The sequence below is a fragment of the Amia ocellicauda genome, chromosome 20 (genome assembly GCF_036373705.1).
Source record: "Amia ocellicauda isolate fAmiCal2 chromosome 20, fAmiCal2.hap1, whole genome shotgun sequence".
Classification (NCBI taxonomy): domain Eukaryota; kingdom Metazoa; phylum Chordata; class Actinopteri; order Amiiformes; family Amiidae; genus Amia; species Amia ocellicauda.
In genome coordinates this window covers 19,783,331-19,927,509 of record NC_089869.1, presented here as the reverse complement: position 1 = coordinate 19,927,509, position 144,179 = coordinate 19,783,331, and the positions used below count along the sequence as shown (strand labels likewise).

The window sequence follows — 144,179 nt, the reverse complement described above, 5'->3', positions numbered from 1 at the left end:
ACACACGAAACAGGGTTAATTCAGAGCACGTTTCCAAATACCGCATCTGTGTCCCGCGTATGCCTCTTCTACTTCAGTTTGTATGAAACGGAAAAACAACATTCAGAGGTAAAAATTTCAGCTACAAGGTCTGTATAGAGAGGCAGACAAATTCCGTGGAATAATTTATTTAATTTACAATTCTCTGTGAAACTGAGTCCTCTGCCGAGTACACCAGACATGCGATTAACTACACACGCAGAGCCCTGGCGTTAATCAGCTGTCGTTATGCTTTTCCAGGCCCCCTTACCAGACGAACATGAGGATGACCGTCCTCCAGCGCAGCACGGGGTGCCTGACCAGGTCCGACAGGCCGTGCTTGGCATCGCCGGTCCTCAGGGCGCCGGCACACGGCTTCAGCTTCACCGTCGCGCCCGCCTTACCGTTTCTGAGCGCCAGGTACTCCATAACTTCTTCCGCTTTCCGCGTGAGCCCCTGAGCGTACAGCCACCGTGGAGACTCGGGGAGAGTCCTGTCGGAGAGGGGACAGAGTCTCCGCTCATCACAGCCACGCACTCGTTTTAAAAACTGCCTGATCTCCCGACACACCTCCCAGCGTGCCGCCGTGCTATCTTTTCATCTGTTATGACATTAACCACTGTACTGTTGAAAATAACAAACCACAACCATCATAAGCACTTTTTGATGATTGCCAATTGTCTGCCTGGTAAAACAAAAACAATTAATCTATGGCAGTTTAAATGATGAACCCTGGGAACTAAAATGTTTTATATGAGGAGAACATTATATCTGAACGTTACATTTGTTTGTTTCCTGAAAAAACAACAGTCGTCCGAGTCCACGGGACCCGCAAAACCTGCAGAACAGCCAGTGACTTACAAACAGAGAAGGAAAAGCAACGCGCCCGGGGAGTTTACAGCGATGGCCAGACTGCGCCAGGGTCGGATGCAGTATCCCAAGGCTGCGAACACCGCTATTCCCACGGCAAACATCATATTGGTCAAGGTACCTGTCAAAATAACACAACATGGCCTGCAAAAAGACATCGTCACCAACAGACACGTGCATGGTGCATTTCATCTAAAGGACAAACCGATTCCCCATTGGGATCTGATTAAGACCTTCCAATTTGTATGTGCTTTGTAGTATTCCCCCTGGTAAGAGGGCAGTGCCCAGTAACGTTGTGCAGCCCACACAAAGGAAACACGTCCAGTGGAATAAATGTAAAATGTGTTGCAATCATTATGTACACTGCCTTGAATTACACTATTAAACAAAATCGACTGGAAAGCATGCCGATAATGCCGAGCAGAGCCCTGCCCTGGCTCGCACGTCCTGGGAGGACATGAGGGCAATCCATTAAGGGTGGCTGAGCTCAGGCACGGCTTTGTGAGACATGAGCGTTCAGCGGCGTCGGCAGGAGCAGCGTTACCTGTCATCGCCCAGTATGATTTGCCCACATACTCCTGTGTCAGCACAAAGGCCACCAGAGCCATGCCGCCATTCATCATGCCCACTAGGAGTCTGGAAACCACAAACACTTCATAACTGGGGGCAAACGCGGTGGCATATCCAAAAAGCACCTCAAAAAGCAAACCTGCTCAAGAGAGGGGGAGAAAAATAATAATAATCACCTCATCGTTAACCAAGCCAAGGACTGCAGAACGGGCTCAGGGTTTTACATTTTAAAACATTAGTAATTATTTCAATGTACAGCTGGGAAATGCTGATGCAGTTACAGGGATGGAAGAAAAACACACGGCACAGCGGGACGGCATTTTGAGGCGTTTCAGGTTTCACAAGCCGCCGGCGTCGAATTGGGGCCTGCAGCAGGTGCGAGATATTTCACGGCCCTGCCCGGACTTGCAGTGCATTTGGTTGTCAAATAACATTGAGTAATAATGAGTCCGTTTGCTTTCCTGCCACTTCATTTCCATTTGTGAAATCGAATACGAAATTAATCCATCCCTGAAACCAAACGTGTGTATGTATGCATGCATGTATATTATACACACACATACATACATACATAAGGATAAGGGCGTCTGCCAAGAAATAAAAATAATAATAATAATAATACATAAACAAACATGCACTGGTTGCGTTTGTGTGGGTTTTGTTTTCATGTTCGTTTCCATTTCATGATTATTTTGTGGTTTAATAGAGCTCCAATAATTTAGGTAGTAGGACACATGGTCAGTTCAACACCCAACTCATTATGAAGGAGTTCACTGGTTTTCACAGATAAAAACTGAATGAAAACCCTTTACCTGAAAGAAACACTGGTCTCCTCCCGATCTTGTCCGAAAGGGGAGCGAACAGGACGTTCCCGATCAGAACGCCAGCGAAGAACACAGAACTGGCCAAGCTCACCTTGTAGGCATTGCGTCCGATTAAAAACCACTGTAAGAGGACACGGCAGAGAGTCACATTACCAAAACCCAAGCCGAGAACACCAGAAAACAGACCACGTGTGCACAATCTGGTATGCATTTGAGTGTTATTCTTTTACAAACAATAGTGCAATTCAATCCAATGTCCTGAAATGAGTGTGTTTGTATCACTTCCAGAAGATGATGCAAACTCAGAACAAAACACTGAAAAGTCTCCTGCTGTTACAGACCCTACACGTCTGCGCAGGCGCTTTTCAGTGTAATCTCTGCCTGCAGGTCAAAAAGCTGCTTCACAAAGCTGCTCTGATCCAACTCACCTCTGTGACGATGGAGCTGAGGTCCTCAAAGACCACCAGCTTGTTGAAGTCCTCCTCATTGCTGGGGGTCTCTGCTGTCTGTAGGTGATACTCAGGAATTGCACCAACCAGGACTATGAGCATGGACTGGCAGGCCATATAAACCTAGGAGAGCAAGACATCGGTGTAAATCCTAGCAAATGCACGCACACATTGCTACAGGTACATGTTATTTAACTGTACGGCGACTTCGATCAAAATGAAATACAGATGAAGTCATGCATCCAACCTTGTTCACTCAATCCGCTGCAAACCTGGACGTCCTGCACGGCTGACACCTTTTTAGTAACTGTTTTTCGCAACACAAACAAACGCAAACCCCGTGCAAAATGTTGTGCCTCGCTTATAAACTACAGACACGCAATGCATGTGAACAGGAGTGATAATCAGAGTATGCACTGAGCCCTACAGAAAGCACTGGTGAAGAAATCACAGCCATTAGCACTATCCTTGTTATCAGCGCCCGGGCCTTGATAGCGCAGTCTGAGGTTAGTGTTTTGCTAGCACGCCGTCGACGCAGGAGTTCACATCTCAATGCAATTGCAGACCTGCAGCAGGACCAGCACAGCGGCCAGTCGTTTCTGGTGCCTCCCGAACTCCCCCACCACATGAAAGGCCTCTTCCAGCTCCATCCCCGAGGCCGACGGCGCCGCACTGAGCCGCTACATGTCCCCGGCGCACTGAGCCCCAGGCCGGCCGTCCCTCCGCCGCGCTGCGCGGACGTGGAAGTGTGACGTGGAGTTCAGAGGACGGCAGGTCGACTCACCACACTAGAGCTGTGCTGCCCCCTAGTGTCCGCAAGCAGTGCTGGGATTATTATATATACACTCACCTAAAGGATTATTAGGAACACCATACTAATAATGTGTTTGACCCCCTTTCGCCTTCAGAACTGCCTTAATTCTACGTGGCATTGATTCTACAAGGTGCTGAAAGCATTCTTTAGAAATGTTGGCCCATATTGATAGGATAGCATCTTGCAGTTGATGGAGACTTGTGGGATGCACATCCAGGGCACGAAGCTCCCGTTCCACCACATCCCAAAGATGCTCTATTGGGTTGAGATCTGGTGACTGTGGGGGCCAGTTTAGTACAGTGAACTCATTGTCATGTTCAAGAAACCAATTTGAAATGATTGGACCTTTGTGACATGGTGCATTATCCTGCTGGAAGTAGCCATCAGAGGATGGGTACATGGTGGTCATTAAGGGATGGACATGGTCAGAAACAATGCTCAGGTAGGCCGTGGCATTTAAACGATGCCCAAGTGGCACTAAGGGGCCTAAAGTGTGCCAAGAAAACATCCCCCACACCATTACACCACCACCACCAGCCTGCACAGTGGTAACAAGGCATGATGGATCCATGTTCTCATTCTGTTTACGCCAAATTCTGACTCTACCATCTGAATGTCTCAACAGAAATCGAGACTCATCAGACCAGGCAACATTTTTCCAGTCTTCAACTGTCCAATTTTGGTGAGCTTGTGCAAATTGTAGCCTCTTTTTCCTATTTGTAGTGGAAATGAGTGGTACCCGGTGGGGTCTTCTGCTGTTGTAGCCCATCTGCCTCAATGTTGTACGTGTTGTGGCTTCACAAATGCTTTGCTGCATACCTCGGTTGTAACGAGTGGTTATTTCAGTCAAAGTTGCTCTTCTATCAGCTTGAATCAGTCGGCCCATTCTCCTCTGACCTCTAGCATCAACAAGGCATTTTCGCCCCCACAGGACTGCCGCATACTGGATGTTTTTCCCTTTTCACACCATTCTTTGTAAACCCTAGAAATGGTTGTGCGTGAAAATCCCAGTAACTGAGCAGATTGTGAAATACTCAGTCCGGCCCGTCTGGCACCAACAACCATGCCACGCTCAAAATTGCTTAAATCACCTTTCCTTCCCATTCAGACATTCAGTTTGGAGTTCAGGAGATTGTCTTGACCAGGACCACACCCCTAAATGCACTGAAGCAACTGCCATGTGGTTGGTTGGTTAGATAATTGCATTAATGAGAAATTGAACAGGTGTTCCTAATAATCCTTTAGGTGAGTGTAGATTCATATCATGAGGATGATGATGGTATGGATGAACCTTTTGCTACATTTACCACACGTTTGGAACAACAAACAGCAAGGTGGGGGGTCATCCAGGAACAGCGTTGAGAACCAGTGGTCTAGTGTACTGTGGTAGGATAGCCAATTAACACAGTAAGGTGTCATGTCATTGTACTGTGGTAGACTATTAACACAGTCATGTATTGTGTAGTATACTGTGGTAGACTGTTAACACAGTAACGAGTGGTGTGGTATACTGTGGTATACTGTTAACACAGTAACAAATGGTGTGGTGTACTGTGGTAGACTATTAACACAGTAACGAATGGTGTGGTATACTGTGGTAGACTATTAACACAGTAACGAGTGGTAGGGTACACTGCTGTAAACTATTAACACAGTAATGTGTTGTGTGGTATACTGTGGTATACTGATAACACAGTAACGAATGGTGTGGTGTACTGTGGTAGACTATTAACACAGTAACGAATGGTGTGGTGTACTGTGGTAGACTACACAGTAATGTGTCATGAGCTGTACTTTGAATTCTCTACCTCTGCTTACGACTCCATAATAACCATACAGTGTGTTGACATCCAAATGCAATGATACAAAATGAATGATTGCAAGTGTGTTTATTTTAAAATATACTCTTGGGTGTTTGTAGGGGACAGGAGGGCAGTCTTTGGCCCATATGGTCTGTGTGGATAATCACAAGTACTTTACTAATACACTCCTACTAACACACGGATACATATAAACCAGTCGTGTTGCAGTCGTTCCCCTTAATGCGTCTCCATTCTCAATGCAGTTGACCCAGAGTGACCACACACAGCTGACACTCAGACAGATTCTCCTGTGCACAGCAAATCGCCTTGTATAAGCTTTGCCATGATTTAATCTTCATGTTATGCCGTGTTATCTGCTTATGGGTAGACAGTAATTAATTAAACTGCAGGAATCCACGATATAGGATAAAAGTTAGCAATCAGTAATATACTAGAATTCTTGCATCAATCCTTTGGATAAACTCTCCTTGGATATACTATCAGCCCTCGCACTGTGATAGGTGCGCAAATAGTGCTGGCACCTCTGGGCATATATCCAGTATAGACAAATAACATGTTTTTGTTTATCTAAACCTTATATTATAGTGAGGGGAACACATATGTGATAAGACAAACCAGTTCTTCAAACCCCATGGCAATTGAAAATTAATCACATGATCAAACATCAGGAAGGATTTCATCACTGGAGGAGAGCGGCTGTTCAGAATAGTAAGCATATTGTTAATATATGTGCTCACACACGCACACACACGCACAGACACAGACACGCACACACACACACGCGCAGACACACACTCCCTCTCTCACACAAACACACGCAGACATACACGCACAGTCGCACACGCACAGACACACGCACACATGCACACACACTCCCTCTCTCTCTCTCTCACACACACTCACACACTCTCTGTCTCTCTCACAAACACACGCACACACACATGCGCACATGCACACACACACAGACACACACACACTCCCCCTCCCTCTCTCACGCAAACGCACCTGCTTGTTGCTAGGAGACAGGGCTAACTGTGCTGCTATGCCCTCATCTCTGTAACAGCCTCTATATGTACAATAGTGTACGTTACCAATTGTTAGTCACCATAGATAAAGTGGTCTGCTAAATAAGGTATTCATACAAAATAATTACATTACCTATTAATACCTAATTATATTTTTATTAATAATTATTTTGCATGAATACGTTATTTTGCAGACACCTGTATCATGGCTTACCAATCAGTAACGTACAATCCTGAGGATTTTGCAGGTGAAGAAACCCCTAGGAAAATGACATCCGCACATACATATATACTTTAAAGGGAAACATCTAATGACAGTTAGAAACGGGGGGAGAGAGAGAGAGAAAGAGAGAGAGAAAATCTTTGCTTAGTCATCAGATTTAAGCAATGTTCACAGCCAGACTTGTGTAAGTACATTAGCAGGATGGATATATGGAGACAATCACGTCAGGATAGAACAGCAGTAGCTGGTGTGAGGTGCTAGGGAGAGTAGCTTGCTAAAAATGTCTCAATTACTAAAAAATGATTGAAAATGTAATTTGCTACAAGTAGTTATCAGTGGTCTAAGTCTGCCGACATGATTCTGTCTCCTGCTCTCCCCGCTGCTAACGTGCTACTTACACCAGTCCTGCCCCGAACAGACAGGGAGACACGTCTGTGCTATATACATAACCCGTCTCCCGTTAAGGGTATTTCACATCCGTCACCTTTTCATGTTTGGAAATGAGAAATCTTTGCAATCCTCCATTCACCTTTTCTCACAAAAGCCAGGACATAATGGGTATTATTTGAGAGACACAGCCAGAACACACTGCCTGTGACTCTTGCCTAGATTAGTTGTCTGCACATCATTAGAGAAGCACAGTGCTTTAGAAAAAAGACAGTTAATACGTCAGATGGTGAACCACAACTAACACCTAAAGTAATGCAGCTCTTTAGGACTAATTCAATCAATACTGCTTTTATTTAAACCTGTAAAAGAAAAAATGAAAGCCGTCAAGCAAAACCTATGTAAAAAAAAAAAAACTTGTACAGAATGTTCAATTATATCAGTCTGAATATAAACCATTATCTAATGCAGCATAAACATGACATTGTCTAAATGAAATCTCATCCAGTGTAAAATTCACCTTCCTAAATCAGTCTTGTGTGTCCCTAAGCAGCGCCGGGATGGAGCTCAACTTTCTCCTACAGTGTAGATCTTAATCCTCATCAAGCGTCAGTTGATCTGGAGCTGCTAGAACACACACTCTTATCAGAATTTGTATTCTTTTGATAGATCTCTCCGTCACGCTTGTTCGAAATCTCAACAGTGGCATTTATCAGGCGGCCCAGTGGAGTAAACCTTTCCATCAATCCAAATGAAAACAAACAATTACCATAGAAATTGAAACCGCGGCTATCTGAGAGCATCCATCCATCGCTGAAATACGGAGTACTTACGGGCTTAGGCGGGTATTGGTTTGCCAAAACAGCACGAGAATTCCTGCACAGCTCTTAATGGCCGCGATATCTCGGCACATTCGCATCAATACAGCCTCGGCGTGTGGGATGCCAGGTAGGCTTTCTGAGCCAGAGGCCTGTAGGCTGTCTACTCATTAACACCATCTCGGGGGCTCGGGGCCTGGCTGTCCTGCCAAGTTAATTACAACTAGCCGAAACTTCCTTTTGGTGGGAGCATTAGCATCCAAGTATCGCGTCTAAAAGGACAGCTTGTCGTATCATTATTTTGCAGGAAATTATTTTTATTGCAGACAACGTATACCCCTCTACAATCATTTTGAGCACCACACGCTAGGGCTGGGCGATATGACTTATGATATCTCAGTATTTTTAGAAGTTTGGGCGATATACGATATAGATCTCGGTATTTTTTGTATTTTTTTTTATCCAATCAAGCCCCAAAATAAGACCAAAGACATTCAAACTACAAGTATTTCGTTAATCCTTCAATAAGCAAAACTAACAAATACTACATGCAGGCTGTCATGGTAAATATAAGCAGAATGCAACATTACAGTGCAAGTGTTTTTTGATTACTATTAGGTGTGTTATGTTGTTATGGGATATATATATATATATATATATATATATATACACACACACACACACACACGTTTAAAAATAGCTGGCGTTACAATAGTTTTAATAAATCTTAAATGCTGGGTGCCTTATCCAAGGGATTTTATATAGAACAATTATCCGGTCAAGGAAGGATGGACAGCAGCTCCCGTCTAAAAACAGTCCATATTCACCGATGTCTCAAATTATTTATTAGAGAAAAAGTGAACATTATAATGCTTACGCGTTTCGATTTATCTTCCTCAGAGCACATGTATACATACACACAGCATGATTTACTGTCACATAACAATAACACAAGTAATAGTGATCATGCAACACATGCACTGTAAAAAGGTACAGATTCAGGGAGATTTAGCACAGCCGGGTTTATAGTGGCGCATTAACATCTGCTAGACAGGGACATTTCTTTCTGACTGTCGCGTTTCGATTCTACTTACCGGTACAGCACGTTAATAAAAAAATGTTATTAATAATAATACTACTACAACTGTTGAACCACTTCACCATCTTAATAAAAAGAAAATAATACTTTCTGCATGTGTTTGCATTGCTTTCCAATTCATTAAAATGCAAACAAATATTAATTTTATACAAATGATAATCTAAATTAGCGGGGGTGGGGGTGCTTGCAGATTGCGATTAGCCCGGCGACGAGAGCGGGGCGCAACGTGTGCGCCTGCGCATTAAAGTGTCTCTTGGTTGTGTTATTCTGTGTCAGTTCTCTCTCCTCATGTCTGTCTGTGTTTCTGATGCTCATTTCTACCTGCATCCGGCACGTGTGGAAGAACCGGGAAGACCGCAAAGCGTCCTAATGACGAAAAATACTGCCGTAAAGATTGCAATTTGCAACACCTCGATATAAACGATATAGCAGAATATGAAACTATAGATGTTCTTCTATCGTCATACGATATACACTCACCTAAAGGATTATTAGGAACACCTGTTCAATTTCTCATTAATGCAATTATCTAACCAACCAATCACATGGCAGTTGCTTCAATGCATTTAGGGGTGTGGTCCTGGTCAAGACAATCTCCTGAACTCCAAACTGAATGTCTGAATGGGAAAGAAAGGTGATTTAAGCAATTTTGAGCGTGGCATGGTTGTTGGTGCCACACGGGCCGGTCTGAGTATTTCACAATCTGCTCAGTTACTGGGATTTTCACGCACAACCATTTCTAGGGTTTACAAAGAATGGTGTGAAAAGGGAAAAACATCCAGTATGCGGCAGTCCTGTGGGCGGAAATGCCTTGTTAATGCTAGAGGTCAGAGGAGAATGGGCCGACTGATTCAAGCTGATAGAAGAGCAACTTTGACTGAAATAACCACTCGTTACAACCGAGGTATGCAGCAAAGCATTTGTGAAGCCACAACACGTACAACCTTGAGGCGGATGGGCTACAACAGCAAAAGACCCCACCGGGTACCACTCATCTCCACTACAAATAGGAAAAAGAGGCTACAATTTGCACAAGCTCACCAAAATTGGACAGTTGAAGACTGGAAAAATGTTGCCTGGTCTGATGAGTCTCGATTTCTGTCGAGACATTCAGATGGTAGAGTCAGAATTTGGCGTAAACAGAATGAGAACATGGATCCATCATGCCTTGTTACCACTGTGCAGGCTGGTGGTGGTGGTGTAATGGTGTGGGGGATGTTTTCTTGGCACACTTTAGGCCCCTTAGTGCCAATTGGGCATCGTTTAAATGCCACGGCCTACCTGAGCATTGTTTCTGACCATGTCCATCCCTTTATGACCACCATGTACCCATCCTCTGATGGCTACTTCCAGCAGGATAATGCACCATGTCACAAAGGTCCAATCATTTCAAATTGGTTTCTTGAACATGACAATGAGTTCACTGTACTAAACTGGCCCCCACAGTCACCAGATCTCAACCCAATAGAGCATCTTTGGGATGTGGTGGAACGGGAGCTTCGTGCCCTGGATGTGCATCCCACAAATCTCCATCAACTGCAAGATGCTATCCTATCAATATGGGCCAACATTTCTAAAGAATGCTTTCAGCACCTTGTTGAATCAATGCCACGTAGAATTAAGGCAGTTCTGAAGGCGAAAGGGGGTCAAACACAGTATTAGTATGGTGTTCCTAATAATCCTTTAGGTGAGTGTATATCGTCATATCGCACAGCCCTACCACACGCTGTACATCAGTAACTCGCCACTTTAAACCAAAATACGCGTTTGTCATTTTCCTGAGCCCAGGCACCGTCTATAACCCCTGAGGTGCCACCGTTCACATGCAGCAGAAAACAATTTCAGCTGGAAAATAAATATTGAAAGAATAAAACCCAAGACAGAGGTTTATACTCATGCCAGTTTATTTGTATTTATTCGCATGTTACAAAGACAGCAACCATTTTAGTTTGTATTCCACACAAATTGAAAGCTCTTCCTTGTAACAAAGGAAAAAAACAAAGCCAACTTTGGTTACCCCAGCTTTTAATTTATGGTTCCCTACAAGGGCAGGGTACATTCCACACTGAGATGACTAGCTTCAAGATACAGCATTTGAAGAAGGAAAACAAGTGGACTGTGCAAAACATGTTCCAAAAATCCTTTGATCAGCCAGTTGACACACGTGAAAGATTAAAGACAGGACGACAAACTGGAGAGTTCAGTTTCTCCCACCTAATAAACTTAATGCAGGGCTCATATTTGAAATAAAATGCGAGGTTCCGATTGTTTGACTTAATTAGGATTAGTTCATCAAAACAGGAACCCCTTTGTACTTTTTTTGCTTCGTGCAGAAATGGTTATAAATGTATGAGAACACTCACAACTCAAATCGATAGATGCACCGATAGATTAAAAAAAGGTTTAAATTAGTACTTGACGCTGCCAGACACTTAAAAAGTTACAATGAACTTCTTCATACATAGAAAAGATGAAAGTAAAAGTTTAATTTTAAAACAAATACTGGAAAAATCAGGCAGTCTATTATTAATATAACTCAATCAGGACATTTAAAATTGAACCACAAAAACACAAATGTAAACATTCTGCACTTTGTACAAATGTACTTGCTTATACCAACTTGAAAAGTTCATAAATACCATGATTTAGAGATACAATTACAGATTTGCTTTCAAATAAACATGATTTTTTTTTTTTTTTTTTGGTATTTCATTAAAAATTAAGAAATTTCAGTTTTCAAAAAAACAGGACCCTTCACCATTTCAAACAAAGAAAATATTTACAGACTTCTCCATGGAAGTACACATTTACATCAGTAGTCAGGTCCTTTATTCAGTCAGAGTGTTGAATGTACTTTTATACGCCGTAGTTCACAGAACTAATTCCTGGTCGTCGTTTTCCTTTAATCTTCAGGGATCCATAACGATTCTATGGAGAAATATTTACTTCAGGACATTTATTGACATTGATAGGTTTTTTTGTATTACAGTTTGGTTTGCCAGGCGATATAAACAATGAAATGTACGGTCACATTTAATTCACTGAATGTTATAGTAGAGGTAGAACTTTGTAATCAATAATAATGGCACAAACAGAAATTAAAACATTCGGGAATATTTGTTGTAGTGACCGTGTATTGTGCGTCAGTCGTACCTCTTTCTTAATTCGCGATCTCGTAATTTTCACACTCTGAGAGCGACGCAGTCCCCGCTGCGCCAAAGCCTCGTCCTCGGACAAAGTGCCCTCAAAGTCGTCGTCGGTCCGGTCCTCCGGGTCATCCTGCTCATACTGATAGGCATAACCTGCAGGAACAGCACAAAATCTGCATTTTACATCACTATCAATCATTGATCAAATCTCTCAGTGAAATGTACAATTTTCATTAGGTTAACTGACAAGATAACTACTGTGGAATATGTATTTTGATATTTCAGATAAGATATAAAGATGCCATGTATAATAAACCTCCCTCTTCCATTATTCACTTTTTTTTTTTTTTAACTTTACAGTCATGCAACAGATTACAAACCATGGGCAATTCCAGCTTTATGGACTTGACATTTCCACACAAAATGCAACTTTGTTGCCTTATTGAAGGGCTCATTTAAATAATTAACTAAATGTGATTGATAACATAACGTGGACACTCATGTTCAAATTTCAAGGTTTCACCATTCCTTCTTTATCGCCCAAAGAAAGTATTGAAAAAACAATATTGTAGCATACAACTTTTAGAAAAACTTTACCAAGAAAATGTTATGGATGTGACATTTGCATTATTTACAAACAGCATTATTTTAAACTGCTGTAAGATAGTTTCCTTTTAGCAGTAAAGTTTAGTATTACCTTTCCATTACATACCCATTGAGTTCAACTTGGGCATATTTACAAAACTATACATAAAACAGTTATCCCACAGTTGAAACCTAAAAATGTATGAAAAATTATGTTTTTTTGTTTTTCTGTTACTTTAAAATGCTGTAAACAGAAATTGATCCAAAATAATACAGCATGCAAAAATATACTCCTTTTAGTAAAAACTGAAAAAGATTTGGATATAAGCATTTGCCCCTATATTACATTGCCCCCATATTAAAAAGGGCGAAGTAAGAAAACAATATTGTGATACGAGTATCAGCCCGGCCTTGCAACACGTTAAGGTTAATAGGTAGAATCAACCTCTTTTTTCCCCCAGACTCATCATGGGACAAAACCATGCGACAGCATTACCCCCAACTCCTCCCCAAGAAGTGTACAGTGTAAACGACTGGGCCTGACCGAGCCAGAGCAGCTGCACACTGAGCCCCGTGCGCGGCTCGTCACAGCCGGCTCCTGGCACTGTTCAGGAACGCCCCCTCAGGCATTCACCCACACACCCTCCCCCAAGCAGGCAGGCCCAGCCAGCACTGTAAAGAAACTCAAATTGCCACCATCAAATCACACTTTAACAAGCAACTGTGGTCTGAACCAATGCCGTGTCAGTTCAATGAACCTGATGAAAACCAAGTGTTGCCACAACATAAATATAAGCAGGCCTGAGCCGTCTCAGCACAGTGATCATCTATTTTCACTTCCAGTAATGCCCATCAGGGGGCACTAGAGATAAATTAACTGGGGTTTCTTTTTGGGTTTGTTTTCACATACAAGTTCTGTTTTTGATTTGAACAACTTCCTTGGGATTTGGGGCCTTGCAATTAATTGAGCTATTTTTACTTTTTGCTTTCAGCAGTTTTGCAAGCTAAGCAGAATTTTGTGAAATAATTTCTGGGTTTTTGTGTATTTTTATTTTTGTACTGAAAGTTTAACCAGCTTTGTTTTAATGTTGGCCACACTGAAACAAAATATGGAATTGTTAGCTCTCTGTATAATGATTCACATTAACAGAAAGATATTTGTGTGGGGAAATGCATTTTTATTTTTATAAAATTAACATGAAAATGGCAAATAACCGACTACTCAATTAAAATACTTTCACTGCTCCAACAGAAAGGCACAGACAAATTGCCAAACGAGTGAAAATGGAAAATCTAATAAGCAGAAATGGGTCAGAGACATTTCACAGGAGAGCCAGGACCCTAATGCCGTGCTCCGATTACTGAACAGCAGCCAACACCACGACCGTGTAAAGAAACAGCCGGATGGCAACGATTTTAACCTTCTGCGCTGAGGCACACTGCTATTATTCTTGGTCAGTCGATGGAAGTCATTTGTATCCATCAAAATTGTCCCTTTTCTACGCTGTAACTATGACAGTTTTACTGCAGCTGAAATTAAAACGATCGAGATGCTGGTGGAATATCAAACGCGGATATTAGCATACCCCGACGGATGACATTAGGTATTCTAATCAGGACAGAACTACAGGAGATGCCCCCCCCATACCTCTACAGAAATGGTTTCATCCCCAAGATGTATATGGATAACTGCACAATACACAACGAAATAGTCAAAATACATGCGTTTTTTCATACAGAACTAATTTCACAATGTTTACAGTATAAATACTTAGAGGCTGAACTCTCCGTAATACAGGGAACAGCTGTATACTGTCTCAGAGCATAGACGGCTCTAGCAAACAATCAATTAATCTTAAGTGCCGTGAGAAAGAGCAACAGGGTTGCTTGCGTTACCGTTATCACCCCCCCACCGACCCAACTCAAAGAGTATCCTACTGGATTTTGCGGGAAGATCTGGAGACAAACCTTTTTTTTTAATCAATCAATTTAAAGATTCATTCTTGTGTTCTGTGTTCTAAATAAGACTAATTCTGACGCAATTCCATAAGATAACGAGGGGTAAGGAATAAAGGTGTTTGGCCGTCCTTTGGATACAAATGTGCTGTTACAGCGCATTATATACAATCAATATAATCCTCGGGAACAGTAGAGCATATGAAAGATGCGTACCTGACTCCAACGCGGGGTTCTTGCCTTTCTTTCTAGAATCAAGTGCTGGATATTGCTGGTGCACTGGCTCATCGCCCTGGATCTGCGTCAGATCGTGCATACTGAAGCTTTTTAGCCGCTCAGAAATGGCACCTTGACCCTGCAGAGAAGAAAAACACGCTTAGCACTCTACAATGTTTAATTTAGTTTCCCCAATGAACAGTAATTAGAAAATAAGAGCAGGCCTCCCTCAATGTAAACATACTGATTTCAAAAAAATCATGCAAGTTATCAAAATAAATTCACTAGTTTATACATAAAATATAAAAAAAATGACATTTCCAATTTCTTAACCTAGTGATACAAGATTTGATCTATCGACTAGAAAAGAAATAGGAAACTTGAAAGGCACAGGATGAAAACTTTAAAAATAAATTAATTGTTAGTAGTAAAACCACTGCTCACAAACAGTCCAGTTAAAAGAATGGAAACTTAAAAGGAAGATAACGCAGTACAAAAACACCTCGGGAGGAAAACACCCAGCACTACAGTATATTAAAAAACGTCTCCATGCTGCATTTCCATTTTATACCATTACCTCGACTCGAGAAGATGAAAACAGATGAAAGAAGTGCAGTAATCCTATAGGACAGTGTGTCAGTAAAGGCAAGAGAGAGAGCAACACCAGTTAGGAAACAAGGAAGACAAAGGAAGAACACGGCTAAACAGAGAGGTTCTGAAAAGGTTCTGCAATGGGCTGCTAAATGGAGACCACATTAGATAAGCTGTTTACAAGCCTAATTCCCTTGGTAAGAGAGGGCGCGCGTGGATACTACACACGTATTGTGGAATATGCTGAAAGAACACACTGAACTTCAGATGTCATCCTTTTAGAAATATCTGACAAGAAGCCTAAAATTAAAGACGTACAACAATCAGAGCATCTTTTCAGCCACGTCAAAATAGACCCTGAAATTATTCCTTTCCTTCACTGCTGGTTAAAGAACATTTAAATCGGCAGATTTGTTTTCCTAAAGCTGTAGAGCACTTTCTAAATCAAGCAGGGAAGCAGATGCAAATGTTAGTTTCTAAAAGCTTTTTTTTTTGAGATCTTGTATTGTTAACGAAAGACGGACTCACCAGAAGTGTAATAGCTCTCAGTTTAACACATCAGCATTTTTTAATGTACTCTTATTACACAAACAAAATGAAAGTGGTATTGTACTTGCCTTGACAGCTGCAGAAACAGCTGCAGTGGCCGCTATGCTTAAGCCTTGCCTGCCAAACTTGACCATGGTTTCATAGCTACGTTCCTTGGCTTGAACGATGTAATCATCAATTTCCTGTTAAAAAGAAAAATGTTGATTGGTTACACAATTGACAGGCCCTTATTCTTATTGACACACCAATCAGCACATTATACAACACCTTTAATCAAATACCAGAAGACTGAAATTAGTATTTCACTTTACTCATCATGCACTGCCTTTTAAAAGCCTTGTTTATGTATTAGTAAGTATGCATCACTGTATTTGTTAAAATGCTGTAAATGAATTTATTAATTCTTACGGAGTGTTGGATATAAAGTGTTCTTTATATGCTTGGAAAAGGTGCAGTTTTCTACCCAGATCACTGACAGGCCCGCGTTATTTATTCCGGGGGAAAATGGTATCTTAAAGAGATCTGTAAGAAATTGCCTGCACGAATAACCTTCTTATAATTGCAGAGAGCATCGAGGGGTAGAAGACCGTGTGCAATGAGAAGCGGCCGGGTTTTCCTACCCTTTCCCTGGATGTCAGAAGAGGGTGCAGGAATTTCCGGTAGATAAGACTGGCCCCTCTAGTGTACGGAGACAGCAACCAAATCACAAACGCAATCTTGATTTCATAATAGAGTGGAAACCTGAAAAATAAAACATTTATTTTTTAAATTGGTATCACCATTACAAATTAACTGTATTCTGTTAATTATACTTTAAAATTGATTTACCAAATAATTTCAACAAACTAGTGATTCCTTTTATACCAAAAAAAATAAATACATCTGCCAGATTAAATGTTAGATCTCACATATTACAGAATCACTCAGTTATGGGAAAATTTGTGTTTTAATGTAATCAAGTACCAGCAAGTAAATAGACTTGGTATATAAACCAAGCTAATTATAGTCTAGTCTAAATCTTACCAAGATATTGCAAGGTCTGCAATCGTTTCAACGACTGTATAGAGAGCAAAGACAATCCAGTACATCATCCAGCGAACCTGGGGATATCAAACGAAGAATTAGCCAGAGAAGGACACTTTCAACAGCCCTGGACGAGACAAGATCAGAGCAAGGGCATTTCCTTTCCATTAAGGGAAAAACTGGAGGTGCTGCATTCATGATCGCATCTAGCACTGCTAAAGGCTGACATAGCAGACCACAAACACGTTTGTCAATAGTTTTGCAATGCGATTGATCAATTAAAAATAACATTCCATATGCATTAAACGCATCCCCTTTGGAAATGCATTGCAATCCCATCATAACTACAAATGCCTTCCGTTCATATTGTGCAGCAAACACACCCCCTCCCTTTTGGATATCGCACCACAGCTGCAACTGTTGTCATAATTCCTCCACAAAAGATTGGTAGGTACATATTTAATTGCTCAATTAAAAGATGTGAATGTGGGATAAAGAAACGTCGGTTCAGAAAAATGAAATCGGCCGAGGCTTTCCTTCACCACCTCCCCTCCCCCCCCACCAGTTCTGTGCCATGTCCTACTTTGTATGCTGTACCTTCCTGTAATATTACTTGAATTCCATCAGGCTATCAGAGACTTCTTAGCATTTCAATTTCAGAGGTAACCCAGACAGTCATGTGATAACATCCCTGCGTTCAGGCTCTTTGAGGTATTGAGAGAATATTTTAAGCCTCAGTGAACAAAGTTAAATGAACATACACAGCATCGGAATTACTACACTGACATGCAACGTCAGATTTAATTGGTGACCTCGTTGTGAACTTCCACAGCCTGCATTTGTCCGCAAGTGATCAATGCTCTGCATCAGTGTGAGGAGCATAGAGATTACACTGGGCTTATTCAGATTACTTTAATTGTTCGGCAGCACATGCATAATTACAGAAACAAGGATAAACGCAGCCTGCTGCCCACCAAAAATGGTAAAATGTCAGTTAGCCAAAGTTCTTAAATGCCATATAGCGATCTATTCTCCAACCCTGTTATTACCAAAGCCTGATGCAAAATACCAGACCAGGTTGGATGACACTCAAGTCACTGTAAAGTACAAGCGAAGCACTGAAAGCACAACATGGGTGTGTAGTAAAATACCAGGCTGCAATCCAACAAGCCAACACTTCACAGCCCCAACTGGCTCTTGGGATAGTTGACCACAGAATTCTTGAGCAAAGTTGTTCCTTTTTTTTTTTTACTTGTGGATCACCAGAGTTTAAACCTCCTGAAGGCTGGACATGGGTTCAAAATGTTACGGGTGAAGTTAAACATAAGTCTTGGTTTGGATGGAAGGCTTGGATGGCCACCAAAATACCTCGAGATGACAGACGGTTGGAAGACTTCGAGTGCTGCCAACAACCTTCTTTCAGAGGTTGCGTTTTTGTATGCGCAGAAAGAGCATAACAGAAAGCTTCCTTCAGTCTCGAACAGAAAGCAAGCGCCAGTTATGTAAATTAGGCCAATAGGGAAATGCAACATAATTCAGCAAGGTGCACCAGAAATGTCATTAAGCAACATTGAAAGCAATCTATCTAGGGAGAAGGGTACTGTAGTCATGTAAAAATCTGCATCCTCTGAATCTCTAAATAACCTCCGTTTCCTGAGTGCATTGTGATGTTTGTAGGAAAAACTGCTGCAGGGTGCACATAACGTTTTTTTTTCTTTTTTTTAATATAAACTTTTCAACTTTACACTACTCTAATGTACAGTTGCTGGATGTGCTCAGAAAAAAGGCATTGAGTTTCACATTAAATACAAACCACTTATTTCAGGAATATAAAATCCACTGTACAATTAAAAATAAAATGTAAACAAAGAGGAGTGATAAAACTGAACATTTAAGATTTAAAATCCAGAATGGTTTAAATCAAACACGACTAACATTTAAACATGGACTAGAATGCAGCTAAACTACTTTTTCTACATTACAGAGGGCAGACAACTTATTTATTACCTTGTGACTTTCGCAGTACAGTAGACTATAACAGACTACTTGTCTACTGTAAGTGCTACTTTGTAAACCAAATGTACTTTGCTGGCAAGAGGAAGCCTATTTAATTCACCCAAATGAAGGGAATCCTATATTTAGAATCAAGATGTTTTTTATTTTTTTAAATCCATGCCAGCTTATTCCTTTTATAAGCAACTGGCAGTCACTCAGCTGTTTTCTTTGACTCCATTCAGAGTGCATATACTCGTAGACGGTCCATTTTCTGTTTTTTCTACTTTAAAATATTTTCCTTGATTTTGTGCACAGGTTTAATATTCACCAACTCAAATGTAACCTGTTTTGTTAAGTAACGTTTATCCAGGGTGATATTTTAGTTCTACGGGTAATTTATTTCGACGGATACCAGGGGAAACTGGAATCTGAGCACTGTTAAAAGGTTCAGTTACGTCAGGGAGAAGTTTGCTGCCCAGTTTGGTCAAGCAAACTGTAGCTGAAGAGTTATGACTGGATGAAAAACACAGGCTGAAATACTGTGGCCCATTTCATGTTTTTGCAAAATAATATCAATATTTCTAGTTTTCTGTGGCAATAAAGTGGATTTCTGTGGATTTGTTCAAAATATGAAAGGCCAGCATAGGTTTGTACTTTCATCATAATCCAAAGCATGTAAGGCTTCCCAATACCACAAAGCACACCTTCAGAGAAAGGATGCTGACATGGGAATAGAGAATGGCATCATATTAGGGAATGTCACTACGATATGGCAGAATAAATCAAATGGGCAAGTTAGGTTTCCATGTATATCCTACATTTTAAGGAAAGAAAAAGCAAGCAAGCACATAAAAAAACAATACATTTATACCAGTTATAAATATAGGCCCCAGAGTAGAAAGGTTTATTTGTGAAGAGCTATTTCTGACTTTATTTGAAAAGTGGTTTTTCAATTACGGGTCTGAGTTTAACTATGTATTCCGAGACAGATGTAGCCACAGGGCTGCCATGTTTTTCAAATTCATGATGTGGCCTCGAGGAGAAAAACATGCAATGGATTTGAAAAGCTCAGAGTTGCCTTTTTTCTTTTAATTTCCCCAGTATAACGCTTTCCATAATTTATAATGGGGTGATTTACACGAACCAATGTCTGTTTTATACATTATGCATTCGGTCATGATTCAAAAGAAGTACAAAGCTTTTTTTTTTTCCCTCTCTAGGTTGCATGCGGGATAACAATTTAAACTTTTTTTTTTTTTTTTTTTAAATATAATAATTCCCCACTACTAATATTCTATATATAGAGACAAAGAAACCACTATTGTTCATTTTATATTATACATACATACATATATATATACACATACACACACACACAATTTATATGGTTTTATTATAACAAAACAATCAATATAGTTGACAAAGGTGTTATTGGCTTTGATTTAAACTCTGAATGCTAAAGTATAATTTTAACAATACTTTAAGGTTCACCAATACTAGGGCAATGAATAATTAATCTATAGATTTACACCAACATTTTGTCTAACTTCCTAAAAGTGTCCTTAAATACATTCTCTCTTGGCCTCTTACAGATGGTTGATCATTCAAACCCCACAAAATGATAGAGGGGAAAATATCAATTCTGCAGCTAATGCTTTCAAATGAAATGGTGTCAGAAGAGGAGCATGTACAAACATGGTATACAGACTCTGCTAAAGACATTACTAGTCTAGAGTGAAAAGTACTCTTACTATAATATTCATATTCAACAAAATATTCAGGACAGGATAACTGCGGTTTCTTGAGGTTATTCCTTTTTGTATAATAGCACCACAAATGTACTAAAATACAAGAGGACAACATTGAAGTGGAAAAAGGCAAAGCCAAAAAGTATACAGAGTTTTTCCACTTCTCCAAATGCTAAAATACGATACAAGAAGTGGCATTTCCAAAGGCTGCTGTGTGACGTTGCAGGTCTACAATGTGGTGTGACTTTGCCAATAGGTTTCGGTCTAATTAAGTTCACATACTATAGGTCATTACAGAGCACCGGACAAGAATGGATGAAAGAGTTGGCTCAAAGACAGTCACGAGGAATCAGTCTCGTTCGACACAAATGCGAAGAGGCAATGCTCAAGCGAGAACCATCACTGTAATAGCCTCCAGACTTCATTACAAGTAGACTGCAATGAATTACATCATCCAGCAGCACACGAGACATGGCCCACTAATTCTATGCAGCCTTTATCTTTTCATCTTAGCAGTGCAACAGTGTAAATGTTTGTTATGTGTACAAGGTCGCCATGTACAATAAACTATTACACAGCAGTGTTATGGACTTCTGAAAAAACACTATTTACATTTAAAATATATAGGATTCTCCAATCACAAAGCAAACCCAATACAATAGAGAAACAAGCCCATATAAGCTATATACATTAATTGTCCGTGTATCCAGATCATAAAAAAAAAAGACAAGGGGATTTCAATTTCCTTTCAAAAATAGTCATGCTATCATTTCAGTAATTTAAAACATTACTATGAAATGGATCTGATTCCAAAGAAACGTATCGGTACACAATACGGGGGGTAACCCTAGAGCTGCGACACCAAGACCTTGTTATGCATCACGACCAAATCTAATTCTGTGGAGTGCGTGTTAATTGTGGGATAGATCTTGATGCATTCTGAAGGACTGAGTCACAACATCACAGTGCTTGTAGCAACACAACCAGAATGCCACACAGAAAAGTGCATTACTGCGTAGGGTGTGATGCCGTCGTCACAGGGCAGATTACTCCGGTAACGTGGCAGGCACCCCTTGCGTTTGCCACAAAAATAAGGAACGGATTTTAAATTCAAGTATATGTGTAACCTGATATGGCCTACTACGGACTACTGCATGTATCCATCTTTTGCTTCAGGATGTCTGTCAATTGTTTGTCAATAGAACACTACACTGCCAATTAGAGAAACTTTTGCAGACTTCGACATCTATTAGAAGGCATTAAAAATGGACTTGCCTTGACCCCAGTTTTCTAGATATGACATGTATTATTTACAACCAGCTTTGCCCACAGTATCACTCGCAGCCCCAACTGGCATTCCAGAGAGGCACCTGTTTGGATCACTCAAGTAAGGGCATAAGCCCTGCCACACATGCCTAACTTATTGCAAGTTGACACAGGGTAGATGTCAATCCTCAGGATGCAGGGCCACAGAATCCGTTTACTCAAGTTTACATGCTCTAGCATGCTGCTGCCTATTTTTAGATTTTTTTTTTTTAAGTGATACCCTATAATAAAATTGTACTTATGTAAGCATCTCTACAGAAGCATTAGCACTACAAATACATCTATTATTCATTAGCACTTTTAAAAAGAATTTTAGCACTAAAAAGATTGTATGGTTTAAAGAAATATGTAAAAGGAAACCATTTCACAAACTACACTGCATCATGTAGAATGTGGAGGAATTCAATGAGAAATACAAGGACAACGTCGGTGTTAAAGCTGACAAGGCAAAGACAATGTGACATTAACCCACAATGATTTAAATACATCAGTTGTTCTCTGAGCATTGCAATATCTTGAGTCATTAGAAATTGGTTTATGACATTATATTGCAACTACAAGGTATGGCACTAGAGAATGAATGATAAAGCAGAATCAACAGCTAGAGATGAATGAGTTTGTAAACACCGTCTCCAGGGTATATGCCTAGTATAAGTACAGGGTCACCTCATGGCTTGTAAATGCCCAGAAAAAAGAAGATATACAACAAAGCAGCTGATCGGCTGAGGAATAATACTAGATGCTACATTATCTTTAATACTGCAGACTGTGGACTAGTAATGCAATACGTCATACAAATGTAATAATGTGAAAAGAAGCACTTCTCTCTATGAGGCACTAATAAAAATATGAATTTGTCATGTACATGAGACATTTTACTCTGTAAATGGTAAGACTAAAATTATATATATAAACCATAAGTAGCATTCCTGACAACTTAAACATTATGCTTCCAGCAAACACGCAATGTATAGAAAACTATTCACCCTCAATGTACATTCAATTTAGTTTGAGCTTTAAGTAACACCCATTTGTTTGCCCAGACCCACATTACATGTATTTTTATCACATCAGATTAGACTAAATAGAGAGAGAGAGAGAGATTAAATTATAAACAGCACTTATAGGTCAATTTGTATTTTGCAAGAATCTACTATGTTTATACTTACATATTCTTTCACATTCTTGGTTTTCACTGCCTTGTAGGAATAATATGCAGGGTATAACGTTCCAAAAAACAGCCTGTTAAAGAAACGGAAAATAAAAGTTTTAAAAACATTGGGAATAATCAACAGGAACCATTAGTAAAAAATAAATGCCTATAGTCTACCATTACTCTACACAACTCGGGTCCTGTTTTAACATCAATAGATTGTGTAATTATGCAAATGTTAGTTAATCATATCTATGTAAATGGAGGAGAAACCTCAGTAAAGTGTTCAGTCCCTTTAAAACCATGGTACAGCATGCAATAAGATTAGGAAAAATGTATGAATTCCTTTTACTTTATCATTTCAATGATGTTAGATGAGAGGAAATTCTGAATGTTAAGTTAAACAATGCACAAACACAAAATTAAATCAAACACGATCAATGATGCGAACATGTTTAATGCCACACAGAACTATATGACCAAAATTAAAACCACCCGAACACACACAATTGCTAAACAAGGTGGAACAATCACAGGCTAATCAATTTCAGCTGCAGTGTTATGAAATACTAATTTTATTCCTCCTTCTCCTACTACTACTACTACACTGTAGCATTCATCATTTGTTTTATGGAAAGACTAATTTACAAAAAATAAAATGCATTTTATATACAGACATCGATGCAAAAAAACACTCCAGAATAAGGCCCTTTGGAAACCATGGTCTGAGTGTATAGACGGAAGAAAACACAGCACATCCTGTGAGTAGATGACCTGCTCCAATATACCAGATGGGAACAAAGCCAGTCTTTCATCTGGAAGCTGGTTTCAGCTGAATCTAATTTATTATGTTCCACTCTGCTAGATTTATGGGTAATCCCGTTTAACCATGCATAGAACAGGCAACAGAGGGGCCCCACAATTTCAGCTCTCCAGCTGCATTAAGCAATTACTACATAGTTCTTATTCTGCAGGACTTCCACGCACAGGACAGCCTTGGCAAAGCCACTGACTGTGATTTCATATGTATACTCTCTCCATAGAACCTGCACATTTAAAAAAAATGAAAATCAGAATGAAAGCTTAAAGCTAGAGTGGAAAATATAACACCAGGAGATTGCAGAATGGGCATGCAAACAATTTTTGTAGGAAAGGAATCTTAAAAAAGCATAATATCTGTAACATTTAGGACTAATAATCACAACTCTATTAAAAGATACAAACCATCCTAGTGCAATGGATCAGAAACTATTTTAATATTGAGAGACCATGGTTCTCTCACAATACATCTATTCCTCCTAAACCAGTCAATTATGTTCAGGATTAAAATATTAAAAAGCACTAGGAGCCAACCTGCAAAATTTAAGGCTATCAAGGAGTTGCACTGATCATCAACCTTGTCTATAAGCTGTTTGATACATTTCATTTGCCATGTGAGACTTTAAAACTAGCTCTTAAGAAGGTATGTATGAAAATAATCTATCAATTCAAAACAAACTTCCATGCATCTACTTTACAAAAATACAGTTCCTTAAAATGAAAAATCTTACTATAACTTGACAGGATCAGAGGAGCAAAAAGTACTTAATATTTTAAGGTACATTTTAATTAAATCAACCACACACCACAAAAAAAGCTAATGTCCCAAATACCTCATTCTGATGATCTCTCAGATTGTTTTTATTACTATTAGATGTAAATATGAAATGTTTACAACAAAACCTCGAAAGCATCAAGAAACAAGAAGGAAGTTTCAACTAATGTCCCACCCACTTCTTATCTTTGAAAGGATGACAAATGTTATTTATTTTAAGCTGGGTGTGATGATAACCACAATTATATTATCTGGAGCCGGTTTCATTGACGAGGACTTCACCGCATTGAGACATCCCAGGCAGAATGATGACAGGCCGAGCGTGACATTTAAAGCAAGAACAGAGGTTTAAGAAAAAGTAGTTTTTCCGGATAGTTAGAGGTAAAATAAAGTTATCTATATAATAGAAGTGGAATTTGTTTTATTTAAAACAGAAAATGAGTTTCACCGTGTTTTCATTATTCTGACTAGTGTTCCCACACCTACACATTGTGGGTCGAATCATTTTTTTTGCTAAATTTAAGAGCTCTGGCAGCGTTTTTAGTTTTTCTACTTCCCCCTCCAGAGCCTTCAATCAGGTAGGAGTGACCTGATGTGAAAGTGCCAGCGGAGTCTAGCGCTCCATCATGCAATGTAAACTAATTGAACGTGGAGATTTTGCTCAGCTGCTGGGTTAGTGGCTGCTCCCCGAGGGAAGAGAAAGAGGGGGAAAGGCAGGAAATCAATGCTGATTGTGCCAGCCATGTGCAGCTGGCAAAGCATCAGAAGCTCGAATTGGCATAGACTTGTCACAGCCCTGCCCTTTGCGATTACTGCAGTATGCGTGATCTAGCGTTCACACACACCGACAGGACACACAAGATTTGGGAAGGGCTGGTTACGTGCCCGATTAGCTTAAATAACTTTGCATTTCAGCCAGACCTTCTTTTACCTTCGAACACCAAACTAGGTTTCAAATACAGTGAGAGCGAGAGATCGGGGGGGGGGGGGGGGGGATGAGAGCAAATGCATTTTAATAAAGGTTTGTGTGTACTTTGACGTTGATGCATTTGTTTGCCCAGGCAGCAATGATTTTTGGACAGTCTGCCCTGAATATACTTGTGTGAAACCCTGATTTTGAGATATATAAAAAACACACACACATACATATACATACACACACTGCAATCCTTTAAAAACAGTCAATGGAATCGACAATGAATCTGCCTGTTTTACATCATGCGGCGAGAAACAGGACACCAATTGTTTTATCCGCCTACCTAAGCCCTAACCGATGGCCTGTTTTCAGACCCGAGAATGAAAAACAAAGGGCCTGGGCCTGACGAGAGAGTGGCCTCACCCTGCCCCGGGTCAACGACAAATACCATCAGCTCTGATCAGCCCTGCAGACAGCAACAAAGCACATTGAGCTGCACAGCTAAATCTGGATTTTGAAACCCTATCTGCACACTTCAGTAGATATGACCCCTTAGACCAAATACTGACTTCCTACTGACAGAATTATTTTTCGTAATAGTTAAGTCACTCATTTAATTTCCATTTATTCGTCTTCTCTCACATGCAAAATAGATTACATGCATACAATCTGAGATGTAGTATTCAAGACTTTCCATATTGACTATTTAGAATATTTATCTGAATATTTTTTAATGGAACAATGTTTTTGCTGCATTTAATACAACTGCTGCAGCTTTTTCCCCCCCACCATCCTTCCTTTTCTTTAAAATGGTGGAAGACGTCACCACTGCATTGACATCACATTTCAGGACACGGTCTTATTCACAGCAGAGCAACTGGGAGCAAATCAACCTGATCTAGCCAACCCACGTTCTGAAGCACGGCCTTTTCTTGAGAGGGAAAAGATCAAAAAGGAAGGATAAGATTGCTTGGGTGACCGAAAGCCTTTTTAGGTTATTCCTGTGAAATGTACAACTAATTATAGATGACAATTGACAAACATTTAATAGTTGTGGACAAACCCAGTCAAAATATTAATTCTGAATGCTTTAGGATACCATTGAAATATTAACAAAAGGACAAACAGTCAGACTGTAAAAGCTCCAGTGCCAGCAAGCTGCGTGTGTATTTTAACATGAAACTTTCCCTGGGTTTCATTTTTCATGGCTCGGGTCCAGGAATCCACCTTGGCCGAGGTTTATTTTCCCGTTGCCATAGCAACCGCCGGGTTCTAACTATAGCCGCTCCTTCCCGGAGAAGCAGCGAAGAGGAGGGGAAAAAACAAGAGAAACTGGCAGCTCTCCAGCGCTTACACAAGCTCCCTCCACCTGGAACACAGTAATTTTACAAATGAAGGTCTAAATAAGAACTACTTATCTAGATTAATGGAAGCGTGTTTAATTAATAATTAGTATTTTCATTAGTTTAACCAGCCTTTTTATTAGCGTCGAGTGTGTACTAATGTACTGCCACCCACACAGACTGTGCAGCAGTGAAGTACTGGCCATAGTCAAATTCCCACTCATGTACACTGAGGAGATTCAGAGTCTCTGTACCAGTCTCCACAGACCGATGACAATAAATCCCGTCACCCATAAAGCACAGTAGTAAGATTTCACTTCTAGGGTCAGAGAAGAGAATGTGGAAGTCTTTGTTTTTGCGTTCACCGATCAGATTTCAAACCCTGGTAGAAGGCGGTTTGGGGAAAGCCCCTGGTGTCTTATGCTGGAACAGTTATTTTGATTGTAGAACTAGCCGCAGTGAATAAGTAATAAAAGCTTTAGGGCTGTCTCCGAGGGTCAATTTTACCTTTGAAGGTTCGGAACATTACTGGAGGAAGGTTAGAAGATTCGTTGGTGCTAATTTGCATAATTTACTGATTAAGTGAAGTGTATAAATTTGATTGACAATCCTACTTTTTTTTTTTTTAAATCGGTAATCCATATAAACAAAATACAACAGCCTTGTCACTTAAAATAAGTTATATGGAACAGCAATACATGGCTTATGTACAGTATTTGATTTTACTTGCGTGATGCATGTTAACCTTCCAGTAAAAGGTCTTCTGTGCATTTAGCGAACACAATCCCTAACAGCAGATGGATATAGATATTTTTATTGTTTTACTTTTCCATTTATATTGCAAAACAGATCGCTGTAAAGATGGCGGATAAAGAAAAGATAACAGAATACTGAGTGGTCCATATGTATGCTGGCAAGGCAGGGGTTAGGGCTCTTTCAGAAGCAAAGAATTATTATCAGTTGTAAGCGTTTTGTTTGTATTGTATCATACGGATCATATCATAGCACGCTTATTACAACATTGCACACTTGTTCAGTAAGCATTTACTGCACAGTTTAAATTTACCCCTATGGTTTAACATAATGGTATGTAGCAATGCCTGCTGACACGACCAGTAATTGAGGGGCTTTTTATGATGATTTTGAACTTTGTTATATCCAACAACTTTTATTATAATGGGCATAATACAACTCAAATGTCTACTAAAAGCGTGGATTAGTAGACATTGCCATGTGTCAACATTTGGAGATACCTCAGAATTTCTGGAAGCCGAACAAAGCTAAGAACCTTCTAAGACAGGCCTAAAAAGGTTAATGTATTGGTTTTCTTAAAAGAAGCAAAGCTTCAGTTTAAGTGTGTATATGAACACAAATATTTATCATACATATTTCTACAAATAAAGAAGATTTGCCTAGTGACATTGTAATCAAACCTTTTATAATATTTAATCGATTCAATTAAAATTGATGAAACATTTAAATTTAGGTAATGGTACAATGCATTTTGCTAGTCATGAAAAGTGTACAACTAGCCTTTCTGTAATTAGTCCTTTCTAGACATTAAAATGCTAGAGATGGTTTATTGTCACTACTGAATAAAACCCTCATGGTGTGGATCAGCCAACAAACTCCACTGGCTGTTAATCAATACCTAATCTTGTACCATAAGAACAAAAATTCAAGATCTAGAAATGAGTTATGCTGTCTCAACCTATCAGATGGCGACCACGACATCAGCATCCGTGCTGGAAAAAGGAACACACAATTCAAATTTAGTCCAATCGAATTCATTTATCACCTTATTAAAACCGAAGCCCAACAGATCACAATTTGCATCAACAGTTCAATTTTATTGAACATCTTTTATTTTCCCTGTAGTATACCCGACAACCTTCTTTGCACTGTCAAACTGCCCAAAGAAGGTCAATTAGTCTGGAGGAGGACTGCTGTTCATTTTGACTATCAGTCTCCCAATGATTGAATTGTACATACCCCAGCAAAGGATATCCCTGTAAAATGTATTCATGAAAGTAAACAGCTGTGTAATGGGGGGGATAAACATCTGTACATAGCATTATTCAAATGTAATGTTTACAACTGTACAGCAAAGAATATATGTCCATCTAGTAAATGCATTTCAGCCATAATCTGTATCCCTAATAAAAATGTACCACTGCCACACATTAACTGGGAGTTCTTGAACATCAATATATTCAGTTTATTCAGATACCTATAAATGAAGGTATGAATGGTCTTACACTTACATCTCTCGCTTACACGTATAATTATCAATTAGCCTGAAGCCAAAACAACATTCATAAACTGTAGGCGAATTTTCATTGTCATTTCTGATATGGATGAAACGCATCGGTAGCATTAGATCAGGATCAGAAATGGCAGTGTAAACAGTCGGCGATCGGACCAAATGCACCTCTCAGGGAGATGTTATAGATCTGAAACAAAAGCATCGGTAGCATTTGATCCTGGCAGTGTAAACGCTTGACCGGCTCAAGTCCCGACATGCAGATAGGAGAGCACTGTCCTACTACGCGTATTATAAATACAATATTGCTAAAACTAACACTAAATGGCTTATTTTATGTTAGCATTTTATATATATATATATATATATATATATATATATATATAACATTGTATTTTTATTTTCAATGCATTGGTTGTGAAAAAATATGCAAGTGCGTTGGTTTTACTTGTTATAATAATTCGTAATGAGATAAACACAATTTTCGATACAACCCTGTGTTCTAAAAGACAGTGGAAAAGATGAGACACCTCTTCACTTAATACAAATAAAATGGTGTTAAAATTAACAGTAAATGGCTTGTTACTTTATTTTAGCAAAAAATACAGAATTGTATTTTCATTTAATATGCGTTGGTTTTACTTATTATAATTCGTAATGAGATAGACATTTTTCAATATAGCCGTGTTATAAAGGACTCATTTAATATATACATATAATGAAGTGTGGACTTGCGTGCTAGTGCGCATGCCCGGGCCCATGTGGCGGCTGAAAGTTGATCCCAATCACATGTCAGTGTGAACACAACACCACAGTTCCTGATCAAATGTTCTGACTTTCATAATTAAACCTAATTGAAGAGCACAGTTAATCAATTAATCAAAATAATACTAAAATAACCTAAAATATCAAATAGTACATTTTCAATATTTAAAAAATAAATAATCTTCAGTTCACACAGGGATAAGCCAAGCATGTAAATCATATACAGAACCTTCATTCTGAACTGTGATACTACATATATTTTTTATTTTTTCAAGGCACATAACCCTGGCACAGAATGAACAACCATTTTAAGGGGGGGGACGGGGGGACATCTGGGATATCACATTAAAGTTAAATGGAAGAGTTTCTGCTGCATATATATATTTAGCTCTGACATCTGTACTAGGTAATAACACTAATTTGATGATAGAGGAAATACTGCAGGCACTGCACATTGTTTGATGGACAGTCAAACCCTACAGCAACAGAATTACTGTGTTTGGGGGAGGAATCCTTACGAATGCTAAGTAATGTAGTTTTATTCCAAGACACTATATTTTGACAAACCTATACATAATGGAGGTGAAAGCATTTTGATACTCTGTAGTGGGGAAAAAAAAAACAAGATAGCTGGACGTCATAATGACTGTCATCTGTTGTCTATGTTAATCACTAAATAAAATGACCTTTATGTTCCTATGGCTGCAATAAACGCCCTGGATTAGCTACATATCCTGTTCTGCCAATACAAAGTTTAGTCACTTCCAGACATTAAGCATACGTGGAAGAAAAAATGCTGTAGTGCCAATCCAAGGTAGGAGCATTCAAAACTCCTGAAAAGAATGTTATACAATTAAACATCCACAAATGATTCAGTGAAAATATGAAAAATATCCATAAGACAAATCAAAGGTGCATCTTTATGCACATTGTGAATCATGATTATACGGTAGGCTTAAGGTACATTCATCCCATTCATTGCAGTCTCAGACCAGCATGACAGAAACCAATTCGCCCCAATAAAGCAAAAAGAAAAACAGGCCACATGTTATCTCAGCAGGCTGTTTCAACACGAGAGTAACATTTCTTCAGAAAGCTCCAACTCAAAGGAAACGGTGCCTGCTTAGAAATTTCTTGCAACAATTTAGTAAACCGGGCCTCACTTTCACTCCAAGCAGCTGAAACAATAAAAGTTTTAGGTCGGCTACAGGTTTTCTGCTGAAAAACACTGACACACAGTGCCAAAAGGCCCTCGCCATACACGGAGACAAATTTGAAACAGATATTATATCAATCCAAACACATGCTAATTGTATCCAGTTTAGAAGTGCCCCACTTTTACAGTTAAAATAAAAAAAAGCTCCTCCGTGCTTTATAAGGAGGGGGGTTGACATAAGCAATACAGATTAAATACAGATTTATGATTAATTATAAATGGTATGGTTCTTCAAAATATATAGAAATTCTTTTTTTTGTCCTCCTGATAAAAATAAAAAGCATTTCTGCTACAATGAAACATAAAATGATGATTCCCAAGAAGATGAATGGGAGTATTGTTTTAGTTTTTTTTCCCCAAGGCCTAGTCATATTTTTTCAATCAATATACATAAAAAAGGATTTAGACAGGTGGTCCGGAACAGAATTGTAAACTTCAGATGACATGGTACGTGAACACAAGGAAAAGTGCTGCCAATTCAAATGCCTTGGAGAACTGAAGAAAATTCATTTTTAAAGCATATTCTGCACAGTCAAAAACACTTAAGCCAGACCTTTGAAATAACTAACTGTATCCATTTTATATCTGGCATATAATTGAATCATTTTAAGTTGTCAAGCTTTTCCAAAATGTTGATATAACAATAACACTGTCTTACTGGAATTCTGTAATAATATAAAAATAAGACTTTAGGACACTAATCTAAACTTTAATTTTGATTAAGAAAAGTCAAATTCAGTGCCAGAAGCATTTTTACCCATTTCAGATGTGGGAAATGTTTACAAGTTCCCAGACACCAGGTCAAGTCTCCAGACAGGGTTACATTAAAAGACAGTAAACAAGGAAAAAGCTATGGCTGCAAAAAGTAATGAGATCTTCACATTGCAAGTGCCCTTGACTAGGCATAGCTCCAGGGGTTAATTTACAGACTTGCACAAACATTTTAAATTGAAGGAATGTTATTAGCTTCCCCACAAGGCTACAATGTGGAATTCATAGAGTAACTTTACCCCAACAAATGGAGCCAAGTACTCAGTAAAACAAGCATGATATTATAGAATACTTTGCATATATGGAAATGTGGTCTAACATGTAGATTTTATTAATTGAGATCTAATATTTAATTTCAAGCATCCCAGGCTTTCCAACTTTCCCATGTAAATCTAAAGATCTTCTAGATTAACTCCTTAATTGTTCTGACTAACTGCTAGAACATCTACAATTATTTTCCAACACACCTTAAGAGAAGATGAAAAACTTTCACAATAAATACCAATGCACAGAGGAAGTTTAACTGGTATGTCTGCCTGACATTGGATATCACAAGACAAACCTATTTTAGAACAGGCATGGACATGTTTAAAGAAACAGACAAGAGAGAATGACAATTTAGTAAAGAATGCAAGGACAAAAATTAAAGTTTGTATAGTGCCATTTAGTAAATAGTAATATATTATTTAATGTTATGAGAGAATAAGACAAAAGCACTATAATGTATAAACAAACGTCATATTTAATCATTATTAAACTTTTCAAGTTTTTAAAATATACAATAATATTCAATTGGCACAATCAGAGAAAATACGAGTTATTCCGATTCAATCATGTTTTTCCAGCTCCAATCACATATGACATAATTCAGATGAGAAAAAATGTATTATGAATGTATAAACTATATCAATATAAAGCTGAGATGGCATTAGAGGTAAAGGTGTTATGGTTGTTGCTTTGGGAATAACAACGTATCCAGTGAAGAGTGCAAATCCAAAATTAGTTTCATACACCTCGCAATATTGACATTGTGTCTTCCTTGCAAACTGTGTGTCCTAATCAAGCAGCACTAGGACAACTGGGGATACTTGTATTAAAAGAATATAAAATGTGTACCACAAATGGAGCATTTTAAACAGGGTAAAGCAGGGGGCTCTCTCCAATGAAACGACATCGTCCAATTTGAATACTCTCTTACGCGTCAGGGGCCTAACTTCGCCAGGCTGACATTAACAGAGGCAGCTCTCCAAGAAGACAAGTTTTAAATAAATCATACAGCCTGTGCAATGCTTTATCTCGTATATATAAATTGCTTTACTGTGCTCGTTGATGAACCGGGGGGGATTTTTAAAACCAGGCCCGGTGAGCTTCACCTTTTGTTTACCTCTCTGCTCACCGTCAACACGGCGAGGCGCCACGCCGGGGCCCGGCCTCACCCAGGACACTCCCGGGCATCACGACACCCTGACGGAGAACCGCTTGAAAACGGCATACATAAATAAATCACAAGCAGACTTACACGACTGCTTTGGAGATCATCCACGACACCATCTTTCTCCTCGCCTCGGTCGGCCGCTGCAGAGGGAGAGAGAGGGCCCTGGGCTGCCGAAGGGGGCCGGCTGGGCGGCCTCGGTGAACTTCTGGAAAAACTTGGCTATTATTACCAAAACAAAAACTAGAAAGAGTCCGACAGTATGAGGCGAGTGTAGGTCCTCTGTGAGTTAAATTAGCCCGCTTATCCTCCCGCTGCTCCGCCGGTCCTGCTGTGTTTTCTGTTTTTATTTAAATGTCTCCGTCTTTTTCCAGCCTCCTCTCGCCTACCCAACCCCCTCCGGGCCTTACGCTGGCGTCTGACGTCAGAGGTAATTCAAACGGCAGCGTTCGGAAACCGCCCCCTGCTTGAACGCGATTGGTTCAATCTTTAGCGTTGACAGCGATACTCTGGTTGTTGTTGGCCGACCGGAATGTCAATCACCGTAGGGCTACTGTGCGCCTCTCTTCTGCCGCATATGCAGCAGAGCAAGTTTGTTTGAGAGAACATTCGACAAAGTGAATCTGATGCAGGGCTTTCTAACATTACATAAAAAAACATAAGATGTGTGTATGTTTTCACAATTAAACTACAGTGTTTGAAATTAAAGAATTACGTTAAGAAAATAACAATGCAGTTTTTATATTAGTATAATATCATATCACTGTATGATTATTTATATAGATTGATACATTTGTTGTTTATTTTATATTCTCCTTTTGTTTGGTTAAATTGTGTTATACAAATTGGACAGTCCCTTATTTTAACAGGACTAATACACTCTACTGTGTTACTGCAGCCCCCTTTAAAAGGACATTGCTGCTCTACTGTACCTCCATCCACTCGCTATAGCAATGCTTATCCTGGACTCTACCTCCTGCTAGAGTACCTGCTTTGTGCAAAGGGATTACACAACCAGTTTTGTTTGAAAAGCAATAGTATTGGTATTTTTGCAAAACCCTTTTTCTGGCACGTTTGACACTTTGACACTGATTGTGTAAAACGTACTGTCACATGCAAACAAAGTATCTTCAGATACTTTAAATTCTGATTATCATTACTAGTGCTATTATTATTATATTTGACAGTGAATCTATATAACTTTTGTTATAGACCTAACTGTAAAGTCCTGCTGTCCACATTTCTTCTCCCTGCCTGATGGAAACAATTATAAATGTTGAAATGTGCCAGCAGTACACTTATGTGGTAAGTTTTTGCTGATTTGCATTTACTGTTTTTCCATCTTTGTGAAAGGAATTAACAGCATCATAACTATATATATATATATATATATATATATATATATATATATATATATATATATATATATATATATATATATTAATGTTTCAGGCTTTTTGCTACTGGATTCACATCTTGCAAAAACTGCAGATAATAGAAGAAAGTCAATGTTGTTGCAAATTTTTATAGAGCAACACTGGACTTTGTCTCTCTCTAAACTACCTCGGCCCAGAGGGAACCAGGGCACCCCTATATATCTCCAGCTCCCCCAATCATGGTACTCCCGCTGTTCCCACATGGGCTTAACCTTCAACCCTGGAAACTAAATTATTCCTCTTAGCCCCAAACACACAGAACTGACAGACATACACAACATAATTTATAATATATATATATATATATATATATATATATATATATATATATATATAAATTGCAACATATTATATTCTGCATTACATAATTTATTTAGCATGTGATTTTTATAATGGAATTCAATATGGTTTACAAAGTATGTAAAAAGGCAAAACATTCATGATTAATTATACTTTTTATTTAATTCTGTGCTTACCTGCATTCAGACAGAACTTTTTTTCCCCCGCTAGAAAATAGTGCCTATTTTTTAACTCATAAAAATCCAATTAACAGATTTAATAAAAAAGTAGGAGAAAAAGTATCATTTGAAAACCTGCCCTGTTGTAAATTATTCCTCAGATGTGTGTGTGTGTGTTCCTGTATGTTTGACACAGGCATTGAAATATATGTTTTAGCATGAAGCATAATTTAGTAGCTGTTCCACCAAGGACGTCATGACACGGCTTTAAATTTATATAGCACAAACAATGTGACATCAATAAATACTGAACTGCATACCAACAATCACATGAAAGGCCTCCTGGAAGATGAAAAGATGAATTTTGAAGATGTTAGTTGGATGTGGAGAGATAAAAATAGAGGTTTGGTGGAAAAAGTCTGTGAGAATCCAAACTGTTACTGTCATAAATGGGATTTTTGCCCAACAAGATTAAGCCTTGAAGCAGTACAGTGAATTATGGAGTCATGGTGCTCCATATTTTAAACTTTAAACATTGCTTTACACCTATTTGACTGATTCACTGGTGGATTACAAGAATATTCTTGCAATAATCAAGATACATTGTTTTATTTTTGCTGTATTGAGTATAAATAACCACATTTAGGTAGTCTTTTTATATTGGTTAATTAATACATTGACTTTAATACCTTCCTTGTGTTTAAATGTGGTAAACGTTTCCTGTGGTTAATGTAATGCAATAAATAAATAAATGGTAACAAAAGGCCCTTGCAGTTTGAGTCTGTGTCATGAGATGGACTCATCTGATAATCCAGAGAGTGTCCCCCCCAGAGAGTTTAACTTAATGCTCCCACAATTAAGGATTTCATTACCACTGATACTGACTAGGCTTACAAAATGCAGTCAGCAGGATTCTTACCACATAGTGTATGTTATTCTTTGTATATTAATACCTATCTTTTTAACCTTTTCATTGTTTCTCTTACACGTTGTTTTCTAAAATGTTCCACACAGAACATACAAGTAAGAACATTCAGTGACTCATAATTCCCATATATTTCGTATATCAGATGAAGTTCCTTTCTTTTTCTTATAACGGAAAGGTAGGTGAGTATTCTCTACTATAATGTTATTATCTCACCTTCAAGAAAGAATTTAGTTTAATTTGCACATACGTACTGCAGATGTTGTATGTAAATATATTCTGAACATGATTGCTTCTATAATTGTGAGTCAGTCTTTGTGTGTGTATATATGTGTATGTGTGTGTGCGTGTAGATATATATATATATATATATATATATAAGAGAGAGACAGAGATAGGGGGAGGTGTACCTAACACACACATACCAAGACTTGCATAAGTAAATACATCTTGGTTAACCCAATACAAGTAAATTACAAAGGTGTTCGGTTTGCTGTTTTGAGTCACCTGTATCACCGCTGGATTTGTTTTTGTGTTGGAAAAGGAGGATTGTGTGAAAACCTGTTTCTCACGATTTAGGCACCTTACTCTGGATCCAGTTGCCATGGGAACCGCTGGTTAGGCTAAGTTTTGAGCAGCTACAGAAAGCCGAGCATCTCAAACCTAATGTGTTCAATGCACAGCAGTTCCTTCATAATCATTAATATACCATCGAATGTTTATTTCTTTTCTTTGTTTTGGGCTGTCCTGAACCAAAATAAAATAATGACCTTGTCCCAGCTGATACAGACATTTTATTGTGCTTGATTGTTTGCAGACCTGTTTTTCCAGTTGATTATGGTGCAATGCATCATGACATTTGGAGTTCAACAACAAATGCATATTAGAGGTGCTGATATATAGGTATATTATGATTTCAATATTCATATGCTCTATATCTGCAAATTAATTATTTATATCCAAATATTTATTTGAATTACCCTAACATGTTAATAATCATGACAATATTAGTCTTTTACTCAATCTATAAACACACATGAGAACAGACAATATGATCTTTTCTCTCATTTCTGATTTCTTACTTTATTTCATTTTCTTTCAGAGTTCCTTTTCTCATTGATACCTTCACTTAATTGGGCTAAATCTCCCATTCCTCAGTTCAGTGTAATGCTATTTGTGTTTCTCCCAATGGGGGGTTAATTGCTCTTCAATAAACAATACATCAGTGATGTCAACAGTGCCAGCAGGCGCTATAAAAACATCCTCTCTCCACTCTCCTGAAAGAACACCTTACTCCTGACCTGAGCACACTGTGCCCACTCACTGTCTCTCTTCCTGCTATATAGACAGAAAGTGTTGTGTGCGCTGATCTGCTGAGGACAATCCATTTCATGTGACCTTTTCCACATTCTAAACCATGTCACTAGAGGGGAAATGATCTAACATTCGGTGTAAAACCAATGCCTCCCGTTTAAATAGAAAATAAGAGCGACAGATTTTATATTATCGTGAAAAATTTAGCAAATTAGCTGTTTTGCAGGGAAAAGCCTGTGATAATGTGATTATTTGAGAATATTCTATTAGTGTACTTAATGTGAATGTATATATACATTTTAAAATACAGAAAGAAAAATATAATTGTATAATTTTTTAACTAACTGTAATAAATATACAAAATCTTATAAGAATTTGATTTAACATATATGTGTGTGTGCAATTTATAAAATAAGTACACTGTAAGTACACTGTCTATATATATACATACACATACAATATAGGGCTTTAATGTACTGAAATACTGATCTACATTTATTTTTTGCAATGTAATTTGAAATTGCTGCAGTATATCTCTAGTTTGTTTGTATTACAATTTGAAAGGTTGCAAGAAAAACCTTCCAATTCTATGAATGCTCATCTAACCTGCTTTATTGGCTGATAAGAAAGAGATGGGATACTTGACAGATAAAAATAAATGAATGTGCTGTTAAACTGGGAGAGACAGACACATTTTCCACATGTGCTGGAATGTGCTTGGCAACAGATGACGTTTGTGAATTGTGGACTCTTGCTAATCTTGTTGTTATTCATGAACATGTCTGCAGCTGAGGGAAATTCCCTTCTGGTTCCCTGGCCACACTAGCAGAGACAGAGCACAATACAGCACAAACAACAGGAACGGCATAGGCACAAGCGAAACATGTTATAAAGAATGAATGCAGAAATTAAGGCCAAAAGATTACTGTTTTGTTTCATATTATATTTTTTAGGGAATAATGTACTGCGTTTTCCAACATGACAATTTATTGAGGCATGCAGAAAATGATCTTAAATATAAATGGAATACCAATGCTTTAAAAACACATCATGTATATTTAAATCAAATTGTATAGAGCAATTGCACCAGTTTGCCTTTAAGCATATAACCACCAATCATTATGGTCATGTAGTTCATCTTATTACTAGTACTGATTGTAGTAATGCCACCCTGATTTGTATGTATTTATTTGGACTTACACAAAACAGGTACGACCTCTTTTGCTATGAACATACTGACTGACTAGTGATGATATATGTGGCACATGAAAGGTAACACAAAGGAACAAGATTTGCGCATTAAAGATAAAAAATAATAAATCGTGTATTTTCATTACTCCAATGTTCTTCTAAGTGACCTTAATTATAACAAAAAATGTTCTTATTTGTTTAGTGAAATAAATACATACAATTGTCTCTTTACTTCTGTTTTGAATGCAAGTTGCTAGTTTATAAATGAGAATATGTATGCATTAAAATAATAAATAAAGAAACAGCAAACGTAAAAAGGGGGGAAAACACATACTCTTTCTGTTAAGCGCCTGTGCTGTCATGTGATATGGTGTATTATCCATATTAAATAAAGAATAAATCAATGCATGCAATTGCACTAATGAAAAGGTCCAAACACCCGTGCTACTGCTGTTGCAAAGCAGGCATCTCCCGTTTGTCTTTGCTTGCTGCCGTGCAGGATCTATAGCACAAGTACGTCTATGTGCCGCCTCTGCAACCTGTGATTTGCGACTCCTTCAGCAGCGGGACATCTTTCTCCATCCCCTGCCCTGACCCGGGGCTGACACCAAGCTGATTGCCTCCAGTGGACTTGTTTTACATACAACAGCCCGCCTTTCATCCTCCTCCCAGCGCAGCCCCTTAAGGTCAGCCTGGGGGGCAGCCATAAACCGGCGGAGGGAGAAACACACTCACCAACAAAACATAATTGATTCCCTAAATGTGCAGCCGCATTAATAAGGCTCGGGACAGGGGAGAGGGAATTACAGACCAGCAGCATGGTTGTGCTTGGGGTTACAGTGGATATAGTGCATGCAATAATATATATATAATAAATCTGTATCTGGAATATGCATATACATATACATATATATATATATATATATATATATATATATATATAAAGAGAGATATATAGATAGTTTGTAGGCTACACATAATATAGTGTATGCATTATGTCTGTATACACTATACATATGCATTATTGTTAAGCAACCTTATGATTAAGACAAAACAATGCGTGCAAGTCGTGCAATGTGAGTTTGGCACCTACTTTACACAGCTCCCAGTTTTCAGGGCACTATTTGTCACAGTCTGGCGCCGGCAGCCGCGTCCCGGAGAGAATGAAGCCGAGTCTGGCGGACGCACAAGCCTGCTCGCTGCGGCTCGGCGCGGCGGCGCGTTTCAGCGGGGGCGGAGGGATACCAGTCGTGGGCCGGCGCTGCTCGGCTCCAGTGTTCAGCTGCTCGGAGCGGAGAAGCGGCTCGTCTGCGGGAGGAGACTGAGAGAGATTTAAATCCCCCGGGTTGCGCTCGACTCGCAAACGCCTCAATCACAGTTATTTTGTCGTCGGTCGCGGCGCCTTTTCTGGCTCTTTCTTCCCTCCCTTCTCTCGTCTTAAACGCCGTTTTTACCGAGAAAATGTCCGACCGTTAGGGCGTCGCTGTTGAAGTTTTCCGAGGGTTTTTTCCCCCCACTCTCTCGGCGAGGCCATGGCGGTGGACGCGCGGCCGGAGCTGGTCGGGAAGCGGTTCCTGTGCGTCAGCGGAGAGGAGCTGCCGGAGCTCGGGGAGATCGGGCGCTGGGGCTGGCGAGCCGGGGTCATCCGGGCGGTCTCCCACCGGGACAACGACAACCCGGAGCTCACGGTAAGGCTCGGGTTTACTACCGGGATGCCACGGAGGAGGAGGGGGGATCTGTCAGGATAGCATGCCTATTCTCATGCTGCACACGTTGGGGTCCGTTCCCGGTGTGGTACGGGGCCGGAGTCGCCAGATTGAGCAGTGGTTGGAGGATTTTCCCCGCTTTTTTTCCTGCGGAAAGAATATATTTTTAAACCTGACATGTGTGGTCAGTTGTGGAGATGTCCCCTCCAGTGAAGCCCCCGTCGGATAGTGCCGTGGCGGTGTTGTCGTTGCGCCGGGTGAAAACAATTAAATCACTGATAGATCAGCTGCTTGTACTACTACTACTACTACTACACTGAAGCTTGCTATATTTACCACAGATTTACCACAATCAAGAGATGGATATCTGTTCTACAGCAGCAGATTGACTATCCGTTTGTTTTATTTGTTTTATTTACTACCACACATTGTTCACAAAGTTTTGCCACTCTCCGTGCATATGGCACGCGTAAATGACGTGTAAATCCCGTTGGTTTGTACGTGTTTTTTGATCTTTAAACGGCAGAAGATGCCAGTTTGTCCTGGATGCACGGTGGGCTGATTGCTGCTGATCTTTGTGAAACAATGCACGTAGTATCGGACCTGTGCCGGGAATGAACGTAAACACGGACATGTCATCAATGGCGAGGGACGCATTCATTAATATTTCGCTCGCTTGCACACGCATATTTATCGACTCGCTTGCTTTAATTTGCCTCCTCGCTGTTTTAAACATTTTCTCTAAGTTGTAATGCATTGCTGTAACAGTTTGTTTACTACGTCTAACACATTTTTTTCCCCGCATTTTTATGCATCTTTTGCACATGTAATAGAATCAGATTCAATCACGCAAATCTCAGCCTTATTGACCTCACAGGGGCTAATTTTAATATCATAAAAAAAGGCGCTGTTACATAGTGTGATACGTAAATAGAAAAATACATATAATTAGCATTTTTCAAATGTCAATGAATCGAATCTATATGCGGTTTCTTTGTTACAATTATGTATTATTAGATTGCCAGCAGTAGTTTGAATGTAGTGTTAATTAGAGCTGTTTTGACAGTTTTGTAATGGGTTTGCAATGACAAAGACGAACAATATGCAATGCTCAGGTGTCAAATCTCCGTGTTTCCATCTCTACATCCATCCATGACTCCCATGTTAAAGGAAACATGTCTTTATGGACCTACACTTTTCCCTAGCAATGAGAATCATTAATGATAATTATATCAATCACCCCCCCCCAAAAAAAAAAGTAGTGTTCATTTCAGCTCATAAAGGAATGTCTGGAGGCGAAAAAGGCACCCTGATCTGGATTCCCTGGAAATGAATGGCTTGTCCTTTTGTATACTGTTAGGCTGTACAGTATGTTGTTCGTTTGTTTTCAGGGTTGTGGCTTGAGGTCATCAACTGTAGCAGTGCTAAGCAGCAAAAACGGGCTTCGGTATGAGTTCTCCATGAAGAATAGCCGTTTGACTGGGACCCACACACAGTGAGAGAGGTGGTTTGACAAGTGAAATGACAATACAGCACTTACAACATTTAAGTTATTGTGTTTCATTTATGTAGCTCAGAAATTATAACCCAAGAGAGCTATTGAGGCACGGTTTACTGCATTGGAATTGTAAATAATTGTTTTCCTTAATAAATGTATCAAACATGGAATACACTTGTATTCATTAATTTTTCATTTTTAAAATTTGGTTTCAATCACAACCATCCATTAGGATATCACTTTCTCACAAACAGAATAAATAATTTTCCCTGATAAAAGCACAGTACACATCTTGCTGGATTGTTGTGTAGGCAAAGAATGGGTAATAGGGAGCTGAACATTGTCTGGAGTAATTCTAGGGGTATAACTAAAATATGTCTGATATGTTTAGTTTGTGTGTCTGCTGGCTTGGAGGTTGGCACATGGTTCACAATGTCTGAGCGTGTAGAACCCCACAACATAGTCTAACTTTGAAAAATAATACAAAACCTTAATATAAATTAATATATTCTTCACATGAACATGCTCTTGAACTAAAGAATAATACATAAGTCTTTCAGTCTTCTGAAAATATTTTCATATTAATCTGTTGTGTTGGAGACCGCTTTGAAATAGTTTTATGTATTTGAAAAGTATGCACTGTGCATGTGTCCATATTTCTATGTTTTTGTCTGTTCCAGTTTGTTATTACTTAAAAACCCTTTTTTCAATAGTTCCTTTGTATATATGTACATATGTTACTGAGTGCACTGAAATAATAATAAAAAAAACCCTTTTAACTCCAGTGAAAAGAACAAGTGATTTGTGGCTTAACAAAACAGCATGTAACATGAAACTCAGATGGTCATTGCAGCATCCCTTCCCCCCTGCGCCATAGTATAATGGCGGCTATGTCCAAGACATAGATATTAAAATATTTTAATTTAAAAAATACCGTGGAATAAATGGAAATTTGTCTTTGGTTGTGACAGCTAGCTGTCTTTAATATGTACAGTACTGCATATATCTCAAGGCTGCAAACTATAATTGCACAATTTAACAGCAGTTGGTTTTCTAAAACTGAAGGAGCACAATAAATCAGGAGGTACCAGTAGAGATGTAGTGATGAAAAAAATGTTCATTCTCATGTAATACTTTTTTACATATTCTGTTTCTTAAGTGTCAGAAGAGTAGCTTCTCGCTTATAGCTTGTTGTAATGTATATATTTTTAACAATAAATGCATTTTGATGGTTAATAGCTCAATAATAAACATAACAGGAAAAAACCTGAGGCAAGTGTCCCTAGAGCTTACACAATTACAATTAAAAAATAAACATAATTTCATTACATTATTTAATGGTTGCTATTAAGCTAAATGCTGGGCAGTAATGCTTGACCTAATTATAAAGCTGTATGTTTGTCTGCCTTTCCCTCAAGCCATATATTGTTGAATCAGTACAGTAAGAGCAAAGGACACAATAGAAAGGAGGAAAATAAACAGACATAAAAAGAAAGAATATTATATGAGAACATTGTGTAAGAATACGATTTGATATTGGATTCACGTTCCCTGGTTAACCTTTTAATGAAATCAGAGATTGCATTCCCCCCGGCTCAGGTAGCTGTTGGTTCAGTACGGCTGTGGAGCGTGCCAGTGGGCGATTGGGTTGATCCAGGCACTGCTAGCTTTAGAGAACTGGCCAGCTGTATCTGTGAGAGAGCCACAGTCCATTCTAGCAGTTGTCGTGTTTGCAAACTGAAATTAACTTTCCTTTTGTGGAAGGCTATTAAATAAAACAGAGCTGTGCTTTGTATTTTACTTATCGTCAGAGCAGATTATATTAAAACCCTATATTTTCCCCACCGAACACTCATTTTAAAATAATGTTACAGTCACGGGAGTGGTATTTGGTTTCTAGGTACAGCAGGAATTGGTAAAGCAACTCTTGGCCTCATAAAGGCTGACGGGAATCCCAGCTCCTGAGTCTTTTCCTGGAGATTGTTTTGCACTGCTCTTCTGAGTAACAGCCAAGGTCTGTTTACTAATGGCTGTGCATTATGTTCCCTTAATGGTAGTGTCTGTTTCTCACTGGGCTTTCTTTTTATGGGTGTAAATTGTGACTAAATGGAATTTATCTTTAATATGATTTAAGTCTATAATGAAAAAACAAAAAGGTCCATTATGAAGGTAATAATTATGGCAAAGTTTTGCTTCCGAAGTCCCAGCAAGGGAAAACCAAATTGATTGCAAGGCCTTTGAAACATTACACAGGCATGGTTCTTTAGGCTGGGTGAATTATTGTTATTGATCTTTGTGTGTTTATACATTTTGTAATTTTAAGGGGTACAAAGATTGTTTATTACATCTGTAATTGTGAGTAAGAGGAGTAAAGTAAGGTGTTGTGCTTAGCAGTGCTATTCCCATATTTGTATTAGGTGTTTGGATCAAGTCTCTTAAGGAACTTGTTTTGTGTACTGTTGCCCACTCAAGAGCCACATGTAGCTTGTGTGTCACTAACCTTACAAGGATGGCTTGTCTCCTTTGAATTTAGTCCCCTTGACCCGGAATGACCCACAGGTTGTTTCTAGCATACGTCTGTCTGGGCCTCACGGTCTGGTTTTGTGAAATGATGCTAGCTGGCTGGAACACTCATTTATATTCTGTGAGTTGCGCTGCCTCTTAATGAAGACCCTGGTGTCCTAGCTGGTGGATTCAAGGTTAGGGTTTGGTGTTTTTCGAACCTCTCCTTTTACGGTTCTATTTGTCAAGTGAAGTATTTCCTCAGGTCGAATGCAGATGTAGTCAATCACCCCGTGCACAGAGCAAATGGGGACCGTCGCAGTTATTGCATAAAGCCTGCCGTACACATTCATTCTGTGAGGCCTATCTTCTAATTGCTTATTTAAAATGATAAGATATAAACCAGGCAGCACGGACAGACTGTGAACATCAAACCATAGAGAGGCACTTTATTGAATCTATGCTGAAACATGATTTTATCCTCCTAACTATAATAATAATAAAGCAAACCTTTTATTTATAGATCTCACATTTTCTCAGCCTGATAGAGATTGTAGTGACTCATTTTCAAGCCTTGTTCTGGATGATGTAATATATTTTTAGTAACGTCATCACGTTAAACTTCTATTCTCTGAAACGGCTAACATCATGATTTAATAAAGACTGGTCTACACACACTCTGACCTATAAATGCGGGATCTCTCTGAATCTTGATTTATATTATGGAACTGACTTCATTGATTGATTGATACTATTTGTTTTTTCCTAAATTATATGAGATTAAAGTGTTTTTTTTTTAAATGTATTAATTGTAGCAGTGTAACACTGGATTACATGAAATTCATTTATTTTATTTTATTCAAAAAAAACCCTTAACAGGTTTACTAGACCTTCACTTCTGACAGCAGCTGGAGTGTGGCTCTTTCACCAATGGGCAGAAAACCTTCCATAGCAACAACAGCTTAGCTGAGGGAATGAGAGGTTTCTTTGGCTGAACAACCTCATATTTAACTCTTTAAATTCTGTCTCAGTGTTTTTTGTAAGAATCCTCAAATGCCAGTGTGTTGTTTTTGAGTACCTCCTCACACATCTACAGGCAATACTACCTTCTAAAGACACTTTGATGCGAAAAACCAAATCCTGTTTCATCAGTAAATTCCAGGACACACACACACTCCCACATGCAATCATGTACATGTGCTCAGACGTAAATGTTTTAAAACTCATTAAGAATGCTCCCTCTGTCCCTGCAGGGAATAATGTGACATACATTTATTCATGGCTTGACAGTGTGTGTATGTTATGTATATAATATTATTAATGATGTAATGTCTAGGAAATGTAAACATGGCCATTTCATACGTTTGTTTTATTGATAGATTTTCAGATATTTCTTCTAGTGTCCTTTGCACAATCAGAGCAGACGAGTCCTTACTTTTCTCTTGCCGGACAGTTCCCACAGTGTTTGTTATTATTGCATGAAGAAAGAAGTCCCCCCTGTTGCGAAATCCACCAGTACCACTTCCTGCCCCACCGGATATTCCTTATGGAGCGTCATTTCTTGTGTAAACATGGCCCAGTTCTGTATTTTCATTAAATCTGTGCAATGTGCACACACGAGGGGTGTGACTACACCTAGTGAGAATAAATATTGTTTTTCTTTCTCATGGAAGAGAACATTGAATAGATATTTAATGACTATTGAAGAACTGCAATGTTTTTCTTAATTTTCCTGCTAAATTCAGCAAATTGTGAGCTCTAACACACAAACTGCCTCATTCATCTGTTCGGGAGGTAGAGCCGACATGTGAAACAATCCAGGCCTCCGACTCTATCTCTTTGTACCGATTCTGCTTTGCTTTTGGTAAATATGGCCTTAAGCAAGACCAGATGTGTTTCGTTTAGACCAAACTGTATATCCATTTTCAGTGCATAGTTCTGCAAATCAAATAAATCGAGTGCTACTCAAAGAGCACCACTAGAAATGTTTTCCCATTGCCATGAAGGACATGCTAGTGTTTTTCTTAAGGATGCTGTACTAGTAGTAGTATTTAGTTGCATTACATTATAATTAAGTGTAGAAATTTACCCAGAAGGACATTGTTTCATAGACAAGCAAAATATTGTTTCAAATTTCATACTTAATGGATAGCAAAATCACCAATATAACGCACATTACTTAAATATATGGTTTCCATCCACAAAATACTAGCTTGTACCTAATATATATATGCACACACACACACACACAATACAACCAATATTTAAGTATTTTATTTTGGGAAGTAAAATTAAAACACTTTTTGTTGTGCTTAATGCTTTGTTGATAATTGTATGGATAAATATTTCAACATAATTCTACATAATGTTTTCTTTTAATATATAATTTCCCTCTGCAGTGTTATTTTGCTTAAAAATTTGCTATTCTATGTAAGTTATGTCATTTGTTTCAAGACACTATTTAAGTTAAATGGAGGCATGTTAAGAACACATCTGGAAAACAAATGAGTTTAAGACTTGTTTTTTCTTTGTACTTGTTGTCATGGCTCTCAGGCAGTTTGCTGGAATCTTAAGGAGTCTGTGCAGTGGAGCATTTATTTAGTGTGTTATGCCGGAGGCTAAGAAAGCAACACCCGTGAATTAGAAAACATGTTACTACTATGACGCACCTTTTAAAGCTAGAACTCCATGAGCTACATCTAAATGATTGGGAGCCGAAACTGCTTGGAGTCTTGCTTTCTTTGGATAAGGCAGTGGACGACTTATGGTTCAGTTTGAAAAATGCATGTAAGAAACTTTGGATGGATATTTTCTTGTTTTTCCTCTTGCATTCTACAGTTAATTTTGCAATCTTTAAATGTTTTTGTCTAACCAGTACTGCACTTTACATTTTCTTATTGCTTATTTTTTCAATTACTCTTTAATGTATATAAATTTAAAATACATTTTTTTTCATCTTGGCTTTAAGAATGAACTAAATATGCTATACATATATAAGAATGAGATGGGAATACTGACCTCTGTTTTATCCTTTTTGATGCGTGCTCTAAGTCTAAGATGAGTCATTATGTGAATAGCTTGCTATTTAAAATAACTAACATTTTAAATGGTTATATTTTAAGAGGGTTCCCTGATTTTCAACAATTCAGTTTAGCAATAGCCTATTTAGTGGGAAACTTGAAACTAGACAGTCTTTGAGTGACCTAGAAGCTATTAAATACCACGTATCCCATTGAACATCACACAGTTTTATTCACAGCGCAACAGACATTAATTCAGATTTCTATTAATGTAGAAATGGTCTTTTTCTCCAGCATTTTTGTGTGTCCTAGCATGTGACGTCCTGAAGGTTATCTGCCTGGGGGACAGTCAATCTGTAACATGAGTTTTCTTTCAAATTTAGGGCAAGATTCCTTTCTTATGTGAAACAGTATTCTTTGTTTAGAACTTCTTGTGGTACTGGGAGTGTTCTATGGCTCCATTGATTGGTTCCATACAGTGGAAACTTGACCTTTAGCAGATGTTTGAGATTCTGCCAAGGCGCAGCGTGATCTGCCGACCAGACAGCTTTTTCCTTGTTATGTCGATGGAGAACCGCATATCTGAAACAAGATGCTAAAAATTAAATCATTGACGTATTTAAATGAGCAAACACTTAATCACTTCAGAGCAGGGGGGTCCTATCAATATAAAAACATGGTTATTAGAAAACATATTCTGATATTCTTATGCAAATATCATTGTACTTAAATGATTTTAAAGCAGCACAGCAGGGTTTGCATGACAATGTGCTTTAATTTATGGTTCTGGGAAATGTCTTTGGTAGAAAGGTTCCTTCATTAAATGAAATGCCGGCCTAGCTTCCCATGGGGAATGAACTGCTTCTGGTCTCAAATGAGGACATAATGCATGCACTGTAAGTGATTAAAAGGTTTATTTTCACGTACACACTCACAAGTCATTTGCGGACCTTTGTTAAATATAATTATGTAATGTGTGAAGGAATTTAAATGATAAAGGTAATTCTTTATCAGTTTGATAAATTACTTCAGATTAATTCTGCGCTCATGATAATAGAAGTGCACTGCCAACACATTAGTGATATTGATTTTATGCAAAGATGAAAAAATATCTCTTCGATGACCGTTCTAAAATGAACTTGCCAATATCCCACTCTGCAGCATATCATTTTTTTCCTTCAACCGAAAAGACATGGGATCCATTTATTTTTTGGAGTTTAGTGTCAGCATTCGAGGAAACAACAAAGCAAACAAAATTGTATATAAAGTGAACTTTAAAACCTTTACAGCTGGCACGTTAAGCTCTAATGCAGGATGTTGGGTATGTTCTGTGAATTCAAGTCCCTCAAGACCAGCTTAAAGGGATGGCGCAGTGTTGGTTGCCCAGTTGTGGGATTTTGGAGTGAACAGTGGCGGCTCTGTTTTCTCTGAGCTTACCAGCAAGCCTGCAGGAAAGGGCAGGGCATTGTGTTTTCAGGAAAGTATGCACTGGATAAATTGACGATACAAGCATTTGCTAGTCTATATTTTTATTTCCTGCAGGTGGTGGTTGGCTGTTGAATCTTATGTTCCTTGGGTCTGTCAGACATGAAGTGAACATCGTTGTAATAGTTTATTTACTAATAAAACTTGTTGGCAGGACGAAATTGTATTGTATATATTGCCCTCTTATAGTAGGTGAAACAATCAATTAAGACAGTGATCACTCTGAAATGTATTTAAAAGTAAATGTGTGTGTTTGTGTGTGTATATATTTATTTTTGTGTGTTTTTATCTATATCTATATGTTTTATGTATATATATTAATGTTTGTTTATATGTGTGTGTATGTGTGTTAATTCAGTGTATCTATATTTCTTCAGATGTTGAAAGCTGAAACATCTTGGCTGGATGTAAAATTCTGAATTAAATGTAGGGTACAGTTCCTGAAATGTGAGGAGACTAAAAGGGAGAGCAAAACTTATGCTCTCTTCACAGTTAAAATGTAGATTTCTGCTGTACTAATGGAAAAATACAGAAATCAATCTTATTTGTCATGCATAAGTTAATGACGTTGAAAACCAGAGGATTCAGGTGTTTTTGTTTTAGTTTATAAGTTATTTATTTGGCCTTGTTTGACCCTCCAGATAATTTCTTCATGTTCACTTGATTTTAGATGTCTTGGTGGATGATGGTAATATAGAGAAATAACTGTGCCAAATGAATTAGATACTTGTTAAAAGTGCAGTGTAAAGGGTTTTCATGTTTCAAACTGAGTGCCATAAAGAATCAGATTTAAAAAAGATTCCTGTTTCATTTTAAGGTATTGATGCAAAGATAAACCAAACATAAAGATCAGTACTAATTCTTAAGCTGTGCTGTAGCTTACGGAGTGTTAATGTTTAAAAAGCGTTTAGTCTTTAAAGCGTTTCTGATGCGTTTTTCATCCTGCAACAGGAAAGTAACCTGTGCCTTTAAATATATCTTCAATGTCAATCCATTGTTATTTTTGGTGAAGATGTTTTAGATTTAGAAAGTCGTTTTTTTGTGAAGAATGTACAAATATTTCCTTTTCTATTTCTGTTCCAGAGTGGGGAAGGGGGATTTCTGTAGGCTCAGTCTGACATCCTGTTCAAGCAGTTCATCTGGAATTCTGTTTGCTTTTGCAATACCCAGTCCTCTGTTGGACGTTCCCCTAAGGCCTGAAAGAAGAGATTGGTTAGAGTTCGGGAGGGGGCTATCTGCAGAATGTGGTCTGAGACGAGTGTGGGAGGTAGTCTGAAAAGACTTTTGTGCTGGAGTTGTCCAATAATCCTTTTGATATTGTTGTCTGATTAGCAGTGTGACTGTTTGGTATTCTGTGTGAACCTGTATATTGAACTGGGCACCGATGGGTTGTCTTCAGTGTGTGGGGTTGAGTGGGCCACTAACTGTAAACATTTTAAAGAATAAATGTGAAGGCAAGGTAAATACTCTTTCCTGTATTTTGTTTCCTGTAGTTGATAGGTCTGCTTAGTCAGGCAGTCTATTTTAAGGGTGCTGTGGTGGTCGTGACCCAGGCCACAGCGAGCAGCAGTGGCATGGCTTGCAGAGGTGTGACATCCCGCACCAGCCTGATAGTCTGAACTCTGCCCTTTGTCCGGGGAAACCCGCTGCGTTGCACGGTGAAAGCTCACAGGGTGCTTCGATTGCCCATATCCCCAAATGTCATGTCCCGTGGCAGGAGAACTGGGTCACAATTCTGTGTGAAAGGTCTGGGCCCATTCATGAAACCATATGTGTAGGATAATTTATTGTCTTGGTATAATTTGTCAACTCCACTATTATGCTCTAAAATGTGATTCTTGGTTTTCCTTAATTTGAAGGTTTGGGGCAATAGAGCTGAAAACATCAGTGTTTGTGTTTTGCCCTGCTTTTGACCTGTAATTTTAAAGTTAATAAAAAAACGCATTTATATCCAGCATCTTATAGGTGCTGTGTTAAAAAAAAATATATATATCTATATTACCCACACACAGGCATATATGCTCCAAACAAGTTTTATTTAAGCAAGAAACGGACCAACATTTCCAGCTAGAGACCTTCGGGATGCCTGTTCAGCCACCGAGCAATTCAAATGTACAGGCGAGTGTGAACTACTTTATCCTCGCAAAGATGTAGGAAAGCTTGAAAAGCTGATCCGTTTCTTGGCTCATTAGAAACTGTGAGGAGAATATCAGTGTACGGGTGCTATTTTATTTCAACAACATGCATCTTCTCCCCTCCCAGGTCTGGATAGTTGTCTCTGGGAGCCCCATTGCAAGCACGGCTGGTGCCGTTTATCACCTAAACCATTGATACTTGCTTTGTTCTCCCTTCTGTTCAGGGTTCTGTTTCACTGAGTTCAATAATTACTTAATTGAACTTTGAAAGGCTCAATTAAAAGATGAAAGTCTGTTTGAATGGCGCTCACGCCACAGGTGAATGCCATTGTGTGGAACAATGAGGAATCCAAAAACCAACGCCTTTATTTCATTTCACCCGTCTTCTGTGGATTTCATGCTTCTTTCAACACACATTGTGTTGTGAATGTGAGCTGAAAACCTTAACCCAAAGAACCTGATGGTGGGTAACATTTATTTAGATTTACCTCTATACGGTGACTTGTATTAAAAACGCATAAACAACCTCATGTTAATTTCATGTGTTTTGGATTATTAGGCTTGAGGAGTAGTGTGGGGAAACCAAGGAGGAAATTTGCATTATGACAATAGATCCGTTTTTGTTTATTTCAGAAATTGGAAATGAAGTTTCCATTCCAACTGCAGTTGTTTGTTTTTGGTGAAGTTTGGCCTGAGGACTTTGAACTGAAATCTGTCTTCCATTAAGAGACTTAAATACCCTGCTGTGTTTCATACTTGGCATTGTCATAGTTAGGGTGTGTGTGAGTGTGTGAGAAGAACAAAACAACTTGGCTCTAGTTTTCTGACAACTTTAAATTCAAAACAGAAGTATTTTATGCGTCTTAATCTTGAAGATTAAGGATTTCCCTAAAAGACAAAAAATTGCTATGGGGAAAACCACTTGTAATTGCTTATATTGATTTAATATCAGTGTTCTTTGCTTTTCATTACTGTAATTGTCTGTATTCCGTTTGACATTTACAGATAAAATGCATTAATCGTTGATATTTGTATTAATATTGTTCTTTAACCGCTGCGGCCTAGTTTGCTCGAGTTGGTTTTACATTGGAGAGTCAAGCTGAGCCGAGTCGCTGATGTCACGTCTAATATTAAATGCATCAAATACACAGTGACTAAAAGTCACTGTACTAATCCGAAATGGAACCTTGTTATTCTGTAATACTGGATGTTTTTGTAATGCATGTTTACTGATTCAGCCATCCTAGTGGAAGCACCTTTGTCTCATCAGATGAACAGTTTTATAGTAGGTGATGTTTTCTTCATCGTGGGTGAGACTCCCTTTATGAAAAGCATCACGCGGTGGTGGCGGTGCCCGACTGCTTCCTGTTGTGTGTGCTAGATGCAGGGGCTGGACACTGGGAAGCACATTTTACTGCTCAAGGTTATCTTGGGTGACTCTAACAGTGGGAGGTGATTAAATGTCTGCCTCGTGTTGACTATGGGGGAGGGAGACGTATGTGAAGCTGGATTTTGAATACTCTGGTTTCTTTTTCCTCCCCCCCTCGTTATTCTTTAGATTTCTCTGTCCTTTTTTATTTATTTAATTTTTTATCGCGCATGATAGATGCACTAACTGTCATCAGCTGAGCTGTTCCATTATTCTGGATCGGCGTTCTTGAGTAGTTGTTGGGAATTGTGCTGATTAACCCCACATGGCTGATTGTACTGATTAACCCCACAAAGCAAAATCTCTGCCCTGGGTGAATGAGCAGGATTTTCATTCAGCTTCTGTTTTTCTGGTTCATTGGTCATGAGATGCTCATTGATAAAAGAATGTTTTGTTCTATTTACTAGAAGTCTAACTACAGCACAGCACTCCTGAAACCTGGAAAACACAGATTGGATGTTTAAACATCTTTATTTAAAGAAGAGGGAATTGATTATACCTGTGAATGCAGAATATCTGCAGTTTGTCATTGGTTTTCGAGTTTAGTTAATCCTGTGTAATCTGTCGGTCATGTTCTGATCTAAACACTAAATCCAACTAACTCATTTTTCATTGTCAGCTGAGCAGTCTTGGTTGTCTGTGTTAATTTTACTTTCATTGAATGAAAAATGTAGCTTTTATTTGCTATTGATTGTTTTGAAATTCCTTAATAAAGAAAGAATAAGGAAGGAAACTAACTTTATTTAGTAGTTTTTGTTTGGTTGCATTAATATTAAACATGAATGTGAAAGTAATTCTAATAGGCTTTGTCACTTCAAACAAGATGCTTGCTAGTCTCTGGTGAGTTTTAATGATCCTAAAAGCGGTCTGATTTAGACTCTTGCTGTTTAACTTGCAAAGTTGTTCCAGCACATCCTTGCACTGCATTTTGTGTTGGAAATAAGGAAGGGAGGGGGTAGTTAATAAATCTCCTAGAGGGAAAACACCTGTGGGAATAATACTTTGTTAAAGACCTGTGGTATTTAGATCTGCTTCAGGACAGATGGTTAAAATAGAGCTGCGCTGTCGATTTATATTTTAGGACTACCATAGATTATATTGTAGATGGGAAGTAGAATTTTTTGATTTTGAATAAATATTGAGGTCTTAATTATGCTTTCCCCCTCACCATCTGTGCAAGTTTTACTTCTAATAAGTCAAATAATCATATGACTACTCTGATACAGACGACTGGTTAAACTGCTTTTACTAGTGTCAAATCAGTTTTGGCCTAGGAAACGGACAGATGTCAGGTATAATGGTGCGTTAATTTTAGTCCTTCATAAATCAAGAATAAAGGTAACCGAAAATTAATAGTTTCTGCCTTTTTGTTTCATGGTAACTCTTAAATAGGAGGGACCTTGGATTAATGAATGAATTAAATATTTAGAACAAAATTAATAGTTGAATTGCCCTTTTGTGTGTCATCTAGTTCTTGGTGGCTGAACAGGTAAATCTGCATGGAATGGTCTGCAGTAAACCATATCCTGGCCTCTCCTTCTGAATGACTAATGACATGAAGCAACGCAGAATGTCATTATAAGCTGCAGAAGTCTGTGTTCCTCGTGTCAGCCCTGCCTGCCACTTGAAATCCAAGTGTTATGAAACAAACCAGCAGTGGAATTGCTTTTTTATGGAATTAATGTATTTGTTTGTTGAAATTTAAACTGTTTTAACACATTAATGACATCTCTTAACACTTTCTAAATTTCTGCTTGGATCATTATCCGAAATTAAATGTTTTGTTGCTTGTTGTGACAGAACTGCAGTATCTGCATAATACCTTGAGCTCTGTGGAAATGGACCGCTCATTGTTTTTCAGTTCTATTCACAGTCAGCACATGTTAAAAATGAAAAAAAAACAACTGTATTTGTAATTGTAATTGTGCATTTATCTTGCATATGTCTTATTTGCTATGTACAGTGTATAATTTAGTTTAATTAACAACAATATTGGGAGCTGTTGTGTCCATTCCAATGTGAGGAGTAAATGTCTGTGATTATTCATTGCTTGTTATGACTTATCACTAAATTGTACAAGTCTTGAAATGTCTGCTTTTGAGCTTCATATTTGTAGCAGGCAATCACACTAAGCCCTACAAACAGCCAAAGGTTACACAGCTCAACATGCCTTGTCTAAATAAACACTTGCTCACTGGGCCCAGGTGAGCAATATGTGTTCAGTACAAGAGCAATTTCCATGTCTGTAGTACGGCACAGTGGTTATTTAACAAAAAGTATATCATTACGTTAATAGTGCACATTTGCATAACAAGCACAAAATTAGTTTCCATTTCAGCTTAACCTGCTCACTTAGAAATAGTCCTACCAATGAATTAACTACTAAATGACATTCTGAATACAGATAGACTCTACCATTATGGTTTTAAACCTAAAAAGAATGTTGAAAGACTTCAAATGGTTCAACACAGAAACTCATGTTATCATATTATCATCTAGTCCTGTAAACAAATAAGGATGCTACAGTTAATTTTAATAGTTTTGTTTTTTTCAAATTTTGAACATAATTGATTTGGGAGTTTCCAGAATAATTTGTCTGTCTACAAATGTACAATTGTATTTTTAAGAGCAGAATAGAGCGCTTTAAATGAACATGATTGAAGATTTTACGACCAGCAGCATTCCTAGTTCTTTGTAATTGTTTTTGTATGTCCATGTTTGTATAAATCCTAGTAATTATATTTCTGTGTTTGCTTAGAAAGTTGTGCTAATAGAGGAGCTGTCCTATCCTTGGTGATATCACCTCTGGAATCTTCACATGTAGGCACCAGACCCACCAGGTCAACATCTGTGGTGGGTTAGTTTGTAGGTGAACTTAGAGAGAATGTGATGCTAATTTAAAGTTTAGCATCACATTCTAAGAGTCTAATAATAATAATGATCATTTGCTTGTGTAATTTGATGCATAAGTTGCTGTAAGTTGGACTTTGATTGGGCTTCTCATTATCTTTAGTTGTCAGGAGAAGTTTCTGTAATGGTCTTCGAGCGCTGTAAATGGCGTATTACTCTGAGTACTTGGCCTTTTATTTTTGGGAGTGAGGGACATGACTGTGCAAAGCCCACTTATCTTGGCATGGCTTGGATTTGAATGTTATGGCACATACAACCGCTTTTCTAAAATCATGGCAAGCCTGTTAATTCTTGTGCCAGAAACTTGCACAGACGGTGAACAAGCTGTGCATAGTTCTGTGAGTTAATGCTTGTTAATGTTTTCTTTCCTGCTATGGAGTTTGTAATGAAGGGAGCAGGTCTGTCTGCATGGATTTGAGCTCTCTGCTGAACACATAAATACCATTTGAACAGCCGCCTTCCGATTTTGCTGTATTTACAATCGAGGGTTGAGTTTACATTTCATTAAAGACCTGTTTAGTGTGTATCACTGCCCCCCCCCACAGAACATTGCAAAAGCAGATTTAAAAAGGAGCATGGGGGGGGCTGTCTTTGAATTCAGACTGCTTTAATGTTCACAATATTTTGGTTGATTGGTTAAGCCACCCAAAGGGCAGGGTGGAGCGCCAGAGCACTCCCCACACCTGTACCAGCCTGTTCAACCATGCACATCAGTTGTCAGGGTATCATTTGTCTTCAGCTTGGCTTGAAAGCCAAACATTAGAAGGTGCCTGTGAAAGGAAACTCTTGGAGTTAAAGGAACACTAACCCAGTACATAAAAGATCCCAGAAGAGTTATTATGAGTACTGTACCTGATAGACAGTAGCACAACAATCCTCAAGGTGCTATAGGAATACTCTGCCTGATTGACAGGAACATTTTATTCTAGTGCTTCCACAAACAAGGTCATGTTTTCCATGCTTACTATTATTTATTGTACATCACCCTTTCTTTGACCTAGATTTTTTTTTTCCTCTATGTTCTTTAGTCATAAAATATGATTCCTTTTATTTAGAACATTAAAGAATAAAAAAAAAAAACACTGAACCTGCACTTCATTATCCAGAGTGTTTTTACCAACAAGCTGTGTGTGGTTCATCTCTACAGAAGGCCGCAGCTGTGTTGATGTACACTGAACATCATAAAAAGTGCCATCCATATTACTGCAGTGACATATGCTGTGCATCAGGCTTGAGTGACTTGTTTTCTCTTTAGTTATTGTTAAATTAAAAAAAAAAACATCTGAAATCCTACTGTGTAGGTCATACTATAGATAACTGACACTGACTGTTTTGTATACTGTCTTAAACTTTTTTTTATTTTTAATGCAGTTGTCCTGTCTAAAGTATTTGTTAACTCTTTTACCTTTTCTCTCTCCCCTGCTTCTAACCTGCACTGTGGATGGGATAGATGGCACAAATGATCAGTTATTACCTAGTAATGTGTTGCATATCATTCTTTGAGTTGCAGAATTGTCTTGTATGTGTGTTTTTAAAGTTTTGAATACTAGTGTAAACCTATACAAATACATAGTCTGATAGACACTTGAATGCACATTTAAGAAACAATTAATTGGTAGACAAAATCCCACAACTGTGATTGCCTAATCATCTCATCTATCCACTTTATTGGCTAAATCTTCTCATGCTTGGCCAAACTACGTACCCACACATGTCTATGTGTAACATTGTACCGATCAGCTAACCGAGAGAATCCAGAGAACAAAGCGCAATGATTTCTCAGGGTAGTTCAGGTTTTTAAGAGGATTATGCAAAACCTACCATATGTAGGGGAATAAATCTTACACCAGCAGTGGCTGTTGTATGCCTCCTTAAGACCTTAATAAAAATAAAAAAAGATTTGATCTACATGATATACCAAATAGTTGTCTATTTGTTCTGAAAATGCATGATAACAGCAGGGAGAATGATGAAAGACAGCAAAAATAGATGAGTAATTGCCTATGTTGTTAATGTTATTCATCTCTGAAATGAGATTTAGTTTGCTTTCATAAACATGATATATTGTTAATTAATCTTCTATCTTTATGTATTTTATACTGACTTCCTTTTGGTGATTACAAGGCCTAATTAGTATGTATTCTGTTTCTTCATATATTTATTTTTGTTAATAGTTTTGTTAATACTTACTGCTAACTTGAATTAGTGGATGAATATTATGTTTATATAAGTAGATAATGGCATTTCTGTGGCATTGTGGGTAAGAGACTCATGATCAATAGGCCTAGATGTCTTTGTTAGAAATAAGTTAAACAGGTGCGTAGTGGATTATTAGAGATGACTGTATCCAGCACTGGGGCTTAAAAGGTAATGGTTGTTGCTTTCTGTTTAGAAAGAGTAATGTTTTGCGGTCTCTTCTTGCCTCTACGGTTTTATTATGAATGATTTACAGAGATCTGTAGTCTTATCGAATAATAAATAAATAAGGTCCTAGGAACATCTGTCAATCAGGGACTGATGCCAGATTCAGTGCAATGTTTTTTTTACTGCCAGCAGTGACTTATTTTCCATAGGTTTACCATTCCCTGGCTATTTCTGCACATTTATGTTTAGAATTCCTGCTCATGGAGGGAAGTAATCCCTACCAGAAGAGCACTAGTCCCCGTTTTGCATTGCTTCGTTTCATGCATGATCAAGTTAATTCTGCTCAGAATTGGCTCTGGAAACATCTCTGTGCAGTGTGCTGCATGATAACCTATAGTAAATTCCCTGGGTAAGCATTGCTGGGGTCAAGGTCGCACAGTTAGGCAATGGCTGATGTAGTCAAGCTAAGAGTGAGTGAATATTATACACAGAGTGCTCCTCAGATTGCCATTGCTTTGATTAATAGCCTGTCTGTATTCTGCGTTAAATCACATGGTACATCAGATCCTTACCTAAATAAAAATGAAAAACACACACAAAAAAACACTCCTAGTTGAACATTCATGTTTGCATGTCTCTTGCAGGTGATTGTTCCTTTTTTATTTAATTTTTTTATGCTTGGAGTTAATCTCAAGAGTTTATCAGTCCAAAAACTGATTAAACTGATTCACCACCATCTTTTCAATTTAATTTGAATTTGTCAGTTGCTCAGGGAATACCGCCTTACTATACATGTGTGTGTTTGTCTCTCTTAAAAGACAAATACTGAACATAGCTATAGACATACTAGCTGTGTTGAAAAAATGCAAAGGTTTGGGATTGAAATGCTTTGTAAAATGTGTTCTTAAAAAAAAAAAAAAAAGTAATTGTCTACAGTTTTGTAATAAAGAAAAAAAGTACAAGACCAAATGTAAGCGGTTTACATTTTCTTTGCCAGAGTGAAATCCCTTTAGTTTTCCTAATCCGTCTTCTCACGTGATATCATGTGACCTGCATTTGTTCAACTTAAGGGGATCTTAAGATCATCACAAGGTCTGTAGTTCTTGTGTTTTTAGATTGAGAAGAGGTTCAAATTAGTGTTATGTAATGACCTTTTATATAAGGTCTTGTATGTATGTATGTATGTATGTATGTATGTATATATATATATATATATATATATATATAATTATTTAATTGTTTGGCATGGAGGTTATTACATGCGTTTTCATCACCTACAAGACAACAGGTTCAATTCAGACTTACCACTGGTAGAGGACTTCTTGTTGTTATTGCTGACTATGATGCAGATGTAGTCTTCTCAGTGCTGGTTTCCAGTTTCAAGTAATTTGTGCCATTCAAAGAATAATTATTTGCCTAAGTAGGCCAGAAATGTGCAAATGTAAACTTGACCAAAAAACTAAACACAATTGTCCTGCTGCTTTGTTGACTGTCACAGCTTTACCCCATGCAGTGTTTCTTTCTTTTTTTTTTTTCTCTCTTCACTACTATCCTGAATTGAATTTTTTATATATATATTTATATTTTATCCTGCTTGGTGAACATCAGACTTTAAACCTGAAGAAAAAGGGCAATAGGTCATCTATTTGGTTATGCTTTATTTATTTCTCTTGAGTCGTCGGCCGAGTAATTATAAGATTGCAGAAATGTGTGAAACTCTGTCTGTATTTCTCGTCTTTGTCAAGCATGCATATTTTCTATGGATGTGAATGTATGACATTGAACTTGCTAGTTAGGGGACAACACTTACCTTTGTGGTTTTATTAACACTGCCTGAAGAAATGTCCTGATTGCAATACTAACACGTAGTAATCGCTAACAGCCTTTCTCACAAATGTATTCCTCCCTCTTTAATACTTTGTTTCGTGACTAGATGTGTACGCATCACCTTTGCTAACATGACATTTCTACGAGTTGCAGTCGCATCTGAGATTTCCAGATTAAAGGTGCGTTGGCCATATTTGTACAAGACGAAAGCTGTATGTTCTTAAAATTATCTATTTTGCTTAGCTGCAGTCAAATATGGTCGCTGTATTGACATTTAGCTTGTTCATGTTTATATCTCGCTATAGGAATGGAAAACCCTTCTGAATTACAGACATGCTTACGGTCCATGTAAGCCAACATTTGTTTGGCTTGTGACACTTTTGTAATGCTGCTTGATTTGGTTAAGTGCCGTTTCTGTTATTGTAGACAAACTCATAAATTTGAAGTGCGTTAATCCAACTCTGTTTGCTGTTACTGAAGAAAGTGAAGTTTTTTCTCGTAGTCCTTACAGTACATCTTTGTGTATATGAAGTTCTCACACTGTGCACACTGTTGGGGTCCCTTGTGTATTACAGCAGGGTCTTCTCTGAACTCTGCTCTACCTGGAATACCCATATGAACAGCCGAGGTCATGAATAATGCAGTACATATGGCACAGCACGAACATGGAAGTGTGGCATTAAAATAAGTTGTGAATTTCCTACTGATGTTTTGTTCAGATTAAAGATGCCATACAGAAATAACATTTAGTTAGGGGTGTTTAGGTATTTCTATAAAACATTTAGTTGAATATGAAACGTGACGGCACAGTGTAGAAAAGCAAAAAAACAAAAGCAAAAACGTTGCAGTCAGGGCTTAACGTGTGATTCGGAATTTCGGCCCTGTGTGCGCCATTTTAGTCAGCAGAAGTAACAGAGCAGATTTTCTGAAATAAAATGCACTAGGATGCACAAGTTTGTTATGAGCTTACAATGTACTAAATCATGCGAATAATTACCTCCTTCCTGAGCTGAAGTGGCTGATCTTATTTAGAAAAAATACAGTTCGAAGCTCATCGCATGTGGGAAAAGTTATGAGTGTATGCCAGAAAATGAAATGGAACAGATACAACTGCAAGGGTTTTTCCTTTGTGCTGATCGCACTTCATTTCAACGGCAGATTGTCTGTGTGGATGTACTGTGCTGTATTTGTGCTTTAGATTGCGCACGGTTTTCTATCAGATGTATTTTTTTTTCTCATGTCCTGTGATTTGTGTAGCACTTTTCTATTATGTGCTCCAGCTTATCAAATTCTGAATCCGTGGTAGTGTTTATTAATGCAAAATGTGTACACTTCCACATCAAAGAACGTTCCAGCAAGGACAAGCATCTGTGAACACTGTCACAAACACGCTGCTTCCGCCTTAGATTGTGTGTATGCCTTTGTACAGATGCAAACGATATGGTATACATACACACAATACACGATGTGCAGTTTTGTAATCCTATAAGCCCTCCTAAGAATTATGTTTTTTGTGCATCTATCGCTCAGTTGATGTATGTTAGCATGGTAATGCGAGCGAGGGTGCGATATCAACAAAGTGCACGAAGCGGGTTTGTCAGCAAATCCCCATTCCACACAATTAGCAAACTTGGCTTTTTATCTGAGAATCTACAATATTATCATTATTTTTATTATTTTGATTCATGTATGAATGCAGGCCTCTGTCTCCTCTCTGTCAGAATTTTTGTTTTAAAAGAAAGTCCTTTTTATGGATTTATTTGTTATCTTACGTGGTCCTGGGGATCTTCCACAGGACTGATTTATCCTGTTTTCTGTTAAAAAATGACAAACTGCAGTTCCCTGTATTTTGCAGTCTGTAGTTTATTTTAGCTTCTAATGCAAGGTATGTGTGCAGTGGTATATGTGATCCTGTCTGACTTCTGTGATCGAATCTGAAGAGAGTGGAACACTTACGTCCATAAGAAAAGTCACTGCTGGTGTATTGTTTTTATTTTAATTTGAATTCTCATAAGATATTATGTTACTGCGTGTTGACCTTTGATATAGCTTGTGTATATAAACTCGTGGTCCAATTCTGGGGCCACCTGACAAATGGACTGAAATACAATTTAGAAAGGAGAAATCTTAATCCCCTAAATTAGTTTGGCTGTAAATCGGTTAACTTCAAGAACATGCAAAATAATTGATCTTTTGCTGTCAGCTTTCTCATTAAAATTGTAACCGTTTTTATAGTTTTCCTCACAGAACATCCTTTCAGAAAGGTAACTATGGATACACGGTCATTATATTTTGTCTTCTCTTTTGGAGCCATGGTAACTACAATCATACATTTCTGCAAGGGAAAAAAACAACGTTCATCTCGGTAACTGATGTAAGATGCCAGGAAACCTGTCCACTGTCACATTTCGTTTTGAAATGGCTTGTGCAAAAATTCATAAGCAAGTGTTGTATGTATAGTTCTACACCCTTTTTTGTACCACCTATACATATATACACACACTTTCAGTCACACATAATTTAAAAATCTAGGGGTTTATTAATGTAGGATTCTGGCATGTGGCAGTCTTGGGGTTTCCTCATAACAGGGATCGGGAGCGAAAGCAAGGGGGGGATATAAATAATAACAAACTTTCAATTCATTGAAGGCTTTGTAAACAACAACATTCATACAGAAAATCCACTGGAGATGTCATTACAAATGAAGCTCTGATTTGATCTCCTGCTTGACTGGAAAGCTTCAAAACAGTGTTATTTTTGGAGACGCTGCCCCCAGGGCTTGCAACCTCAGTGTCTCATATTGGGTTAAGAACTGCGGAAGCTGGAACGCGTCAGGCAGCTGATGGCTGTTTACCAGCACTCTGCTTCTTAAATAACGCTCAGAGACGGTCTGATGAGGCTGACCTTGATGGGAAATAGAGGCTTCTTGAGACTGTCGCTTAAGATTATTTCGGCTCATGTGCATTCTTTCCAGTCTGCATTACTACTCTTTGATTGGTCTTGAGAATAATATTGCACTTGGTTCAAAGTATTGTGAAATTGATTTCTTGCTTGTATGTAGTTTTAGTTTTCAACTTTTTTTTGTTGTTGTAGCTTCGTGAAAGTGATTTTATTTACACTCATTATTATTTTGCACTTTGTAGCTCACAGAAACTAGACTTGGCATTTATAAACATGGAACACAAGCCGTCTCTTCAGAGTTTCACATATTTATGTTTCTCTGTGATATGCTTTTAATAATTTAGGCAGGATTAGAGTTTTGGAAAGCATCTTTCAAGTCCCATCCAGTAGCTTGGCCAATTTCTGTGTAATGTATTGTTCATATATAATTCTAATTAGCTATCATCACGTTAATGCAGTTTAAAATAACATCTTCTCTTGATACAGCGGTTATAATGGTTTAATCCTTTGATATGCATGTTATCTTGTACTACATTTTGTAATTGTTATTTTGAAATCAAATAGTGGTGCACTAGATTATAGTTTACCATGGTGCTTTATTCGTTTATGCTAAAACTGTCTTTTCATTGACATGTAATGATGCTTCTACTATACACACTTGTTGTCAACCTTATCAGACGCACCTCACTTTTATGAAAAGCGATTCAGAAACACTTATTTGTATCTTTTCTGATGCCATTCTCATGTTTCACGTGTCCATATACAGTTTGGTTCCGTCTTTAAGAACATAATGCAAAATGTGTCTAAATTCAGCTCATTGAATCTGATTTAAAAACATGAAGCCCTTTGCTTAGATTTTATATTCATATCTTATTGTTTACTTGGAACTTGCATCTAATATGGCACCTAGCTAATTACATTACACCAGAAATAGCTTGCAGGTCTGGAAGAGAGAGAACATTGAAATCAATAAGAAAAAGCTAAATTTAATTGGGTAATTAACAGCTTGCAGTGTAATATTTCACTTCTAAATGTTTTTAATGTTTAGGCCATTACAACATGTTCATGAAAAACAAAATAAAAAGGTTATAGAGTAGAAAGCCTAGCTGAGTTGTAGAAGGCCATATCAAGTTTGTTTTTAAATTCACCCCTAGAGGTAGCACATTTATTTTGACTGTAATGCAGTCTAAAGGCACATTGCACAATACTCCTCTTATTTTTATTTGATAACAAACATTACATAACGACTTGCTACTATCCGCAGCCATGAGTTGCATTCATAGCCTAGTTAAAAAGGGAACTCCGGAGTAATTTTAAGTGTTCATTTTGCACTATGAAGGTATTATCCTTATTATTGAACTGTTTTAGGATGACTAGGCATGTATGCTAAAAATACTTTTCGGTGCAGTAAACTTTATGCTCCGGTGATTGTGAGCATTGTATACACACTTGTTTCAACATCTATTGCAAAACGTGGTCATGTTTCATCTGCGATGCGGAGTGAGGAATGTGAGTGTGCTGCAGTAGCCTGTAATTTGACCTGGCTGTGTTGTGATGTGTGAAACCATTTCTCCTTTATGGTAGCTTTTGCAGTTGTGGGTTTAGTGATTGCATTTTATGGATAAACCTTACTTACATGCATTGAATCAAAACCCAAGCAATATTTCCACATTCCACATTTGTCAATATTGTGATTTTTCTAAATATATATTTTCCATCTATTTTACAGAATATTGTGAAACCAATTTGTTTTATTTTAAAAGGAAAAAAAAATCATTATGCATTTCCTCTGGGGTAGTGCGTGCATGATTTGTATTCTGTGCATGCATGGTGTTTCTGAAGCCAGAAACCTGCATCAGGGCATATTTATCACATTTCCAACATAGTAACTGCTCATAGAAAATGGAAATGGTTGTCACTGCTGAGAAATTCAAATACCATCCCTGCCGGAAGGCACACAAAATAGAATTGGAATACAAAGAATGCTCTCTTAACTAGTTTAATGAGTCTTAACAGTTAAACACCAGAAAAGGTCAGGCTATGATGTGCATTTAGTTATTTTATGTTGTTTATATTTTATTATGTGGTTCCCCCCCTCTTTTAAACCTACTAGCTGCTCTAGTCACGTAGCCCTGTACCAGACTTAATTGGTGTTGCTTCATTGCATTGTGAGGACTGTACCTGTTGGGAACAAGATTGCTCCTGAGGTAGAACAAAAAGTATTTAATTGGATCTGCAAGATATTTTCCTTTTATGCATTTTAATAAAAGAAGTTAGTTTCAATAAAACACTGCATTTCAAATTAATGTATTTTTTTAAAGATAACGCAGACCCCTTTTTTCCAGTTGTAAAATAAATGAAAACTCCTGTTTGTTCCCACATGATTTAAACACTGAAACAGCTGTTTAATATTCAGCCGTTCCAGTTCTGTGGCACTGATCCATAAACGGTATCTTCTTTCACAGCTATATTTAGAAAGTTAAATGCTAGACACTGGTTATTCCTTATCAGAGATGTGCTGCATTCATCTTATCTTACTGTATCAAACTTCACCATCTAATTAGCATTTGAAGTTAAATCTGAGGGAGCTGCTTTCTGAGCGTATATAGGGAGCATTAAAGTACATTATCCTGCCTATGTGTTACAAGAAGCCTAATAATAGGTCTTTGTGGAGACATCTGAGTAATAACATAATTTATCTATTTCGGCCTAGTGCTTAAATACATTTTTGTTGTGCTGAATGAATCCTATTTCTACAGAAAAGTGTTATTATTTTACAAATAAATTAAGCTTTCATTGACTATAACTTCACATTGTCTGTCTAATTCCTAATTGCTTTGGCAGACTTTGTTTTATCTCTTTGCTGATAGTCATAAAAACAAAAAGGCAGGGCAGGATAACAAAATAAATTCAATTGTTATTTTGAGAACAATGTTCATAATGCTGAAAATCCCATTAAGATAGCAGTGGCAGGCACCATACCACAGTTTATTTATATTCCCCCCCACTTCGTTGAGTGGTTTTGCTTGTGTGTGATAGGTCATTTGTTGTTTGTCAGCAATCCTTTAGATTTAGCCTATGTAGTCTAATTACTGGACTTCTCAAGAATGATGGGAAAGCAGGGTGACGGAGAGCTGGGACATGGCTCTCTCTCTCTCTCTCTCTCTCCCCCCTCCCTCGATACTGCAAGGTCAGTCCTACAGTGGTTTTGGTCCGACTCCAAGCGTGATTCTTACCATCCTGTGCTGCGTTTACTCTGCAGATGGACCTGAGCCATCTTGGGTCCAGCCTGCCTGTATACAACATCATTACAATAAATGTTGGGTGACGTCCTAAAAGCTTCCCTTGAACGACGGACCTAAGCCGTCACAGGCCCACCTCTTGACAGTCGGCTTTGGTCCCACTGCAGCCTTTACACTGTGTAAGACTATAACCCTTTGGCAGCAGAGCAGCACTTTGCCTTCATGGTCAGAACCCCCACCCCACCCCCAGCCCCTCATTAGTTGGGGGATGGGGAGCCCCAGCTGATTGATTGGGTTAGATGTTTTCTTAACTTGCTGACTTGGCTCAGTGAGTTAATTCCTTCTGCAGTGTGAGCGTGCTTATCTGAGTTGTGCAGGTGTAGATGGAGAGCTGTACACAGGCGTTCTGAGCACTGTGCCCACACGGCTCAAACTCAAGTGCTGTGGCTGTTTTCTTTTCTCCCTTTTGGGTGTCAGGTGGAATAATAATAATATTATGATTGCCTAGGTAAATGCAGTGATCTTTATTTCTGGAAAGACACAACACAACTATGTTAATGACTGACTGAAATGTGAGCGGATTTCCTTTTCCCAGTGTGTAGTGTGTAGTGGGACCAGCAAACTACAGAAACCGTGTATTGTCAGATTTGCACATGTGGGTTTGATATGAATTTTAAAAGGGAAGGAGCCTATATAAACATCTTAGGAAAGCATGTGAAAAGAAAGAAGATCATATCGATAGGTTAAGATGCAGTTCCACGCTTTAAATGCGGCCTGTAGAATCTTTTTACATCTTAGCTGTAAGCCGTTTTACCCAAGAGTCTTTTATTTTTATTTTTATATTTATTTATTAAATGTACGACATCCACTAGAGAGCACTAGAATAACCCTTTGTGTTCGTACAGATACTTGTATTGCCCCAAAATGGTTTTCACAGTTAAATCCAAACCGAATAAATCATATAATATTTGGTGATGATAAACGCAGCAAGAAGAAGTGGCTGTTATTATTCATATAAGAAACGTAGCATTATCTGGGAGATGTGAGGTGAAAGTGAGACTCGACAAGATCATATACTGCAGCTTCAGTTTTAATCAGTTTTGAGGGCATCTTATCCTGCAGAGTATTGATAGCTTTATTAGGTTTCTTTCAACTAGGAAAGGCGCTGCCTTTGTTTTTAGTGGACCTCATGAATCTTACTTGTAAGGATTGCCTTGTGGACATGTGAGTTGCATTATAGTGGGAGCTTTTAATAAGATTCTCACAGGAAATGCCTCGTAGGAGACGGAGCTTGCCCAGTTTGAGCCCTCGCACCTGGTTTGGTTTCTGATCGCAGCCCTGATTGTAAACTAATACAAGCAGGGCCTACATGTAGAATATGTGTCTGGGGTTACCTGGATGGCATCCAAAAAAAAAGTCCCAAAGTGGAAGTTTTTCTACAATTATTCTCGTGTCTGTAGGATTTTATTGTTATGCAGGGGCAATTCAGATGCATTATTACCGTTTCTTTCATACTACTGTAAACCTTCCTTGTATTTTCATAATTGGAACCAGTCTGTCCTTTACTACTTTGAATTGCACATCATATGAAATGTAAAAAAATCCTACTGGTAGGTCTTAATTTCTTTTGTGTAGCCTTGTGTTGTGATATTCAAACCATTCTTCTGAAAGGATGTATTATTCTTGCTCTCTTCCCTGGATTACCTTGGATTATTCAGAATAGTATTCACATGGAAATTAATCTGTGATTAAGAAATAGATTTGCATTTTTAATGTAAAAAAAATAGCTGTACTTGTGCCTTTACATTTGGAAGCCAGTGGGGTTTCCATTTATTTGTGTGTGTCTGTATCTGTGCTGAGGGACAGCGTGTGCTTGTGTGCTTCTCCCAGCTGAGAGCAGCGCTGTGGATAGAGAGCTGACGGATCAGAAAGCGTATTTGAAGGCGGGACTCCATTAGAGGCCTGGTAAACAAAGAGGTTGTTTTAATCCTGTGGCAGATGAAGTAATTGAATGCAGAAACAGATGTTGCCTCAGGTCATGGCAGTTTGCCATTACTGTTTTCTTAAAGCTTTTTTTTTATGGTTTTGTTTTTGTTTTGTCAATGCAGAGTTTAGTTTTGCATTATTTCTTTATAGAGGTTTGTCATAGGTGTTTGAGTTATAAATAATAAAGTAAAGGTTAACATCTTAATATCGTTTAAGAGGTCCAACACATTACTAGATAATTACATTTTGTATAACCACTCTGAGCATTCAGGAGGGCAATGGGTTCACAATTGAGAAGCAAATTCCATTTAATCTTTTCTACCCTTAATAATTTGAATGCAGTGAAGGTAAGAGTGCAGTGTTATCTCTTTTTTTTAACATTTTTGGTTTGGGAATTAAATTACAAAAGGGGATTATAGAATGTGGATTTTCACTTTTTTTTCTCTTCCTGAAGCATACCACTTTGTCACTTAAGATGGACTGAAATGTCATTGTTATAATCATGATGAAAGGAAAACTTGTTTTCATGATGTGACATGCACTACAGACTTCATCACTGAACATAAGAGTAAATAGTACAGCAAAAAAAGCCTGCCTTCAAAAGGAAAATGTAACAGATGTGCACAGGGCTGCCAGCAGCAGAGAGGGGAGATGGGGACATGGTAATTCACAGGACGTGCGTGTTTTTGAGAGAAGGCGGGTGGTGGGGGTAGTCTCTAAAAACTCAGCTGGACAGGCTCAGTGGAAATTTTAAATCCCAACTCTGCAGTTTTGGACATTGTTTTGTAGCTGCAGACACGGCAAAGCTTTATAGAAGAAAAAATAAGGTTTTGGAACCTTTATACGTACAGCGAAAGAAGCTTTCCTCCCACATAATCTGATCAAAACCAAAATATTATACTTTAGCTCTGCCTCAGTGATTTGAAAGGCAGATTTTGCTCAACTGGGGGAGCTTCCTGTCGGGAACATCTGTGATTGGATGGCACGGTCTCTGGCTAGCCAGTGAGACGAGGCTGGCTGTCTTTAGTGATGGGCAGATTTCGCACACTGAGAAACCTCCTTAAGTAAAGGCCTGATTGACTGGGACTTTGGCTTTACTACTGTTACTATTTAAGGCAATAGAAAAAAGGAAATCTGAGGATTTGTTCATTTTTTAGGGTAAAAAAAATCTCACAAACAGAATATATTTTTAAAATGGGATGACTACATCTCTGGCAGAAGAAATTAATTTGTAGGTTTTCAAAGTCTTACTGCATCCCTATTTGCAAATGGAGCTTTAAACGCGTGTGTTGACTATACATGATTATGGTGACTCCCACCTATTAGTTTGTGCTTAATTATGTATTTTGGAGGAGTTTATATGTATCATACTGTTTGCTTATTTATTTGCACGCATAAAGACTTTGGGATATCTCTTGTGCTTTAATGCATGGAGTCGTACACAGCCCCATATGAATATGAATATATGTCCAAATCACTTCTCTCTCTCTCTCTTAACTGGTCTAGTTTGTATTAATAGGAATTTGTCAAAATTGTTTAAACCGATCCAACTTTATAATCTATATATTCAGAAGTATGAGCTATGCTATGCATGCAACGAATGGCATTAAACGTCCTTCATACAAATATATGAAAGCCTTGAAATAAATTAAAATACTCAATATTCAAAATGGTCAGTGTGGTTACATAATTCAGTCAAATCAGGTTAGAAGACATAACTTATTCGTTGCAGATAAGCAATCAGTAATTTTCTCTGAATTTAGGTTTTCTGCTACAGCGAAGAACCTCACTGAGTAACGCATCTCACCCACACATGTCTAAAAACGACATAATTATGCTTTGATCTGCAAATCAAAAGATCCTCAATTTTCAGTGTGGATGTTACGAAAGTAGACACTTAAAGCCTTCGTTTTTATGCAGATTTTATTTATTTATTTTCCCATTTATGAAGGGCTATGCACCAGGTTCCATGAGCAGCACCTGCGTATTAAGCATGACTGAGGACAAGATATTTCTTGAAACACTTGGGAGCCTGTTTAACAGTAATTGACAACAGCAGCTGAAGTAGCAATCGTGATTGTTCAGGCTACCCCACGTTCACCAATCAAATGCGGCTCCTGTCAAAGTGACAGCTTCTGTTCCTCTACTTGCTGTTGCCAGTGAATGTACATCGTATCAAGATTTTTTTTTTTCTATTCACACATCTGTCGTAGAGATTTTCTATTTAGAAGAAAAAAAAAAAAACAACTAACCAACAGCTGACAGTGCCATTAGTCCCATAGTAAGCACATCTTTAAATGGGGGGTTTCCACGGACATACACATGTACGTCTAGTTACATGTGTACATAGTTACAATGATTCTCTGAAAACTACTGATATTTGTTCAGATTAAAAAAATAAAAAAAATAAAAACAAATGTGGAGAGCTGAGCTTACATTTACCCTACGAAGCTAACTTTTTTTTCTTCAGCAGGACAGCGCTCCATTTTCTCATACTAAACCATGGTGATAACACACATTGCTTATGACTGCTCTCCTGCAGTGTGTTTGTCATAATTATCATTCTCGTGAGATTTGTTTTCTTGATACTAACACTCTTCAGCATACTAAGCCTGCGTTAGACTGAAGCATTGATCCCCATTGCCCCTGCTACTGTCAGACTAGGAACAGAAAACCTGTCGTCGTTGTTGTTAGAGGACCTTTCTATGAGGCACAGTTCAAAAGTATGACATTAGGCTTGGCTGTTTTTTTGTTTTTTTTTAAGGTTGCCACATCCCAGCAAGTATTATGGTGCTGTAGATTTAGTTTTGACACCATTCCAGAGTTTATTTACAGATCAGAGGTTGCAAATTACAATATCAAAACAATTGTAATTATGGTGAACATTATATTTTGGGAATACATATGGCAGAGTAGTCACAATCACAATTACTATGTTAGCTGTCAACCCCACCGGGCTGTATTGTTCTTTGAGGGAAGTTTTTCATTTTGCAGGATGGCCTTGAATCAATGTGTATAGAAGGGCCTCAGGCAAATTGATTACAATAAATTGAATTCCAACAAACTACCCAGTGATGTGGTTGAAGCTGAAAATTTGGGAACATTCAAAAATAGACTGGAAGGATCCTTGGATCACTTAGTTGGATTAATGGACACCAAATGAGCATGATGAGTCAAATGGCCTTGTTTGTAAACTTTCTTATGTTCTTATGTACTAATCTTTGTGGTCAATCAATGAATTAGCATCTGCTTAAGTAAATGTATTTGGCATGCATTTTAAACAATAAGATGTATATTTTATATTATAACAATAAGAATTTTGTTTTGCTAGTAAGATATTGCCTTTACTTTTTTACTCGGAAATGTACAATTCCAACAACGGAGAGTAATTTGTTTTTAAATGCATTTGACCCAAAGGCTGCTCATCATTGTTTAATGGGTGTTTTTCATTCTCTTTAAAAGGGGTTTTAGAGTCATTCATTAATAGTTAATAAAATCTGTTCGCCAAGATTTTGTTTAAGGATAATTTTGTGGCCGCGGTTGATGACGCCACTGTCGAAGTCTATTCTGTTTTAGTAAACGAGCAATCGGCTGTGCTTTTTCTTTTTGAATTAAGCTCGTTATAATGCATCTGCAGTGCATGATCTTCAAACCTAAATATTACGCATGCCTGAGCAGATGACGTCTAATTCTGGAACAGCACTGTGGTAATGTTAGACATCTGCTGAGAATCCCCTTTATTTTGTTTTAGTGTTTTCAGACTGCATTTTTTTTATCAAGATGCTGAGGCTGTATTCTTCTGGGAATGATAGAGGCCATAATCTTTTACTCCTTTCCTTTTTCATTGTTTTTGTACATCATATTCTTATGATTAATTTTGAATATGGACAGTCTGGGGATATGTAATGCAGTCCTATATTCGGAGGTTTTTGTGTGCTCACAGTGTTTGGCCGTTGAATTGTATCTTCAGTTAAACTTGCTGCTCTTTCATATTATGTTGTCTGAACAGATGACTGGACCTGATAAGAGAGTCAATGGTGGAAAATGAAAGATTAGTAATCCGTTTCCTGTTGACTCATTATTTTAGGAAAAAACGGGTGAAGCCCAGGTCACATTCTTCAGCTGGTGTATGTTAACAGATGGGGCTAGAGCCCAGAGGTGGTTGCATTTTAAATTCGGGCGGATGATCTTTGTGACAGTGGTCTTCAATCTAGCTGCGAAAGCTGAAGTGTTCTCAAGGGCCAGAACTGTGAGGCTGCATTTCTTGCTTTTACGCTAATGCCTTTAATTACTGAATGTGAACATCAGCCTTAATGTTGTTTAGCTTCTATTTTCCCCCTCGCTTTCGCCTGTTTATAGTAAATAATGGGGCCTGACAGGCACTTTATACATGTCCATAATACAGACAGTGGGGGGGCTCATGACTTACAACTACTAATGTCTGGCCTCTGAATGTGGAAGGACAGCCTGAAGGGCCTTCCAGTATTTAGAAGGTCAAACACTTAGTTAGACCATGAGAACTTTGAACTGTAATGGCAGCTGCGAATAAGAGGTCTCCTGAGAATGTTCTGAATTAAGATTTCAATTGTTCATGAAGGACCAGAAAGTGTACAAGGGGAACCTAGCTCATCCAGTCCCATTGCTTCAGGCTTCAATCTGTCTGTAGTCAGATTATAAATAACTGCATTTGTATGTTTATGTAGGTTTTTATTCTTTCTGTTAGGTTTTGCATAGGTTATCATATTGCTAGTGTGCGTAATGGTTTTGGAGTAAAGAACACAGGACAGATATTTGCTACTGTTAGACTTCAATATTGGAACAAATGGGTGGAAAAAAGCTGTTGCACTATTCCTAGAAGATGATCACAATTGGTATTACACGTTTGAAAGAGGTAGAAGATTAAAAACCTTTAATCTAATTAAGAAATTCAGATGAGTCTCTCCAGCTGTTTCAGTTTATCAAGGTCAGGAGTTTCCCAACTGGCTGGCTGGTGACCTTAATCACAAGGCTGTTAAAGGCCTTCAACTGAGACGACACCGGTCAGTCCTGGCGTCTCTTGCTCGAGGTGGGGAGCAGCAGTGTTTGCTCTGTGATGTGTTTTAATCAATACATTAGAACCCTAACAAAATTAAATGCCCGAGTAAGTGTGAACAGGGTCCAAGTGTCATGATCCAGAAAATTAAGGCAGGAAAACTTATTTTGAAGATTAAATGGGAACCCTGAATTCTAGTTAGTATTAGCTTCTGCCTAAAAAGCCTGTCAAGTTAGCAAGGCCAGTCCAATCATCGTTGTTTGGAATTAAGTAGTTATTTATATACCTCTCTAACATTAAAAGCAAAACATCATCATTATTTATTTTAATTGCATGGCTGAAAACACTGCAGAGTGCTTTTCATGTGAATTGTTGTTCTGCTTGACAACAAATAAGCAAGTAAGAACCCCCTGTGCTAGAAGAAGGATATTTGTAAGTTAATAAAGGAGTCAATGGAGGAAGGCTATTATACTTAAAATGCTGGTTCTCTTATGCATGCCAAGATGTTTAGTAAAGCAAGGATCTGGGATTTATTCTCTATGAGCACTGCCATTTTGACATTTCTGTATGTGTATCATTCGTAATAGTTTAAATGTGGAAGTTCACCAGCAGGACAAGTACAAAAATGTAATAGGTCAAAGCTACTCGGTTCAGAGGTAGAGACTGAACCATTGTTGTTATTGGTGTTGCTGTAACTTGTTGTTTGAACTACCACGTTGCATTAATATTAATTTTATTCAGTGGGATGTGACTGTCAAATGTATGATTGGTTCACTGTTTACTAATATTCCTTTTTTTTTTTTTTAACCCCACTGGCTGTCCTTTTTTCTTGCTCAGCTTTTTTTCCCCTCAAAGATGAGAACAGTAGATCATTATTCAAGGAGAGAAATGCATTATTCTGTGTAATGTAAGAAATTTAGTGCCCATGGCATGTCCTTTAGATGATGTTCTGCTGTGTGAATAGATTTAGATTTTAGTTGCCATCAAAGGAAAATAAAGGCTGATGTCATCGTAGGTCTATATAATTCTATTCTGCACCGAGAAAATAAAATAAAACTTTAATAAACCATTTACTGAACACTTGGTAAATGTGAGCTATGTCATGCATTTTAAAGGTCTGGTAACTGCTTTGGCCACCATTGTATTTGTAAGCTCAGGAGAGTTGTAACTACCCCACATTTCTTAATCTGACCTATTCCTTATTCAGAATTAGCACTTAGTTATAGTTGTTGCACATGTTTGAGTATCTCTAATTACAATGGAGGAAAACAAACATAAAACGACATCAAAAAGTGTCACAGCTGTTGGACTAATGCTGCTGAAAGTAAACCTCCTCTACTGTTTACACTACCAAGGGAGGGTTTTATGAACCCGATCCCTTCCCCTTTTTCATGTCCCCCCCATTGTTAAGAGCATTGTTTCCACATGCTCACTTGCATGACTCCCACATGCCATACAGTGTATGCCAGCTTCACTGCCCTCGCCTTCCCTAATCCTCTCCGCTGGCATGAGCACCTCCAGGCTGACAAGACCGTGCTTGGATACCAGGCGTAAACATTCCTCTCGCTGCCTCTGTGTCCTGCATGTCAATTTTTAATGAGGCAGTGTTTTAAAATTCCTTTCAACTCTCATGCAGCACATTCTCGAATGGGCAATTGCTGTGTCGTCTGCCGTGCTTTACAAAAACCGTAAATCAGTCTTTGAATGTTTTGATTATGAATTCCCAGAAAACAGGTTTGTGTTTCACATGGGCTTAATTGGTTGCAGTGAGATGTGATGCTGACAATTTTAAAATGGGTTCAGGAGAAAAGTGTCTCCCTTGATCTCTCCATATTTGCTGCATAGCCAGTGTGACTACTTTTAATTGACTGCCGGAGAGTCACATGGGCTGCTTGCGCGTGCATTTTCTTTTTTTTTTTTATAACTGCAGAAATAAGGAGTCTGTGTTGACGTGCTGGGCTTGCTGTCGTGTGATTGGCAGCATGCCTGCTGAAGGGAAAGTGTGGACAGGAGAAGGAGAGTCGTTGTCTCATACTGCCTGGGAGCGTTTGTCTGTCATTACTTTACCTTCTTTCAGGTTCACCAGCTTGTTTAAGTAAAGGTACACTGGCTACTTATGAATAGCATACAGAGAAAAAGATGTAAAGCTATTCAAAATGAAGGGATAGTTATTAAACCGCAGACTGCGCAATCTCTGAATCATTTCTGGTTTAAATCCACATTATGCAACAGGCATTCGATTTGACGTATTTTGTGTATAATTGGCGATGCCGTTGTGCAATGGGTTTGGAAGCTGGAGCTGTTGGGGAACTTCTATGGTTTTCCTGTTCAGATCACATGGTGTCCCAAAGGGCAAAATATCTTCAATGACTAAAAAGAAAAAATGAGTTGTTGATAGTCTTTTTGAGGCTATTTGGAAATCGACTTAAGTCTTACTGCTAATCATGGATTCCCCACCCATGTATTTTTTATACAGTATGTATGATTTGAGTGTTACCTGTATAAAATAAACAAATACAAAGAGACCAGTCTTCTCTGATATGTAAGAGAAAAATTGCTTTATGCTTGTGTTGGTTTCCCTGCTTGTCTTGTTACTAAATATGATTATATTAAAGGTAGAAAATCCATTATTCTTTAAATATGTTGTTTATCAAATGTTTGTCTGAATTATAATGTGCTACATTCCAGTAAGTAATTGCAATGTAATGTAGTGTCTTTGTTGCCAGGAGTGTAATGTATTCATATTTTGAAGCTGAGTTAAAAAAAAAAAAAAAGCTTAGTTTAGTGGAAATTGTTTTTATTTGGTCAAATAATATACAAGGCACATTTTCAATCAGTGCTCAGGTGTCTGTAGGATGCAGTGTGACAGATTTAAGTTATTTTATGGGACTTGTGGGGGATTTAATTGAATGTGCGTGTGGCTGTGCACAATAATTGTAGAACCTCAAAGCTGCCAGCATATACAGTAAGGATTTCCTCACATGTAAATTCACATTATATAATATATTAGCAGTATTTAATATACTTTGTTTTAATGAGACTGTGAGATTGAAAGAAGGCTTGTTTTGTCTGTACCTTCTGAGAAGGGTCTGATGGTGGTCCTTTTGGGACTGGTCTCTGTACCGTGCTCTAGCGTTACTGCCCACTGTCTGTCCACAGAGCGTGGCAAGGCATGGCATGACCATTGACCGAAAGCTGCTATCCACAGTGTGTGCTTGCGTGTCTTCCTCCCACGGCCATGTTTAAGATGGTGCCCCCACATCACTACAGAAAGTGTCAGGAAAGCAGTGGAGACGCAGCTGTGTGTCAAGACCCTGCAAAAACCACACTGTTCTGCGATTCATTTAAAACACCCTGCAATAATGCTGACAATTATGAACAAGCCATTCCCGAGCGGCTTTAAAAATATTTACAATATGCTAGGAATGCTGTGTGTCCGTGATGCAGAATATCTATTCTTTATAAATAGTATGTATTCTCTTTACATTACACGTTTATTTTCCATTTCAGTTTTTCACTTTCCCCCCTACCATTTATCACTCTGGCTACTTCTCTGAAGGTACAAACTCACTAGGATTCTGTAAGGGCCAGTGTGAGAAGTATATTGGTGCTATATAATTCAGACTGTGTGTGTTATACTGAAGGGCGTTCCTACCAGTTTTACCAGAACATTTGGTTTTCAGCTATTGTGTAAAACTTGTAAAGATACAATCTTTAAAGTGATGCAGATAAAAATGTATTGAAGTAGGTTTTTGAAAGAGGTTAGGCTAGTTCAGCAGTACAAGTTTACTTTTTTGTCTGATGTTTGACATCTTCTAGTGAAATGAACTTTTGATCTGTAGTGTTGTAGGCTTCATTTAATCATTAATGGCCCCTTTTGGGTAGAAAAGTTTTATGTAAATTTACACACCTGGCTTCCCCCCCTGTAGATTTTCCTTGTATTGATGTATATTTTATTGTAAGAACAAATCTTGATAGCAAAGCCGATCACAAGTCCTTTTTTTCTTAGTCTCTTTCATGTCTCATTTGGCATCCAACACATTATATTAAAATATAAAATTGAGCTCACACGTCAAGTGAGATTTGTTTGGGTGTGATTCCAACAAAAAAACATGGTTCACTTCACACAATTTCAGTACAGAATACTCTTTCTCATACTGGAGAGGTAGAATATCCTGTTTCTGAGCTGGGGATTTCAAAATCCCCCAAAGAGTTTCTTACAGTCAAATGTCTGTGTAGCAGAGAAATCGAAGAAAATATAGAATTCTGGGGCTGCCTTGTAATTCTAGAACATATGTGCCCTGAATGAATACCCCCCTTTACTAAAAATATACCTTGTTTGAGAGAGAGAAAAAAAATCTGTTCATGGTAGAAAATAGTGGGAAATGGCTTCTTCATAAGTGTCTCTGCATTTACATTCTCTACCTCAGTAGAGCTACTGCAGTGGTTGATGCAGACAAACGCAATCTGCATGAACTCGTATTAACTGTGATCTCTCTTCCCCTCAGGTATATGTTGAATTTGATGATCTCGAGTGGGAGAAGCGCGAATGGGTCAAAGTATATGAAGATTTCCAGATATTCTTGTTGGAGCACCAGCTTGTGTGGGCAAAGAGGAAGGAGAACAGTCCTCTTCAGGGAACAAAGAGCAAGCAGATTCAGTGGCCTGCCTTGGTAAGTGACCACATTCGACTGCTTGTTGCCCGTTACCTGTTACCTGCCAGCTCGACGATGCAGCTGCGGTGCCTTTGCCATGGGTATCGATAGCTTTGTTCTGCTCCAGTCCGTATCCATATGTTCCTTTGACATCGACTTCTGTGATTGACACTTCAAGCATAAGAGTTCCGGGGAGGGGGACAACTGAATGAGAGAGCAGCTAGGTAAGACCTGACTGGTATCTGCCATTTGTTTTAGTCCTGACTTCATAAAAGACAGTAAATATTTTATAAGGAGTGGAGTTATGACTATTTTACAGATTACAGGCTATTAAGTGTGTCGCTGAGGAAATGCGTTCTGTGTTTTGATTATGTAACACGCTGCACAGCGCCATCTGGCACAGGCATAAAAGATAAGAGTTCAAAGAAAGTCGTAGTGTGTCACACGAAGCAGTTTGGTGAGGAAAGTGCACGTCTCACTCTCAAGGAGTAGGGCTTGGCATCTACTCTGTCTCTTGAGTGCGCCACGATCACCCCCCCCCTTTTCTTGAAGCTCTGTATTCCTTGTTTCTATGTCAACAAATGTTCCTTTTTGCAATTATTTTTAAAATGCACTTCATCTGTGACTGAGAAAACCCCCCAAAAAAAAGACAATGCCTCCTTTGAACGGAAACCTTTCAGTGGAAATCGGTAATTAACTGAGATTTTACTTGTATATAGATTTCATATGTTGTCCTGCACCCGATGTGCCTGGGTTTATTGTACGTGCGTTTCACACTGCGTTAATACTGCTGCAGACTCTCTGTTGGTGTTAAACAGAGATCAGAAATCCTTGGCTTTCTGTCGCTGTTTTTTTTTCGTGTGTTTTAAGCCTCTCACCCCAGCCTTTATTATTATTATTATTATTATTATTATTATTATTATTTTATACTTTTATGCTTTATGTAAGGAATGGTGAACAAGGAATTTTATACAAGAATATAATCCTTAAACAATGCTTTAAATGTCTCGAGTAATTTTATAACATGCTTATCCAAAATAATTGAGTTCGGCAGCCAGGAAAGCAGTTAGAAACTAATTTGATCTTGGTGAGACGTTTCAGTGCTGAGCACTAGCAGGATGCCATGTAGGCCTAGTCAAGCCTCATTTAAAAACATCCTAATTTTCTCAGAGGATTCCTAGCCTCTGAACAATTAAACTCCATATTCTCGGTTTTGTGAAGCTCTTTTAAAAGTATCTTTGGACTCTTGTTTTCTCGAAAGCGCATTTGCATACCCAATTGCATTATTTATAGCTGCAATTTCAGACAGGCTTTTATTACCCCTGGTTTCTCCTGACTCAGCAGTGAGGCCCAGTCTTTGCACTGTATCTGGCTTTAGCTTTTGTCTCCGACATGCTCTTTGTAACGTGTTGCCCCAGACTGTGCACAAGAATTGTTTGTATCCCCTTTGTCTGTGTCAATTCAGAGCAAAGATTCTGTTTATTGACAGGGGCAGAATGTGTTCAGGAGTAACCAGGGATTGAAGGCCGTTGACTTCTTGTGATTTTAGTTGGCTGGTCATCCACTTGTTAACAGATTATTTAGCTTTCCTGCCAAGGATAATTTGCCTGTTCAAAAGTTAGTTTCAGATTTCAATTTTGAAAACATGTTTCGCCCCCTGTTGTTTTAAGAGATTTGCTGCTTCTCAGTGCATTTATTCGGTAGGAATGTTAGGTTGTGTTTGTATTTGGCCTTTTATAAGTTATCTGGATTGCTGTGAAAGAAAGTATTCAAATATGTAGTGCAAAATTAATTGTGCGTCTTAATTAGTTTTTCTCTCCAAAATATGCAAACAATATGTCTGAGTTATTAGAGAAACACATCTCTCATTGCCATGGTGGCATTCCCTGATTTTCCTTTTTATTTGTTGTATTTAACCTTGACAACTTTCATATTTAAATAAAAAATACAAAATAATAAGTTTAAGAAAAAAGTAAACATTCGCTGCCTTTCAAGAACTCTGGAACGCAGCCCAGCAAACCTGAACACTGTTAATTTTCCCCCCATATCCTCTTTAAATTTATTGTCAAGCCAAAAATGTCATTTGGACCAGGCATTTAATTTCTCTTAAGAACTTGAGGTGAAGAGGGAATGGGTGGGGGAGGGGGGCTCAACGTTTTGAAATAGTGTTCTGAGAGAACAGGAGTGTGATTTTTATCCTCTTTAGCTTGGTGTACTTGTTGACAGACACATTGGGGAATTGCTATTGTGTTTGTGTGATTGAAAAGAGCCAAAACTGTTTGTAGGATACTGAGGAATCTGCTGAAGATCCAAAAGGTTAATGATGATGTAATTGACATGCCTTGCTGAATTACAAACCTGAACACAGATGTGTTTGTGCTGCAGCCATTCGAATTCCTTGAACTCTGTTCGGTTAATAATGTTAAACTGTAGTCACTTGGATGTAAAACATCTCAATTGGCAGCTTAGTCTTCTTCTGAAACAATCCAACAAGATAACTGAACATAGCATTTACTGTACTGAAAAATATTGAAAACAGAAAGCTGCTCCACAGTTCTCTTAGTAGAAAATAACATGGCTGCTCTTGGATTTGGTTCGTGTCTCTCCTGTCCTTATTATAGCCTGATATAAATAATCTAACAAAGCGAACGCTGACATGACATGTACAGCATGGCCATGTTTTTAAACCAGTTTGCTTTCCAAAAAGAAAGTTTTTGTCCTTTTAATAACTGATTCCTTTCTCCAGGTTGTTCATGGCAAACATGGTTTAATTATTAACCAGAAAAGCATAAATGACCCAAGCTCACCCTAAGCAAATCCAGCCTCTTATAATTCCCAGGAAATTATTAACATTGTTGTGTGCTACTACACCCTCCTCTCCTAGGAGCCACGGAGTCAGCTGTCATTAAGGCAAATAAAGGATGTTGATCAGCATAAGGCTTCACAGTTTGCACTGACTACAATAGCCTTTTATAGGCTGTTGTAATGGCTTCTGTGAGACGGTTAGTAAGTTCAACATGTTAAACGTCTGTGGCATGACAGCGATCATTATACTGATAATTGTGGTCATATTCAGCTCTGATATACTAACTTAAGAAATGGCAAAGAAGCCAGACTTAACTCTAATTGTGTCCGTCCTTTTGATTATTATTATTTTTTACTAGAGTGCAAGTGCAGATTGGATTGTGTTTGTTTTTGTGAGGGCTAGGTCGTTTGTTTGTATTTGTGTGTTTGGTTGTGTGTGTGTTTAGGCTGCATTAGGCTAGTAAACCTATAATTATTTGGTAGTGCTGATTCTATTCTCTCCCCCCGCCATCCCTGTCTTTCCCAAGTTTTCAATCATCTGGTAAAGTGTGCTAATACTTAATGTTGTCCAAGCATGTGTGCAGCAGCCTGGGGGGGTGGTGGTCTGCGTTTTGGAAATTGCAGTGTGTGAGAGAGTTGGGGGGAAGGGGATGTATACTGAGGCTGGGAATATACAGATGATCCTTCACTGCCAACTGCACAGCTGGCTGCTTAATGGTAGCAATCATTGGCAGGCAGCAGTTACTGGGGGAGCCGCAGGCTACTCCAGCCTAGCCTTTCTTTGCAGAAAAAGAAGGGGGTGGGGGGCAGGGGGTTATGTATGTAATTGAGACAGGCATTTAGGGTGGGGCAGGAGCTCTCCGTACCTCAACAACAAATGTTGTAAATTTTAGATTTGACTGAGTGTACAGCGAGATTTGCAGATCACACACGAGAGGAGCTCCCCACCCCCTCTGCCCGCCTGGCGGTGTTTGTTTGGTATTTGTCGGTGCAGTTGGGAGCCAGGATATTAACCCATCAGAGTCATTTCAAGGTTGTTGTAGTCTGAAGTGTCAAAAGGCAAATAATGGGCAGGCTTGCTCGTGCAGTGGAAAAAAGGTGACAGAAATAAAGTGCTGTCCAGTGTCAATTCAGCCTTGTATTAGTTTGAGTGCAGAAAAACAGCCTGTTGTGTAAACCTGTTTTCTATCTAACATTGGCTCATTTCTGTCTCTGTTGTGAAATGTTTTTCCCAGATGAGTAAGGAAAGGATGGAAAGAAAAACTGAGAATTATTCATGGTCATCAGAGATGGCTAGGGTTGACATCAGATATTAATGTTTCCATCTTTGTTCTCCGCGATTTCATGCTTTGATTTCCATTCACATAATAAAGCCGAGAGATTTGTACAGTTATAGAGCGGATACTAAATCTATTGAGTATTTTTAAATCTGTTGTTTAAGAATGAAATGTCTGCTTCAACTTTTATTTTGTTTTTTTAATAGTCTCTATCCTGGTTATTATACATGTGCGATAGATTAAAAAAAAAAATTAAAGCCCCTGTCTTTGTTCAGTCATGTATTTAATTATTATATAATAGAATTCAGAACTGTAAAATATGTTGCTTGTATTAATCTAGCTGCTAGGCTGTTAGCACAATAATTGGGGCTACTTCTTAGTAAGATTAATTTCTGCTCAACTATTCAGCAGGATAAAATGTTGTCAGTTTTATTTGCTTGTTTTGAATGAAATGGGTAGCTTTATTTTCTGAACTCCATGGCCGAAGTACACAAGGATGAGGGAATGATGGGAGAATGTCCATTTGAGCTCAGGGCACACATTTGAAGCTTTGTCTGGTTTCTCTCTAGTCAGGGCTTTGAATATTCTTCTATCCTTAAAAGATGCATTCAAGTATTCACGTCAGTGGCACACAGTGAGAGGCTTTCGGTTGCGTTTAATTATTATTTTAAAACATCACTACCTGTTTACAGTCTGTGTATAAATGCAGCTCCTACATTTACAGTAATGGCAGAGGGGCCTTGAGCTCACACAACTGGCTAGCCTTCACCTTCTCGTCGCTACACCCACCTGTCCGATTTGCAATTATCTCTACCTGCCCGATGTACGCAACCGTAATAGTCAGTCATTTCATGATCTGCTTCCCTCTGTGCAAGCCTGCTTGTTTATTTTAAGTATCAGCAACCAGAAAGCGCAGAGAATACATTGGCCTCGCTAGAGACCAAAAATAGAGTGCGTGGAGGATTTCATAAACAAAATGAAATGACAAAACAACCCTGCTCCTAGTCCCAGGCTGCCCATGCACTGCCTGTTTTAGTGAACACAATTGCTGATACCTTTCGTGACCAGGCCGACGAATTTCTCTCCGGCTCCGCGCTATGAAGGGGGACCTTAAATGAAGGCCGATCGGAGAAGGATCGACGTTCGAGTTTTGTAAGACAAACAGACGAGTGTCACAGAAGTTTAAAGAGTTAAAACTCTCTGACGAGATCAGGCTTGCCTGTGCTTTAACCTTGAGGACTGAAGCCAAGCATTTGCTTACCATGGACTTTGATTTTCACAGTTAGAACAAAAGTCTATCCTGGTCTGTGTCTGTACTTCACTTCGGTACAGCTTATATTGACCTTTCCATGGCTGAGCCTGCCAAACCTAGGTCTACTTGAGTGTTGCAAAACACAAACCACTAGAAACCTCTAACCCTCAGTATTGTGGGTTTTGTTAAAAGTATTAGCTTTGTTACTTTTAGTTATGTATTTATTTTTTGGATTGTTTGATTTTATTGAAATTCTATATATAAATACAGATGTACACAATATTGTTTGTATTATTTCTGTGCAGATGAGTTTTGTTGTTAAGGGCAGAGCTTAAGACATGTGGAAATCATACTGTGGTTGCATCAGACAAAATGTGTTTCTGCAAGTTAAAACCCTGCGGAGATATGTTACCAGTAGGGGTTTGCATTGTTTTTCACGAGTGCAAGTGTTCACACCCGTTTCAGATTACCTTTCAGTCAGGGTGTGGGGAAGTGAAATTTCTGTGGGTTTCCTGTATGTTATCTCGTGAGTATTAGAGACTCATGTTTGCTGTATCGTAGCAATGGCAGAAGATTAGATTTATTTTTTCCTCCCGATTACTACGCTTTACCTCCCTTCCAGTTACTCCTTGGTTGTACGGTGTCTGGAGTGTCTCAGAGAAGGCTGTGTTGTGTAGCAGGCTGCTTTTTGTAACTATCCGGGTGGCCCTTAGAGTGGTTTTCCAGTGAGAAGGTACATTAACCTCATGTACTGCGTGGGGGAAGGTGCATTTTTGTGGTGAGTTCTTCATACATTCCCCTCATTAATGTTTGTTTTTATATGGCTTCCGTTTTGGAGTGTTTTTTTCTCTCCTACCTTGTACCTTATCTAAAGTAGAGCATTACTTATGTGTGAGAGTTTATTTAATGACCCCAGCACTGCGATAAATGTACAGATTTCTTTTTCATGTCTATTACGTGGTATATATATGATTTGGAAGAAGGAGAGTCACCGTGTTAGTAATCTTTAGCAAAGTAAAATACAAATCACTCTTGGAAGTGAGAATTTGAAATATTGTGAGATTACTGCAGATGGTGCAACTTAAGCATGACTTCACCATATGGCACTATAAAAGTTTAACATTACTCAAGGGAATGAATGCTGTAGTGTGTAAGGTTTATTTAGGATGTTCAAAAGTATTGGCTTATCACATTGCACAGAAAGTACTATGTATATTGAGCACTTTCTAGTCACTTTGTGTGTTTAATAAGCAATGATGGAAGTTACATTTGCTAATTTTACTTTAAAACCAGAGGGAAGAAAACATTTAGAAATTTAAATCACAAAAGGCACTTTAAAAAATAATAGACCTTTATTAAGATTGTTAGCTTACGCAGGATAATACAGACACACAATTAAATCTGCTGATGCATCCCACACGAGTCCAGTTCATGATTTCAAAAGTCTTCCGTCTGAATATTGTCATGTGCTTACACGGGTGAGGCTGGCAGCCCAGGATTGTGGGATTGCTGCCTGGCACTGCCTGACACTGACTGCCACTGGCACGGTCATGTCCAAAGAAAACACTTTATTCTAATTATTGATGTTTATGGAAAACTGCGCTCTTGGCTACACTATCCTTACAATGTGAGGATGCAGTGAGTCAGAGCATCACCATGACCGGCACTGAAGTCCTTGAACTATACCAGCAAAATTGTGCCAGCAAACCGCCTCCATCATACAGACCCTTTGACTGAAATGACACAAACTGTAAGCCTGTAGCTACTCTGCATGGGGCAGCACTCATACATTCCCACTGCCATTTACTTAATCTGAAATTCAACAAGTTTCTGAGCCTCTGTTCACTTTATTTGAAGTCTTTCTACTTTGTTTTTTTAAACGGGGAATCCACTTTGAGATTGTGTACCATGTTTAATCTGAATTGGAATTAATGGTACAGAAAGAACACTGCATTCTGGGGAAAAGAGAGGTGGGGGTGCCTGCGGCTGCGGCTTTAGCAGCTAATTCATTATAAATACCAGAGTCTGCCTGCTCCGTGGCGTCAGCCTGGGAAGGTTACTGAGGGGGAGCGATTCGAGTCACTTCACTGACTTCTCCGCTCACGATCGGCTCGCCGGGCTGCCTTGCAGTGTGAGCACATCTCCACTGGATTTCTTTGTCTGACGGTGACTTCTGATTTAAAGGAAGAATTTACACAGCCTTCCCGTATACCCGTCGCACAGGGGGAGAGGAGAGAGGGAATATGTTCAGTGAAAATATAACCAGCATCAGACAAATGAATTCACAGACTCGGTTCCCTGAAGGGCTGAAAATATGCAGGATCACAGGCCTGCCAGTGGCTTAATTCAGGGGTGTGTAGTTTATGCATAGACATCCTTTTTATTCCTGCAGAAAATGTGGTAATTGTGACATGAGAGAGAGTGTTTGTCTCTAGTCCCCACCCCAGAGAGTTTTAATTTATTAAATAGTTCTGAATGTTTGAATTCCTATTTCATATTGACCATACAGAAATTACATGTACCAACTGTATAGGCCTAGGCCTGTTTGGACTCTTCAGTGTTTGTAAACAGGATTTATTTAAGCAGGATTGTATGTACAATATAGTTATAATTGGTTATTCTGTAAAAATCTACAGATTGTTTTGGAAAATAAACAAATGAAAATAAACTAGGGACTTGGGTATAAATAGGCCTTATACTGTATCTTCAATAGATTTTATATAATATACTTGGGATTTAAAACAAATATTTTGTATTAAAGTTCTTCCAAATGTTACTGGTATCAGCCTGGATACCTGTGAATTAATTAATTGTTCAGTAATTTTTAGGAGTGCTAATTTGCTGTCTTATTGGGCTCCTTTCTGGAAATTTGATTTATCAGTGCAGAGCAGCAGGGAGATGTTGCTTCAAGACAAGTGGGGGGTTTCAGATGGGAAACGCTAATAGGCTCCACGCTGTAGTGGAGCTGCTGAAACACAGTGCTGCAATGTTTTTATTCAGCTTGCGAATGCCCTAGAGAATAACCTTAACGCTCATTGCATCACTCTTGCAGTGAGGGGGGAGAGCTGTGCCGATGAACTAAAAGGAGATTGCTAAGAAGAAAATGTTGACTTTGTTTATTTATTGTATTTTTAAATCTGGAATTGTGTGTTGTGGGTTTTGTGAAAAATCGTATGTGTATATAGGTTGGAAGCACTGCAATTCATCCTGTTGCATAGCTACAACACATTAACTTGCCAAGGTCAGATTCATATTCAGCTGGGGATACAGATCCCCCTGCTTTCTGTGATGCTGTGTCTCTGAAGTAGTTTTCTGCATCTTTTAAAGCAGCAATAGATAAATTAATCCAGCAAACCATGTGACTTGAAAGCAATCTGGTGCAGTGTGCAGAGCTTGCATTATAACTAATTGATGGTTGCCCTTCTTGCTTTACAGATTTCTTATTGGCGGCATGCCTGTTGTTTCTGAAAGACGTTACTTGGCAGGCCCTTTTGTCCTAATTTTAAAGCTTTTATGTAGCATGCAGTCTTCCAAAAACATAGGCTTACGTTTCAGGGAGATTAGAGTCGAGAAGAAGGAATTTACTGTATGTGTGAAGAATTGTTTATCGAGCAGGACCGCTGATGGGAGGGAATGCACTGTTAAAATAAAGCATTCAATTTCTTTTAGAATCATAAAAAGCTTTATTACGTGTAAAAGAGAAAATACGTGCATGTTTTTAATAGCAATGCAGGCTCACTTGCATCTGAAGCTGTGTAGGACCTGTGTAATGCAGCATTTGGCGGAATAAAACACAAAATGCCTGGTATGTAGGATGTTCCTTATTAGCAATTAATTTACTGTCTTTGAAAAAATAACAGATATTCCTGCTAGGTTTTAGAATCTTCTCAGGTTGGACAGCAGATGAAAGCCAACTCTTGTCAAGATGCACATTGTTTTTAATATATGCGCTTTGAGTTTCTCTTTGTAATTTGCTTATATTTGGGTAATTGATGGAAAATTTAATCTGAAACAATGTAGAAATTATATTTATAATCTCCTCAGTGGAATGCCAAGCGATCCTTATAATAAAGGTCTGTGCCTGATTTGACGATATTACTTGCAGTACTTGAGTATAGGAGGAATAATAAATATTAATTATGCCATTTACTGTATGTAAAGTAAGTAACTGATGCTAATTGCAGATGAACACGAGACACTCCAAATTAGGTGGAAGTCCATACACAGGCCATATCTACAAAATACAACAAATCAATATATATGCACAGCAACTTTCCAAGCATAGTGACTTCACAAAACAATGTGTATGATAAACATCTCGGTCTAATAAACAGTTCATCACCCACGACACAGTCACTTGCCAGCTTGTCTTTGAGGAATAACCTTATTGTGGTCCTCAAGGGATCCCCGAGGTATAGTGGAGCTGTAATCCGTCTGCTGTTAAATCTGTCTCTGTGAACCGACTTGGCTTGTTACAAAACAAACAAGCATGTCTTTGGAGACCATCACTAACGAAACTGAAATGACAGGTATTGTAGAATCGTCTGAACATCTAAAGCTGAAAATGGCTTTAGTTTTAATTAATTTATCAATGTTGTTTTCCTGCTTGCTGTCCTAGTATAGCGCAGAAAGTATCGAAGTGTTGTTTAAACCTAAAAGGTGTTAAGTGCATATATTTCATTAAAGTGTTATCTGGTTTAGATCTATGGAAAAAGATAGCTTGTTTATTGTATAATGTTGTATTATTTTGGATTTATTTATTTGGGCTTGTAGATTTTCTATAATAGTTATTTCTGTTCTCTTTAACTTGCTCAGGATTAATTTTGATCTAGAGCTTTCTGAAAAAAAAATGTTGTTAATCCTCGAGTGAAAGGTATTAAGTGTCTGATCTTTGTATTAGTCAGTGAGACATTGTTTGTCATATTTGTTATCACATTTACCTTGCTGTTCCAGCTGTAATGAGGCCAATTGTCTATTTGCATTTCCTATCATTACCTTAAACACATTTCTCGAACAAAACAAATGGCATTAGCAGCAGGAGACGTGCCTATAATTAATGGTTTTATTAAAAATAAAGCAAATAAGTCTGAGTGGATAACCACATTTTCTGTTCTTCCGTAACCCTGTCCTCCCAGACTATGAGCGAAAGAGGCTTTATATTTATAGCTTTTTTTATTTGAAAAAATCAGGCTATTCCATTGAAGTGTTCCATACAGACGGCCGTTGGTTTGCTATGGTCACAAAAATTCAAAGAAATGTTTAAGACAATTAATGAGGATATTTTATCAGAGAGCAATTTGAAACGCAAGATAATTTAGCTTAATGCAGTCTTTGTTTTTTTTTCTGGGAATCAGCGTCGTTGTGCAGCAGCCAATCCAGCTCGTTCAGTCCCAGCTGTATGTGGCCAGCAGACCTGCAGTAGTTAGTTCTGACATTTGCATTTTTTAGGTCATCAATGAGCCTATTAATCTGATGAGTGGGGATACATTTCAACCTTTAAACTGTTAGTATGTAATAAATATTTCATACTCCCAATAGATGGCAAGTTAATGTTTTCCAGGGGAAGTGCTGTGCTATTAAAAATATTTCCCACAGGAAGTTGTTTGAGAAATTCTAAAGTGCTGTGGAAATGAACACCACACACTGTGCATGAGCAACTGGGTGAGGTCCTGAGGGTTTGAACATGTCTGATCATTCTTAATTTTAGATTTCCACATACACTGTGAATTTGTATTTGAAAAATAAGTGTTCCATTTCATATGCTTTTCTAAATAGTTCAAAATTTTACCAAACATAAAATCGATTCTTTAAAATGGGCTAAGATGCTTCATTGTGCAGTTTGTGCATACAATCATAGGTACAATAATCTGCAACAACTGCTCAGTTTAATTTTTTTACACATCCAGTGATATGAGCAATAATCATTCATGAGGGAGGCAAAATAAGTCTGCTGTTCTGCTTGGCTCAAAACAGACCAAGAAACAAATCGCAGCTTACGTTTATTTTCAATTAGTTGTTAATGTATTGTATTGTAGTGTGGTATATCGAGGACCTCAATTATGCTATTTGAAGAAACAACCCACTTAATAACAGTCTTGCTTCCACTGTTTCAGTGGTACAGAAAACGTACTGTCAGGAGAAACACTTCTGTATTGTTCAAACTTTATAGATACAGATGGGCTTGTGTGCTTGTGTGTGTATAGACAGAGCTGTCTCTCTCTCTAAATAACTTAGTCATCTAACTATCACTGTCTGTGTGTCTGTCTGTGTATAAGATGCAGCAAGCTTTTAATGTTTTCTGGGGAATACTCCAAGGATGATCTCATCATGCGGTGCTGGGCGAAGACCTAATGGATGAGATCATGATAGCTTAATAGTTGTATTTGTGATTATGAATGCTTATGCAATCCACAACCTACATTACTATACATTATTGCCTTGTTTGTGGTGGGAATCTACATTTCTTTAGACATAGCAAACTGTGTAACTAAATACTTTCTGAACATTTCCTTGGTATACAGATCTTTTATAGGTGTTGTAGTTTAACCAGCAATGTTTGTATAGACACTTATAGTCTAATTGCATAGTGACAAGCACAGCAGGATGTAATGTCTTCTTTCACAATACTGGATAGTATCCTCTGCTTATATTCTCCAACTAGTTTTTGCATAGAATTTCCTTTAATGAAATCTCAAATATGAATGTTGTTGCACTTGCAGTTTTGACCACTAGGGGGTATAACTTGGTTTTCCTGGCCTCCCTAATTCCATCCCCCTTGAACAGCTTTTTGTATGTAAGGCATAAAGAATACTGAAAGAAAGTCTGGTTACAAATACACTTTTAATGAGCTACACTTATGTATAGTGTTAATCGATTGTTAGTTTAAAAAACAACACGCACAATGAAAAGCCTTAAAGAATGTTAACTCTCATCTTGTAACGTGGTCAGTACATTTTAGAACATTTAAGCAAAGTGATGACCAACCCGAAATGTTTACGTTGGCACAAGAACAAACATGAAAAATCTACGAGATTTCATAGCCACGAATTTACATCACAAGACAGTTGACCGTGGTCTCCCTCTTATCTGTCTGTTCCTTGAGTGAGAAAAGTGGGCCTGGTGAAGTGGAAACAAAGAAGCAACTGTGTGAACTCAAGTGACTTCCTCTGTGTTCTTGAGGAGGATTAGAGATATCTAGAGAGCTGTGGTAAGGCAGGGTCACTAAGCCGATGTAGAGTAATCCAATCTGTCTATAACGAGGCATACCTATATAATCTTCATAATATCTTAATGGTTATTTGCTACCTGGAGTGCCGTCGAGAAAGTTTGAGCCGAGTGTCTCTGGCTGCCTGGTGGAGACGGCGGCACAGGACGCCGCTCCAAGAACTGTCAGCTGCACAGGTGGTGGTGGTTCTTGTTGTGGTTGTTTTGTGTGTGTGTGTGTGTGTGTACCTAACCTATTTAGCTGGATATTGATTCAGGTTTAAAACCGGGATTTCGTACTTAAACTGGGATGCAGTACAAACACCGAACTACAAAAACGCACGCCCTTGTTTTCGGATCTTTGGATTTATTCCTCACAATACTTATTAGTTTGCAGCTTCTGCACATCGAAATAATACCAATTCTGATCTGAACACATACGCTCATTGGAACGAGAGCAGTTTTCTTTACATAACAGGCCAAATATAACCACAGCCCTGTAGCCTTTGACTCAAATACCTGAAACAGCAGTTTACAGTATCTTCCTGTTAATGGCAGTCTATAATAAGCATTTTTATTCTTAATCTTGATACCCAGTTTAAATTCAGCCATGCCATGAAATATAAATAGTTTTATTTGTGGCTAGAGTGTCGCACTTCAGAGAGGCTTTACGAAAGAAAGGTTTGTATTTTCTGCGAATGTTTTGTCTCTGGTGTTGCAGGATTTGAACTGAGGTGTTGCTGGTGTTGTATGCATCTTAATGTAGCTTGCCAGAATGGTAATTGAAGGTCATGGATGGTTTGAGAATGGCAATACAGCGGTGTTTAATCCCAGAGGGGAATAGCAGTGCCAGGAAACGAAGACAGGCCTGTTTTTCTTTCATAAGATAATGCCACAGATTGCCTGACAGTTCAGTGTACATCACTCAGATGTAGTCCGGCCTAATAAACTGATCTGCCACCGACGCTGTCGTGTGTAGTGTTTGTGTAGATAAATATGAACCGAGACTGCAGGAGCTCAGACTGTGAGGGGGCATTGTGTAACAGTTCATTCCCCATTGTAAATCTTGTTAGTTCAGAAAAGGATTGGAATTGGAGGGGGTGGGGGGTTGGGTATAGCACAGAATGTCCTGCTGCAGCATTTTGCCATCTGGATTGAGATGAGCAACTCTTATTACTAGTCTTTCATGGCCATATTCGTCACCCTGCTGACAGCCTGCTTGCTGAACTTGTGAAGCAAGCACCGAGTCTTTTTTTCAGAGTTGAATACGACTGCTTTGCAGCCCAAGGTGTCCTTGCCTTTCAAAGCGACATCATCTGGAGTGATTTCTTGAAATTGTAGCAGATGAGGCTGCTGAGCCGAAGTTCACCCCCACCACCCACACACACTAGTGAGGTAAATTTCACTAGTGCGTCAATGTTTTGATACTGTTTTTAAATTTTGTGTGAAAGAGGCTTGAGAATCTGTGAGGATAATTAATTTTCTAGCGTGATTTAGTCATGTTCTGCATGAAAGGCCTGCCCTGTCTCTCATAATTGTCTACAAATGTGTATCCTGCTGTATTTATATGTAAATTATTTTACAATGTTAGATCTCCTGTTCTCACCAGTTGTACCTACTTGAACATCTCTAATTTTGTCAACCTTATTGTTATATTTGTAGACCATTCTCATCTTCTCTTCTACCTCAATGTTGTTACTCTTGTAATGTTATGTGCGAGTATTACATCTCAGATATCATAATAAATGAAAATTCAATGAGTATGCTTAATATCTTGGAGAAACCTTTACATAAAAAGGAAAATGTTTAAAACGCCATAGTACTACAGTACAACAATTAGGAACTGGCCATGTGACAGAGCTTCAGCCAATTATATGATGACCGTGAATTTAAGGATTAACTCGGTGACATCTCGGGATAGGTTTGCTGTTTGTAGGCTAGCAGCCAGCTGCCAAGCGGATTACAGAGGTCTAAGTCCCACCAGTAAAAGGGACCTAGCCCTATAACTGGAAAGTTCACCTCTGTCAATCGTTAAGTCCAGTCCTCAGAGACTCCTGTTTTGATCAGGTTTAAGATTATAGCTTTTGTTTTGACAACGAAAGAGTTCAAGTGAACTGTATCTCCTGACACAGAAACCTGCTTTCCACTGCCTAACCCTGGGCATGCATAAATTGTACTTTACCTGGAACCTTTGCTGCTGCTGTTGTTTGTTCTGCCCCAGCCAGGGACTGTTTGGAGTTTAGTTTAATCTTTCCAGTGAATTCAGAAGAGAAGAACCTGTATATTCAACACCACTCCTGCCAGTTTATTTATGAAATGCTTCAAAAGTATTTAACAAAGGTATCGGCAGTACAGTACTGTGTCTGGGTAATTGCTTTTGTAGGTGGTTTGCATCATGATATTCACCAGCATTTGAGTGGGTGTTTTTGTTAGTGAAAGTGACAAGACACAAAAAACGCTTGTTAACCAGCTCAAGGTAAACTGAAATAAATAAAACGGAAGTACAGACGACACTATTCAAATGCTTCCTCACCATCAACTTTAACCCAGATTAACAAACACACCTTGTTTAACCTGAAATGTTACAATATGTTTTGCTCACATTATCCTCTTGTTGACAAGACAAATAATTCAAAAGCATAGAGCTTTCCTTAAGACAGGAGATTTAACCACCTGACGTAGGCTCCTATCTTGGTTCTTGGAGTCTGTGTGTGTGTCTGTGTGTCTGTGAGGTCTATAATTACATTTCACTGTTGTAAATGCATCATTTTAGGAACTTGAAGGGACAGCTGCTTTTGGTTCTTTAAATAACCATACAATAACATTCATAATGTTGGTCTGAGTCTTTTTTTTTCTTTTTCAGGAATCCAGGAATAAGGCAAAATATATTTAAATTTTTAATGCAGCAGATTTTCTTTTAACTGCACATAAATGTTGACTTTGCTTATCGGAGATTGGTGTAAATGAAACCGAGAAACGAATAGTCGTGTTGGGCCTACAGCAGTGTCTTATTACAAAGTCTGTGTGATGGGGGATATTACTCTTCCACAATCATTTCCTGCCACTACCTGCTCCAGATCAGTAGGCGTCTGTTGGCTCTGGGTAATCTGCAGTAGTTAACAATCCCTTATTGTGGGTGGTGAGTAAAAGCTCTTTGAAACCTCACACCTCCCCACCCTGGGCTACAGAGATCTTCTGTAGAAACCTGCCTCCTAGCTGGGCCATGAAAGAGAGGGTGTGGGAATCCCAGACTTGTCAAAGGACTTGGTTTCCACATCCGTGTTCCTCTAATTCCACATGGGACACAGCTGAAGAGGCGGCTTGTATGATGCTCTCACCCACGTCGCTGTACTCCACACTCTCGGAGAAGAGCTTGGTTTTCATAGATTTTTTTGTATTTACAACTTTTTTTCTTTATAGGGATTGTGCATTGATTTAGAAGGTCCCCCTTAAGGTGTCAAGTGTTCACTCGGCTTCCCTCTCTATTGTGGCACTTTTAAATCTCAGTGCTGTGCAGGCAAATATGTGTTTTGAACATGTAAGTACTTAGTAAGTGCTCTGGGCAGCAAACTTCAGATGTCAGTCTCACCGTCAGTCTGGCCTTTGTCTGTTCTTAAATTTATAACCCACCCTGCTTTGGGTCTGCCAAGTGACTAATCAGCAGCGTGACTCATACTGGAAGTGACTGCATTGCCACCTGTGATCGAGGATTAGTTACAGTTTAAACAGCACCGCCCCTTCCCTAGTTCCAGCACGCCTCCAGCACAGAACTTGATTCTCATTTGTGTGTCTGCAGTGGCTGATGGAACTGCAGAGCCTTCTTCTAAAAGCCTAAAAAGAGAGGAAAAGAGAGAACAACGACAGGAAAAATCCATCGTAAAGAGCCCTGTGCTTGGTTTGATTAGCTGCCCGGTGGCTGCAGCGCACTGTTTGGAATATCTGACGGGTTGTGTAACTAGCCTCTGTAGAAATTATCATGACCCAGATCTCGGCGGGCCGTGGTACTCCAGTTGCAGGATTTCTCAGTTGTTAACACCACACTGCCGATGACAAAGAGCGAATAATAATCCGCCTCTGCACGGGGGCTGAGACGGGGAGAGGGAGAGAAGCGAGCAGGAGAGAAGATCGGCTACCTCTCAGCGGTTCCTTTGCCGGGTTCTGTGATCTCTCCATTAGTTTTTCTTCTGTCGTGCGCTTAAAATGTCTGACATGTGGCCAATTGCAGAGCAAGACTGTTTGCTTTTCAAGGCTTGGCTTTCTTTTTAATGACTGCAAGACGTCTCTGGGAAGACATGATTTACGCTACCTCGGCCGAGCACAGAGTTACCATCTAGGCTGTGGGCTGGACATGTGAGCTGTGACTATTTGGGCTCCTCTCGTGTACTAGGACACTGAGGCATTTAAAGGGAAAAGGTTTGTACTTGATCTTCATTATCTTTTGTTTAAGGTTCAGTGATATGGTAAAATGAGATTACAAGAGTTAAACTGAATAAATATTTGATTTATCGTTGTTATTTGCATGTTCTGATGAAGTGGCTTTACTAGATTATGTAATTGAATCTGGAAAAATACATTATCAGTGAAATTACATGTACTTACACTGGACTTTATACCACTTTACATCTAAATGATGTCACATTGTGTTTAATTTATGATCAATGTAGTTATTTACTCTTCCTTTTTATAAAACATCTTACCAGGCTGAGAATTAATATCTGAAGTATTTAATACAGTGGATTAAGTACTTATTCCTGTCTGTCTCAGTAAATATTGCTGCAAATGCTGGCATAATTCTCATCTTGTTTCTGTGGTGGTGGTCTTGCTGCTTTCAAAACTATTCTTGGTTTGTTTGTTGGTGCCTGTCTGTGTGAATGAGGGGGTGGGAAAGTAATTTGTAATTTCTGTAGAACGGACCTGAAAATCCTAATATATATATTGAGTGTAATTGGTTATTCGTTAAAGTATTCAGACAGCAAATATTGCTGCTAAAAGTAGATCATGTTGGAAAGGAAGCAGGTCTATATGTTAAGTTCAACTACTTACTTGGAAACTTATCCATCCATTGATTTAAATTTTCCGTGTTGTCTGGCAATAACCTTTTCAATCTCAAAGTTCAAAAGAACCCGTTGCCATGTCAACTTGTATTTGAGGGTGTCGGTGAGTTAGAAGCACTTGATTTTGACAGATTTGACCATTTATTATGACCTGTTAAGTAGATTTAAAGACTCAAACTGTTCTTTACCTATATCTGCCTCAGGGAGAGTCTGGACTTTGGCATTGAAGGCTGTTTGTAATCTTGATGAGCTGCTGAGACTATTCTGCAATAGTGTGTTGTTGTAAGCGTATGGTGTGTGTGTACATTTTGTGTTGTTAAATGGAGGCAGTGGGAGCTGCACTGTGACCTATTTAGTCAACAGTCCTTAAATGCAGCTTTATGCAGAGCAAAGCTGTTTCTAATTACACCAGTACAAAGTGCACTTTGAATAGAGGGGTGTGCTAAATATATATATATATACATTGTTAACTCAAAGCCAGTGGCCTTGTTTCTCCTTTACCTATCCATTTGCTGCTATTATCGATTCCCATGGTGGGCTTATTAAATGGAACTGGCAGAGTAGATTTATAATAGTGGGGGATTAATGTGTTTGTTCGATGCCATTGCTAATTACAGTGTCTGTAAACATGTCTAAAAAAGATTCCCCAACTCGCTTGCCAGGGAGTCCTCATCTGTTCTGCTGTTTCTCATGTCGATGGAATGCGGCGCAACGTGGAGCACGAAACAGGTCACAGTTGTTGCAGACATTTCCTTGCTTGTACACAGTGGCAGCTTTGTGTTTAAAATTGAGAAGGGCAGGGTCCCGGGGCTTTTAGAGCTAGTAAACAAACATGTCTGGAATTGTTTTCCCTGGCTGGAGAGGTGACCATAGACTGAATCAGGAGGGTTTTATTTGGAAGGCCTTCAAACTAATCTTGAATCAAATTAAATTATCTCCTGTCTCTCTTGCGGTCATGTAGTCTATACATGTATTACTTCCGTGCCAAATACCCTATCTTATACTGCCTATTGCTATTACTCCAGTAGGTTATCATAGAAACCATGTTAAGAATATCTGAGTCTTTCTTACAGTTGCAGCTTGGTGGGGAAGTAGCAGTGCACAAAACTGACACATTTAGGTTGATGTAGTAAAATATCTAAAAACAAACAAACGACAGCAGCAGCAACAATCTGTTAAATTAACGCAACAAATGGAATTAAAAAAAATACCATATTGAGGTTCTTAGTTTCATGGGTCATTCTCTGCACCCCCACCTCCATTTTAAACCATCTGAAAGCTACCCTAAATTTAGCAGCTGGAGCCCTAGTGATGCGTATGCTTGTAAAATGAGGAATACAGAAGCAATTATTCTGTGGAGTGCTTTAGCCCTAACTGTCATTTAGTGGAACGGAGAGGAGATTTAAAAGAACAAAGCTCCTTGTTACAGATGCAACCGTATAGTACAGTATATTGTTGGTTACAAGGGAGACCCGAACATTAAGCTTTGTAAACAGATATTAATAATCTCGAGACAAGCCAATGAGCAGTCAGTATTAATATCCCTTAGAAAAGCAGTGTTTTCTCTTGTCACTCTACTAATGAACTCATCTATTGTATGCTTGAATAATAAAGAATGCATAAGGCTCTGTGTGTGTGTGAGAGAGAGAGGGGGAGAGATTGCGAGTGTGTGTAACCAGAGCTGTATTCTGCTGTGACCTTCATCAGATAGCAGCCTACCATTTCCCCTCAGGCTGTTGAAACATTTCAGAGAATGACAGAGCCGTTCAGGCCTCCAGATTACTTAGCTATGCATGAGCTCCACTGGCGTTTCTTTACATTCCAGTGCACTCAGCCTTATAAAATATTTACTGTTGAATTATGGCTCAGCCCTGCAATACAAGGCAAGGAGAATATTTTGGAGATCCTTTGTCTAAAAAGGCTGCATTTGTGCTTTCAGAGAACCCTAGATGCAGGCAAATGAAAGGAGATGATTTGTCTTGTCCAAGTGTGGCACACGATTATGCCTCCGATGACTTGTGTATTCCGAAGGTGTACAACAATGATGGCATTGTCTGCTTGCCAATTCTTTGTACAGACTTGATTTTTCATTCTGGAAGTGGCAGATGTGACCTAATTGTAGCATTTGCAGAAAGGTGTGCTTCTCCGCACTGTGGACGGGTTCACAATTCATTTCCCTTATGAGTTTTGTGTTTTCAATTTTTAGCATCACTAAGGAAAGCAGGCCTTGTGGTTAACCTTGAGGTTAATTTGTCTTCAGATCAAAGAGCAGACTTCAATGAACACATCTGTAGATAGGGGCTCCATATATCAGTAATTGGAAAGATAGTAGGCTTTGAGAAATGGGATATATGAGAATAAAAAGTTGCATTTCTGTCACTGTTTTGTTCTTTCTGTAAAACTTTCCATAGTAATTTGAATAGCCTTTTTCTAAAACTCACATTTCTCTCTGTTTGAAATGTTTTCATGACAACCGGGAAACACCTGTTTTCTTTCATGAGTAGTAGAACGATCTCTTGTTGCTATATTTATCTGTCCTAGAAAAGTGTAATTTTACTGTAACATTTCTAACCAGCTGTAACCTTCTTTTCAGCTTCATACAGTCAGTCAATAACCGAGTTAAAGATAAGTGGTTTAAAACCTTGAACAAAACCTTTTTTCCCAGTACAATAGGATTACGGTCTGTGTTTTATATTTGCCTGTATGAGACAGTGTAAAGGTTGCTTAAAAATATCAATTTTTGTGGTGGGACTCTAACCCCTCTTTAGATATGAAAGTTTCATAAACAATGTATTTGCCAAAAGTGACTTAATCCAATGGTTTGAAGAGGATTTTCCACTGTAAAATGGTATCTTTACTCCAGAGTGTTTCTTTGTTTTAGTCTTTTTTTTTTTTTTTATGAAATGTAGCTGCATGTTTTTTTTCTGTTGGAAACATTTTACTCATTATATTACATCATCATGCTGTGATAAATCAGGGTAAAAATGTGTGTAGGTAGTATATTTGGATGCAAATGTGTTGTGCAGTAAAATAAATAGTGCCGAGTGGCATGTAAGAAGACATTTTTAGTACTTTATGTAGATTTCCCACATTATAAACCTGTTTAAGCAGCTGTTTTATTAATTGGACTATATTATTAAATGTGTGCTGTGCTACCTATTTCTTTTAAGATCTTTCTTTAATGGACTTTCATGCCCTGTTCTGCTTTTAATAAACCCCAAGCGAATTTTTCATGGGTGAGGTGATGTCCCACAGAACTGTGGTTCAGTGGTCTGTAATGCTTCAAGGTTGGGACAGTTAGGACTACACTTATAGGCCTTCTCTTGGGCTCCTTGAGACATTATTTTTAAAAGGATGAAAAGGGAAACCTATTAAAACGACAATAAAAAATACAAGACTTGAAGGTGTTGGCTAATTTTCATGGCTTTGTTTAAAATAGGTGGACTTAGTGTAAATGCAAAGTCAGGAATTTATATTCTAAGACTCTCTAAGAAATAGGCAGTTGATGCAACTTTGCTCAGTGACAGTTGACTCATTTTTCCGCTGTGTTTGGAAAGAAACGGGCCCAGTGGATACTGCCTCTCCTATCAGGGCTTAATTTAATTAAAGATTTAGCCTACTTAACATGAGGACATTTGAGCTTGCATTTGACAGCAATCTCATTTTAGACCAGAAGCTATTCTGATTGTTGGGTTTCTTTAATTTGTATGGTAGAGCTGAAAGATGCATCTTGTTCTGAGCGGTAACCTGCTGTTACCTAAATATTGAAAACAAAAATGTAATTCTTTATCTGTTAGGCTAGAATATGAAATATACAATCAATAATTAAACAAAAAGCCTGTCAGCAGAAGTAAATGTACATGATAGAGTATCAGTGACATCATATGCCTTGTATTGTCAGTTTCCTGGGGAAGGGCATATCTGAGCGGTTTTAGGTTACTGTCTCTGTTCCTTTTGGAATGCAGACTACAGTATCGGGTTTAAATAGTGGTGTGGCAACTGTTACAGCCCTGTGACATTCTGGGTGTATACATGACAAGCCAATAATACTTAACACTCCTGTAAGTCCCTTTAGCTTTTAAAACTAGCTCTGTATAAACTGTATTTACGCAGAGAAACTGTGTTCCTGAGTGTCACTGTAGCCAACAGTTTTCCTTTTGAATTACTTTTTAAATGTAATTGGTGGGTTAGATAACACGCCTTGAGCGAGCCAGACACAGAAGATTCTAGTTAGCCTAGAATTTATATAAATAGAATCGGTGCTGAGGAATACAGATTATATTTTAACGGATACTTCACTGTCCTTTCAGCGGCATACTGTGCTTGCCTGTCAGTAAGGGAGGTGCAATTATTGGCCTCTTTTATTAGGTGGTGATAAATGCTGAAGCCAAGCAATTTTGGGATACATAGTAGCACTGACATATTAAAATGTAACTCGGCCAGTCTTCGATTTGAAGATTTTAGTGTGGCCTACATAACAAGCTCAAAGACAATGTCATTATAGCAGACAAGGGTGGACACTGTGGGTGATGCATCAGGGGCATTGCCGTGTGACCCCTATGATGCTCCGTCTCTTGATGTTCAGTGGTGGTCGTTCAAATGATTTCATTACGTTCGCAACTTCCTATATTTCTGTTAAAGCTGTGATTTAATTGTTATTCCAGGAGAATGCTTAGGAGAAAAACAAGCAAACACAAGAAAAAACACCCCTCGAATCTGCATTTCTCCTGGCCCACATGATTGTGTGATCTCTTGCCAAGATGCCCTCTTCGGGTTGATTATTTTGTTTTAACAGTATTAGAAAGTTCACCACTGGAAGGCAGTTTGATAGATGGTGACATCAGAGATTCTACATCTGCAGGGAAAAAGGAAGAGAGGCACATCAAAGCTAAACTGGCAAGCTTTGAACTGTCGAGCTTTCCTTTAATGATTTCCTTATTATTCCTAACGTAACGCTTTTAATTTTGCAGACGTTCAAGCCTCTTGTGGGGAAGGCCGTCCTGAGCTCCATCACTGCTGTGGAGTTCTTCTCAGACAGGCAGCTGGATTTCTTGACTGAAGATGGCGCATATCAACCCTATCAGGTATGTTAAATTGACAAAATTCACCAGTCTGTTGGGTCTTTCGCGGATTGTCGGAGAGAAAGGGGAGAAACAAAGGGGAACAAATCAGCTTTGAAGCATCTGTTGAGTTGGAGAAGTTTTTAGCGGTTCTCTCTGAGAGATCTGATGGTCTTTGGCGGCTGTTCCCTGCTAAATATGTGAAGGACCTGCGAGGGATGTGTTCTGAACTCTGGGGACGGACAGATTGCTAGAACTACTGTTTTTCTGGGGTGTCCTGTAAGATTTAATGATGGTTTGAAGTGATGAATGAACTTCAGTGAGTTCTCAAGTGTACTTTATCAGAATACTGCTTAACTACTACTTGTGGCCTGGTTCGACAGAAGCTGGTGGGTTTCAGAAGAAGTGGGGGAATGGCGGATTGGTTACTCGAGTTGATGAATGTTTGACGTGAATATTATATGCATAAAGACATGGCACTGTATCATTTATTTTGGTACCATATTATATTGGGACTAATATGAATGAAAGGGGAAAAATGCCTTTTTTGAAAACCGCAAGAATGATCAGGAAGCTGTTTTTTCCCATGCTTTTATCTCACACGTTGAATTGAACAGGGACTCAATAAGTAGCAGACTGTATTATATTTACAACTGCATTCAGACCAGAGATTTGTATGGCTTTACTTTACTCACAGTACATTTTCATTTATTAATCTTTTGACCTCAGCATCTTGTGTCCCCATTTCCATTGGCTGAACACATAATGAAAAGCCATCTGCTTACAAATTAAAATCTTTAACTTCATATTTTGTACAGGGTATAATACCCTGCTGTCCATAAGACTAGGAAGCATCTGCGGATGAGTATCATGCTGTATATTATCCATGTACTATAGACCTACGTTTCAGACATCACAAGGAAAAAGATTGGTTGACTGTGATTATCCCCGATTCCCCATCTTTATTAAGCTGATATCCATTGTAATTACAGTTTCATAAGTGGTCAATTTAATATTGACTGATCTATTGGTGGTGGGGGACAAATTGCTTTCTAAAATCTTCATGGCATTTGTTAGATATGTGACATAATAAAATATAGTGTTCATTTGTATAGAGCTACATGATTAGAATAAAGAGGAGAAATGTTTATTCCATGAAATATCTGAATGACTGTCCTGTTCATGTTGGGCTATATTAAAAAGCTGTATACAAATATAGTATAAAGCAACCTGACAAACAAATTCCAGAAATAGGCTTTTCTTCTCTTCCATTACATACTGCATTGCACTCATGATGGCCCACAAAGCTATTTGACTTACAATAAAATCATAGATAGGGCATTTGTTTTCCTTAAGATAACATATGGAAGGAGTCATTTAAATTGCTTTACTTTTTTTTTTGCTGCAAAGCAGTGATTCATTTTTCTTTTGCCGAGCCCCGTTTGATCCTTAATCTTTCTGTTGTGTTAGTCTTTCTAAGACAAAGCTTGATTATTATCACAGGGTTATTTACATGTGCCCATCACATCTGGAAACTGTCATTGCTCTAGACTGTAGCTTGTACTTTAAGGTTGCATGACAAGTTTTTATGTTTTTATGTAAGGCAGCACAGCTGTACCTGGGATTTAGAGGCGAAAGGCCACACACCAGGCACTGATTTTGCTACATTTAAGGGGACTACTCTTCCACTGCAGAGCTTTCTGTTTATATTTCCTGACAAATCTGCGATTCTCAGGAGAGTAAACAAGATGTTCATTTCCTAATTGTCAGTTATACATATGTCCCTTAAGTGGTCATGAAAACTGTGTAATTTACAGTGTGAAATTCAGTTATTAGTCATCATTACACTAGAAGAAGGAAGATGTCGTATACAAACGTGTAACCTAAGAAGGTAATACAGAAATTATATATAATAAGGCACTCGTACCTTAAAGGTACAGTACCAGTGTTTTCTTCATTACTCAGGAATCTTAACCCCGTCTTGAGAACAGAACATTGTTTTCTCTGGCCGTGTTTTTGAAGGCTTGTGTGCAAAGAGATAAAAGCATTACAATCAGTTTTGCACATACAGTGCTGTTATTGTTCAGGAAACGTGTCTGCAGGAACCGAGGGTTAGCAGACTGTGGTTATTTTAGAAAAACTGAATTGTTTGCTTTGGGAGCTGCAGGGTTCTTGAGTGACTCAAACCTGCACAAGTTCAACAGACAGACGGTTGAAAAAGAGAGGTTCGATAGGGGTTTCGGAAAGGAGATAAGGATGAGCCGCGGATGACTGCACCTCAAAAGCTGTTGATTGGTACTCTTGCAGAAATAATTATTTTCTTCTCCTTGTATGAATAACCGAGTGCACCACACCCCTTCCCCCACCACTTCAGATGTTACTGCGTTTATGATTTATTTTCGGTTTATCATAACCGTTTTCTATGGTTATGGATATTTTTCTTCTCAATTTCGTGCTGTACTTGTAAACCACTTGTTATTGTCAGCAATCCCCCCACCCTTCTCATGTCTGCCTATTTTCTTGTTGAAGATTGGAGTGTTTCCAGTGGTTCGAACGAATGACTCCTCACAATCCACGCACACACAATTCTCCTGCGTATCCTGCTGCTCAACTCATTTACAGTGATAGGCTTTTCTGTGCGTATGGTCTGGAGCACTGAGAAAAGCACGTCCTTCCAGATTTTATTTTTTTTCCATATGAAGCTACAATATTTCAGCTTGACGTGTTTGTGACGAGACCCCGGAATAGCGAAGCAGCTGAATGTTCTTTTATTCCTTTCCTAGTTGTTGTTTTTTCTGTCTCTTATGGGTTTTGTATGACAAAGCCTGGGAGGGAGATGTGGGAAAGGTGGGGGGATGGCCACCGGGTTGGGGTAAAGCAGGCACAGCTGCTCTTTGTGGGCCGGGCCGAGACAATCCCCGCTCTGATCTGTGGCTGATTGTGCTGTGGTCTTGACTGCTAGGACCGATGCTGATGAAGGTTTATTGCCTCTCCAAGAAGGGTAGTCAGGCCTCATCACAGGCATTACAAATGAACTATTTCCACTTTAATCCCTGACCCCGAGCAGGGTTGGAATTTGGTAGCTGGCCAAGCTAGCGTAGCAGACTGCACACAAACGCGCATGCACACACACACACACACACACACACACACACACACACACACACAACTGTTCCGTGGCCTGCTTTCTGCCACAACCCTCGTTATTTTTAAGCTCTCATACATTCAAAGTCTTAAATGTATATTCAAATTAAAGTTTATTTAAATTCATTTGAATTTGTACCAAGTATCTTCCATCATGTATTCTAGCTAATGGTGCAAAACACCTAAAAGATATTCCTTAATATTGTTGTGCTACCTATTCCTGTGTTCGAGACGTTCTTGTGAAAATGTGCTTTGATTGAAAGGAACGTCCTGATTATTCTGCGTTTCCTTGGTCCTGTGACACAGGCGTTTAAACCACTCTCCCCGGATAATACCTCCATGGTAACGCTTCACAGCCTTCACACCGAACTGTGCTGATAATTTATGGATGCAATTATACAGTTTAATTTTTCCCAACCTTCTTGGACACTCCTTTCTATATTTCCCCTCCAACCCATTCCAGCAAAGCCTGCATTATTGGTCATTCAAGATATTTATTAGCTTATGTCTTATCTCAATGCATCCCTTAATTAAAACGATTAAATATTTTAACAGCTCAAATATTTGGCCGTAAAACTCTACTTGTTACAACCCCCCTCCCCCCAACACACACACACACACACACACACACACACACACACACACACTTTATTCTTGTTCATTTGTTTTGGCTGTATTATAGTGGTGTGCATTGCATTTTTTTTCTTTTCTCTTAGTACATTTCTTCATCTACTTCAGTGCTGGTTTCTATGTGAAAGAAAATCTTGCACATTTCCTGTGACACAATTACCTTAAACTGTAGAATATACTAGTCAGCTTTTTTTGTGCTTTTTTTTTTACTATCAGTTACATTTTGTGGTTTTTGGTTTCCTCAGTCAAATACTAAATTTAACATGCAGCACGGAAAAGAGAACTGAAATTACCACAGCAGCCAGAAGCACAAGGTTAGCTTTCACAACACAGAAAAACACCACCTGAAATATTTGTATTGTTTTTATTATTTGAAATTCGTGTCGCCTTAGTGCATGGTTTAAGATTTGATTTTGTAAATCACGGACACATGGTTGTCGTAATGCAATGCAGAAGGTTTTGTCCTTTGCAGAGCCATCGTGCGATTATGCCCTCTAGAAGAGAGAGTGCTCGGCTGTGTGCGTCGTGTCTGCGTCTCGAGTCTTTGTGCAGTAGCCTTGTGGAATGCTAATAAGGCCAGCCAGTGGTGTGTAGCTGCTCTGTAATATTAATCAGTCCTCTCACACACCATTCATCCCTAATGAACACGTTGTTAATTCCACTGACGTACAGTAACTGCCAAAGTGCGGGGAGTGCTTGTACACTGTCCTATTATGGATATTTCAGAAAGGCTAGACATATTGATTGTGCTTTGCAATTGTAATAGCTTTGGCTTATCTTGGTTTACTGGACAGGAGGTACAAGTACGTTTGTGATAAACAATAGCTGTGTGTGTGTTTTTAAAGTATACCGAAATGGTCTGTCTTTGACATGCTGCTTTTCAGTGCCTTGAGTATAAACTGTATCTGGTGTTTTGCATACTTACCACGATTGAACAAAAAATAATTTGTGGAGTGCAGATTGGCTGCGGCTATTTTGTGGGGTTAAATGGGTTAATGCGTTCGAGATTTCAGTTATTTCTTAGTGTGCATGCGTCACGCCTAATGTACAGTAACAACATACTTCAGCGACGTGGGCACATGATAAAATCGGGGGAATCCTGAGATAAGGTTTCTCTTAAGTTACTTCTAAATTCATTTTTGTGTGGTTTCCATTAGCAGGAAAGAAAATGCTCTTGAAATATACTCCACAGCTGATTAAAGCCTTACCTAATGTGAACACAGATGGTGTTGAATTACAGGGCTTTGGAATGACTTCAAGGGCCCGCAGATCGGATCAGCGTGTCTGAGACACAGACATCCAACTCATGCATTGACTGCTGCTTTTTAAACCCGGGCTTCATGTTTCTTTTCGGCCATTTACATGCTTTTAGCTAGTGGATGAGAAGGAAGCCTTGTATATGTAGGTCAGAGTTCATATCTGGAAGTGTTTTAAATTCCCCCAAGCCACAACAGCCATATCAAAGTGTTTCGTACTGTACTGCAATAAACAATCCACTAACGGACAGCTTTTAAATGGAAGGAGGAGAGCGCTGTGTGGAAAAGCGTGCGTCTGCTCTGTCCTTCATCGAGATGTGCGGGGGCTGGGTGTGTGTGTGTAGGGGTGGGCGATGGGTGGGAGGGTATACAGAGCCTACAGCGGTTAAATGAGTACTGCAGGAGTGGTGAGGAATGACTGGAGTTAGGGAAACACTACAATTTCACAAGATGTCATTCTGTGACAGCTGGTCGGGAGCTGTGCACCAGGATTAGTATCGAGAGAGTGCGGAATTCAGCCTGTAGGTCAATAAATAAATCATGTGTTCCTGGTCCTTAAAATAGAAACGGGAGATTAGTTGTGTTCAAAGCTCCGTTTCCACCACAAAAGCACACAGAAAAGATGGGAATCGCAGTGTTGACTGTTTAGAGTCTATCACTAAGCCTTTACCTGACATGCCAGGCGTAGTATTATTCCTTATCTTCTCTGAAATGCAGCCCTTTGAGACTGTGGGAGGATTGTGTAGTTAGGAAGTTCATTTGTGTGTCTGAGTATCTTTCTTTTACAGTTCAGTCTTTAGCATGCCTAATTCCTTGTCAAGATGAATCTGGTGTTTAACTAAACTTGTATAATGGAGGCCCAGTACTATCCTGAGGAAACTGATGTTACACCAGATGACAACGCAGGGAGTAGTAGTCAGGTGACCACAATACTCGGAGGAAAACTCTTACCCTTGTCAATTAATCATAACCAGGTCAGGGTGAGAAAGGAGAAGCTGGGCTTGGGCACAGAGCATTGGGGGATTTCCACAGTACTGGCTGATCTCTATCCGCTCGTTGTGCACAGGGTTTGCTAATATCGACTCGATCACTGTATTTGTGTGTTAATCATCATCACCACAAGACATGCACAATAAATGGAAGTGGGTGGCGGATTTCCCTTTTACCCAACATGAACTCTGTCTGGAGAGCAAGTGAAAACTCACGGTGTGCTGCTGCTGCTTTAAATCTTGCTGTGTTTAAAATCATTAAATGAATAAATGAACAGTGCCTGGTTCCCTCAGTTTGAGAATGGCATCATAGTTTTTTGTCAGAACTGTGGAAAGGCAGTATTTTATTAATGATTCTATACAGTGTAAAATTCTCAGTGTTTTAAATCTAATTTTAGACGGGTAAATCCCGATTCTGCAGCTGTAAAGCTCAGAGGGAAACGAGGATCGCAGCTGTGAGCAACAAACATCAACACTGGGGGGGATTTTTTACATTTATACTTTGGCTATTATGTTGCATTGAAATCACATAGATAACTGTTATGATGATTTCAAATTTGCTTCTTTTTACAATATGTATTTTGTATGTGTGTAGCAAAGCAAATGGATTTAGTTTCTGTGGACATTTTGAATTTGTTAATTTCTATTCAGTTAATTTCAGACTTTGCACGAATAACTAATTAATGTCTATAGGACTTTAATTCGGGCAATAATGAATGTCTCATTTCAGATTCCACTATGACATTAAATAATTGTATGTCTGAGTGGCTGTTTATAGGTTATCTTGGATTAAGTAGTAACCCTGAAATTAGATGCTTAAGTTAACGAGGCTTCAAATGGCAAACAGTGGTTTTAGTTCAGACTCTAAAAACTGTTTTGTAAAAAGTGTTTTTTTGTTTTGTCAAAAATAAAAGCGATTGTGAGCAATTGGCAAAATAAATCTATCCAGGAGCAGAAACTATAGAGTTTCATGGAAACTGTTAATTAAACAGACAGAAGCACTTTTATTTTTCCAAATCCCACTCCCGTTTTGGACTTTTGATGAATTAAGCTACTTGTAAATTAGTTTCACATTTCAGATGATCCTGCCCTTACTGTCTGGAGAGTGTGTTTTGTTCTTTGAAATTCTAGGGTGACTATCAAAGGCATTTTGAGAAGAAAGGAAATGGCTGTTTTTTTATCACAAAAATCTTCCAGCTCCTTTGCTGTAGTCCCAGATCAGCTGCAAGGATTTAAGTACTGATTGCTTATAGCTAGATGAGAAGTCAGTAAATAGCTTGTACTGTACTCACCAGATCAAATCAGCTGCTGCAAAAGTAATCTCTGCAGGTTCAAAGGGGAGGAGGGGAGATTCCAGTAGGCAAATAAAACGTACCTACTCCTTTCACCCTAGGAATATATATGGAATTGTTTGCAAATATCGTGTATGTATTTATTTGTATATCATGTACAATTGTTTTATGTATGGGAATTTTCAGAAATGAACTACTCCTGTGATGTGTCCTTGGGGATTTTATTGATTTTGGGCTGTCCAGGCAATACCACCACAGATCAATCATGCATACATTATTTTTCTCCTGTTCATTAATCCAGTGAAACTGAAACTAAAAGCATATCCCCATTAAAATTTCTAAACTTGGCTCTGAAAGCTTTAGCCATCAAATTAACTAGATGCTGTATAATATGCTCCACTAAGGCCTTTTTCTTTCTTGTTCTCTCTCAATGTGTGATTGTCTCCTTTTCTATAATGCATATTTCAGGCTTGTTTTTAATGTAACTGTGAAATATGTTTGTTTTTTTTTCCATAGGATGAGGTGGACAGCTTGAATCCAGTTCTCAGGGACAACCCTCAACTTCATGAAGAAGTGAAAGCTTGGGTTAAAGAGCAGAAGGTTCAGGAAATTTTTATGCAAGGTATTGCTGAATTCACGTATTTTCCACAGACAGACTGGGAGCACGTCTGGCCAAGCGTTTGTAAATGGGTTACACAGTTTAGGTATTTCAGTGAACGGCTAAGCACATAAATAAATAGCCAGTTGTTAACTTGAATATCGTACTGCCTTTTCACCCTGGGTGTGGTAGCAACCGCCAGTTAAAGTAGCTGAAAGTGTTTTAAAGTCAGATATCTAAAGTGAAATCTGGTGGTCTTGGCAAGAGGCTTGTTTACAGGGTCTGTGACAGAAATCCAGCACCACAATTGGAGATAATTGTTGAAATTGGCAGCTAGCAAAAAAGCCTAGGACAGAGTGTGGAAAGCATTTGAAGCCAGTCTTGGAGAGAAAGAGAGAGCACAAATCATCAAAAGCTGTATGTGGTTTATGATACTGGAAGTGATCATATCAGAGTTCCTCTGGAAGCACGGCGTTTGGTTTGAAGTCATTGTCGGTACTGCGGGGGTAACTGTGCTGATATTTGAAACCATTTTCTAAACAAACACATTGAAATTATGTAAAAGAACTCCCACAATCCACCAATTAATATTTAACTAATGGCACACAAGCTGATAGGTTTTTGCATAAACTTGCACTGCAGTCAATGGTTAGCACCGAACTGCTTGCCAGTTTTACAGGTCAGTGATCAACAGCTCTGCTTATGTAACTCACTTAACTCTTTCAGGGGGGAAGCCAAATTCCTTCTGCCAGCTTGGGTTCAGTCTTCAGGGGGAAAAACATGTATTTTTTAATCAATAAATCTATTTCTAAAGATGAAGCAGGATATATCAGACAATCGGTGGTTCTCACTTTTCCGTCATGTGAAAGATTGTGGCTTTCACACTTTAAAGTCTAACCTTGAATGGACTGGCTCTAGTGTCACACGTGTTATCTTTGGCTCTTCCCTAGGTCCCTATTCGTTAAATGGTTATCGAGTACGAGTTTATAGACAAGATTCTGCGACCCAGTGGTTCACCGGCATCATCACCCACCACGATCTCTTCAGCCGCACTATGATTGTGATGAATGACCAGGTAACATCGCCTCGCCCCAACATTACTGCTGTCAGTGCTTTTATTCTGTTATTATTTTCATAAAACAAATATAACATGAAATGCAGTCTTCCTTTCCACAGCTAAGTGGTTCACGTGTTTTGTGCAGCTACTCAAATAAGTGTAATAACCTGTCACTCACCGAGATATACATGTAGATTTTATAAATGTGACACGGATAACTTTTTTTTCTTCTTCTCGCCAATCAAGGTACTAGAGCCGCAGAATGTCGATCCTTCTATGGTACAGATGACCTTCTTAGACGATGTCGTCCATTCTTTGCTGAAAGGTGAAAACATTGGGATCCAGTCCAGGCGCAGGTCTCGCTCCAGCCAGAACAACAACACTGCACATGTGAGTATCAGACCCGTCTCCTCCCAGCACACACACCGTGCTTTACTTTGCATAACTGTGCTCTGTTTTAAACATATTTTAGTATCTCCTTTGTGATGTGTAAACTCACATCTCAATGTTCTCGGTATCATTCAAATAAAATAAAGATGTTTAACAATATACATATACAATTTGCCTATAGCCAATAAGAAGAAAAAGAAAACACCTTTCTCTTACCTTCTTCACAGTCCTAGAAAACAAAACCTTTTGCTCTAGATCATCAACCCTTGAGTTAAGCTTTAAGTGAAGTTAATTGGGGAAACCGTGAATGTTTTTACGTTCCCTTTCCACTTTTTTTTATAATACGCAAATGATTAAAAGGCGTCTCGTCTTGTTAGCTTCAAGGTAAAGTTCCTATGTGCTTATAAATGCTTCTTAAGGTTTATAATCGACAGTTAAAACATATCACCGGTCCCTTTATCATTAACGAGATTTCTTTGTTCCACTGTTTTGTTTTTTTTGTTTGTTTTTTCTTTTTAAACATTAATTGGGGGATATGCAACCAGACCGCAGGAGGGAGACTGACCAGCAACACAGGAAGCAATCAGGTACCAGGCAGTGGCAGTTTAAATTAAAAACCTCGAGTGTCCATTTCAGAGAGCTGCATATCCCTGCTCTAGACGGTTAAGAGAAACCACGATAAGAGGACTTGTGATGATGTTCATACTGGTTAAAAGATGGATTTTTAAAAGCCATAGGAACTCTCCTTTTAAGCACATTTACAAATACAATATAAAGTATGTGCTTGATTCTTAACCCACACATTATGAGGAAAACTATCAACACAAATACAATATTGAGTTATATACAGGATGCTTTACTTACCTTTTTCTGTTTTCCCACCTCTTTTTTGACTGTCGACAGTTTTATAGAGATTTGGCCTAATGCTCTAATGTTTAAGGGGGGAATAAAATGCAGTTGTTGTAAACAATGCAGCACGCATTAGTCCTACGATATAAAATGTGCCTTGGCTGTTTTCACTGGGTCTTGTTTAGGGTCATTACACGCGTGCTCAAGCAAACAGCCCCAGACCAATCATGAACTCTCCAACCGCCACACCGAAACAGGCGCAGCAGCAACAACAGCAACAGCAGCAGCACATACAGCAAATGCAGCAACATCAGCAACAACTGCAGCAGCAGATCCAGCAGCAGCTCCAGCCGGCAGCCCAGCAGCGCGGCCCCCGCTCCGGCCGGAGGAAGGGATCGGACAGCAGCGTGCCAGATGAAGATAAGATAAAGGAGGAAAAACTGGACAATGGGGGTCGTGGAGGTGTGTGGACTTAATGTTTTTTTTAGTCACGTGTGAAACTACTCTTAAAGGAACAAAAAAAAAAAAAAGTATACTGAACAATAAATTAACAGGATTGAAACCTGAAATGTATTTTTATGCATTTTGTATTTTTGTGTCTACAGATATATTGATATATATAGTTTTAAATTACTTTGTGTACCCCTTAAACATGAGCATAGAATTGAGCGTCCTTAATCAGCTGTTAATGTTTTTTAATTAGATTAGATTATGAACATCCATTCCAGAAGCTTTCCAACTAACCCTCTCTGGAAGTGAACTGAAAGAATGTATTTATTGATGTATTTTTTTAATAAAAACTTGATCACGACTGAGAGAATTTAGAACTGAAGAGATCCTGTGATCAAGACAAGAGGCGCTCTGTGTTGTGGGTCCCTGGAGTTGCATTGTAAGAGAATAGCTGCTGCACAGCGTGCTCTGCTTGTGCCCCTGCCCAGAAGCCATCATCCCTCTGGTAACTGTGGAAACTAAATGAGCGGTAGTTTTTGTGTAGCTGACAAAAACCGCTTTCAATGCCCGTTCGTGCGGACCGCGAGGGGAGATTAAAACTGAGAGTGACAGGGGCAGCATCCACAATGCAATTGACATTTTCAACTTAAAAATAAACAGGGCCCTCATTTACCACATTTTCAATTCATCTCATAAGATGCGATCAGCATTTAAAATGCATACCTGCTGATATCGTCTTTTTCCCCGCGACACATATGAGCCCACACTGGATTGTTTTTTAATAGGAAACTTGGAGAAAAATGAGTCACGCGCATTGCTCTCAATTCAGTGCACATTTGCCTTCAAAGTAAAATTGGCCTTAAAGTATCGCTTGCATTCTTTTACCGTATTTTGACTTTTATTGTTGTAACTTTTTTTTCTTTTCCAGATTTCTCCAAAAATAAAAACAAACAAATGATTAATAAACGAAGAAAACTTGAGGAGGATGAAAAGAAAGTGGGTCTGAAAAGACTGAAGGCAGACAATGTGTCAGACTTCTCTGAGAGCAGTGACTCTGAGAACTCGAATAAGAGAGTCCTGGATTCTTCCTCCGAGCACAATTCAGAGAACGAGTTAAAATGCAAGAGCACTTCAAAAGCTGTAGAAGAGGGGAAAAAATCCCAGAGCAGCAAGGGGGCAGAGGAGCAGACTCTAATAGGCAGACGGTCTCCCTGGGATGAAATACAGGAGGATAAAAAAAATCTAAAAGCAGAAATCCTCCAGTCAGCTGACGGTGAGCTGCGAGAGGAAAAATTTCTGCTGCATCCAGCCCAGCCGCCCACTCCCTGTGATCAAAACGCCAGTCCTCCAGAAGTGCTGGGGTGCATTGTGGGAATGAAAAGCACTGTGGAAACATTACCCAAGGACCATTATGCTAACAGTGCACCGCAGACTCCTGTACCGCAGTGTGTTATCAACATAACGGAGGACAATAACACGCATCACGGCACTCAGGAAAACTCTGATGCGGTGTCTGCTTTGCTGGCTTCCCAGAAATCTGAAGCGTACATTTCCGAGTCCAGACATTTAGTTTTAAATCCATCGGTTTCAGATGGCCGGAAGCCAGAGATTGAACAGCAGATGGCACACAACCTTGGCAGTAAAATTGAGTTCGCTCATTCAGAGGTTATAAGACCAGTTACATCTGTCAGCGAATCTGTTGCTGTAGCTGAGAAAGAGAAACTCCAGTATTCCTCTGTTGTGCCGTGCATCACAAACACATCTGCAGCTGAAGAAAGCAGAAAGTTGCACAAACTGAGCCCTTCCCCCGACCTTCTCAAACACAAGTCCAGTCCTTCCCCCGAAATTCTGAAGCCCAAGTGTCACACGTCTGCCGAGAGTCTGAAGTCTAAATCTCACAACCCTGTAGAAACTTGCAAACCCAAACCAAATACATCCCCCGAGGTTTCGAAGCATAAAGTGAGGTACCAGGACAACCAGATGGCCGGGTCCGCCGTGGTGGGGAACAGGCCCCTGAGCAAGGCAGAGCCCGACGCGCCTCGGTCCAGCTTCAAGCCGGTGCCGGCGCGAGCGAGCCAGGCAGAGACCACAAAGAGTCCCCTGATCATCGACAAGAATGAGCACTTCACGGTCTACAGGGACCCTGCCCTCGTCAGGCCAGAGCCCGAGACGAACCACATCGCCTATTTGCACCAGCATCTTCATCCACTCCACGCCTCGTCACACGCGACTTGTCTAACCCCCAACAGCCACCATCCGTCCCACCTCCTCCCCGGATCCTCGCCCCAGCCCCCCATGGCCTCTATGAACCCCCACGCCCTCGGCAGCACCCCGCACCACACTGTCCATCACCCGCATCTGCTCCCCACGGTGCTGCCGGGGATGCCAGCTGCCTCCCTGCTGGGCGGACACCCACGCCTAGATTCTGGCCACGCCACCGGTCTGGGACACCTGGCTCTGGCGCACCACCATCCCCATCAGCAGCAGCAGTTTCTGCAGCAGCAGAATCAACACCTGCTAGCCCAGACGCACACGACGGCCTCGTACGGCCAGCTAGGCCTCTACCCCATCATATGGCAGTATCAGAACGGCACCCACGCTTACGCAGGGCTCGGCATGCCCTCGTCAAAGTGGGTGCATCCTGAAAATACGGTGAACTCTGAGGCCAATATGAGGAGGGTAAGGTCTTTAACAACCATGTCTTTCTTGTATATAGTAAAATTACAATAAAAAAGGTAATATAAACTAAAGCGAACCCCTTGAACATGTTATTATTTGGTAACATGCTGTGTACAAATAAATCCTATAGCAAGCGGTGAAAGGATTGAGACTTCTACCTTCCTTCCACGATGACCGTCTCTGAGACATGTCTGCTGCGTCTCTTCCAGGCACTAAAGCAGCGGCCAATAACGAAAGCAAACGCTGAGTATTGACTCGCTGCAGTGACTGGGGAAATAGTGTGCTGCTGTGTGTGTTGCAATTCGCAGCACTTGTGTCATCATGTTCCAGATGTGAGCGTGTACGGTTCACCAAGGGACAGCCCTCATTTCTTTTCTGCTCCTGAAGGATTTCATTGTGGTGCGCTTGTCTGATACACACACACCACATCTGAGACCCCGCAGCCACAGAAGAGGAATGCAGGCTGTCCTTTGTTGCACTGCTGCTCTTCCCCGAGTATAAGGATGCCATTGCCGTTTGAGGCACAACGCACAGATTCTCGTGGCGCTCGTGGGCAATCAGTGCTTTTAGTGATCCGAGCCAGAAGGCTTTGGATATTGGACCAGGAATAGCAAGAGCTTCTTTTCATACAAGCTCTGATTTCATCAAATCGAGCAGCCAGGAAAAAAATCAGACGTCTCTGATGAGTTGAGAGGCATAAGCATGCGTCTGATTATTTTTAAGGAAACGTGTGCCTTGACGGTGGAAAACCAAGATATATTTTTAATTAAGAACCTGCTTTGGGATATATGGACTTCATGTCAACAGGAGTAGCTGTATTATTCTGTGCCTTGTCCACTTGATGGTATTAAATAGGTCTCAATCCCTGGACGAAGCACATTTGTATTTAAAGAGGAAATATTTTTTGTTTTTAACTGCTATTTTTCACCTATATTTGTTGTTGTTGCTACAGTGGCCATAGTAGTATAGTATGGTGTTAACGTACAGTGAGGGGAAAAAAGTATTTGATCCCCTGCTGATTTTGTACGTTTGCCCACTGACAAAGAAATGATCAGTCTATAATTTTAATGGTAGGTGTATTTTAACAGTGAGAGACAGAATAACAACAACAAAAATCCAGAAAAACGCATTTCAAAAAAGTTATACATTGATTTGCATGTTAATGAGGGAAATAAGTATTTGACCCCTTCGACTTAGTACTTGGTGGCAAAACCCTTGTTGGCAATCACAGAGGTCAGACGTTTCTTGTAGTTGGCCACCAGGTTTGCACACATCTCAGGAGGGATTTTGTCCCACTCCTCTTTGCAGATCCTCTCCAAGTCATGAAGGTTTCGAGGCTGACGTTTGGCAACTCGAACCTTCAGCTCCCTCCACAGATTGTCTATGGGATTAAGGTCTGGAGACTGGCTAGGCCACTCCAGGACCTTAATGTGCTTCTTCTTGAGCCACTCCTTTGTTGCCTTGGCTGTGTGTTTTGGGTCATTGTCATGCTGGAATACCCATCCACGACCCATTTTCAATGCCCTGGCTGAGGGAAGGAGGTTCTCACCCAAGATTTGACGGTACATGGCCCCGTCCATCGTCCCTTTGATGCGGTGCAGTTGTCCTGTCCCCTTAGCAGAAAAACACCCCCAAAGCATAATGTTTCCACCTCCATGTTTGACGGTGGGGATGGTGTTCTTGGGGTCATGCCTCCTCCTCCAAACACGGCGAGTTGAGTTGATGCCAAAGAGCTCGATTTTGGTCTCATCTGACCACAACACTTTCACCCAGTTCTCCTCCCTTTAAGAGAGTGCTCCTAATCTCAGCTCGTTACCTGTATAAAAGACACCTGGGAGCCAGAAATCTTGCTGATTTGATAGGGATCAAATACTTATTTCCCTCATTAACATGCAAATCAATGTATAACTTTTTTGAAATGCGTTTTTCTGGATTTTTGTTGTTGTTATTCTGTCTCTCACTGTTAAAATACACCTACCATTAAAATTATAGACGGATCATTTCTTTGTCAGTGGGCAAACGTACAAAATCAGCAGGGGATCAAATACTTTTTTCCCTCACTGTATAACTGGCTTCAAGGTCTAGCACACACACTGTGATATCAGAAGTGTTGACCTTGGAGGCAGGATGCGATTCCCGAGTGGAGACTCATACTGTGTTTGTTTACCAGAACACCCCTAGCCCCTGGCTCCACCAGCACACCCCGGTGACCTCGGCCGACAGCCTGGGCTTACTGAGCCACGGCCCTGTCAGACCCGCCAGCGCAGATCCCCACCGGCCCGTGAAGATCCACACTCACCCCAGCCCTCCTCTCTCCAAAGCGGCCGGAGACCACCACAAAGAGTGAGTGTCCCACCTGGAGAGTCTTTGCGTCGGCAGCACCGTGACTGGCCTGAGTCAAAGTCGCGTGCATCGCAGGGTGACCTTTTAGTTCATTCAGTATTAATAACTGAACTCTGCTGTTGCCGTACAAAAAAGCGACGGCAGGAATCTGAGCTGCGGGAGGCATTGAATTAGAAGTCGGGTAACGGCTTTTGGTTTCTAAATAACTGTGTACAATAAGTACTTAAATACTCACGCATCAATTGAAGTAGTTCCAAAGGAAAAGGACCGTACAAGCCTATTTTCTTTTCTCTCTTTATGGAGCCGTTTTATGCGTCCTACTTTGCAGAATCACATTTTGAATGTGATGTAGGCATTGCTTATGCTGTAATAGGACTGAGGTATACAAGCATTATGGTCTATTATAATTAATCACCACAATTATGTAATCATATGGTAAGGTAGCTTAAGAACGAAGTCTCTGTAATGTGATTTCATAGTTTGTATAGGCCTGTAACTGGCCTTTATTTTCTTTTCCTTTTTTTTAATGTATGCTTTGTGTTATTATAGGGAGCTGGAGAAGAAAGCCTTCATTGAGCCAATGCGAGCAATTACTCCAGCCCATCTGAAACCCGAGCAGGAACACAGCCGGACACCGACTGGAAAAGATGGCCACCCGCACCGGCGCTTCCTGGACCCTCTCTCCGCCCACAGCAAACCGCAGAGGCCGACGCAAGACCCCGGGGACAGAGCGAACAAGTACAAAGAGGAGAACCGCAGGATCCTGCAGGAGAGCATCGAGGTGGCTCCCTTTACAGCCAAGATAAAGTCCAATGAGGCGGAGAGAGACCCTTACCCCAGGATCCCTTCCTTACCCACGGCCGGGCACAAAAGCCATGTCATTAAACCGGACAAAGACCTCGAGCACTCGGTGTCGGAGCACTACAAATTCAAGCACGCCGTGCCACAGACTTTGCCACAGAGCAACTACTTCACTACCCTGTCGAACAGTGTGGTGAACGAACCGCCCAGGTTATACCCCTCCAAGGAACTGAACTCATTCTTCGAGAAGGTGAACAACAGCCCCTCGGCGGCGACGAGTCCCCTGAACATGGCCCCCTACACCACCAAGTCCCTCTCGAAGCCTCCTCCTCTGATTAAGCACCAGCCGGAGGGGGAGGGACTCGTGGGCAAAATCACTGAGCAGCTTTCTCAGCAAGTGGCTTCACATCCCCTTAATGCATCTGGGAACGACAGGAGGAGCCCGGCCATCTCTCCTTCTAACCCCCTCCGGTGTATGCCAGCACTGCACCGGGCCCCGGTGTTTCACCCTCCAACGCAGCAGACCTTGGACCGAAAGGAGGCCGGTTATGGTCGGCTCTCTCCACCAACGCTGACCCCGATTCAGCCAGTGAGCTCGGCTGGTAAAGTATCTGAGCAGCAGAAGCCACCGACTCTGCTCCCGGAGCTGAGGGAAGTGAGCACTATCTGTAAAAACAGCTCCGAGATGACTCCATCGGAGATCTGGAAAGCCGGTGAGTCTCAAGGCCATGAGAAAGCCGGATGGCATTTAGAGAAATGCAGTGGGAAGCCACCGGCAGCAACAGCATCTGTTATTGTACGCCCACCTACATGCAAATATGAGAGCATGCCAGGACCAAAGACGGCGTCCAAGGAGCCGGTCAGTGAAAGATCGTTTACAGGAACGAACCAGACAGATTGCCTCAAGCTCAAGGAAGGCAGAGAGCCTGGGAGAGTCATTCTGCCAAACACAAACTTGGAGGAGACTTGCACACAGTACAAGAAGAACTTTCTGTCCGGGTCCCAGGGTTGTGTTCCCAGCTCGGTGCTGGCTGCTGCCAATTCCGTGTGCAATACCAGAACTGACGTAACCACTTCTGCGGCCACCACTACCAGTGTCTTGAGTCGGGCTGAGTCAGACGTGACTTTCTCTGTGTCGACCGCTGTCTCGCCAAGCACTAAAACCGTGAGCGCTGGTCTGAAAGCTGGAGCGCCCTTGGGGGCAGAGCAGCAGGAGGGAAGGCCCCGGACCACATCCCCGACCACATTCCTGCCGCCTCACACAGGAAGCACTACGCAGGCCAGCGCGGGACATACTTATTCTGGCAGCTTTGTCCATTTGAAGAAGCACAAGGCAGCGCTGGCCGCCGCTCAGTCCAGAAGCACTAATGCAATCGAAAGCGAGCCGAATGCTAAAATTCAGAAATGCTCAATGGCCATTTCACAGGACAGCAGTGTACTGAGCAACACAATAAACAAAACGAGCTCTTTAACCAATGGGCAGCCTGCCCAGATGAGCCAACCGAACTACCACACAAAGCTGAAAAAGGCTTGGCTCACGAGGCATTCTGAGGAGGATAAAAACACTAATAAAACAGACAAACTGGGAAGCGCTGTCTCAGAGATTATTAAGCCATGCACTGTTAGTTTAATTGCGTCTACATCAAGTGATGTGGAAAACAACAAGGAAAGTAAAGGGCAGGAAGACAAAATTACACCAGACGACAGGAAAACAAGGAGGGGATCTAAAAGGACTTATGAGTCAGGCTCGGAGAGCGATGACTCAGATGAAAGTGAGAGCAAATCTGAGCAAAGGGCCAAACGTCAGCCCAAGCCCACGTTCAAGAAGAAGCAGAACGACATGCAAAAGAAAAAGAGTGACAATGAAAAGGAAGACGATGAAGTAAAACCGAATGGTATTTTTAGGAGTGCAAGGGAGAAAACGAAACTCAAGTTGGCAAGCAGTAGTAAGTGTGTGTATATATATATATATATATATATATGTCCTTCATGTTTGAGATTACCCCCCCTTCCTGAATTTGCTTGTTGAATCTCTATTATTAATGTAATTTTAAAAATATACATTATATATGTATACAGGTGTGTGTGTGTGTGTGTGTGTGTGTATATGTATATGTATATATATATATATATATGTATATTTTGTATGTATATATTTATTTTACACCCCATATATTAGATGCCCATTATTTTCATTATTAGCTCCAGAAGGGAAGGTATTGTATGTCAAAAAAGCTATTTGCATCTGGCCAGCAGATGTGCGAGTTAAAAGCAGTCTTTACTAGGAATGTCTGCATTGATGTGAAATACCTCTTGCCAAGATGTGTTTAGTGTTTGCTAAGAAGCTGTCTTTTAAGTGGCAGGCTTGAGTTTTTAGCATTTCTGTTTTGGATTGTTATTGATTAGGAAAAGCATACTAATAACCCAATTGCTTAAAAAGCTCTTTTTAATACCATAGGTTATTCGGGTTGTTGTGCCCGTTGACGTCATCAATAATAATATTAATACTTATAGAGGGGCTTTATACATAAAATCCTTTTTTATATTATATTGTAGGCGGCAGAAAAAAATGATATGCCAGGAGAACCTAGCAGCCCTATTTTCTTCATGGTATTATTTGATTTATGAATTGTCAATTACATTTTCAACTAGAAAATAGTGTTTGTTAAAGATTAATGAGAGATGCTGCAAAATGCCTGTTATTTATTTTAAATTTTTGGGGAAATTTTTATGTGAAGTCACATTAATGCGGGGGCAACCATCTGTCCACGATTCAGATGGTTTAATTTCAGCGTTCAAAATTAATGGCATACATGATTAAAATCAACCACGAGATTGAGGTTAAACCAATATGAAATTCTGTCAACATTCACATTATTCACAAGTAGCATGATATTATAAACAATTGTCAAGTGGGTTCAATTTTTGCATACTATGAACAAAATGGTTTACACGTCACTGTCGCACATCCCAGTGTTGCTCTTCTTGTGCAGACGTCACGTCTCGCACCGTGATTCTGTTTTTAGCTTCTTCGGTTTGCCCGGGAACTATAGTATTGCACAGATCAGTGTACAGGGCCTAAAGAGCGATCTGTTTGCAGACGGGATCCCTCGCTCGGTACTGAAGGACTGGCGGAAAGTGAAGAAGCTCAAGCAGACTGGGGAGTCCTTCCTCCAGGATGACTCCTGCTCCGAGATTGGGCCCAACCTGCAGAAGTGCCGGGAGTGCCGGGTGGTCCGCAGCAAGAAAGGAGAGGAGCCCGCCCACTCCCCCGTCTTCTGCCGGTTCTACTATTTCCGTCGGTAAGTCGATCCAGAAAAACAACCAACAGGAAGGAACACAGAATGTGGCATCTGTGGCAAAACCAATAGGATCATTCTCCGGTTTTCCTTCCAAACGTCCAGACCGTTGGGCTTTACTGACCTGTTGTCTGTTGTTCTCTCTCAGCCTCTCCTACAGTAAGAATGGAGTTGTCCGGATAGACGGGTTTTCCTCTCCAGACCAGTACGACGACGAGGCGATCAGCCTGTGGGCCCCCGAAGAATACGAGGAAAACTATCTCGACCTGGAAACCTCCAAATATATATTGAATTATATTGGAGATAAATTCTGTCAGCTTGTGATGTCTGAAAATACAGCGGTGACATGGATCAAAAAAGATGGTTGGTATTATGGTTTCATTTTATAATGTATCCACGAATCAAAAATCTATTTTTCCAATTTAGTATTATAATTGTTTAACTCATGTTCTGCATTTAAATCATAATATTGAATATCTTATAAAAAGGGCCTAGACAAAGCTGTGTGTGTATGTGTGTTTATATCAATATTAACAACATACAATATTTCTACACCAGTCTGCGAGACTTTCTGAGAGGAAATGAGCAGAAAACTAGTTTCGGGGGAAAATTCTGGAGCTCCGTTTTGGCTTTCTTGCACCATCTGTTGTGTAGAACGTGCAGCTGGGAATATTCGGCCCATGAATGTTCATTTCATCGACAGTGTTTGCTTTGCCTTTCAGCCAAAATCGCCTGGAAGAGGGCAGTAAGAGGAGTGCGGGAGATGTGCGATGCCTGTGAAGCCACATTGTTTAACATTCACTGGGTTTGCCAAAAATGTGGATTTGTGGTTTGTTTGGACTGTTACAAGGCAAAGGAAAGAAAGAGCTCCAAAGGTCAGGCAATGATTTGATTTCTTTGTGAAAAATGTGCCATAGGATTTGCTAGAACCAGTTAAACACCACAGGCTTTTGAATGTATTTTCTCTGTTTATCTCCTAAATTTTATGTCGTACTTATTCATAACTCGGGCCGATTTGTAGTAGTAGTAGTAGTAATCTTCTGAGGTCACATGGGGTCTTTCCCCCAAAATACAGCCTTTGTACTTAGCTGTGGTGTCTTAAATGTATGGGTTCACATTTACTCAAATCCTCGTCAGAACGTTAAAATAAGTATCACAAGATATTGACTGTGGCTGAAATGATTTTTCAGACCTGCACCCCGGAGAGCGCAGTACGAGCGCCGCGGCACGTGTGTGTGTAAGTGAAATGGAAACCGGTACTCTCTGAGAGTCAACTCTAGATATCAGAACGACGCACGTTTGCCGTGGTATCAGTTCTTGCAAAAAGAGAGAGACGAGGGTGAATTTGTTCCTTGTGAAGAAACGCGTTGGCCACGGAACACGCTTCTACAAGTGACGAACACGGGTTTAGAAATGAGTGTTCAGTCCTTTCCAGTGATCACTTTGACTTTCAGCTGGAGGAATCGGTCTCTATGGTTCTCTTTCAGTGCGTGTCTTTATTTTGTGTGCCATGTGTGTTGCGGTTCTGCACGTCTCCTCGGGTTTTAGTGCGTTTTTTTTTTCCTTTTTTTTCTTTTCTTTTTTTTTTTTTTCCTTCTTTGCCTTCCCGACACTTGCGATGCTCGGCCTGGGTTGCCATGGTTACCACTGAGGTGTTCCTGGAGTTGCCCGATTGTGAGACTCCATCCGCTGGATACTTAATAACCATCCGCTGTGCGGTGGGCTCACCTCAGACACACGATAAGGCAGGTCTTTAGGAGGCAATGGAGGCAAAGGAATAGTGTTTTCCTTAAAATGTGAAGACGGATCCTTTATTGCGTGAAGGCTGACGGACATTTAAAGATCACTTATGTATGATTTATTTCATTGAATCAAAGGAGAGCTTAATTGTTGGAATTAAGGTCGACCTAACAGTTTCCTGGTGTTGAACGTAATAGACGCTTTGTTGTATTATGTAACACCTTATCTACATGGACTTTGGTCTGTTTGGAATTAATATTCTTGAGACATTGTGCAGGTCTTTGACAGCTGTGCGCAACGTGCACGGTGATCCCTGTCAACGACTGCATGTATGTATTGAACAAACACTTCCATAGAAACAGTTTTCATTTATTTATTTTGTGTCCCAACACGGGCGAAGCGTGTCGTTTTTGTGTAGCCAGAGTAGATTGTTAGAACGCTTATTTCCACACAGACGTAAATGATTATACTATACATACTATATTCCCGGTTTGTGGAGTACCTTCATGAGTTAAACATGTTACTTTAGACATAAGCTGAGTTAATATTCTGTGATACCTATATTAACGGTTTGAAGAGGATTTGACATCAACTGTAATGCCTGAAATGGACACATTTGGTCAAAGATATAGAGGTATAGAGTCTATTTGAAAGAAATTCATAATGTCACCTTTCAGTGCAATTGAGCTCCGATAACCGAGAACAATAAAACATTTTGGGTAAATGCTGGTATTGTAAACCTCGTGTTTTTAATTTGAGCCAGTGGGAATCTTGGGTAAATGTGTGCCGAGGAATACCTGGCATTTCCTGACTGTTAGCAACTTGGTCTTTAGCCTCCCCTGCTGGAGCCCTGTAATCCTCTACATTTTAGTTTCTCTCCAGCTTGCCATGGTGGAAAGATTTTATATATGTATTTATTAATATAGAGACATTTATTTCAGACAGAAGTACAGTTTCCATCTGTTTGAGGGTTGTAACTCAGGTTTGTAAGGTTTGTTTAGTTGTACTCTAACAGTGCGTCGCTGAACGGGAGAACCTATTCCAACCAGCTGATATCTCTTTCTTTTGCGTTTCAGACAAAGAGCTGTATGCTTGGCTGAAGTGTGTCAAGGGACAGCCCCATGACCATAAGCACTTGATGCCAACACAGATTATTCCAGGAACTGGTATGAACCGATACTTGCACTTTGGGTGATTGCCAGACTTGTGAATTTTTTGCTGTTGTTGTTTTTTTTGCTTCTGGAGATTAAAACCACCCCAGGGCAGACTCGCTCTCATTGATAGTTCTGCTGTAGATAGAGACACAGAGCCTTGTTCTTCCTGGAACTTGGATACAAATCAGATAATCCAATAAAGCTGTTTCCGCATACCTGAGTCACACATGATGACGGAGTATTCCTTCTTTCATTCAGTTTTCGGTCTGTGAAATAGCAAAAAGGGTTATAGAAAAACAGCTTTAAAGCAGTGAGAGGTTTTTCTCTATTTGGTTGGTTCTGATGGATATATGGCTGTTGAGTCAACACTCACATCCTAAACAGATTTCTTCCGTTCGAGACAGAAATATGTCATCATAGTATACACAATAATGCTTCTGTGAGAGTTAAATTCATGCTTGCTTGTACTTATAGTGTAAGACATTTCAGTTATGTTGCCTGCAGTGAAAATATTGCCGTTATGATTCGAGCCGCCGAGTCTGGATTGAAAATGTTGTTTTTACGGCTCTGTTTTCAGTCTTGACGGATTTGGTCAATGCCATGCACGTGCTCAAGGAGAAGTTTGACATTAAATCACACTGCCCTTGTGTGGGGAAGCAGAACACACCACTCGGCAAGATCCCTTCAACCAACGGCGTGTCACAGGTACAGAGAATCGTCCGTCCGTCTGTTTGGCAAACACGTGATGTGGTTTCCCCCAGAGACTGTGAGCGGACGCATTGCTTGTGTAGTATGCAGTTCACAATCCCTTAAATCGCCCATTTAGAAATATTCTGTCACGGTTGGCTAAAAGTGCCTAATTTCTAATATTTATACAAAGCGCTGGTTGTCTCTCGTCTGATTTACGGGGCAGCGCGGTGAACCGGTTTGTGTCTGTACTGCAGGTTTTACAGAACGTGCTGAACTACAGCAACAAAATCTCCCTGTGCAAGCCCGAGCTGCAGCAGCAGAACGTCATGCAAAAACTGGAAACAAACGGCAGCAGCAGCCCGGGGAGCGACACCAGCACGGACAGCAAGCTGACCCCGCCCGAGTCGCAGTCGCCCTTGCACTTCCTGGCAGACTTGGCCGAACAGAAATCGAGGGAGGAGAAGAAAGGTACGAGGCTGTCGAGACTGCTGTAGAAAAAAAAAACGCACCAGGACTCTGCTGGCAGTAGGCTCTGCTAATAGCAGCGAGTATTACAGCGGGGGAAAGCGCTGCCAGTTGCTAAGCTTTTTCTGTATGCGGAGCTGTCAATAAGCCAGCATTCCTTAAAGCTCAAATTTAATGCTATACATTACTGCAGCTCGTGTTTAAAGGCTCAAAAGCAGCAGTTGTCATCCCAGATGAGTTAAACTAGGCATCTGAATGTGGTGCAACCAGGCAAAATGTTTTATTTTTAAAAAACTGTTATGTTTTAATTACTCACTGTCCATAGTTCAGTGTCCAGTGCTACAAACATAAACACACAGATCAGCCTAATATTTGGTTCTCATCTCTTGTACTGAACAAGCAGAAGTAGCAGGGATATTAGATGCTCTCTGCACACTTCCAGTGTGAGCAATAAGACGTTCACACCCAGTTTAATCAACGGGCCTCATCCATCACTCACACGGTTGTATCCAGTGGAGCTTGGTCTTCTGAAATGTGCTTTTTCTTCTTCAGAAAACAAAGAATCTCCCCTCGGGAAGCCGGTGAAAGAGGAGAAGGAGCACCCGGACACTTTAGAGACGATAAACTGCAAGCCGTCCTCGCTCATGTCCAACAGCACAGAGCAGGGCTCCACTCTCCGGGACCTGCTCACCACGACGGCGGGCAAACTGCGGCTGGGCTCCACCGACGCGGGCATCGCCTTCGCCCCCGTGTACTCGTCCGGCACGCAGGTGAGGGGCAGCCCGTGGTCACCTTACGTAGATGTCTCTCTCGTCTTCGTGGTCGGAAGTGATGTATGGTGTGCAGGTTGTGCATTTGTAAATGTGTAAAAATGGCTGTACTGTTTCAAATGATCTAATTAAGTACTTTGTGGTGACCTATAAATGAACAATCCTGCAGTTTCTTTGAGGCTTGTTTTTGTCACAAGGCATCATGTTGTGCGTTTCATTATTGCTTTTGTTACTGTGATTACTGCATGGTTTATTTTTAAACGTTAAATACTTGTATGGAAAACCCTGCTCTTCTTCCCAGTGTTTGTCACGAGCGAGTCTTTGTAACGCCACCGTTTAAATCTCTTTGCTGCCCAGACCGGCAAAAGTGGAAGGAGCATGCCGAACATCCTGGACGACATCATTGCTTCGGTAGTGGAAAACAAGATCCCAGCGAACAGGACGGCCAAGTTCAGTCTGAAACAAGAACCGAACGAGGAGATAAAACCTGAGAGGAAGAAGCCCCCGGCAGACGAGCCCAGTAAACTCCACTCCGATATCCCCCACTCCTGGCTGTGCGACCGCCGCCTGCTCTGGCTCAAAGACCACCGCAACAGTAACAACTGGAAACTGTTCAGGGAGTGCTGGAAGCAGGGCCAGGTCAGTACCGCACCGTGGAAGACAGCAGGGCCACCCATCCAGGAATGAGCGTCTCCCGAGATGGGAGACATAACAAGGCATTTGTAATGGAATATATATTATACAAGTAGGGAGTAATCAGGTTATTTAATGCTATAAATCCATTCTCTAATGCTTTATTTCATAAAAAACAAAACTAACGGAAATTTGCCGGATAAACGACGGCTTAAAAGGATTTTTATTCCTAACGCCTCTTTCTGAGAGTTTATTTTGAGCTGCTTCTGAGGTTTTGTGCTGCTGTTTATATAATACTGTCGGCAGTATTTACGTTCCTGCCTAATATTTTATCACGGTTTCCTGCTCCGTGAGTCAAGGTGACATGTGTTTACTTCTCTTTGTTGGATGATAAGTTTATAGAGCCGAAGGAAGCGGGATAATAACGTGCTTTTGAAAGGCAAATGTCCAAGTGTTTGCACTTGGATTTCCGTAGGTGCGGTTTTAGATTTTTGTGTGGGTGACGTTACAGAACGTGTCCCGAAACAGATCATAGTTAACAACCCTTAAGATCAGTCAGATTAGTATGTGTCTTTTCAAGATTTTCATAGTGTGACTCAGGAAAAGATCTGAAAGGGAAAAAGTAGTAGCAACAGTTTTAGTCTTCCTATTAAGTGTTAAATGTATTGTGTAAATCAAGTTCTACGTCGATTTACATCTGTTTGTTTTTGTTTGTCTTCGAATTGTTTACAGCCTATTCTTGTGTCAGGCGTGCATAAGAAACTGAATGTGAGTTTGTGGAAGGCAGATTCGTTTAACCAGGAGTTTGCCGACCATCAGGGAGATCTCTTGAACTGCAAAGACGGTGTGGTTTCAAACTCCAGCATCAAGGAATTCTGGGATGGATTTGAGGATTTAACAAGTAAGCAGATTACATAATTTTCTTTGCTTTATCAGTTTTTAAGCTATAAGCCCCCCCTTCATGCATTTTATGTACTCTGCTATTAATGTATATACTTTTTGTTTTATAAAGAACGGCCCAAGTCCAAAGATGGCGAGACCCTGGTGTATCGGCTAAAGGACTGGCCATCAGGGGAAGAGTTTATGGCCCTCATGCCTTCCAGGTACATAATGGGTTTTTTTTATTTAGCATCATTACTTTGCATTTAAAATGTCAGCATTGTGCGTTAATAAAATGTTCCTTTGTTATTTAATTTAAGGTACGATGATTTGATGAAAAACCTCCCCCTGCCCGAATACTCAGATCCAGAGGGCAACCTTAACCTGGCATCCCGTCTGCCCACATTTTTCGTAAGACCGGACCTGGGGCCAAGACTCTGCTGTGCATACGGTATGAGAAACGGACAAACAAGGTGGCGGTGATGTTAAAAATGTATATCGCAACTGGATTGTATTGTCTAGGTCTGAAACGGTGGCTCCGATTGTTCCAGGTGTAGCTGCTTCAAAGGAGCAGGATTTTGGAACCGCTAACCTTCACTTGGAGGTTTCTGATATTGTCAGCATCCTTGTTTATGTCGGTGTTGCCAAAGGGAATGGAGTCCTTTCTAAAACAGGTAGGAATGGGGTTTATTTCTATTAAATGTGGGAATAATTGTGTGTGACCCTGTTGTGTGTGACTGTTGATGGAAGGCTACAAATAATAATCTGCAATCCGTTCTCTGAGCCTCTCCGGCCTCCGTGTGTTAAATACGATTTTAATAATTGAGAATGAACTGAAAGAGAGCAATTACTTTTTTATATATAGCTTAGATACCATACCTGAAACGTATTGAGAAAAACACAGACACTGGCTCTGTGTTCATAAAAGGTGAATAAACTGTAGATCTTAAGCTAGAAACGCAGGTTGTCAGAGGGGCTGCCCAGGCCCTCTCGGCACTGTTGTGTGTGTTGACTTGGCACAGTGCCCGTGCGTCTCCGCTGTCTCGTCAGCAGGATGATCCTCCACACGCTGTACCCTCCGGTGTCTGTTTACACCCGTGCAGCTTTCTTCAGAAAAGCAGAGCATTTATTTAAGTATAGAAACAACTGGCATGAGCTGTTCATCATCGATTTCAAAAGAGGAAATTGGTGCCTGTCGTTACATATGGCAACGTTATTAACCGAACTAGCGGTTAGAAAGTGATGTCTGTGTTCTTGCAGGTGTGTTGAAGAGACTGGAAGAGGAGGATCTGGATGACAACATGAAGAAGAGATTGAAAGACTCGAGCGAAACTCCAGGGGCTTTGTGGCACATTTACGTGAGCAAAGATGCAGAGAAAATTAAAGAGTTCCTGCTAAAGGTTAGAATAAATGCACGTCGTCTTTTATTTCCAGGTGTTTCATTAGGTTTCAATTAAAAAGAAAAGATTTTGTGGTGGAAATAACCGTGACTTAATTTGATCGTGTATTTCATATGTAATAAGGATGACCAAACAATAAAGTGGTGTCGGGTTTCTGCAATAGCATAATTTTCAGACAACAAAAGTGCGTCTTGAGAATTTGTTGAAACTGAAGCCGTGGGGCAGAAGAGCACTGAACTCGAGAAGGAAGGGAGCAATTTAAAAACGACGAATCACTCGGCCGGTGTTGAACAGTGTTGCCCTGGCCCAGCCGCATTGACGTGTGTGTTGTGCTGCAGGTGGCGCGGGAGCAGGGCGTGGAGCCGACCCCGGAGCACGACCCCGTGCGCGAGCAGAGCTGGTACCTGAGCCGGCGGCTGCGCCAGCGACTGCAGGAGGAGCACGGGGTGCAGGGCTGGACGGTGGTGCAGTTCCTGGGCGACTCGGTCATCATCCCTGCAGGGGCCCTGCACCAGGTCTGCAGCGCCTTTCACTGATCTGGGCGTGTCTGTGTTTCTGTGTGATGATAGAGACTGAAAGTGCCAGAAAACCCCACGAAAAACACTGTGGATGTGAAAATAAATAATAGTGCTTATTGTTCAATAATAGTATTTGATGGTAAATAGATGCCAATAGATAGGTGTGTGTATCTTTATATAGAGGGATTTGTATGTTGTTGTTTTTTTACATTAAGCAAATGTCCTTTATCTCCGACTTTAATGTACTCGTCTGTATCTCATCTCTGCTCTCCAGGTGCAGAACCTTCACAGTTGTGTTCAAGTGATTAATGACTTTGTGTCTCCGGAGCACGTGGTGCACTCGTTTCACTTGACACAGGAACTGAGGTCTTCGAAAGAAGAAATTAACTACGAAGATAAGCTACAGGTAAAGCTACAGGGGAGCGGAGGACATCCTGACAGATCGCAACTGTCCACTCCTGCTTCCATATGTTTTTTAAATTGGAGATTTAAGTGGTTTACAGTATATATTTCAGGTTATAGATGCACAGCCTCACCACTGACTGTGACCAATATTCACACTACTCCCAGTTGGCTGGTATTGTTTTTATGTGCGCAGCGTTTTAGTTTGCATTTGATCATGAAATAAGAGAATATGCTTTGAGAAAATGACATGCCTGGGAAACCGAACGTTTGCAGTCTGAGGTGTGTAATAGAGCCTGCGTCTCTGAGCGCGACGAACATGTTTCTTTGTCAGGTGGTGAAAGCGGTACAGATTAAATGCGGTGTGAGCTCTGTGAGCCGACGCGAGCTACACGAGCGGCTGAGCCAGATAGCGTCGGGACTTGTGTTCCCTGCACCTGCGTCAGAGCAGCAGCAGGCGCCCGTGATCTCACACCAGATCCATATTTTCTTTTGTAGGTGAAAAACATCTTTTATCACTCTGTGAAAGACGCGGTTGGAACATTAAAAAGGTGCTGTGAAGAGGAGCTGGACGACATGGAGGAAAACTCGTGACCCTTTCCCTCGCTGTTGCTGAAGGACGCTTTCTGGAATTCTTCGTTCTGTAATAAATATGCACACTAACCTTAGCATCATGAACCTACAGTGCCAAGCAGACTCGAATTATATCTTTGTTACCGACACCATAACAGTATAGCCCAGCGCGTCGCGGTACCCGTGACTCAATGCAAGACTACAGATAATCTGCGAGTAACAGCACTGCTGTTTTTCTTTTTCATACTGTATAGTGTTTGTTTAAATAAAAAAAGATGAAAATGATGTATTTATTTTTGAAAGAATTACAGAGTTCTATGCTATGTTGTAGATCAAATGTAAATGTGACTTGTACAGTTTGCTAAATTTATTCTGATACTGTTCACTACATTGAGACAGTTACTGTGAGAGCAGATACAGACACCAGCTATTGCCTGTACTTGGGAATCTTTGCTGAACCGCACAGCCCTCTTGCCATATCTCTGAATATCGAACTGCCAAACTATTGTAAACAGTGTAAAGTTATATAATGTAAAGGAAGAAAAAGCTACATAAATAACAAGAAACACTTAAGCATTTTATTAAAAAGTATTTGCTGTAAAATTGAGACATTTACTAAAGTTGTAATTTATTTAAGACGGTTGTCTTTTTGTTAAAATTTATGATGGTGAACTTTTGAAGTTAAACGAATATTAAAACAATACTTATGCTGTGTAAATATATACATATATACATTCGATGATGTATTTTTTTAAAACATGGCTTGCTTCGATTTGTTAAAGTGCAAGTGTTACATGCTTTGTACATTGAAGTTCAAAAGGGTTTTACATTTTCCATTAAAATGGATTTATCAAAGTCTGCTGCCGTTTGCTTTTCATTCTGCATTTCACACTAGTGTCTGTCGGGGGGAGGGATGTCCGGAGCGTGTGAAGTGACCACAGATGGTGATTTAATCCGACACAGAACAGATCAGTTATTGCGTTTTCTTATCGCATCCTTGGGATTCTGTCTGACCTGCTTCTGATGCCAGTTTGTTACCTGTGCCTGTTTTCAGGACTCGGCCCGATACCGGAGAAGGGCAGGGAAGCGATGCAGAAATAGACTGACACGATACGACCGCTCTGCGATTGTGCGAGAGCCGACGCTTGGAGAATTAATCTGATGGGCTGGGTCTGTGTGAATACTCCAGCCACTGGAGGCCACTCAGTATTCATGCTGCGTCTGCTACCCTGTCCGCGCTGCCCGGCCGTGACCTCCAGCACAGCCGGGCGGCGCGCGAGAGAAGCGGACGAGTTGATGCCTGTGGGGGAGTTCGCCGTGTAAAGGGCTGCTGTTTAAAAACACGATCCGCTCCTTTCCTGTTGAACTGCCCACACTGACCTATGAATAATGTAAAATGTCTGCTTGTGAAAATGAAAAATGTACATTCAGGTTCACAAAACAGGAGAGAACTATGCAGGTGTATGTATATATTTTTATATATGAACATGCATATATATACCCCCCCCTCACACACTGAAGATTGTTCATCTAGAATAAGGCTCAATAATAAGTGCAATTGCTCTACAGGGTATTTTTCCTCAGAGCTCTGCCCCACCCACGATATTAACTCAGAAGTCGTATGAAGCGCTGGCTCATTAGCTGCAAAGGCACAAACGGCACAAGTGAGATGAAAGGGATTGCGCACACATCTCTCGCTCTTCTGCCGCACCTCGCTTTCAACTGCAGCTGTAATGCGTGATTTCCCATCGCCTCCACGGCCCTCTCAGCTTATTCTAATATTCATTCAACATCAAAGACCTCCGGTGCGACGAGGCACGTGAGCGAGCTCGAGCGGACTTCCTGCACACGCACACGCACATAGGAAAGAACTGCCTGCTGTGCCCCGCTAATGTGTGTTAATGAAGCCTACTTCATCAGTGTCCTCCCTGCGCCTCCCTTCCCCTTCTATCTTCAGACAAATACTTGCGTCGTCTTCAGCCCGATAATACCTCCGACCCATTACTGGACCCCGAGTCACCTGTGGCTGACCTGATTATCTGAGCCCCTTGTGAGGACGTCTCCCTTCCCTGTAATGATTATCTGGGCTCCTCCCTCGGTTTATTTTTTCTCTCTGCAGACTGGAAATAGAAAACAGCATGTCAAGGTTTCTGCAGACAATCGACAGCCGAAGGCACATTAAGAGACATGCAGCTTACCTGCCTATATGAAGCTAAACTAATAACTGAGTTTATTTTATTTCTAATGAACACATTTAAAAGATTAATTCTACTGTTCAAACCAGCACTGCCGCCTCCACCCCATGAATTCAAGATACCAAGCAGAGATCTTGTACTCAAACCAGAAACTATTCCTCCCGCAAAACCCCAGATTCATGTTTTATGGATCAGGTAGGATTCTGTCGGTCTTTAGCGGCCACCTCTGTAGCGGAATATATTCTTCAAAAAAACGATTTCAATTCCCAGCAAGATATTAGAGGCGTTTCATTCAGCCTTTTCTCCACCCAGGTGTCCATTTTGATCAACCATTGCTTTACTACTTGGTCAATCCAACCACAAGAGCATCTGTCCCTCCTGCACCATCCACAGATGTGGGATACAAGAATCCTTTGTTCATTTTCCTTGGAGAAATATATTCTACTGTTTTTAGGTGGCAGCTGTAAAATAAACCACTCTTTGTACAAAAAGATCACAGTCTTACTCAAGGTTTTTCACTTGGCAAACCCGAACCCGTCCCGTTCCTCATTTTAACCCATCTTTAAACTAACCCAATCTAAATCTACTAGACCCAACACTTCCCTCAACCCCAGCCAAACATCTGACCTCGACTTACGAGTCCCAGCATCGCAAACGGACGCACGACTCCCCTGTTGATCAGATCTATGACTCATATTATCGGGCTGGAAATCGTGCGCGCGCCGTTGGGATTTAATACACGAGGATTGTAATCGATCGCTGTCGGGCCTGTAATACGCATTGCAGCACATTTAAAAGAAGGCCGTTGCTCATCTGAGAGGGTCTGCGCTGCTTCCGTTTCGCAGCCCCCCCACCCGCCCCAAATCCACGCGCTCAAGCTCGAGCAAACGAACGAAAGCTGGTAATAATACCCGCTCCTGCAGAGACAGCATGAATGAGACGGATTCAAACGGCTGGCACAGCAGGCAGCGTCTTGACTATTCAAGCTGGATCATATTCCTCCTGGCGCACCGAGTCAATATTAAAACACATCAGACAGCAGAACCACCGCAATGTTAACAAAGGAGTTTCCCCCCCCCTAAATGAAGTTAATAAAGCAAAGATCTAATAATAATAACTACTTTAAATGGAAACTCTTCATTCTCAGTTAAAAAGTGAAAAAACACAGAAATCTTAAATAAACCATTTTATTTAATTAATATTTTTTTAAAGATCATATACTTACAACTAGCATTGTCATTCATGCATCACCAAAACAAAGTTACATACTCATTGTTAATTGAGAATTTGTAGCACATTTTCCTGTTTAGATTTACATCAAGCAATAATACAAAAGAAAGAAAAAAGAATATTCTTATGCACCCTGATTACTTTATGTAAACCGATAATGTCTTTTTACACATAGAAACATTGCTGATTTGGTTCCCTCTTTAAAAACAACATTTCAGCCATTCTCCTCGGCTCCAAAAGTCTGCATCGTGTTCAGAGCTCTCGCTGTATCCGACACACATGGATCCATCCAGGTTAGTGCTGCGAATTACGACAGCACCCCGACAATACAGATTAGTGTGTATTAAACAATCGCTTGCGTTCTGGTTAACCGACTGATTACAGTTCAAATGAACTCTAAGCACAATCAACGATGAGGTACTGTAGTAGGACTACGACTCGGGTAAAGGAGAAGGATTTCCAATTGCGTTTTGATCCTTTGCTATATTGTCACCCTTGGCTCACAACGCATTTATGCTGAGGCTGCGTGTTACAAATGACCCCCAGCTGACGTCCACAGATTAAAAGTTATATATATAATTATATGAATACCCCCCCTGGACAATTCAGGCAATAGAACCACCATATAAGGCAAATTAAAACAAATCTTTCAAAATATGTGTATATATTTATATACACACATACACAATATATAGTTTTCCAAAGGTGTGCACTACATTATGAAACCTTTTTTTATATTGTATCATATCATATAGTATTAAATATGGTTGAAATTGAACCAAATAATGCCATCGCTTATTATCTCATCTGTTTTCCACGTTCTCCCTCTCTATACACACATGAATCTGACAACAGCACAAAGATGCGCAGTCCAGTCCTGTCACCTGTCAGAGGAGGGGCCAGTCACCTGGCTGGGGAAGGTACATGTACTATACACCTGCCACACACATGACACACGTGTACTGTTAGTAATGGATCTTCAGACCTGCACATCTCTGGACAGGTAGAAATTCAGTCTGGGTTACTGTGAATGAACGAGTGAAACGGCTTGTGTTGCTGGACTTTCACCCGTCCCAAATTCACACGATGACAATGAAGAATCCAACAGACTATGAACACAGATCACAGTGCTTATTGTGTGTGTGTGTGTGTGTGTGTGTACTGTCTATCCAATAGGAAGCTATATCGATCATGTTTCTGTGGACCTGCAGGCGCAGACGCCCATGTGCTTCTGTATCACTGGGAAGGACATCGTATTGAAAAGCCATGTTCTACGAGCAACAGCACAATTACCAAGTTGACAAATTAAGAACGACACGGGAAAACTAAATATTGGATCTCAGCTGGTCAATGGACAATCTATTTGGGAAAGTGTTTAGGAAACGTGAGATAAAGTCTTCACTTGATTTCTCTGTGGGACCCACAACACAACCATACTGTGAATAAATGTCAGCAAAGGCACAAAATCCTACTGATAATTTGAGCTGAAACAGCTGTAGTACCTTGGGAGGAGAGAAGTCACTATTGAAGTTCAGTCAACAGTGCCACCGTGTGGCAGCTTTATTTTCCATCTGTTGGCTCCCAATGTCCTCTTCCTAGTGGTGGTCTATCCTCTCCTGTGTCCGACAGCCTTGTGTGCTTCCCAGCGAGTCTCGCTCTCGTTGTGTCCTCGTCTCGCCCGCACAGCGGTGGCTATTGCTTGTCCCGGTCCATGAGCTCCTGCAGTTCGCTCTGGAAGTCCTCAGGGAGCTCGAGGGCGGGGAGGTCGGCCAGGGCGATGTCCTGAGTGGGCATCTCCAGGGGCGGGAGATGTGGGATTGGAATGTCCTTGGCCTTCCTGTCCTCCGAGGGCTGCGCCAGGCCCCAGAGCTCGGACTTCTCCACGAAGTCGGCGTCGGCGTACGGCTCCCTCTCCAGCGGCGCCCTCTTCAGCCGCGTGTTCTCGCCCCGCAGGCGCTCGTTCTCCTGGGTCAGCCGCTCATTCTCCACCAGGAGGAAGTCCACCAGCTTCCTGAGGTCGGCGATGGCCGTCTCTTGCTCCTCCAGCCGGGTCCGGTCGTCCTTCGGGGTCTTGCTGCTGGTGAGGGGGCAGGGCTCCGGGGCCGCCCCCTTGTTCTTGAGCAGGTACAGCCAGGTGTCGTACTCGCGCTCCCTGGCCTCCGGGACGGCCACCGCACCGGGGGAGGGGCCGGGCGATGCCTGCAGCTGCCCGGGCAGCTCCCTGTCCGCCGGGGGGGTGCTGTGCTGGGTCCGCTGCCTCTCCTCTCGTTTGGCCCGTTTCCACTTCTCCTCAATCAGGCGTTGCTGCTTGATGTGACTGTCCCTCTGGAGCTCCAGGGAGAGCTGAGCCTGAGCAACACAAACACAGCAGGAGCCGGTGAGCAGCACACAGAGCAACACAGAGTCCTGCTGCTCCGAGAAGACAAACCCACTCACACACAACCGCACGACTTATTCACTCAATCTGTCGGTTTTTATCCAGAAAATATCACCTTCCCTTGGCGAATGTAATTGACACCCAATTCCTACAGTGTAAAACTAGAGCGTCTCTGGTGCCCTGGGGACGCCTGTGGGATCTCTCAAGTCAGAGCCCACAAATCTACAGCAAACAATACTGTCTGACATGTTGTGTAGAAGATCCTTACTGTGACTGAACATTAAAGCAACATTTCTAAAGCCACTGCCAGCAGGCATGCATACCTGATCACACTTTGTCAGCTTCATAGCTTCGCTGAGGAAGTCTAAACAAGACAGAAAAATAAAAGGATGTTACAGGCATAACTGCAGACTGATGACAGCATAAATACACAGACAGGGTTACAATCAGTTTTACAAAAGGATGGCGTTTAAAACAGTATGTTCAGAGCCAAGTGAACAGTTTCAACACGGACCATTATATCTCCCAGCGGGCAGAAACAGTGAAACAGCTGCTGGGCGTCACGATGCGCCTCTTACGTGTAAACGAGGTTTTCGTGGAAATGCAGTGAACACGACACTGATTAAAACAACAACAGGACACAAGAAATGTAGGAGGCACCGAGACAAGGCAGATTAAATGGTCTTCATCGGTGGCCTTTATGACTGGTCCACTTACTGTGCCAGCCTCTGCACGGATTCGGCCCTGTGCAGCAATTCTATCTTAAGAAACTGAATTCTCGTCTTTGTGAATTTTTTGCTTATGCACCATATTTTTAGGCTTCAACTCCACTACTAAAGACTGCCAATCTTGAGAACAGTTCGTTTTCCACCCATAAACCACAGAATGCAGTTTTCATTTCTAAGGAAAGACCTTACAAAACAAAAAAACAAAACCAGTCCAAAGCTTCAGTTTTAAATAGACGTAGGCCATTTCACTTGCATGCTTTAATAGGGTAAGGAGAATTACTGACTACTGTTATAGTTCAAAAGGAAAACAATTGCAATTTTTTCATAAAAGAAAGATAAATGGATCAGGAGTTAAGTAAGCCATTTAAAGTCCATTCTTCAGGACAAAGCATTTTTATCTGAGCCAAGCTGGAAACAAAAGGCAGCAACTAACTTCACTGGGGAACGCCATGTGTCTGTGTGCCGGCCACTAATGAGCCCGTAAACACCACTCCACCGATATCCTCTTATCTCCTGAAGGCAGTTAGTGGGGCATTACAAACATTCAGGAAATAGTTGTGTTCCTCTATCCTCTGTCTATTTTCATTAACATTTTAATAGATGAACAGCCTTAATGCCAAAGAGAAGAAAAGAGTTTCACTCCACCTGCTGCCTTTCCATGGCAAGCGATGGCTTCTTCATATTTGCCCACCGCCATCAGTCGCTCGGCCTTCCTGCTCTGCTGATGGGCCTGAAAGAGCAGCATTTCCTCAGGTTAGCATCACAGCGCTGCCGGTCCTCTCATGGGCACACCTTAAATGTCTGGCTTTATGTTTAACTATTTAGTGCATGTTGAAATGAGGCAGATATTGTCTGTGCACGGTACACTTAATCCTATTCAATTACAGTCTGAAGTTCAACATCTGATGCAATTTCAACACACCCTGGCACAGGTTTCCAACATAGATCTGAGCCGAAAATAAGACTCTTTCATAGTGTACAGAAAACAATCAGACCCAAAACTTCACCCGTCTAGACTGGCCAAAGCACCCTGACACAGTTAATGTACAATACAGCGCAAATCACTACTACACTTCAAATTGTTGAGAGCAAAAGGCAACATCCTTTCATAGATATTAATTAACAAAGCCTGAGATAAAGCTGGTTGTCAAACTTTGCTGGGGACAACGCACTTTATGGTTAACATCAAAGAGGGCACAAATAACGGACACTCCAACATGCTGATACAATGTACTATATACCTGGGAAGAGACTTGTACTCTTTAATATGCTCCCAATGATAATGAAGGTAAAGAGCGGAGAAAGCTGCTACATAAGTGTGCTGCATTTATTGTAAATGTTTACATACTTGTACACACACACCTTACAAACGTGTGCAAAGAATGTAGGTCACCTCTTCACTTTTAAATGAGAAAACCCCCTGGCAGAGGCCGAGAGAGGAGTGGTTTGTGTAATCTATTGTTTTGTGTGAATCTTGCTTTTGGAGCGGAAGCAAAAATAAGTGAGTGCATTTCCAGTGGCTTATGTGTCGACACATGGGGCACGGTATGACACATTACTCATATTACATACACTATAACCTGTATGGCCCAATAGGTTGATTTATACTAGCTTTCCACGTCATCGGGTGACATACAGACATGTTGGTTGCACCTTCTCTGGCCCATTTTTAGTTTCTTTACAGAGACTATTTTATTTTTCAGTCAATCCACAAAATAAACAGAATATAGAAGAAGTTCTTGAACAAATCTCAGAGCCTTCCGCTTCACTTGAGGGCCAAAACACTGAGCATTTCTAGAACACGCATGACCTTGACTTGTCTAAATCTATACACCTGGATGTAAATGTCCTGAAATCTTCTCAAGGACCATACAGCACAGGACAAAACCAGTCAGCTCGGGGAGTGTAGCCCATGTGGTGTGCCAACACATTGTCACCTAAGCACTCCTTTCTCTTGGAGGACTTTCTATTCACCCCTGAAGAGGACATGCATCGCACATTTCACCCCTGCATTCGGGTGCGTGTAGCTCTGGGAATCACTAGCCAAAATAACTCCCTAAACAAGCGGCAATGTCAGTCACCTTCGTCGCCACTTCCACAAATTGTACCAAACTCGGGTTGTTCCCACAGGCCTCCTTAATCGAGTCAAGCATTCGCCACTCTCTGGTCTTCACTCCCCAGGTGGACAGGGCAACTGTGTTTCAATGCCTTATGCGGCCAAGAGAGGATAAATACGTGTGCGAGGGCAGGAGCCGCAGCAGGCACTGCCCACAGCATTGCCCACCGCCCTGGGGCACAGCGTAGTGACAGCCCTGACCTCAGGAAGGTTATAACGAGTCTGGAGGAGCTCACTGGCTCACAAAGAGGAGAGATATTCACCTCAAAAATGAGAAGAACAAGCGCATCTCTCTCTGACAGACTCAGTGTAGCGTATGTCCACAATCTTTCCTAAATGATCAATTCTCGAATTAAAGCTGGGTAGGTTGTGCTGGCGGTGCTCATGTATAAAGCTCAATTAAAAACTGAAGTTCACTCTGTTTACCACACATACACCACCAGTGTGTACCAACCATACTGTACACCGGCCAAATAACATGCTTTCACTCCAATAAACAGAAATTGCTTTGAACAGCACGTCACTCAGCTAAACTTCAAACCTAACTTCCAAAGGTCTAGTGGCTTAAAGCTGACATGATGTCCCACACCTGTGGAGAAGACATGCGCTCATAATGCAATGAAGTCTCTCGTATGCAGGTCCAGAGAGAAGCAGTAGGATAATAATACATAAGCAGGGCTGGTGACCTCACCCGATATAAAGAGGAAATGGGAGTCTGTTCTCGGAAAACAACACCCAGAGCTCAATCAAACCGGTGCAACATTTCCTTCCCCTCCAGAAACCGGATCAGATGTGGAGCAGGAGGAAAAGCCCCCAGACAAACCCGCATATTTACAACTGGAGGCATTTCTTGCATGCAATATAACCCCCCACTCTCAGTGTTAAAGACTGATCCCCCTGTAAAAGGACTATAAACGAGACGGTGCACAGCCTGGACCGGGACCAGCTCCCCACCGGCGCCGTGTGTGATGCAAATACAACTAGGACCCAGCCATACTACTACTACAGCAACAACACTACTACTACAACACTACTACTAGTAATGAGGGTGACAAAACAAACTCAATCCGGTCACATGACCAGGCCACAACCTGTAGTTGCCGTCTAAGTGGCTTTGTGCGGGACCCGGAGGGGGCTGTGCCGGAGTGTGTAACTGGCGAGTAAACACAACACAAACTTACGAGGTTCAGGGGACTCTCCACCACCTCCATCTGGACTGTCCTCACGACGGGCCGCTACATGGGAAACGCAACCGTGGCCCCGCGACGCGCATCAGGCTCAGCTCTGCCGACCGGGACCGCTGCTGCTCGGCCGGAGCGCTCGGAGGAGTCCCGCTGCTGGAGCACGGCCACTTCCCGTCCAGCGCCGTGACGTCATGAGGACGCGATCCCGTCTGTTCCTGGAAACCTCGTTCCCAGGGAGGAGATATCGCGATAGCCCTCTATGTGGGAAAGGACGCCGCCTGCTGGAGGATGAGATAGTGATTCATCTGCATAAATCTGTTATTTATGGTACTATGCAGGTCAACATTATTATTATGATTATTATGATTAATAATCATAATAATCATACAATGGAAATAGCCCTAAGAGTAATGAAGCTGATTTTGCATCATAAATCCTCTATAATATTAAAATAAGGAATAAGGCCCAATAAAGAAAATACAATGTGTGGTAGAAGGCAGCTTAAAAGTGTCATAAGGGAACAAGAAATGTCAATTATAAGGCTGTGGACACCTTATAGTCCAGGAATATTCTCATCTGTGTATTTGGGCTTCAATGTGGGGGAAAGACATGACCACCAGAGGGTGCTGGTGTCACATTAAAATGATTGACCCCTGTAAAACGGGCCTTCAATGACTACCTGCTGCGGCGCTTATCAACTGTATGTGTGTAGAGTATCCTGCCCGGATAAACAGGACATAATAATCATGCTAAAGGGTCAAACAGTGAAGAATAATCACGCTAAATGTCAAACAGGAACAAACAATTATGCTAAGGGTCAAACAGTGAATAATAATCATGCTAAGGGTCAAGATGTAAAGAATAACCGTGCTAAAGGTCAAACAGTAAAGAAGAATTATTCTAAAGGTCATGAAGTCAACATAAACATGTTAAATTAGTCAAACAGGCTAATCATGCTAAATGCTCTATGCTAAAGACGCATTATCATTATGTAATGGGTAATTCTATGCAAAGGTGGACTTTCGTGCTAAAACGACAAAATGGCAATGTGCTTTGGTCTGTGGGATATTTTTTACCCTTTAAAAAGATACAGAATCCATTATTTGTTTCCTGCAATAGTGTGAGGAATATCATATTGTGAAGTGGTTATTTTATGTATCAATTCAATTTATTCAAATATTACACATTTAGAAAAACATGAGGAAAAATGTGTTTATTGAGAAAATAGTTGTAAGTAGTAAAGGTACAAGCTGCACTTCTTCCTCAACCCACTGGGTGGTAGATTTAGCCTTCAAGTGAATTAAATGAGGCTTGGTAATGAGGCTGTTCTGCAGCAGTTTTGTAAATATCCTGAAGGGACCCTACACGGCGCATGCAGCTAACAACTGTGCTGGAGAATAAGTGACAGCAGTAATTGCATCTCATGAGCCCCCAGCAGCCACAGTAAAGGCACTTAAAGCAGTGGTTCCCAAAGCAGTCCTGGAGCCCCCACTGCCCTGCTGGTTTTCATTCCAACTGAGCTCCCAATTGCTTAATTGAACCCTTAATTGAACTAACATGGCCACCCAGAGGACACCTGGCTGGGGACAGGGCAGCCACAGCTTCAACAGGCTCCTGAGGACTGCCTGATAGGGGCCCATCACTGCCAGGGCCACACAGGGGGTGCTCTAAGACCAGGACGGTGGCGGGATTATATTAAGTAGGTAATAAATTGAAAGTTGTACCACACAGTGACACCAGTCTGTGTGGTGTCACAAACCATTGAGCTGCAAATATCTTTCTTTCACTTTTTTTGTTTGTTAGCTATAGTATCCAAAACTGGTGTAATCACATAATTTCCAGTTCTTTCTCTCTATCTAGATGTAGTGTTTCCTAATCTGCCGGGAGAATTACTCCAAATACAAATGAACAAGCCATTTTAAAAGAGAAAAACACTTTTTTGTCTCAAAGTAAAATTGAACAATATTGAATCACTGGATAACTCTTATCATTGTGCATTTCTGACTGCATAAAAACACTTTTTAAAATAAATATAAAGGCATGTGGTAACTGTGTGAGGGATGAGCAGAATGACAGATGTACCACAAATGAAGAATAATACATATTTATACCTGAGAATAAATCTGCAGCCTCTATGATCTGACTCTTTCTGCAATGTGAAGGAGGTTCTGAATTCAGTGAAACGTGACGTATTAGTCATGGCTGTTGCAGGATAAATGGAGCGCATTTATGCCGACTTGTGTTCGGATGAGAAAGCCGTACTGTATCTGCAAAGCTAGACTGACTTTAAATGGAAAGATCTCCGCCGATCTTTGTGGGTGTCCAAAGAGCCAACAGACAAATGTGAATTGTGTCAAAACTCATTGAAGAAGAGTCTAGTCCTCCATACACAGTGATCCTACCGGACACACTGCAATCATTGTTCTTGCATCAGCCACACGATAGTTGCACATGCACACGTCTGTGGTTGAATCTAACGTTCCTTGCAGCCCGAGCAATACTTTCCCGTCTTATTTCACAACTCCTTAAGCAGGAGGGCTCTTGCCTGTGGATTGTGTCTTAAAAATCGAATTGTGTAATCTAATCTTCTTCGGATGATAACTGGATCCAAGGATCACGGACATAACAGTTAGTCTGTATTTCTGTGCTTTCCTCTGGCAGCCAGAATAGAAATTGACAAGAATCTCTAACACATGCACTTTCTTTTCTTTCCTTTTCCTCTTTCCTAAAAAAACAACAACAACAACATTTGTGCAGAATAGATAGCAGTGGTGGTTTTGTTCTGTGTCTGACACACTGTGAGAGAGAAACACCGACTACTGACATTCCCTGTCTTCAACCCACCTATCCCACCGCCTTTACTGTTACAGGTTTCTTTACGGCCAGCTGTCAGGAAGTGCGGCCCTATTGACGGTGTGAGACAGGACAGAGGGTGGAATTTGGGAGTAGGAGGGCGGTTGTGATGGGCCTTTTACCTGCGTGAAGGCTCCTTCAAAAGTAGTGATGAGCCAGCTTCAGCCTGGGCCATCCTCTCCTTAGGAGGCCAGTATTTGGCAGCCCACACGTTGATGAGGGCTGACACGACTGCCTTTCTTCATTTAACCATTTCCTTTTTGTCTCCCCCTGCTTCCAGATTTTGCTTAGGCCATGCGTTTTCAGCTGTAGCCGGGCTTCTGCAGGCTCCTGTGTGCCGTCTGTATGGGGAAGCCCACATAGCCTCCCACTCAACGGCTCCCTAAAAGGAGAAAGGGAATGCCTGTCTCTTTGAAGCGGCTCTCTGAAACAAAGGGAGCCCCTCGGAGAGCTAATGTGCTTGACAAATATTTCTTTCTTTAAATTACACATGTAAAGCTATCGGGCTGCTCTCTGTCCTGCTCCAACTGTCAGGTGTTCCACCCACTCGCCAGTATCCCTGTTTTCCAGGATTTACAATTTCGTTTCAGATTTCTTCACACTTTCCCCCCTTTTTGTTTGTGTAACAGTGTAATTTATTTGCTAACTACAATTAAAATAAAGGGTAGAGGAAGGCATTCTAAATGTGAAACACTATATGGGTCTGTAAACACAGGACTTCTAATAGAGGTAGACTCAATAAATTAATTAACCTCCATATTATTGATTTAAACATCAATCTTTAAAAAATCACAACTGCCTGAAAATTAAATAGTACCGTAATCAGAATGATAAATCTATTATATATTTATGTACTGATATCACATAAAGGAAGGATAACAAATATAACAGCAGGGACAGCAGGGACACACGCACCCGGGACACAAATGGAAATTGGGCTTCAAGGCATTCAAGACAGAAAACAGGAGACACTTCTTCACACAGAGAGGCGTCACAATCTGAACAAACTCCCCAGCGATGTGGCTGAAGAGACAATTTGGGAACATTCAAAAACAGACTGGATAGGATCCTTGATCACTTAGTTAATAATGGACACCAAACGAGGGCGATGGGGCGAATGGCCTGCTCTGGATTGGACACTTTCTTATAAAATAAGCAATTTTTATTGCTTTAAGGACAGTAACAGATATTTTTAATTCGTTAGTGAGCACAAGCAAATTGTGTGCAATAAAATGATCTTTCCTGAAGCTTAAATACTTCAACAACCCTACAGATATACCTGTGGCAAAACATCTCAACATTTCCTTTACCACAATCAGGAAGGAAGTTCAGTTAATAATGTGTTTAATAACATTAGAAATGTCTAGATATACTAAAAATGAAATACATACAAAAATCTGCACCAAAAACTTTAGAAATTATACCATAAGAGCAGGGATCAGTCATAGACAGATCATTTTTTTCTTTTCAAGAGGAAAAGAGCCACCAATTGTAGCTGTCAGGAAAGGCCTCGTCGTGCCATACTGTTGGCGGGTGAGCAGACAGTTATTAATGAGAAGCGTGAACCCTATTTTTCCTACAGGGCAGGCACAACAAAGGTTTACATAACCATTTCAAAAAGCTGGACTTCTTAAACCCCAATGTCAAGACTTTCCTTTTCACCGAGAACATTCTTTGGTCATAAGAACATAAACGTTAGGAACAGGAGGAGGTTGAGCTGTCCGTCAGGGACCGTGTCCTGCTCTCGCCAGAGTCCCGTCCCTCGGAAAAGACAAAGGAGGTTCTCTATTTCAGATAGTTGTGAATAAGGGACACTCCTAATGCAGAACAATTTGAAATAGAGAACCTCCTTTGGACTTAACCAGTTTAAATGCAAATAATAGTTATATCATACAGTCCAAGTCTCATATTTGAGCTGCCTATGCAAAGATTTAAGACAATTAAACACAAAAACAGGACTGTATACTGTGTGTTTGTTTCTCCAGTAGTTTAATATACACCGAATTGCAGCTTCCAAGGGGTTTCAACTTTAGCCAATGTCTGATATAGAATGTAATTATTATTATTGTTAGTGTTAGTGTTCAGGTTATTATAATTATTAATAATCATAATACTGGTATTAAGAAAAAGAAGAAGTAAAGTGCAGTTTTAAACTTTGATCAAAACCACTGAATCACCATTAATTGTACAGACTTTTGTCTGCATTGTTTGCGTGAAAGAAACAGAAAGCTCATTAAATGGTGTAAATGAGTATAATTTGCATGAACATTTTTTTCTCTTTCCTGTATTAGTTTTAATACTGCTGTGCCAATCTTAT

At 40.0% G+C, this 144,179-nt stretch overlaps 4 protein-coding genes across 10 annotated transcripts in view; 1 reads left to right on the top strand and 3 right to left on the bottom strand.

Moving 5' to 3' along the window:
* slc22a15 (solute carrier family 22 member 15) overlaps positions 1-3,480 on the bottom strand; it is a 6,178-nt gene extending 2,698 nt beyond the window's left edge. Inside the window, exons 1-6 of one of the 2 annotated variants that reach the window (XM_066693215.1) lie at positions 3,298-3,480; positions 2,711-2,854; positions 2,271-2,403; positions 1,433-1,597; positions 880-1,009; positions 290-511 (exon numbers count right to left, since the gene is read on the bottom strand). In XM_066693215.1, coding sequence (XP_066549312.1) covers positions 290-511; positions 880-1,009; positions 1,433-1,597; positions 2,271-2,403; positions 2,711-2,854; positions 3,298-3,381 — 878 coding nt within the window. In that variant the 5' untranslated portion in view covers positions 3,382-3,480. The other variant, XM_066693216.1, reaches the window with a different exon arrangement.
* A 7,326-nt stretch (positions 3,481-10,806) lies between these two features.
* On the bottom strand, positions 10,807-33,918 carry reep3b (receptor accessory protein 3b). 2 transcript variants are annotated; one of them, XM_066692958.1, is made up of 8 exons: positions 33,599-33,918; positions 23,228-23,300; positions 16,990-17,066; positions 16,587-16,707; positions 16,035-16,148; positions 14,827-14,965; positions 12,074-12,222; positions 10,807-11,848 (listed from the first exon to the last, which is right to left on the bottom strand). In XM_066692958.1, exons 1-8 carry the CDS (start codon positions 33,628-33,630, stop codon positions 11,777-11,779), a joined length of 777 nt encoding a protein of 258 aa, XP_066549055.1. In that variant the 5' UTR covers positions 33,631-33,918; the 3' UTR covers positions 10,807-11,776. The 2 variants fall into 2 exon arrangements, with proteins under 2 accessions (XP_066549055.1, XP_066549056.1); XM_066692959.1 differs by lacking the exon at positions 23,228-23,300.
* Positions 33,919-40,115: 6,197 nt separating this feature from the next.
* Positions 40,116-130,034, top strand: jmjd1cb (jumonji domain containing 1Cb). 5 transcript variants are annotated; one of them, XM_066693059.1, is made up of 27 exons: positions 40,116-40,523; positions 77,381-77,545; positions 100,089-100,202; positions 108,006-108,111; positions 109,038-109,162; positions 109,391-109,534; positions 110,080-110,121; positions 110,641-110,845; positions 111,762-113,512; positions 115,683-115,855; positions 116,405-118,608; positions 119,757-119,958; positions 120,104-120,318; positions 120,678-120,830; positions 122,772-122,861; positions 123,427-123,554; positions 123,794-124,007; positions 124,557-124,774; positions 125,132-125,413; positions 126,140-126,308; positions 126,420-126,510; positions 126,607-126,737; positions 126,838-126,960; positions 127,547-127,686; positions 128,025-128,201; positions 128,479-128,610; positions 129,105-130,034. In XM_066693059.1, the coding sequence occupies exons 1-27, from the start codon at positions 40,368-40,370 to the stop codon at positions 129,198-129,200; spliced, it is 7,746 nt and encodes a 2,581-aa protein (XP_066549156.1). In that variant the 5' UTR covers positions 40,116-40,367; the 3' UTR covers positions 129,201-130,034. The 5 variants fall into 5 exon arrangements, with proteins under 5 accessions (XP_066549156.1, XP_066549153.1, XP_066549157.1 ...); XM_066693056.1 differs by having other exon boundaries at positions 110,569-110,845; XM_066693057.1 differs by having other exon boundaries at positions 40,117-40,523; positions 110,569-110,845; positions 116,405-118,602.
* A 2,511-nt stretch (positions 130,035-132,545) lies between these two features.
* On the bottom strand, positions 132,546-139,187 carry nrbf2b (nuclear receptor binding factor 2b). Its single transcript, XM_066693061.1, has 4 exons — positions 139,007-139,187; positions 136,355-136,439; positions 135,305-135,345; positions 132,546-134,953 (listed from the first exon to the last, which is right to left on the bottom strand). Exons 1-4 carry the CDS (start codon positions 139,034-139,036, stop codon positions 134,297-134,299), a joined length of 813 nt encoding a protein of 270 aa, XP_066549158.1. The 5' UTR covers positions 139,037-139,187; the 3' UTR covers positions 132,546-134,296.
* Positions 139,188-144,179: the final 4,992 nt, after the last annotated feature.

Excerpts from the sequence above, each read along its gene's own strand:
- reep3b (XM_066692958.1), bottom strand. The coding sequence starts at position 33,630 with ATGGTGTCGTGGATGATCTCCAAAGCAGTCGT. Across the intron at positions 17,067-23,227 it reads CCAAGAATGTGAAAGAATAT|GTTCGCTGGATGATGTACTG; the intron begins GTAAGTATAAAC and ends TGATATCCCCAG. Across the intron at positions 16,149-16,586 it reads TTCTGACATCCAGGGAAAGG|GAAATTGATGATTACATCGT; the intron begins GTAGGAAAACCC and ends TCTTTTTAACAG.
- jmjd1cb (XM_066693056.1), top strand. The coding sequence starts at position 40,368 with ATGGCGGTGGACGCGCGGCCGGAGCTGGTCGGGAAGCGGTTCCTGTGC. Across the intron at positions 109,163-109,390 it reads TGATTGTGATGAATGACCAG|GTACTAGAGCCGCAGAATGT; the intron begins GTAACATCGCCT and ends TCGCCAATCAAG. Across the intron at positions 120,831-122,771 it reads GGAAAGAAAGAGCTCCAAAG|ACAAAGAGCTGTATGCTTGG; the intron begins GTCAGGCAATGA and ends TTTGCGTTTCAG.
- nrbf2b (XM_066693061.1), bottom strand. The coding sequence starts at position 139,036 with ATGGAGGTGGTGGAGAGTCCCCTGAACCTC. Across the intron at positions 136,440-139,006 it reads TGGAGAGTCCCCTGAACCTC|GCCCATCAGCAGAGCAGGAA; the intron begins GTAAGTTTGTGT and ends CTGCTCTTTCAG. Across the intron at positions 135,346-136,354 it reads TTGCCATGGAAAGGCAGCAG|ACTTCCTCAGCGAAGCTATG; the intron begins GTGGAGTGAAAC and ends TGTCTTGTTTAG.